At 43.1% G+C, this 144,179-nt stretch overlaps 2 protein-coding genes and 1 pseudogene across 4 annotated transcripts; 1 reads left to right on the top strand and 2 right to left on the bottom strand.

Moving 5' to 3' along the window:
• Nucleotides 1–34,098: 34,098 nt before the first annotated feature.
• Nucleotides 34,099–57,049, bottom strand: Bnip3l (BCL2 interacting protein 3 like). The gene is made up of 6 exons (XM_032917415.1): nt 56,844–57,049; nt 48,564–48,747; nt 42,872–42,944; nt 38,307–38,410; nt 38,040–38,189; nt 34,099–36,694 (listed from the first exon to the last, which is right to left on the bottom strand). Exons 1-6 carry the CDS (start codon nt 56,941–56,943, stop codon nt 36,646–36,648), a joined length of 660 nt encoding a protein of 219 aa, XP_032773306.1. The 5' UTR covers nt 56,944–57,049; the 3' UTR covers nt 34,099–36,645.
• A 6,662-nt stretch (nt 57,050–63,711) lies between these two features.
• Nucleotides 63,712–122,363, bottom strand: Ppp2r2a (protein phosphatase 2 regulatory subunit Balpha). Of its 3 annotated transcripts, XM_032918158.1 has the most exons (11): nt 120,263–120,319; nt 118,401–118,480; nt 89,008–89,105; nt 87,950–88,020; nt 77,455–77,620; nt 72,774–72,886; nt 71,640–71,817; nt 71,032–71,196; nt 70,052–70,221; nt 67,446–67,537; nt 63,715–64,692 (listed from the first exon to the last, which is right to left on the bottom strand). In XM_032918158.1, the coding sequence occupies exons 7-11, from the start codon at nt 71,797–71,799 to the stop codon at nt 64,413–64,415; spliced, it is 867 nt and encodes a 288-aa protein (XP_032774049.1). In that variant the 5' UTR covers nt 71,800–71,817; nt 72,774–72,886; nt 77,455–77,620; nt 87,950–88,020; nt 89,008–89,105; nt 118,401–118,480; nt 120,263–120,319; the 3' UTR covers nt 63,715–64,412. The 3 variants fall into 3 exon arrangements, with proteins under 3 accessions (XP_032774047.1, XP_032774049.1, XP_032774048.1); XM_032918156.1 differs by lacking the exons at nt 87,950–88,020; nt 118,401–118,480 and adding an exon at nt 122,048–122,363 and having other exon boundaries at nt 63,712–64,692; nt 120,263–120,337; XM_032918157.1 differs by lacking the exon at nt 87,950–88,020.
• LOC116913859 lies at nt 82,595–82,845 on the top strand (annotated as a pseudogene).
• Nucleotides 122,364–144,179: the final 21,816 nt, after the last annotated feature.

The following is a 144,179-nucleotide window of genomic DNA, read 5'->3' as shown; positions in this document are numbered from 1 at the left end:
TCCCCCCAATTGTGAGTAGCATCCTTCAACAGGCTGGCATCGTGGAGACATGGGAGGATGGCAGTGTCCACAGACAGTCCGCAAGGCCCCATCTTCTGAGTATGACAATGGCTGGGGTAGTCAACTAACACTGGCCTCCAGTTTCTTCAGTATTCCAACATGGACTCATAGCACCACCTCTCAGGAACTGCCAGGCCTTCAGTATCAGATTGGGACCATTGAGGACATAAACCAATCTAATAAATCACCTTTTATGACATGCACATACTCTGTTGGTTCTGAAACCCTGACTAGTCCAGCACCTCTGCATTTCCCCCTGTCTTTCCCTAAAGGTCCATGTCTCACTCCCGAATGCAGTGTCTTAGACTGCGCAGCCGTCCTAACTTGTGAGGCTAAGTTTTCCACCCCTTCAGGATCCAGGGATGTTTCGTGTGTCCGCACGGCATTCAAACTGCCACAACACAGAGACAGAGTCACCCCTTCAGATCTGTTTCATGTTGGATTCCCCATGGGGACTATGTTAGTTCCCTTTCTTGTTGATGTGACAAAAACTTTAAAAGGGGGGATATTTGGGGGTAGAAAGTTTTTATGGATGGGTTGGTGTCCTTATCTCTCTCTGGGGCTCCTGCCTGGCTACAGAAGGTTCCAAATCACCACTGCTGTAAGTCTCAGCTAAAGTTGCCTCAGACTCCTGGGGGCCTCCCTCATCCAGGTCCTGACATATCCTAGAGACACCTCCACCCAACACACACACACACACACACACACACACACACACACACACACACACACACACACACACACACACACACACACACACACACACACACACACACACACACACACACACACACACACACACACACACACACACACACACACACACACACACACACACACACACACACACACACACACACACACACCTCTGCTGTCTGAGCTCTCCATTCACTCTTCTGGCCCTCTGTCCTGTCTCTCCCCACACCTGATCCTGAGCAACCCCCCTCCCTTTCCCTCTCCCACCCAGTTTCCTCCCTCCACCTGCCTCCTATGACTGTTTTATTCCCCCTTCTAAAGTGAGATTCTAGCCCTCTCTTGGGTCCTCCTTATTGTTTATCCCCTTCGGGTAGGTGGAGTGTCACGTGGGTCTCTTATACTTTAGAGCTAATATCCACTTATAAGTAAATACATACCATGTATATACTTTTAGCTCTGGGTTACCTCACTCAGAAATATTTTCTAGTTCCATCCATTTGCCTGCAAAATTCATAATCCTGTTTATTTTTTAATAGATGCATTTTTCTTGTCTACAAAAAAAAAATGCAGGGAAAAAGATGCAGCAGAAACTAAGGGAATGGCCAACCAATCACCAGCCCAACTTGAGACCCATCCCATGGGCAAGTACCAATCTCTGACACTATTAATGATACTCGGTTATGCTTGCAGACAGCCTAGCATGACTGCCCTCTGAGAGGCTCCAGCAGCTGACTAAAACAGATGCAGAGACTCACAGCCAAACACTGGATGGAGCTTGGGGACTTATGGAAGTGTTGGGGGAATGACTAAGGACCCCCAAACTGGATAGGGGCTCCACAGGAATACTGAGAGAATCAACTATCATGAACCCTTGGAGGCTCTCAGAGACTGAATCACCAAAGAGGGATCACGGGCTAAACCTACCCTACCCTACCATCATATATGTAACAGATGAGTAGCTGGATCTTCATATGGGTCCCCAGCAACTGGAGCAGAGACTGTCCCTAAGGCTGTTGTCTGTCTGTAGAATCTACTCCCCTAACTTCGGCTGTCTTGTCTGACCTCAATGGGAGAGGATGCACCTAGTCCTGAAGAGACTTGATATGACAGGGGTGGGGGATTCCCAGCGAGGGCTTCTACTCTCTCATAGGAGAAGGGATGGTGGGGACGGAAGTAGGGACTCTGTGGGGGGGGGGGCAGGAGGAGATGGGACAGCAATCTGAATGAAAAGTAAATAAATAAATTAATGAGGAAAGGGGGATGTTTTTGTTTACTATTTCAAGTTTTGTTTTAATTCTTTTTATAGATTTATTTTTAACCATGTATATGTGCACATAAATGCAGGGGTCCACAAAGGCCAGAGCAATCATATCCCCCTGGAACTGGAGTATAGGCAGTTGGGAGTACAGGCTGCCAAATGTGGATGCTGGGACCTGAACTTGGGTCCTTTGCAAGAGCAGTACATGCTCATGACCACTGAGTCATTTCTCCAGCACCTTGACGCAAATGAAAAAGGAAGACACACTGAGCCATTCTGGAGGGAAGGGATGGCAGCAAGAGCATGGGACAACAGGTCACATCTTGTCACCATCAGAAAATAGGGCAGGAAGTAAGCCCCAGCGATAAACACTGCAGGCCCCAACAGGTGCCCCACTTTGTGCAGTGAGGTTTCACAACCTCTCCAGACCAGCCAAGAACCAAGTGTCCAAGCACACGAGTCTATGGGGGATACTGCACACTCAAACCATAACAGAGACCATGAGGAGAAGGACTTTTTAAGTGGTTTATCATGAAGTATTTCCAGGAAAACTAGTCAGGAAATAAAGGCCTGCTCTTGGGAAGGAAAGCAGACCAAGCAGGAGTCTGCGGGTTCCTCTAGCTCAGCCATGTGAATCCCAGAATAACCTCCATGGCTGCAGGATATGGGACCATCCCTTCCTAGCCTCCGCTTCAGGGCTTGCTCTGCAAACTCCCACCACACAGTAGCACTGGCTTATTGATTCTCTTGTATCTCTCTCCTCAGTGAGATCAGCTCTCCAAGGCAGGGGGAGAGGAGAAGAGAAGAAATAGGAGAGGGTTAGAAACTAAAGAGTTGGCAGAAAGTCAAGGGGTCGTGCAGTCCAACCCAACCGACTGCCCCTTTGCCCATCCCATGGGCTAAGGAAGTTTTCCACATTTCTGAATTGCTAGAATACAAAAGAATATTTTGTGGTCTGTGGAAATTTTATGAAGTTTGGCTTTCGATGTCCGTAAGTAAAGCTTTGTTTATTTTGTGGTGTTAAGGACTGAACTCGGCATCTGCCGGGCAAGTGCCTTAGCACTGAGTGACTTCAGTACCCTATAAAGTTTTATTGGACCAGGGCTGCTCAATGCCGATGTGTTGTCCACAATGGCGATTGCTGGAGTGGCAGAGCTAGACTGTTGCTGCAGAGACTGGAGGCTACACAGGCTGTGGGGTTTAGCACTGTCAGGAGCTTGGCATGGTTATATTTGCAGCATTAAGCAGGCCAGATGGATGGGGGGCCCAAGTAAGGGTAAGAGACATGAACAGGTAACAAAAGACCACAGATTAAAGAAACACAGACAGACAGACAGACAGACAGACAGATGCACGCACGCACGCACACGGCACCACCGCATTCTATTCATGGAGGATCTGAATAGGAAAAAAGCTGAAAGGGAGAGGGCTGTATTGTCCACAGTGAATAATAGTGGATTTCACTGTGGAGTCCAAGTGTAAACTTGGCTGTTGTCTATTCATGTCCACAAGAGCCCCACAGCTTTCCCTGCAAGGCATGAGAACTAAGCACCTTCTGGTCCTCACTCCAATGCAGATGATGGTGTCTTCATGTCTTGGCTTGCCTCCCTAGATTCTCCTGGGGCTCTAGGGGAAATTTTGGCTCAGATTCTAGGCTTTGTCTGGACCCATCTTTAGGTAGATTGCTGGGGTATGTTCACTTCTGCCAAGCACTGCATAAGGTGGCATGAATTCTTGATGGAATTTCAGAAGTGGAAAAAGGGTATCTTGGAGATCCCAAAAATTATCTCACAGGATACTGGTCTTCTGGTCTTCACAGTCTGCCTTTCAGCACAAGGGCCTATGGCATAACCCAGGTCACAGCCTCCAGTAAGGGTCACACTGACGTATTTCTGGAAATTGCCCTCCTGGGTGAGGGTTAAATACACCACGCTCGCTGTTCTAAGATATGTTGATTTGGGCTAGGATATAGCTCAGTGGTAGAGTACTGCCTAGCATACAAGGCCCTGGTTTGAGCCCCAGAACCATGTAAACTAGACATGGTACTGCACACATCTAATTCCAACACCTGGAGGTGGAAGCAGGAGGATCAGAAGTTCAAAGTCATTCTCACTATCCCACAAGTTTGAGGCCAGCCTGTGCTATATGAGATCACCTTTAAAAACAAAAATAAAAACAAACAAAAATAACCAGGAGTGGGTCAACAGATAGGGATCTGGCTGCTATTCGCAGTCCCCAGCAAGAAGGTGTCCCCCACTGCCACGAAGAGCAGCCATGAGGTGGGTTGGGAGGCAGAGGGGAAACTTGGAGAGGCAGGCAGGCATGGGGCAGGCTTGGCACATGTGAATGAGTGGCTAGGCTAGAAGAATGGTGGCCTCAAGTGTAAGAGCCCCATAGAGGAAGGGCAGGCATGGTGATGTGTATGGGGAGGGCACTCTCCTCAGGGAGAGTTATTATCTGACGGCAGCTGGCCCACACATGGAGGGCATCACGGACTCAAGTTGTCAAAACGTGAGAAGTTTTAAAATCTGCTATCTGCGGTGGTTCAGTGTCTGACAATCACACATGTCTGGCGGATGCTGAGCCTTCCTGAACTGCTGGATGCCAAATCTTTCCAGAGCCCCACCAGGAGAGACTGGACCCCAGACTCCAGCTCTGCCTGGAACCAAGCTCCTAGATGCAGTGAGACCCCGCTTCTACTTCCTGACTGTGTGCACAGCTCAGACAAGTTAAAAGTCTTTGCAACACAAGACAGGTGTGGAGGCCTAAGCCTGTAATACCAGCATGCAGTGGCCAGAGGAAGGAGGATAGAGCTTGAGGAGCACCTGGGCAAGATCCTGTCTTAAAAGAAAATAAAAACGAGGAGCTGGCAAGGTCAGCTGGGGTCATCAGGTAAGGGCAGTGGCCCCCAAGGCTGCTTACCTGAGCTTGACTCCCCAGAACCCACAGGGTGGAAGGGGAGCGGACTCTCAAAAGTTATCCTCTGGCCTCCACAAGCACTCACAACGCCTGTCCTCATACAAAATAAATAAACAAATATTTTTTAAAAAGAAAGGAAGGGAAGGAAGGAGGGAGGAAGGAATGAGCGAACGAAGGAACGAAGGAAGGAAGAAAAGAAAGAAGGAAGCCAAACGGTGGCTGCAATACTTACCAGCGTCAGCAGTTTCCCCCAAGCGGTGGACTCTGCCAGCCTAAGGCCCTTAGGGCTGAGTGACAGTGGCCTGAGCTCCTGTCCCACTCTGCTGCCTGTTTGTAAGATGGAATGATTTCTCTCAGCATTTTCACTTTCCAAGTAATAGTGGTAGTAAGTAGTGCCTACTGGAGATCGCCTCACCAAGACACGTGATGTAGACTGGAGGGCACTCATGCTCCATAGAAACCGGAAGTGGGAAATGCCTCCACTTCTAGAAGCTTCTCCTAGCCTTCATTTGTCTCCAGGAGGCATTAGCCCTCTCGAAGGTCTGAAGTACTGCACTTAATAAATCTTTTCTGGCTTTTGAGGGGCCAGGGCCCCCAGCTGTCACCTGGGCCGCACATCTTATGAGGACTGGCAGATGGCAAACGTGCGCAGGAGCAGATGTGAGACATCACGTGTCACTAGGGAAGCAGGCACAGATGGAAGCCACCGCAGGGATGGGGCACACCTCTTAGAATGGCTGACATCCAAGGATCTGACGGTCACAGATGAGGGTGGGGCAGCGGCAGCTCTCATTGCTGCTTGCTTGGACGGATGAACGCAGGCCTGAAGACAGCTCAGCGGCTCTGTACAAAACTAAACAGTCGGGCCACAACTCAGGAGTCACCCTTGGAAACATTTGCTGGAAACCATGTCCACACAAAAGGACACACAGATGCTTACAGAGGTGCATTTGTATCAAGAAAAGGGGGAGGTGAACGGATAAACCCTACAATGTGTGAGGCCCATCACAGGACTATCCAGAGGACGTTCCCAACAGGCCAGGCATAGGGTGCTTGCCCAGATCTCCACACCTGAGGAGTCAGGAAGATCAATGGTGCTCAGGAGTTCAAGTCTAGCCTTGGCAACACAATGAGACCCTGTTCTGTTAATGAAAAAAAAAAAAACAAACAAAAAAAAAAACAAAACTAGAAAAACAAGGCTGGCAAGATGACTCAGCTGGTAAAGGTGTTTGTCATGCCTGATGTCCTGAGTTTGAGCTCCAGAATCCATAAGGTGAAAGGAGAGGCTCATTCTCTCTCATTCTCATTTTGTGTGTGTGTGTGTGTGTGTGTGTGTGTGTGTGTAGAGAGACTTTGGTCTGGCCAGAGTGCTCTGCAGGCTGAGCGCGCCACTGGCCTGCGTTCCTAGCGCTTACAAGGTGAGTTGTGGTTTCCCTTCCAGCTCTTCAGAGCTTTGCACACTGGCATCTGAACTCCGGTCTCTGCTCAAATCTGGGCTCAAATCCAGGCATCCACTCTGTGGAGTTAGGGAAGTTGCCTGCTCTGACTTTACTGAACAGGCTCTGCCTTCTGGCTGTAGCACTGCTCCTGCTGGCTGGTCTCTGCCTTTGGTCTGTTCATCACAACTCAGTTTCTTTTCGGATACTGACACTTGAACTCCATGTTTCCTCAACTCCATCCTCCATTCTTGGCGTTCTTTCTTCTGCTTGGTTCAGGATTGTTCCATGTTTTCTACCACGGGTGAGTTTGTAGTTTTGGCTTTTTTTTTTCCCCTCAAGTTTTTAATTTCCTACATTTCTGTTTTGTTTTCAAAATCTCATACTCCTTGTTGACTTTTCCTGCCATGCCGCTAACTTGTGCATACATACTGATGACTCTCTCATCCATTTTGCTGACATTTTCTTCCATGTCCTGGTCTGAATCTTCTGTAGGTCCTGGATTCAGCCCATCTGTTGTCATCTCTGGGGTCACCGGTCAGTCTTACAAGTAAAGTTCAGAACCCTCTCTCTCTTGCCTACTTGGTGCCTTTGAACTCAATGGCTGGGGCTTTACCTGGCTTTCCCCTGTGCTTCTGTGCTGTGGTTTGCGCATTTGTTAGTGAGGCCTCTCTTCCAGCTTTGTTTGGGGAATCTCCTGGTGAGCAGTCTAGTCTAGAGGGCTGAATCCTCAACACTGCTCAGAGCCACAAAAGCAAATTATTGTAGCAACAACCGCAAACCCTGCAGCACACAGAATGACTGAGATCAGTTAGCGCCCCGAGCGATCTAAGCCCGGAAATGTCTAAGGTGATGCAGAACGTGCTGTCAAGTTAGAAAGTTAGAGTGAACTCGGAGACAGTAAATGAGATGAAGGAAAGACGTGGAGAGAAGGAAGGGAAGACAACCGGGGAGCAAGTAAAAGGGGTGGGGGAGTGGAGTAGAGAAGAATGCATTGGAGAGCAAAAGATGAGCAAAGCAGAAAAAGAAAAAAGAAGCACAGGATTTCCCAGTGATTCAAAAGTTTAAAAAATAAAATTACACCCATGGAAGAAGGGAAATGAAAAATTAAAGTGCTGGAACTTTAAAAATAAAATGAAACTAACAAGATACTTCAAAAGCACAGGATTTCCCAGTGATTCAAAAGTTTAAAAAATAAAATTACACCCATGGAAGAAGGGAAATGAAAAAGTGCTAGAACTTTAAAAATAAAATGAAACTAACAAGATACTTCAAAAGAGCTGTAAACATAGAGTGGAAAGGAAAAGGGAGAGCTTAGCCGGGAGAAGGGCTTGCCACCAAGGCTGATGGCCTGAGTTCAATCCCTGAGACCCACAGAGTAGGACAGCTTTGACTTTGTAAGGTTGTCCTCTGACCTCCGTCCTAGTGCAGTGGCATGCATAATGAATGTAAATGAAACTTTAAGAAAGGAGAAACGCAGATGGAGCAAAATGTTTTAAAGAAGGCACCACCCAACAGCACTACAGTGTGACTGCTGTGTCAGCGGGCAGCTGGAGGAAGAGGCTGTCTGCCCTGTGAAGATCTGATGCCCCCTGAACCCTGCTGCGGGACCGAGCCTTCTTAGCTGTTGGCTGGCCAAAGTCATTCAAGGGCCCGAATACTCAAGAGGAGGTAGAAGAGGTGTGTGTTCAGGATGTGTGACTAAGCTGCTCACAGTGTGAGCTTTGCACTGAATGGTCAGAAGAGCAAAGCTCGGCTTGTGCCTGTGACTGGTGTGGACAGCTGCAGAAACAGACCTGGGCCATAGGCCTCACTGTCTGGTTCTCACCATGGATCTGTTGAACCAGTCACACCGGAGGCAGGCTCTGGGCTGTACCGCACTTCTTATCCTAGCCACCCAGGTCCAAAGTGTGAACCACATGTGGATTGGCTTGGGTTTGACTGTTCTTTCCAGGAGATTGCAGTGAAGCTGCAGTGGCCCGCAGAATGAATATTAGTTAGGCACCGAGGGATTGGAGGGCCTCTAAGATTCTATTCAACACGGACATCTGCCCAACTGCACAGTCTTAGAAGTGATAGTGAGAGGGAGAAACTGCCTGTAGACATTGCAGCAAGGGACCAGAATAAATTTTCTTATGTGAGAAATAATTGGGGGGGATGGGATGGAGTGAAAAAAAACATTGCCCAATAACAAGAAAAAAAAAAAAAAAAAACTATGAGGGCTGAAGAGATGGCTCAAAGGTTGAGACCACTTGCTGCTCTTCCAGAGGCCGTGGGTTCAATTCTCAACAGGGCAGCTCACAACCATCTGTAACTCCAAATGTCCTCTTCTGGCCTCCACAGCCAACAGGCATGGATGTGGCACACAGACATGAATGCAAGCAAAACACCTACATACATACAATAAACATTTTCAAGGGAATCTTTTTAACTTGAAAAAGAAAAATGCATTGGTAAGATCGAGCTATAAAACAGCATAAAGAATAAAAACGTGTATGAGCTGTTTTAATGTAATAAAGTATAGTCCTTGCTTGTACTGAGCCTCTACCCTGCAGGTCTGATGGCTCCCGGAGCTGCCTCCTCTTTATGGCCTGCCTTCTTTGTACACTGGTGGCCTCTGCTGGCCACACTTAGCTTTGCAGTGTAGGAGCTGTGCAGGCGTCTGTGCTCCCACACCGCCTAGACTGCAGCCCCTGGGGTGACTGCTGTTCTAGCTGTGGGGTGTCTCCCGAGTATGCTGTGGTGGGAGAGCGACCACAGCAGAGATATGTTCTAGCAGAGACCCCATCTTCCTGGTTCACAACTCGCCAAGTACTGATCTCCCCGGGGCGAGGTCAGTGGTAGGCGTAGAGTATTATGCTGCAGACAGCATAACCTAACCTCTGGCTGAGGGTTGTCAAATTCAGAGTTTGCTCTGCTGATGACTACTGCTTGCTAAGCTCTTCTCTGTGCCTCCTGCCCCTGTGTTTTTCGGCCTAGTTTCTTTTCAGTGTTGTTTCTACACCCTCATCGTGTGTGTGCACTCATGCTCATGTGTGTGAGTTCATATGTGTCACAGTGCATGTGTGAAAATCACACAGTCTGGGGTTGGTTCATACCTTCCACACTGTGTGATACATAGTGCTTGCTCACTGGTGACTAGCTGGCCCACACACTTCCAGGGAATCCCTTGTGGCTGCCTACCATCTTGCCTTGGGAGTTCTGCAATTACCCATACACTGTGGTGTCCTGCTTTGTGTGGGTCCTGGGATCCAAACTCGAGTCGTCACACTTGCACAGGAAGTGATTTACCCACTGGGCCACCTCCCCAGCTTGAGTGGAGTTGGTCAATTCTCATGCCAGTTCTTGGCCTTTCCCAGGTTCCATGGAGACTCTTCTGAATGCGACTGTGAAAGTCTTGCTCTAGAGGAGCTAACGGTGAGGCTACGTGTCCATGGACGACAGGCTGTCCTGCAGAGCCTGATTGCTCTCTCTTGGATAAAGCAATTTACTGCCCTCTCAACATAATGCAAGGGCCTTTCCCCCAAACACGCCCACCAGCAGGAGGCACTAACCTCTGCCTAAGAAAGAGCAAGAAGATCACACTGTTTTACTGGCTTACTGGTGGCTCAGTAAGCTCTCCTGGCTGTTCACTGCAGTAGAAAGTAACAGCTCCGTCTCACTTCCGTGCTGTCCTGACCTTTTCTCAGGAGCCTTCTCCTTACATTTGAGGCAGCTGTGCTCTTCCCTGACCTGTGCACTCTAGGCCATCTATATACCAGCACCGGCTACTGTTTTGCCCCTGAGCAGAGGTTTATGATATGTAACAGCTGTTGTGACTTTATTTCTAAGCAATCCATTTTTAAGGCTCGCCCCAACCCCCATCAGTTGGTAAGAGCTTTTATTTGATATTCATTTATTGTTTTATATACTTGTTATTTTAAACAACTCAAAATTATACACTCAATAGTAAAAAAAAAAAAAAAAGATCAAGCCAGTATCTCATTTGTGTGGCTAAATACAAAAATTTCACGTTTACCTCCAATTCTTTTTACAAGAAGCAATCACTACAAATTCTTACAGGCTTCTTGATAAATTACTCTGGACATTTTCATTATTTTTTTTTTTTACTTGCTGTTCTGTTGTGATCATCCTGCATTTTTAGAATTAAGATTTTCTTTGATATCTGGTGATTGCCTTCTTTTTAAAAATAGATTTAGTTTTGCTTTTATTTATGTGTATGTATGTATATGCATATGAAGGGGTGTCCACGGCCAGAAGAGGGCATCAGATCCCCTGGACCTGTGACCTGGAGTTATAGGTGACAGTCACAATAGGGGTGCTGGGAATATATTAACCCTGGTCCTCTGGTAGAGCAACTTGTGGTCCTTTAATGATAAATTTCTATAACCCCAAAATGTATAGTTTTTAAAGTGTTTTAAAAATATATTTTCAATTTCATATTTTATATTTTCACCTTGAATTCTATTTTGACTGGTATAATATCCATATGTTTATTAAGATTTCCTTGAATATCTTTTTCATACATTTCAAATCTTTATTTTTATTTTTTTGCCATGCTGGGAAAAACCCAAAGCTATGCATATGCAGGCAAACACTCTTCTTCTGAGCTACACACGCAGCTCCCACCAAGTGACAAATGCAATTATAGGTTATATGGGGTACCATGTGACATTTTGGTGCATGATACTGTGAGGTACTTTGTCATATTGATATAGAATTTTTCTGTGGCATTTTGCAGTGGAAATGCCTTCTGCAGTCAGATATTCTTGGATTTCAGAGAGACATTTAAGAAAACATTTAAACTCACTTCCATTTATTGAGATTACTGGTGTGGTTAGCGTATTTCAAATTTTCTTTTACATTTTACACTTACTGTACTTTTTTTCTCTCTATTTTCTGACTTTTGTCAGATTACAATGTTCTTCCCATGACTTGAACATTCTGTGTTATGGTTCCAGTTTTGTGCTGGTGCCCTCTCATTTATACTCAGGGGTGTTTTGTTTTAAATCAGAATCTAGTGCTGATCAAAGTGTGCCCATTCTCTTCGGTGTCCTGCCTGTGGACTGCAGGGAAAGGAGCATCCTGAGCAAAGATGGCTGTGCCTGGAGTGTGGTTCTCAGCGGCTTCCCCTACGGTGAGGGAAAGTAGCCAAGAAAGCTCATTCCAAAACAAAAGCTCAGGAGAAAGGCATTGTTCTCAGAGGAGGGGTTGTTTTGGCGATGCCAAGTGTTGGGGTGCAGCTGTCAGAGACTTAGACCTTTCTAAAGACTCAAGCTATACAGTCAGGCTAACATACACCTCATAGCGTCTGGGCTGTCAGTCGGCAAAATGAAAAAAGAAAGAACCAGGAGTCAGACGGCAGGTTTGCCTTCTGGCTAACAAGTGGGGTCAGGGTGGCCAGGAGCCAGGAACCACCAGGAGGCTACAGGAATTACCGAGGCCAGAACTGAAGCCTGGCCACAAGCTGTTGGCGGCTGTACTCAAGACTTGTTTTCATGTGGCATGGGAGGCACGAATGAGGACATGCCTGTCGGGAAGAAGGGTCTTCTTCCATGGCATGTCACCCGAGGCCATCGGGTCAAACACTGGGGTGGGTCAGGAGGAGAGGGACATGAAGGCAAAGTGCTTTACTGTGGTTATGTGAGAGACTCAGCAGCACATGCTGAGAACTGGCAAAGCATGGGCAGCTGCATGGGCAGCTTCATGGGCTTGGGGCCCAGGGGGTTCCCTCTGCCTAGGGTCCGGCCTAGGCATGATTAAGGCAGAGCTGGGTAACCACCAGTGAGCACTGGCTGAGGGCATATGGACTTTGGATCAACTGGTTTTAACATGAAACCAAACATGTACTGTCTTTAGGGCAGCTGGCGCAGAGAAGAACAGCCTTCTGGATCAAGGCCCCAGATGTAGCCCCATCCAGAAATAAAGTGCAGTTACTCTGAAACTCTCACTAAAGTGGAAAGGCCAACAGGGAGACAGGAGCAGGCAAAGGTGAGGCAAGGAGGGAGTAGAACTGGCTATGGTGGAAGCCTACTTAGTCTCAAAAAACTATCTGGGATATAGTAAAAGGTAGCCCACAGGGGCTGAGAAGATGGCCCCATTGGTAAACTACTTGCCTCATAAGCATGAGGACCTGAGTTTCACCCCCAGGAACCCACATTGTAAGAAAACAGACGTGCTGGTGTGTGTTTGTAATCGCAGCTCCAGAGACCTGGGATTGCTGGCTAACTGACCCAGCCTAAGTGGTGATACTCAGAGAAGTGAGAGACCCTGTCAAAACACAAAATGGGTAAGTCATGAGGAATGACCCAAGCTTGACCTCTGACCCCCACATGGAGACAGGCACCAACGCAAATACAGACAGACATCACACACACACACACACACACACACACACACACACACACACACACACCAGCCCACAAAGGACCAAAGTCAAGAAGTCAGCTCTTTGTCCAGGGACAGAACTGCATCCTGGCAAGAGCGCCCAGCCTCTTGGCTTCAGGTCTCATGTAATAGTAACACAAGAACAAATGCCTTCAAAAGGGTTGGCATTATTGTGATTTTGGGTTTTGTTTGCTTGGTTTTGGTTGGTTGGTTTTTCGACACAGGGTTTCTCTGTGTAGCTCTAGCTGTCCTGGAACTCTATCTGTACACCAGTCTGGCCTTGAACTCAAGAGATTTGTCTGCCTCTGGGTGCTGGGATTAAATACTACCACTATCCCGCTACAAAAGGTACTCTTAGTGAATTTACGTGGAAAATCTCACGAATATAGGCAAACTGTATCACATCGAACAGTCACACGTAGAAGCTCATCTCCATTTTGATGAACCAAACAACAAAAAGATCTGAGCTAAACCAGAAAAGTCCAGCCAGTTGGCCTCCTCCTCGGTGTGCTGATGCCTGCTTTCTATTCTGCAGTTGACGGGCCAGCTCCCCCTGCTGGCAAGCTTCCAGGGGAGGCAGGAAGACAGGCTGCCCAGCCTGCAGAAACCCACACAGGACAACAGAGAGCATGCCCCTTGAAGCCTCCCACTCAGCCAAGTCCAGCTGAGACGTTAGACAGAGTTCACAGGGACAGAAAGCCAAGGCTGCTGAGAGCCTGCATCCGACCTCCCTGAAAACAAGAGGCGTCCTCCGAGATGCCAGAGGCATTGCTGTCCCTCTCTTGTCAGCTGTATTTTGTTGCAGGGTAGAGAATTCTGAATTCTAGGATGGCTGGAACTCATAGAGGGCAGGAGCACGGAGGGCAGTGGCCATGCCATCTGGGCTTCCTATCCTGTTACCAGAGTCATGGTGGTGAGAGTTTGGGGCCTGGTGGGCTCTGACAAGCTAAGCTCTGTCATCGGCCATCAATGGGGTCAGTTAAAAGATGCAGTTAAGGGGTTGGGGATTTAGCTCAGTGGTAGAGCGTTTGCCTAGGAAGCGAAGGCCCTGGGTTCGATCCCCAGCTCTAAAAAAAAGAAAAAAAAAAAAAAAAAAAAGATGCAGTTAACAGGGAAAAGCAGAAAAAGGGGATGCACTCAACATGACCATGTAAATCAGCAAGAGGCAGCGGGAGAGACCGGCTCAGGGGTCAAGAGTCCTGGATTTGGCTCAAGTTCAGTTTCCCAGCACCCCCATAAGGGCGCTCACAGATGCCTTAACTCGAGCTCCAGTGGATCCAAATGCTTGTGGCTTCCTCAGGTGAGTGCACACACACGCACACACAGAGAACATACACTCATATAGATACTCACATACATGAATAAAAATACGTCTATTTTTTTTTAATTGGGCTCAGTGACACCCCATAAAAGCCCATCGTTAGGATTTAAATCTCACCCCATGCCTGGACAAAAGACACTCAAACACCATGGTTCCACGTGGAGAGGTTTATGAGAGAAGAGTAGAAGAGAGGAAAGGCGGCCGGCCATGGGCATGTGGAGGGGGGATGGGGGCAAGAACAGAGAAGAACAAAGAGCAAGAGGGGGAAAAGAGGTTAAGAGGGAATAAGAGAGGGAGGAGGGGGCAGCAGCCCCTTCTATAGTGTCAGGCACAGCTGGCTGTTGCCAGGCGGCTGTGGGGCAGAGCACACCTGGCTGCTGCCAGGTGGCTGTGGGGGTGGAGCTTAGACAGAATGCCAACACCCATTATTGGAACCCTGATATGACTTTGGTTTAAGAAGGTAAGAGGTATGCATAAAGCAATCTTGGTCAAGGTTTGACCCTACCAATCATCAGGCCATGCAGCTCTGGTCTGTCTTGCAGGTCTGACAAGTGGCCAGAACTGTGTGAACTCTCCTTCCAAGAGACATGCTCCCCATGGCTAACAACGCTCTCCCCGCAGGAGATTTCTGGGGAAATTCTAATTTCTTGTGGCCCATTGTTCAATGATCTGCTAGCCAAAGGAGAGGGGCACAAGGTTCTCTTTAGAATATCTTCATTTCTGCCAAGATGGCTACACTCAGAGAGGCAATGAAGAAGCCAGCAGCTATAACCGGCAAAGGCTGCATGCCACACACCCCACACCCAGCATGGAAATTAGCTCATTAGACCTAAGAAAGAGGAAAAAGCAGATCCTGCTTCCCGCCCCCACCCCAAAGCAGCCACTGGCTCACTGATGCCGGGGCAGGAGTAGAAACAAGATACCCTGTCTCAGCCCTCAGGCTGGTGGGGATCCTGGAAAGGAATGCAAGCGGACAGTCTCCCCACAGCAGGATGTGCAGTAGGCAGAAATAACAGTGCGGCATCAAAGGAGAGACAGGAAGCAGAGAGGTCTATAGACACAAGGGTCGGGTGAGGGCTGGTGCTGTGGCTCTGGGCAGCAGCTAGCAAAGGCCCAGAGGCAAGGGTGTTGGGCACAAACCAGGTCAGATAAACAGCTGGGAGAGGACAGAGACTGTGGGACAGTATCAGGTCCCAGAGACCAGCTGTGGGATGACCTAGAAAGCCCAGTGAGGGGATGAGATGTAGGTGGTTCACCTCAGGCTGGCTTATTCCTCACTTGATGTGAAAATTGCCTCAGAACACATGACATTCTACTCAATGCAGTCTCCTTCATTCTCTGACAAGCTGTTTTCTGAGTGGCAGGCAGGACCCACTAGTTAACAAAGATGGACACTCCCACCACCATGGAGCCTGCTTCCTGTAAGGGGCCAACAGAGCAGCTGACCTTGGGGCAGTGATGCCAGAAGCTCAAGGACTCCCAGGGAAGCACCTAAGGGCGGTTCTGTGCCTCACTATTGTGTCTCTGAGTTGGGTCACTGGGGTGGGGTAAGCCTTGAGGCCTTATATCTCCCTCCCATCTCTCGTTCCTTCTCGGCTTCCCAGCTGCAGAGGCACCATGACCAGCAGTCTCCCCGTCTGCCACCACATCACCACATTTGTCCTGCAGAGAGGGACAGTATCCTCCTTAGACTGTGAGCTAAGAACACCCTCCCCCATCAAGTTCCTTCCCGCCAGATATCCAGTTCACAGAGATGAGAAAAGTAAGTGATAAGCTCAGCCAGCAATTGCTCTGCATTCTGGGTCGGCCCAAAGCCGAGGAGGACAGAACTGACTCTGGGCAGCTCTCCTCTGACCTCCACATGTATACTTACACATGTGTGCACATACGTGCAAATAAATAACTTAGAGGTTATCAGCAAATGTCTTCACTTCACTAGATACTAACAAATGGCATCTATGAAGGTCATTTCCAGCACACGTGTTCACAGCAACTCCATCAGTGAATGGAGGTTCAAAATGTGGTTCCCCGAATGCTATCTGGGCTTAGCTGGAATGGAATCGAACCTTCCACTATGAGTGAACCCTGATGGCTTTATGTTGAATGAAAGGAGACAGCGGCAAATGGACAGATGCTGAAAAATTCCACTTCCCCTAGGCTCCCGAGGAGTCAGATCCGTAAGAAGAAAGTGGGGCAGGGATGCTCACACAGCAATGTGAGGGTGCTGTGTGACTGAAAAGATGGTTAAAATGGCTGAGTGTCATCTCGCCTGTGATCTGGAACTTGGGAAGCAGGAAGCTGAAGCCAACCTGGGTTACATAGTAACCTTTGAATTTTTATTGTTTATCTGTTTAGTGCTTGTGCACATGTGAAGGTCAGAAAACAACGTTAGAGCTGCTCTCCTTATGCCACGTGGATCCCTGGGACTGAACTCAGGTCGTCATCAGTTTGGGCAGCAAAACCTGCGGAGCTCTCTGGTCAGCCACAAGACTCTATCTAAAAACGAAAAACTAAAGAAAGGAAAACTTGTTTAAAATCTGACTGTGAAACATTGTTATGTTCTACTGCAATATTCCAAAAGGAAGATTTCTAGGCCACCTTCACAGAGACAGAAATCCCTGGCCTTTAGAGTCTCATCATCTTTAATAAGAGGGGCTGGACCTGGGGCTTCTGCGTCTGCAGTCTGTTTCCATGGCAACCACACAGGCAGATGCCTGGCAGGCAGGATCTCATCATCAAATCATCAATGTCACTGCAATGGTCTTCCATACACCCATTATCCACTCTAAGCTAGCACCTTAGGAAGCCCAGCGCCCATCTCTGGCCTCCATCTCAGTCTAGGGACTCTGAAGCTCAGGTGCCATGCTCTCTGGCTTCCAAGTCTCTCATGCTCTCCTCTCTACTCTGCAGCAGCTTCCCCTCCTCCCATTTCCTACCTCCACCCTTTCCTAGCTCCTCCTCCTCCACATTCATCAGGGCTGCTGGGGTGCAGACACTGCCCTACCCTGCCCTATGGGTTCCTTGAAAGTCTAACAGTTATAGATCACTGAGAGAGCTGGGTGAGTGGTATGCTGTAATCACAGCCTGTGGCAGGTTGAGGCAGAAGGATCAGGAATCCAAGGTCATTGTCAGCTGCACAGGGAATTCAAGGCTGGCCAACACATGCAAAGAGCTCCTCCAGTCTTGGCTCCTCTGTCCTCCATTTCTCTTCTCCAAGCCCAAGGAGGGCTCACGTGCGACTGACCTTTCCTGAGACAAGATCTGCCAAGAGAGGCAGCAAGGCCTTCAACTCTCACTGGGATCTTAACCAGACAGGACTAACCTTCAATCATGGAAGTCCATCCTAGACAGACTCCCGTCTCTCCTGCTCCCGCTGGCCTGTGTTTTGGCTCCACAGAGACCCACTTCCCATCTTAGTTCTCCAGACACCATCCCCCAGGCCCACATTTCCCTGACCTGTGTTCTCCCCTCTTCCATAAAACAGGCTAAGCATAAGCCTCTGTGCCTCCTGGAATAGGTGGCTGCCATACTTGTCTGTGATTTCTCTCTGCCCGGTGACTCTTGGCCCTTTTGTTGTCTGTTGGTGCTGCCCACCTAACCAGGGCCTTGCATAGCTCACCTTGTGACATTCCTGAATGTGTATACATTTACTCCTCAACTTATAATTAGTTCTTGCAGATCCTCAGAGAATACAGGGGAGATTTCTCTGTACCCCGACAGGCTCCACCCACATGCTCCTTCTTCAGGGAAGCCTTTCCGAACTGCCCAGGGCAGCCTCCTCCCAAGGGAAGACAGTCATGGGACAAACATAAGTGAGGATGAGGTGTTTCAGTGAAGGCTGTGATCAGGTGACTTTGTTTAGATTAGAGGGAGCTTGTGGGCAAGGACTTGGGTCTCAGAACCTGTAGGATAAGTCACCCAGCTGGCTTCAGCAGCTGTGTGCCCAGAAGCAAGTCACCAAGCAGCTGAGCTGCTCTTTCTTCCCTGTAGGCTGAAGGTACATTTCTTAACCATCAGGATGTTGAAATGAGGAGAGGAAGTGGTACAGGAGGGGCCCTGTCCCAGGAGCCTACAGCCACACCCGACCCCACCATCACATCTCCACCCTGCTCTTTCCTGGACACTCACTCCAGTGGATTCTACTTCTTCCCCGGTTCATTTCCCAGTTTGCAATCCAAGTATCTTCCTAGACAGAGTGAGCAAGGACTAGAGCCCACTGGTTAATAAAGTGCATGGGGTGTTGGACCAGTTTCTTTCCTCACTGCTGGGGCAAGACACCTGGCACACATCGGCTTGACAAGTGGTTTATTTCGGCTCGCAGTGGCCCATACAACTCCTCACAGTGAGGAAATCGCAGCAGCAGGGTTGTGAAGCAGCTAGTCACGGTGTCCACAGTCAGGAAGTAGAGAGATCCAGTCTAGGACCCCAGCCTGTGGAAGGGTGACATTCTGAGAGGTGATCAGACTATGACGCTGTAACTTCAGCAGCGAGTCCATTTTGTTAAGGAATTCTGGGCTGGGTAAACCATGGCTACCTGGCTCCATTGCTTTTAGGCCTGTGGCAAGGCAGAAATGTCATGGCAGAGGAAAACTGCTCACCCCAGAGAGAGGAAGCAGAGGGACAGGAAGGGCCAAGGATACTCCTTCAGAGGTGCACCCAGGGAATTACTTCCTCACTACTCTGTTCCATCTCAGGCTCTCTCCAGCCTATTAACCTGTGCGGCGTCCCTTCCTCCACAGGCACCATCCGTACCCCCACCTTTTCTGGCCATGCCAATTGTAGTCACAGCCAGACTTTATGTTGCCATGGGACCCAATAGATTTCATTTCCTTATTAAGTGCAGCTTTGCATACACATCTATTCAAATTTTATTTTTTATTTTGGCTTCATTAGCGTATAATAAACTGCATACAAGTGTATACTTTGGGCTGGGCTGCAGCTCAGTGGTAGAGTGCCAGCCTTGCACCCACGATGCCCTGGGTTCAATCCCCTGGAGTGGAACAATGAAAGAAGAAAATGAGTAAGTGGGCATTTTGATGAGCTCAGATGCACGTACAGACCCGCATACCTGTGAAAGAGTCAACACAGTCCAGACAATGAATTCAACCTCTGTGCCCTTCAAACATCCGTTCTCTCTTGCAGTCAATTTCCAGCCTGCTCTACCCTCACACAGGCCTGCATTTGTGCAGGATGCAAACATCTGGTGTGTATCTTTTTCAGTTTCTCCATTCTCATCAACACTTGACACTATTTTTCCTTTTCATTTTAGCTGCTGCAGTAGGTGTACAATGGTGTCACGCTCAACTCTCGTTTTATTCCTAGTAACCAGTGATACTGTGTCACCAACTCCACTTCATTCTTTCTACGTTATTCTCCTAGGCTTCTCTTTCTGTTACTTTAGTCTGACTTCTAGGATTACAGGTCTGACAGAGAAAGTTGTGACAGAAATCAGAACTACCCACCAAGCAGTGGAGATGCCTTTGAGGTCAACAAATACCTGAACCATCACTTCCAAGTGGTAATCAGAGCTAAACTCCCATATCCCCTCTTACCTGTGTTTTGACCTCCCAAAGCTCCCAGCTATGGCAACACCCCAAAGACAACACTCGGACTCTAGAATCTGTCTCCCTGAGAATAGCTCTCTCCTCCTAGCCACCTTAGCCACCACTTTTTCCACTTGATCTTCTGAGGCAGCTGACCAGACCTCATTTTGTTGACCCACCCAGAGTCTCAGCTAAGACTTTGGCCAGGACTCTAGTAATATGGCTACTGACAAAGTCTACCTCCCTGGTCCTGTTGACAGGCCTCAGTGCTGCCTCCCTGAGTGAGAATGCCTTCATTTCTCATGGTGACAGGCCCAGGGCTGCTGGCTATGCCACACAGTGGAATGAGCTCGCATTTTCACTGTAAAACTGCTTCCCAAGGTGGGTGTGCCCATTTGTTCCTGCCAGTGGTGCTCAAGGGCTTTATTTGTTCTACATTTGTGTTCACACTGTCCCCAGTGTTACCTGCAGTCACCATACCATGTATACAATGGACTCACACTGTGTGTCTACGCTGAATTTCCCTAGTGACTGATGGTGCTGCTGATCTTTCCAGCTCACCTACCTCATTTGGCTCCTTATCTATTTAAAGGAAGTTCATGGAAAAAAAAAAAAAAAAACAACAACAACCTGAAAACAAAATGAACTCCCAAAACAAAAAACAACAAAACAAATGCAAGAGGCAGATTTGGAAAGACAAGTGCTGCCTGGTATGGTAGCACACACCTTTAAACCCAGTACTGAGAAGGCAGAAGCAGGCAGAGCTCTGTAAACCTGACGCCAGCCTCGTCTACATAGAGAGTTCCAGGTCAGCCAGGATTATAGAGTGAGAACCTCTCACATAAATAAACAAAAGAAGGGATGAATTATGCTGCTTTCTTTGACGTGTGTGATCTGCAAGGGGAAGGATGAAAGCAGGAGGAGCTCTGCTGCAGGGCAGGAGGATGGGGAGGAGCTCTGCTGCAGGGCAGGAGGATGGGGAGGAGCACTGCTGCAGGAGAGGAGGATGGGGAGGATGGGGAGGAGCACTGCTGCAGGAGAGGAGGATGGGGAGGAGCACTGCTGCAGGAGAGGAGGATGGGGAGGAGCACTGCTGCAGGAGAGGAGGATGGGGAGGAGCACTGCTGCTGGAGAGGAGGATGGGGAGGAGCACTGCTGCAGGAGAGGAGGATGGGGAGGAGCACTGCTGCAGGAGAGGAGGATGGGGAGGAGCACTGCTGCAGGAGAGGAGGATGGGGAGGAGCACTGCTGCAGGAGAGGAGGATGGGGAGGAGCACTGCTGCAGGAGAGGAGGATGGGGAGGAGCACTGCTGCAGGAGAGGAGGATGGGGAGGAGCACTGCTGCAGGAGAGGAGGATGGGGAGGAGCTCTGCTGCAGGAGAGGAGGATGGGGAAGAGCACTGCTGCAGGAGAGGAGGATGGGGAGGAATCTGCTGCAGGAGAGGAGGATGGGGAGGATACCACAAGGAGGATGGGAAGGACAAGGGAAGGTATCATCAAAGTCGTTTACATACATGTAAGGATGAAGTATCATAACAAAACTCATTATTTTGCACATTTAATGTCTATTCAAAACAAAAACACAGTGAAATAAATGCATATGAAATTAAAGCATGGTTAAGTGCACAATTTAGAGGCATGAAGAACTGCAAAGTATGTTCTCTCTATCCTTCAGTTTTTAGATGGGCAGAGCTTTGTAAGAACAATTAGACTGAGAGTAAAGCAAAGAGAAGTTTAACAAGGTGTGTACCTCATGCACAGAAGGAGAGGCCCAGAGAAGGAACATATCATGAAGTTTAAAGAGAATTGGCTCAGAGGACCCATCAGACAGTTCACAAATGCCTCTAATCCCAGCTCTAGGGGATACAACGCCCTCTCCTGGCCTCCAATGACACTGCATTCACATGTGCACACACACTGCCACACAGCCATAATTAAAAATAAAAAATAATCTTAAAGAAAATCAGGCTTGTATGGAAGTTAGGCAAGTATAGAGAATAGTTCAGCAGCAGGGGACACTCCTTAGCTGGGTCATTTACACCCCACTCTGACCTGCCCGAGATCCTACCTGCCTTGAGCTGCACGCACACCCACTCAGAACAAGAGCTTTCTCCTCCCCTAACGACCATCAAACTTAGGTTCTATTACGCCATACTCTTCTTGTGCCTGGGAAGAAGATACAGGAATGGGCCACCATGCCCTGCTGCATCAGCCTTTTTACTAATTGCTTTTTAGAGATTACAGCCCAGTGCATATGGCAGTGCCTGACACAGTAGGCATTTAATTAATAATAATAATATTGTGTAAAATTAGTGGTCTAAACTGAGTGAATGAAGGAGTGAACCCACACCTGGGTACAACCTCGACAGAGCTATGCCTGTCCTCCTGAGGCCAGGCTCCTACACCAGGCTGCTGTCAGGGAAGAGACTGATGTGTCTGGACCTGGGGAAATCAGACACTCCCTCCCCTACTTGGGTTTGTCACCTTTGCCTCAGCTGCAGTACCAGGAGAGGCCAGGCCCTGCCATCCCTCGGTGAGTAAACAAACCACAAGCTGAGGAGGTATGGCTGTGGAATTCCTTCCTCAGAGACACGTGAGGACCACTCACAGCCTGTCAGGCCACCCTGAAGCAGAAATGCCACCACCAGCTGCTGGGCTGCTGACTCTGCCGGTTGAATCTTGAGCGTCATTGGAGGTCTCACTGTATAGCCCAGACAGATCCAAGCCCAGATCCTCCCTCTTCAGCTACCTCAGTGCTGAGAGGACAGTGAGTGAGCTTGCCTACTTAGTGCAAGCTTTTCACATCACACAACCCTGACAGAAGAGGCAGACTACCAGTCATTTACCAGAACATTCCCATCCGTCACCATTCTGCCCTTATGTATTTAACTTGGTATAATGACAGATAGCTTCTTCTTTGCTTTTGTTTTTCTAAACAGGGTTTCTCTGTGTAGCTCTGGCTGTCCTGGATCTCACTCTGTAGACCAGGCTGGCCTAGAGCCAGAGATTTACCAGCCTCTGACTCCTGAGTGCTGGACTAAAGGGGTGTGCCACTGTTACTGGGCCAAATGGCTATTTTCTTAAGAAAGTCATCATGGGCATGCTGGATGATCCCAACACACAGGAAGCTGAGGCAGGAGGACTATAAGTTCCAGGCTAGTCTGAGCTATATAGTTAGTGAGACACTGTCCCAAAAAACTAAAACAAGGCGGAGGAGAGGCAGGAGAGGAAAGAAAGTGGGTGTGTACCTTTAATTCTAGCACTTGGGAGGCTGAGGGAAGAGGATGCGAGTTCCCAGCCTGCTGAGGTACATGAAACCTTGTCTCAAAGAAGGGTGGAGGGGGCGACAACAATGATGACGACAACAGGAAGACTGAAACAGACAGACAGACTCCTGCCCAACGACCACACGAATATGGACGCTACCCATGGCGTCAGTAGATGCACTGAGAAAGCACATCACTCATTACTCGTATGGGTCTCCAGCCGCTCTACTGCAGGGGAGCCATCGCCTACTTATACCCAGCCTAAGTGTCTCTATCCCAGCCAACCTGCCAAGTCCGAGAGAAGTAGGAGTCCAGAGGGCTCTAAGTGTGGATGCCAGAGCCCCCTCCACACCTCAGGAAGGTAAAAGTATGTTTGCACAGGGACAGAATGCAGAGCTCAGGCCAAGTATGGGGCAGCAGAGTATGGAGTATGGAGGCCAAGTATGGAGCCCAGAGGTAAGCTTCACAGTGACAGCTGCTATTTTCTTTCCTGCCTCAGGAACCTTGAGGAACCACTTTGTGATACTGTGATTTATAATGACACATATATCACCCCATTCCCAGTGCAGAGCTCGTAAGATGCTTGGAATTCCCTAAATTATTCATAATAAGCCCTTTGAGCCGCAGAGTATGCTAATGAGTGACTCCTGGAAATATGGAGCTGGGTCCTGGGAAGACTGGAAGGTCCACCCCCACCCACGACTGGGATGGTAGAGGCAGGAGGCTGAGTCAACTTCCAGGGGCCAAGAAGCTAGTGACTCATGATCAGGGAATGAGTCTCCCCAAAGGAGGGCTTCAGCCTTCAGATGAGCACATGGGGTGCTGGCAGGAACTCCAGAGCGGCAGTGCCACGGCCCTTAAATGCTGAGGGATCACCCTGTGGCTGGACTGGCAATGTCGGGAGCTTTTGAAAAGTAACTTCCCACCGTGTGTGAACAAACACACTAGTGGCAGTCAGAAGACTTGTGGGAGTTGGTTCTCTCCTTCAAATTTATGGACCAAACTCAGGTTGGCCAGCCAGTGGTTCTCCACCTTCCTAACATGGCCATCCTTTAATACAGCTCCTCAGTGGTGTGGTGACCCACAACCATAAAATTATTTTGTTGCTTTCACAACTGTAATTTTGCTACTATAATGAATAATAATGTAAATATTTGAGATGCAGGATATCTGATATGCAACTTCAATGGGGTCACAACCCAGAGGTTGAGAACCACTGTCTAAGCTGTCTCACCACCCCACCATTCTTTCACTTTGAAATAAGGTATACGTTTTCCAGGCTGGCCTTGAACTCGTTCTATAGTTCAGAGTGCCCTTGAACTTGTGATCTTCCTGCTTCAGCCTCCAAAGTACCTGGGATGACAGGCCTTGCTATCAGGCCTGGTGATGCAGCCTTTAAAATAAATGGGCATCTGGGGCTGGGAACATACCTCAATAGTGTGTGCTTTGCATGCTCAGGCCATGGAGGGGAGTGGAGTCGTCTCTGGGAACCTCTGATTGCAGCCAGTCAGTCAGAAGCTGACACTGAGTTTTGAAGCTGGGGGCAGACTGCTGGGATCTGTGTCAACTCGGTGTAGTATTGAGCTGATTTCAGTCACAAGTTGACCAGCTGGCACTGGAGAATGGGTCACTGTGGGAAAATCCACCCCAAGTGATATAAATAAGCTAGACAGTAGTTGGGAAAGGACAGAAACAGGAGGCTTCCTTTTGAACTTCAAGCACAGTTCTTCTGCAAACAGGTTCTGTAATTGGGGGAAAAAAAATCAACATTACCCCACCCCCAGTGCTCAGGATAGAGCCCTTGCCTCCTGCACACCAAGCAAGGTCTATCACTGTGTTACATCTCCAAGCTCACAGGGACATCCCTAACCAGTGCAGTTCCTGCAATGAGGTGGTTGGGTTCTCCATCGGCCTCGAGCTCCCTTCCCATCCACACACCTCCTTATAGAATGACTTTCCTCTCTTCTAGGCATCACAGGGATGCAGTCTTGGTTGGCCCAGTGGCTTGCTTAACCTAGTGGATGCGGGAGTCAGGAGCTTGTATGGCCCTGAAGCCTTGGCAACAAGAGGTCTCTTGGTCTGTCTGGCTTTACGCAGCCATGCTGTTGGGAAGCTGAAGGTATCTGACGGCTGGGAGGTCCCGTGGGTGAGTGCTGGTGGCTTCAGCTAGGGACAGTACCAGATCTCATTGGTCTTCCTTAGCAGAGCTCCTATCTGGACTGAGTAGCGAGATGTAGGAGTGGGGCTTAGTAGATTGAAAAGACGACAGGAATATTTGTTAAAACTGACCCTTCTGTCTAACCAGCTCTAATGAGTTATTAATATCCTCCGCCGAGAATCCTGATCCTTTTCTCCCTCTTACAATGACGTGTGAACTTTGCAGAGCAGGGGCCTGAACGCTAGGGAAGAGTGGAGACCACCAGAGAAACCGGAAGAGGTAATAGAACTGGAGAATTAATATCACCTACCATCATTACTGCCCTACGTTCTGGGTTTACTTCAGGGTGTAAATAGTGCACAGCACCTCTGCTGCCAGAGAACAGTCTCCAGAGAAGTCATAGACCTGAACACTGGTGGCTCTCTCAAGGCTGTATGTGAATGTATGGGCTGACCAGAGGCTCTATAGTTCATAGACATGTCTGGGGGGTAGAAGGGAGGAACTGAGCTGCGTGGGGCGGGTCCCTCAGTGTGTCTTAGAGAGGACAAAGAAGTACAAACAGCAGCCTGGGCACACTCCATGTCATTTATCTCACCCAGTGCAGCCTGATTCCTCGGGGGCTAAGTAACACTAGCAAAGCCTGCTTGGCACTGCACTGGGTAAAGCTTTAAGGAAGCACATGATCTCCAGGGAAATGTGTCTTTCACTGAAGCAGGGCCCACAAGAAGTAGAAATCAAGGTGGGGCCTGGTCTAGAAGGGCTTTGCTGACCCTTGGTTTGGAAGGCAGTCAGCTCCACACTGGCAGCTCCATCCTGACTGTTTCATCAAACAGGCTACTTACTGCCTTCCATGCACAACTCCATGTTCAGCCCTGTGGGAGGCAACACTTGGTCAACATTTCTGCCAGTTCACAAGACACACTGCTCTCGGGGAAGATTCAGGTCAGGAAGTCTATCTATCTGGGAAGCCACATTTCCCAGCCCTCCTCCTCCACTCCCTTTGAAGGTGCCAGGTCCCCTGCCAGGATGCTTCCTGATTCTTCCCTGTCACCTCCACAGTGCCCAGGGTAAGGGTGGAGATGTGGACCCATTACACTCCTCAGAAATGATGAGCACACCCAGCCACCAACTGCTTCAACTTGCGAGGGACTATTTTAGGCTGCACCTGCCCTAAGGAAAGATTAAACAGCCAATGTCCTTACCCTTAATTTGCATGTGGAAAGGCTGAGTCAAGGCACTCTCTTAACCAAGGCATCCTCAGCGCTCCAGTGACTCAGTGAGGTCAACATGCCACCAAACCAAACAGACAACTTTGTGCCTCCAGGTTCTGCGTGTGCATAGATAGGAGGGCTAGCCAGAACCAGCATTTCCTATTATGGTCCTTCCTAAATGCAGCCCAGCATCACTGGGCCAATGATGCTGGAATCCTAGCGAAGTGTGGTGGTTCTGGCCTGTAATTACAGTATTCAGACTTAGGCAGGAGGATCTGGAGTGCAGGCCAACATGGGCTACATACCAAGTTCAAGACCGGCCTGAGTTACATGGAGAGACTGTATTTAAAAAACAAACAAACAACAACAATAATCCAGCAGGAGATATGATTTTGCCTGTAATATTGCTTAAGAGTCCCTGCATTGGATGTAAGATCCCAAGTTAAACCCTCTGGATACAGAAACAGAATGATGGATGGATGGATGGATGGATGGATGGATGGATGGATGGATGGATGGATGGATGGATGGAATAGAGATAGACAAATAGACAGGCAGATAGGTAGATAGATAGGTAGATAGATGGGTAGACAGACAGACAGAGATAGAGACAGACGCAGATACCTCCTGTATGCACCACACTTGCTAATACAAGTTTATGGATTCTGTGGTTTAATTCTTCTGAGACAAAGTACAAAGTGAGTCTGGACATTTGGTTACACTCTCTTATGGTGAAGCATCCCTAACAGGGCTCTGTAAAGCACAGGTGTGAATGTTTGTCAAGCAAGCAGCAGGCTTTAGGTTCAACCCAGAATAATCTTTCTTTAAAAAAAAAAAGTAATTCTGAAATATCAATAGGTTGAAGCTTCCAGTCTCATTGTAGATCTAGCCCAGAAGGGCCAGATACCCAATCCCAGGTACCAGGGAGAGGTGCTATTCAGGTCTGGACATCTGTCAAATTGGATTCTTATCCTATCACCCAGGACTGTCCCACGCATCAGTCTTTGCTGCTCAGCTCCAGCAGCAGCAGGAGCTCAGGCAGTAGCTTCACACAGCTGTGCCAGAAGTATGCAGTGCCTGCTCCCTGGTGCTACCTAGAAGCCTAAGGGTGTTGAACGCCATCTGTAAGGCTCATGTTAAGGAATCACTATCTGTCCTCACTTCTCCTTTTCCTATGCTTTGTTTTCCTTTCCAATAAATATCTTTTCATCTTTCTCCCCCCTCTTCCTTTTCTATCTTAATCTGTTCTTCTTTCCCCAAGTACAAGTGGGGATCAAATCTGGCCTTAAGCATGCTAGGTAGGCACCCCATCGTGAGCCACGCATATCTCTAGCCTGTAAGACAACAAGTTGCTCTACAAAGGTGGTGAGACAGAACTAGGATGAGGGGAAGAAGGAGGGGATCAGGGAGGGAGGCAGAAAGAACAGCATGGAAACTGGAAACATACCTAGCAACCAAATGATTTACATTACAAAATACATTTAACTTCATCATGGAGCTCCTGCTGTGTAGAGTTACCAGAACCATCTACATTTTCACTTGCTTTATTAAAAACCCATCTTGGCTGGAAAGATGGCATAGCAGGTAAAGGTACCTGCTGCCAGCCTATGGCCCAAGTTCAATTCCCAGAACCCACACGGTAGGAACTGATTCCCTCAAGTTGTGTACCCACAGTCTCTGCGGCACTACTGGCAACAATACCCAAGTGGGCACAGAGGGTCTACCTACCAGACAACCTGCTCACTACCCTTCACCACTGTGGACAGAATGGTGAGACAAAGAATGTTTTATATTCAATGGTGTTAGGGATTAAGGAGTATTTTCACGGATTTCACTAATGGTGCATCTTAGGGCTAAAGAGGACAGCTCAGTGGTTCTGAACAGTGACTGAGTTCTTCCAGTGAAGACCTGCGTTTGATTCTCAGCACCCACATGGCAGCTGACAACTCTACCTCCAGCTCCTGGGGATCTGACACCCTCTTCTGGACTCTACGGGTACTGTATGTATACTGTGTAAGAACACATAAAATAAAAACAAATAAAATCTTCACACATGGAATATCTTTAATCTGGATCAGAAACCCCACTCATGGGCCACTGAGACCGCTCAGCAGGTAGAGGCACTTGTCACCAAGTCTGACAACCTGAGTTCTATCTGAGACTCACTTGGTGGAAGGACTCTGACACACACACACACACACACACACACACACACACACGCATGAGCACACGCACATACACACACATGCGCGCGTGCACACGCATGTACACACATATGCACACGTACCGCCAATCACACAGATAAATATAATAATAAAAACATGGACTATCTGGGTAAAACAGTAGACTGGATGCTGCTTCCATAGGACCTAGTTACAATTAGAGAATTACAATGAGAAAAACAGACTATACCAAAGGAAGGTGAAACTTTGAGGGAAAAAATAAACCCACAAAGGTGGTGCCAGAACAGCTGAGCAGTGAAGAGAGAGCGATGTGTGAGCCAAGCCAGGTACACCTCTAGACAGGGCTTCCTGGAAGGGGAGAATCAGAAGTCAAAAAGGAAAGCCAGGGAGCCCTGGTGAAGAGGCTGGCAGCACACCGTCAGGCTTTGTTCTGGTGAGTCTGAGTCCTTTGGCCAATGGGTCTGCAAGTGAAGAGGAATCCCATCCTATGGGAGCCTATTATTTAAAGCTGAGCTACCGTGGGGGCTGGGAACAAGGACACCACAGGTCAGGAAGGTGGCATCTCTTCTGTCAGAGCTGTTGGGTGAAGCAGCCCCGGGAGACAGGTGTATAGAGAATGATAGAGCTAGATATGGACAAGTCAACAAGTGCAGGTGACTGATGGGAGGTTCAGCTCAGGCTAGTGAAGTAAGAGGAAAAGTAGCCTTGATCTTCGTGCCTTGGAGCAGACACCTTCAACCGAGAATAACCTGGAGTCTGAGAGCCTGGGCCCAAGGCCAGCAGGATCAACCTGTGGAACCTGACAACTCGGAAACTCCAGCTGACCCCTCCAGCAGGAAGGCCAATATTTAAGAGGTATGGATAGGAAGTCAGGCCCTACACTTGTACACATCACAACATTCTGGCTACTTCCCTACCTCTAAAAAACTTGAAAGAACCCTTTAGTGTAATATTAGAAACCCCAGTAGGAAGGATCTGGAGAGTTTCTGGACAGGATCTTATGGAGAAGGGAAGCTACTGAAGTAAAGACAGCTCTGACACCCATCAGATGTCACTAAAGGCTCAGCACCACTATGAACAACAGGAAAGGTAAGACAGGTGGCCTCCACTTCCTTCCCCTCCCTGAGCAACTAACTGTCAGTCTCCAATTTTCAAGGGCCCGGAAACCTGTTTCAACAATATTAAAAGCTGCAAGAGAAAAACATCAAGACGCTGACTAAAGAAGTAACATTAGATTTCTAATGAGCAATTAGAAAAACCAGAAAAGCTTGGAATGATGGTTCAAGCCTTAAAAGTCACTCTCAACCAAGGGCGTAATACCCAGCAAGGCTATTGTTACAACTACATGAGAGTGACATCTGCTTGCTGTGCTGAGTGGGCAGCTGCCTTTTAACTGACAGAAAAATGGGGACATGGTCAAGGCAAGCACAAACTATGGCAGTTCATGGCCACTAGGCCCACCCTTCCGAAGATACTTAAAGGGACATTACATACAGAGGAGCAAGATAGCACAGGAAAGAATCGGTTTCTTCAAATGAACAAAGGCAAAGGAGAGCTAGGATAGAACTATATCATGCCTGACACGGTAAACCAGCAAACGCATAATATTAACAGGGAAGGGAAGAAAGGAGAGGAGAGGGGGGATGGGGAAGGAGGAATGGGGAGAGGGAGTGAGTCAAAAATCAAAGCCCAATCAACCAGAAAAGCAAACAAGAAAATCAAAGCAACTGGTAAACATGTCTCAACAATGACCTTAAGTGTAAACGGTTCAACTTGTCAAGAGATGCCGATGCCGACTAGATTGAAAGGCAAGATCCACCTGCTGGCTGTCTCTAAAACAAAAACCTTCACTAGCAAAGATACAGACTGAACATCACAGGATGAAGTCCGCTTATCAAATGAAACCCCCAAACGAATGTGTATAGCTCTTCTGACTTCTTGTTATACAGACTTCAAATTAAAATGAGCCAGAAGAAAATCTTACCAAGATACAACAATTATAAACATATGCTCACCAGATGCTGGGGTTCCCAATTCCATAAAATATATACAAGTGGGCATAAAAGGTCACCATGGGTCTTGAAATCACAGTCCCAAGCTCACCACTGTATAGGTCATCCAAAGTAAAAGTCAACAAAGACCTCATGGTTAAATACACCAAACACACACAAGATGTTCCACCCAACAAATATGGGATACATATCCTCTAAGCAGCGCATTCTAAAACTGACCACAAGCGAAGTCTCAACAAACACACGGACCCACCTAGCTTCAGCCACCTAATCTTTAGCATGGTACCAAAATCAAATGGGGATGGGGGGAGAGTCTTCAACAAATGGTGCTAGGAAGGCTGAGTATTCATGTGTGAAATAATGAGACTAAGTCTGCACCTCTCACAGTGCACAAATATTACTCTAACATAGTAACATTTAATATAGTAATATTGGAAGACCAAAGACCTTCCTGTAAGATGTGAGACTGCTTTGGAAGCAACATAAAGCACAGACAGAGGCAAGAACTTCCAAGACAGACTCCCAAGAACACAGGACAAAAGCTCAAGAACTAAAACGTGGGACTGCATGAAATTACAGAGCGTCTGCATAGCAAGGGAAATGACTGGTACGAGGAGATGGCCTACAGAGCGAGAGAAACCTATGGCACTCTATAGCAGAACAAGGGTTGAGGTCCACAATGTACTAAGGACTCCAAAACATGAATGCCACCACCCAACCAACAATGAGCTGACTAGACAGCTTTCAAGGGAAGAAATGTGAAATTAATTTTTAACTGTTTTTTCTTCTGGCCCCATCAATAATGACTCTGAGAACTAATTGGTTATTATCAAATGTCTAGGCCATAAGCTTTGGCTCATTCCTTGACTAGCTTATAACTTACTTAACCCATTAAACTATTCTATGGCTACCATGTGATTAGTTCCCTCTCCTTTAGTCCCGGGCTGTTCTTTCCTTAGTGTCTCCTCCATACCTCCCTCATGATTAATGCCCACTTTCTTGGTCTGTCTCCCACCACGTCTCTCATGGCACTCATTGTGTCTCTTTTTCACCTCTTATTATCTCCCAGAATTTTCTCTCTTCCTGCAAGTGTCCCACCTCCTATTTCCTCCCTAAGTTCATTGGTCATCAGCTTTCCTATTGACAGATGACGTTTATAAGAGATTTTCTTTACAAAGAAATATAGGTGACCAGTAAATATCTGAACAAGTGTTCAACATTCTTAACCACTGGAGTAATGCAAATTAACTTTAGCTGAAAAGCCCATTTCAGTCAAGTCCGACTTGCTGAAACAAATGATCACAAATCCCAGGGAGGCTGTGTGCAGACAGGAAGACTTAGTCACTGGTAGGCATATAAACTGAAATGTGGGGGCTATTAAAAATCTGATAAGCACTAACTGGTTTCTGAATTCACAATGGCCAAAACTTAATTCAAAATCAAATACACAAGGGAATGACGATGTTTTGGCAAGTGCCCCCATACTGCTTTGTGCAACCTCACCCAAGCCTTGGTCTGAACATACAACACACGTACTACATTCCGAGCACACCACTGTGCCTCATGCCAATGAACGCTGCCCGAAGCACTTTGTCAGACTCAAGACTACTGTGTGTTGCAAAATGCAGTGATCTTACTGCACAGTTTTCTGCTCTGTGGAAAATACTTTCAATAATCTCCTACCACCATTCCTTATCTTGTTAGTTTCAAAGTAGTGTTATCTTTGTTGTAGTTTTAGAATATTTGACTTTTACAACTGAGTTGCTGTCTTGAGTCTTGCTTTTACAAATGTTAAATGATCTTGGGAGTATTGTGGTGACTAAAGATGAGAAGAGGCTGAAGAAATGGCTCAATGGTAGTGAACTTGCTGTGTAGCCATGAGGAAGGACTAGAGTTCAAATCATAGCCCCCATGTCTAAAGGCAGAGAGAAGGGGATCTCTGAGGACTTGCTGACTTCTGGTCTAGGCAAATAAATATAAGTCCTAGGTTAGGATTGGGTGGGAGTCGGGGTGGGCCGGACCTTGACCCATAAGGATATGTGGATTAACAGAGGCCACACATGCCCTGTCTCAGCCTCCGGGCTCATACTTCACATTTGAACTCCTAAAGTAAATCTTAATGAAGAAAAGTGGAGTCTGGCTCATGGGGAGTGCTCCCTCTCGGTCTCCGCACTTCCTCTGGCCTTCTGACTTGTACTGGAACCAGCTCATGAACAGTTTACACTGTTAACAGCTAGTGGCAGTGTGTGGGAAGCCAGTGGTCATTTCCTCCAGCTCCTTAGCCTGACCCCTAAAGGCTGTCTCTTTCGGCAAGTTCAGTGTGGACTTACCAAAGGAGATGAAGATCAACCTGGAGAAACAGCTGAAATGTTTGCCCCACCCCCAACTGTACTCATCATACTGAACCTAGTGATGTCCCAGTGAACACCTTGAAGTTCTATTCCTCTTTGTACCAGTGTGGCCAGCACTGATTCCTAGCAGCCAAGGGGACAAGGCAGACAGACACTGCCCTGTGACCCGAATGCCATCAGGGCTGCTGGCTGAGCACTTTTTAGAATCTGCATTACTAGAGTCCTATTTTGTTATAATTCTCCTAAACACTAATGATACTTCAGGACTAGAATAGTTCTAGGAAGAGTGATTCATGATGCTTGCTCTTAAGAGGCTGGTGCCTGCAAACTGCTTCTGCTCTGAGTTGCCATTCCAACTCTGAATGATATGACAGGAGTTTGACAGTTTGAATACAAAGTAGGCCCACAGGCTCATGGGGTAAGAGCTTAATCCCCTGCTGTAAGTGGAAAAACTTGAGCTGACAAAGTATACCACTGGAGACCAACTTTTTTAAAAAAGATTTATTTATTTATATAAGTACTCTGTAGCTGTCTTCAGACACACCAGAAGAAGGCATCAGATCCCCATTACAGATGGTTGTGAGCCATCATATGGTTGGTTGCTGGGAACTAACTCTCAGGACCTCTGGAAGAGCAGCCAGTGCTCTTAACCACTGAGCCATCTCTCCAGCCCAGAGACTGATTTTGAAGGGTGGTCCTGAGTCCTTTCCTGTCTGCCACTACTGACTTTGGGTTAATTAGCCCTGTCTGACCCCAGTTCCTTTAGCTGTGAAGTCACCATCACTGATACTAACATCTGCCACAGTGCTCAGTTAGGGGAGTCCCCAGCAAGCAGATTTCTCTTAGAATGCAGGGCAGGTAACTTGAAGGGATACTGACCTACAAAGTCTGATTCTCTACACTGCACTGTACACTGAATTTTATACAACTCCACCACCTCACTTCAGGTTAAATTTTAATCATAGTCCCTACTTATGTGGGGATGAGGGAGTGCTGAGGTTAAATCCAGGACTTTACAGGGCAGGCAAACACTCTCTCCTTGTGAGCTGCATGTACTGTTCTACAGTAACCAAGATTAATGTCAGGCCAGCCAACCTCCAAGGCGATTACAAACCCCAAATGATTGAACACCACCATCTTGCTGACTGCTACTCCCAAACAAAAGGCTGAGCAGCACCACCTGGGCCAGTCAGGTCCTCTGGCCCCAGTGAGTGAGCTCTCCGTGGAGAGGGCTGCACGTAGACACAGAAAGGTTTTTCGGGCAACAGGAGCGAAGTCAAAACGATATTCGGACAGGCAAGTTTTGTGAGAGCTTTAATGGCACAAAATGTTTATAGCTACAAGTTACACATGTTCTGTAAACTGTAAGGAATGACGCCAGTGCTGACGAAGAGACAGACGAAGGATGCATGTCACTCTGGCTCCATTAATACCAGGAGGTCCACCAAACGCTTCACTGTGAGATTCGTCTCACGGGCTGTCTCCAGTTCACTCTTTACTGCAATTGAGTGACTCACTGTGCTGCCTCTGTGCCGCTTTTCTCTTGACCTACAGACATCTGAGCCAGGTTTCAATAAACTTAGAACAAAGCCTGCTTTTCATCCCAAATTGTAAACAGGAATAAAGCTTTTTAAACCTTATCTTAAATTTCAACTCTGTTGAATCCTGCTTTGTGATAGGACAATCTGTTTTCACTCAACAAGAATCTGTGTAGGAGCATGAACATCCTGTATGTTGGAACCGCAAACGGACATCGTACATGCTCACTGATGGACAGTTGCTCTGGGACATATTCCATGATTTTATTGATACTTTCAAAAACTGGCAAAACTAAATTTAGTTTTAATGTTGAGACAAAATCATAAATGTTCCCACAGTTCAATGGCACTGCCGATGAAACTGCTACTGAATTTAGAGAGGTGATGTCCGCCTGTAAGAGCATTAAAGAGTGATTCTGCTCTGCTCACACGTCAGTGCTGCAAACTGTGCTGCGGGTTCGCCTCAGCAGTCCTGGCAATTTGAAAAACAACAACAAAACAACAGGCCACCAGATCTGCTTTCTTCCTAAGAAACTCAATCATAAACACTTGAAGTAATAGGTGAGAAGGCAGATCAAGCATCACCAGGTTTAAGAGCAAGAAAGGAAAAGGGCAGAAGTCGCCCTCAAATCAGGTAGACATTAAATGCCAGAAAGAAAATAACTCACAAAACTATTTTGGATATATTATCTGTCTTGAAGATAAACAGCCATGTTCTTGAAAAATGACAGAAATGTCTTCTTATCTACCGTCCTTTCCATTTCCATATAACACACCAATTTTATAACCCTTTATGTGAGAGAAGAGTGAGTTTCTGCATGCTGGCAAACCTGGTTGCCAAATTTATTCAAGTCAACCTGGTGCACCGTGTGTGTAGGTTGCTAGCCTTGAAATTCACAATGGTTCTATAACTTCAGCAAAGTGTACATCATTAACAGTAATTATTTATATATAAGACACAGATTCCCTCAGAGTGATGCTGTGCTCTGAAATCTAACAAAATCTACTTGAGATAATCTGCAATCCTGATCCTAGCAATTTGGTCCTAAAGCTTCACATTTTAGAAACAGACAGAAGAAAGTCTGCCATTCAAAGAATTTTCTGAGTACTGTAGAGCATCAGGAATTTGACAGAACTGAGAAGACACTTACGTAAGACAGTCACGGGGGCCTGGGAGAGACTAAGGAGACCTTGGGAAGACTGTAGCCAACAACAGGAAGTAAGGACCCAAAGAGAGTGAATGGCATCTTTCCAGAACTTTATCAACTGTTCCCACAACCCAAGTCTACTTTTCCAAGTTACACAAGTACTTGGAATAACTCTGAAGTTATTCTTCAGAGTGTAAAGGCTCCAGAGTGTAAGCAAAGCTTCCTAAAACAAGAAGCCTCTATTAACACCATGAATCAGACTCGTTCCAAGTCTCTTCTTAGAAAAAAAGAAACTAGAAAAACAAAGAAAGTCATGAAAAATTCACATGCAGTTAACACATGAAAATACCAAACGCACGAAAATCTCAAAAGTAAGTTTCATGTATGTCTAGGCCTGAGACACTCCTTACAAATAAAGATTCTCTACCATAGAAAAGACAGCATTGCAATATACTGATGTTAAACCTGCGAGCATGCTCTCCACTCCTCTCTCCTGTCTGTCCCTCACACAGCTGTCTCCTACCCATTCAGGGCGGCAGGAGGCTGAGGAAAGAGCGGCTCCAGAGCTGCTTTAAAGTAATTTTTATTGCCCAGGATTTTTTTTCCTTGTGTTTTGCTTTTTTTTTTTTTTTCCTTTTTTGGTTGTTTTCATTTTATAACTATAAACTCAAGCTCAGGGAAGCTTGTTTTTGTCCTGGGAAACAAAACAAAGACTTTTAAACAAATTATTTTTAATAGTAATATTCATAGTATTATTTGCAAACCTGACCTCATTTAGAAAGAGATGTAATTGCATGGCTAGAACACAGCTTCTAGCATGAATGATGCAGATGTGACTAGTGATACTAAGAGGAGACGATGCACTGTTGACAAGATTATAATCTGCTGGTGGCGTTGCTGAAAAAAGCCCTTGCAAATTTCTAAACAACAGTAAACTCTGTTAGGAATCTCTAAAGTGTTTTACAGGCCAAAAAGGGAAAAAGGTTAGTAAAATGCCCCAACAGAGTTTGAGTAAAATACTGGATTTGAGAGTTACTTGGAATTGGGCATGTAAAAATAGGGTTGTAGGTGGGGATCATGCTTACAATAGGTCTCAAATTCAAACTACAATACACCACTTCACAGGCCACACGGATTCCCAGGGGCTTTTCGTCTCCCTCAGTAGGTGCTGGCAGAAGGTGTGCTCAGTCGTTTTCCGATATAGATGCTGTAAGGAAGCAAAGTGTATCATGTTTTCTATTTCCACAATTACAGCAGCCTGGCCCATAGGGTGATCTCTGCTGACAAGCTGGGACAGCTCTGAAAGCCCCAGTGCACGTTCCCCAGACTCCCCGACCACTCTTCGTCTTCCTCTACCTGTTAAAGCAGCATGCTCCAACTGAGGCACAGGCCACTGAGAGCTCGGAGCAAATGGCTCTAGGCACTCTGCTCCCTCTTTAAGTCAGGACTGGAGAACACAGGAGAGTGATGCTGTCCAAATCAAGCTAAGAAAATGAGACCCCTTCACAGCACACAGCAGAGCACTCCCCAGCCTCCAAGTTTCTTTCGGATAAAATGTTCTTTTGCTATTTCAAATCTAGAGAGAAGGTCCCAGAGCCAGTATTTTAAGATAGGACCTAACATGGCTTTCTAATACCAGGCGAGAACATGACCCTTTCAACAGCAAGAGCAAAATAGGCCAAGAAAAGCAGGCAGCATAATCCTCAACAATGTAACAGCAGTTTTTAAGCCTCCCTTTAAAACATTTTCTGTGGTAAATTTCCTTAGCACAAAAACAGCTTAAAGATTCATGAAAGCAAGAAATACTGCAAGCCCCAAACCAAGCTTATGAACTGAATAGTCAGCACATATTAAGAGTCCTCCCAAGCCCCAATCCCCAACCCTGCTTCCTCCACACGTGCCTTTCACTCAGCTGTCTGTGAATACTGGCCCTGGCTTTGGGAGAAGATCCTCTACAGGGCAGACAGTGACGGATGCACACCTGCCCATGCTCCAGAGCAGGCACTTCCATCTGCTATGCTGAGCCACTCACAGCCAGATCAGGAATGATCCACTTTCCATGCATCAGACACAGAAAAGGACTCACTGGGCATGCTCAGAGCACAGCAGGTAGGTCTTGAAACTAATATTAATTAAGCTAATGCTTACAAACTAAAATTTTTCAGAAGTATATTTTCTTAAATATCAAAATCAAGGGGTAAAGCTATTAATTGAAAAGACATGCCACAAGTTAATGAATTAAGGGAAATACTAGGTTGACTTTTTAATAAATGCCACAAAGTCCGAAAGACAAAAACGATACCCAAAGCAGCCTACCAGTGTATTCCAGAATCATCCTCCACAATGGTGTGTTTTACCATCTGGGGAAGGGAGGGCGATCATTTTTCATTTACTCCTATATTTATATTTAATAATTTATAAATTACTCACAATTAGCCAAATTTTAAATAACTCATAAAAGGTAAATAATCAGGGCTCCTTTCTTTCGATTGCCTTGCCCTTTCTTTTCGATTACCATTAAGTCACACAAACAGCTCCATTAGGGTACTTACCCCAGCCCCAAAGCCAACACGTGAGAGAGGAAGAGAGATGGGATGAAGACCTTCAGGAACTCTGCAGAGAAAATGCCCCTCTTCTTCATGGCTCCACTCTTCCTCATGCTTAGAGATGCTGCACGTTTAGGGTGTCTGAAATGGAACTCTCTGGGGAAGAAGTCCAGAGGCTGGAATCAGACCACAAGTGCTACAGACACCCAGTCTGAGCCAGCCCCTCCATGTGAGCACAGAAAGCACATCGACAAGACACATGCAGTCACTTACTTAGGTGGGATGTTTTCGGGTCTACTGGACCAGTCTGATACCCAGTCTGCACTTTTCTTCAAAGCCTCAACTTCTTTTTCTCCATCTACAACTTCTTCTTCTGACTAAAAAGAAGAATTAAACAGTGAGAAGGAACAAGAGAAACACAGAAAAGAACAATTCTTCCCCCCGGGACTGGGGACTGAACCCAGGACCTTGCGCTTCCTAGGCAAGCGCTCTACCACTGAGCCAAATCCCCAACCCCCGAACAATTCTTTTTAATCCCAAAACAAACTAAGTACAAAGTTGTGCACTGGTAATTTTGATGGAGGGAATGACCTGTTTCCTAAAACCGAAGCACAGACTGTAACCCTGGAAAAGCCCTCTGCAGGGATGTGGCGAAGCAGTGGAGTTGCTGCTGAACCTGGGGATGCACACACAGTATTTCACTGTATCCTTCTCAACATTGTACCTCCCTACATTGTACATATTTTCAACTGCATTTAAAACAAACATACCAAAAAGGAGATGGGAACAAAATAAACCTGTGAGAGAGTGGGTAGAGGGATGTGGTAAATCATGAAATTGCTGACCACCTGAGACCAACATCTACTAAAGCTGATCTCACTCGTTAACCTTTTCCTTGGTCAATTCCAAGCAGAAACTGCTGCACTCCACTCTACAGATAAGGACAAGGCTTGTGTGACTTGCTGAGGGCCAAGCAACTAAAGGGAGAGACCACTGTTTTTTAACCCAGGCAAGTTGCTCCAAAGACCCTTTCTTACTCTCTAAAGGATTATGTTTTAATATGAACATTTCCCAAGATTTTGAAAATATGTTAGTCAAGTTTTTCTGGAATAAACTATTTTGAAGTGAGCCAGAGGTTAACATGTATTGCAATAAATAAACAAACGAACGAACGAACGAATGAAAAAATTCTTTTTACTGTTAGTGATAATCTAAACTTTCAGGACAGAAGAAAAGAAAAACCCTTACATTTCCACAATCTTTTTCTTGTTTTTGTTTCTCTGAGACAGTGCCTTATTCTGTAGCCTAGGCTGACCTGGAATTCACTATGGGGCCAGGCTGGCCTTTGATCTCCCAAGTGCTGGGATTATAAATTTGAGCTACCATGTCTGGAAAACTCTTAACAGAAACCAAGGGGATGCCAAGTTCCTGAAAGTGACACATTAGTTGTATTTATTCAGTTTCAAAGGAACGTGAGGCTCTGACTACAAATCGGAGTCTTAAAGCTATGGAACACCCCACAGCTTTTGACTGACAGTTGAAGCCACCTGGCCATGCTCACAGGATGCTTTCCCCACATCCCCAGCTCCTCATGACTCAGCTGTCTGGGAGCTTGAGCCTGGCTCTACACAGAACACCCCTTTACTACCAAATCCAAGCCAAAAGCTCAGGGGATGTCTGCGTCCCTCTGTCAGCATAGTCCTTATCGAGTTCTGCTGAAGTTGGCAAATCCCACTGACTAACACAATGCAGCACTTAAGACAAGCTTTTCCCAGCAGGCACTGAGCTTCACTCGGAATCATGAACTGGCTCTGTAGAGTAACCCTGAACTCATCCTCAGGCAGAAATCAATCAGTAGTCATGCACTGAGTAACAAGCCCTGAGCAGCATGTGCACACACCACCTCTCAGTCTTCAGCCTACCACAGGTTATTCTTCTGTTTTTACTTTTTATTTGCTTATTTATTTATGGTGTGTAGAAGCCACAGGTCAACCTGCAGAAGCTGATTTATTCCCTCCACCATGTGGGTGCTGCTGCTTCAATGTGGGGGTGGAACTCAGGCGGTCAGACTGTCTTCCTGGTCCTCCTGGTTCTTTTGATTTGGTTTCAGCAACACTGGAGACTTAAACCCAGGACCTCCCACATGTTAGGCAAGAGCTTTGCCTCAGTAATGACACTCCAGCCATACAGCAGTTCGTTCTTAGTTCCTCCTTTGGCCTCCCAGAATTCCTAACTGCTTTCTGGTTTAGCTTAGGTATTTTTTAACCAGTTAATATTTTATTCTTTTCACAATACAAACAGTGAGATTTGTGCTCTGAATTTTCCAATATGATGAGATTTCCTCCAGAGGAGTAAAGCATAGTTACCTTTGGATTCATGTAGTTGTTTTAGTCTACAGACACAATTCTAACCTTAAACTGTAATATTTATTATGTTTCTGCACTATCCTGGGGTTTTGGAGAGGGGATGGTGAGACAGCCTCACCACACTCCAGGCTGGCCTCAAACATTCCTTAGAGCCTAAGCTACCCTTCAGATCTCATGATTCTTAGCCTGAGTCCAGAAACTGTAATATAGGACTTAATACTATGCTTGGTTCATTTTGAGATTTTGGCCCATCTTCCTGTGACTAAATATGGCAAAAGGGCACTGCATCTAACCACGGAGGACTCATGCTTTGCTCTTCCCTGGACATACACAGGCTTCCAGTCAAATATCTCAACTACCTCAGAGTCAGGGAGATAGGGAGGGGGTCAGTCCTTATCTTACACTCATTTAATTCTTCCTTTTCTGGCCCACCTCCAGTTCTCTTAAAGTCTCTCAGCAGGGATAGTAAACTGCATGCCTGTATCCATGTACAAATAAACCATAGTCTCACAAATCCCAACTCTGCGCTAGAGCCACTGCAAATAGCAAGAGTATCTGCATGACTGTGAACAGGTTTCCTGCTGCACAAGAGCCTCATGAGTACTGTTATCCTATCAGTAAGAAAGACACTCTGCCCTGGCTGGGCCAGCTTAGGAATCCTCACACAGGGTTCTGCAGTCCTGTCAGTTTATCTGTATGCCCAGCAAGCTGTCCTGGGACCAAGTCCCTTCGGAGGTTAGTCTCAGTGGAAGAACGAGTTAGACCATGGGTTTGGATCTACTGTCAGTCCTGACTCCAACCCTGACTTGGATTGTCATCTTAGGTGATAACCATATGAGGACCAAGTGTCTCCCCATTTCCCCTAGCTGGGCCAAGAACACTACAGTGCTAAACTGTGAGGTTTTCGGGTTTGTTTTGTTTACATAAACTCAGCACCCAGTACAGACTGGTAAGCACTGGTATTTTTCTTCACTTCTCTGGACAAAGCTGGAGCCTGACACCTCACCTATTCCTCACAGGTGCACATAAAGAGAAGAGGCAGCCTCAGTCAACTGCTCTTAACTTTCCAACACCAAACTTTCTAAACTCATGAAATATCCCTTTCCTAATCCCCAATGATTAATTTTTCAATTATTTCTTCAATTTTAAAAAGGCAATATAAAGCATCTACCAATACATCACCTTCATTTTAAAATTCTTACCCCACACTGTTTTTATAGGCATTAGGCTAGGTGTGCCAAAACCAATGCTATCCCTGCCTGCCAGCCTATCAGCATGGCTGGTCCCATGCTTAAGGTCAATCTCACTGGCAATCTGTCAGAATCTCATAAGCTCTCCTGAATTTCACAATTTCTTTTTAATTTTTTGATGGCTGAATTCAGCCCTAAAATCTCAGTTAAATTCAGTGACCGCATGTGCCTGACCACTGGTGTCCTTACTTTGGGCTCTGATGACCTGACATGGCTCAAGGGGCAGGGACTACAGGACTGCTGATGGTTTGACTCCAGAGTATGTTTATGGAGCTTCCCAACTGAACACTTGAAGATACTCTTTGGAATATGTATAAACAAAAGTAAATAGACTGAAGAACATATACAGCAGAACATCGGCTCCCTGCTCTCTTCTGTCCTGGGGATGTCTTTTGCCATGAATTTCATGTGCCTTTTCCACATCAGTTATACCATCCTGCCTGTGGCCAAACTCACATACTAGCCAGAGATTTAAACATTTCAGCAATCACTACCAATCTTCTTTATACAATAAAGTGCATCACAGAGTAAACTGGTAATCCAGGTTTTAGCATGTGAGCAGCTGAAGTGGGCTTACATAAGCCAGTGTTGAGCACAGGGATTTTCCAGCATCAGAAAAATAGCAAACGGGAGAGCAATGAGGTGTGGGGAAGCTGTGCAGTCTGACAGAAGACTAGAACCAGTACCAGGCACACTGCTCCAGCACAGGTGCCTATGCTCACAGAGTGAGAGGACAACGCAAACAAGGCATCAGCTGGCCTCATTCAGATAGCCACCAGTACCTCTCAACACCTAAACACAAGAGAAAATGACAAGGAACAAAGAATGCCTATCTTCCGCTTACTATCTTTATGCTTGCTGGTAAGAATGCAGAACATCAAGGGCCAGCCTTGTACAACTGTGAGCAGCCCAACAGTCAAAGAGACAGCTCCATGAGCTCAGAGAGACGCTTTCCCTCTGCACTCTGCAGTTAAACACACCAATGGCAAACTACTAAGTCCTGACGCTTCAGAATACAATCAGGTTTGGAGCCCAGCCCCAGTTTTCAGCCAACAAACTTGAGAGACTCTTTTTTTTTTTTTTTTTGGTTCTTTTTCTCAGAGCTGGGGACTGAACCCAGGGCCTTGCGCTTCCTAGGCAAGTGCTCTACCACTGAGCTAAATCCCCAACCCCGTGAGAGACTCTTATGTATTTTCCAAATCAAAGTAAAACACACACCTACCTGAGAGCTGTGGTCCCTGCTGGTGTGCATCTCAACATCAAACATTATTTGCCCGTCTTCTTGTGGTGAAGGGCTAAGAGAGAAAACTTAGTCATTAGTTTTTCTTTTCTTTTTTTTTTTTTAAAGATTTATTTATTTATTATATATAAGTACACTGTAGCTGTCTTCAGATACACCAGAAGAAGGCATCGGATCTCTTTACAGATGGTTGTGAGCCACCATGTGGTTGCTGGGAATTGAACTCAGGACCTCTGGAAGAGTAGTCAGGTGCTCTTAACCGCTGAGCCATCTCTCCAGCCCAGTTTTTCTTTTTCTTTTTCTTTTTTTACACTTTAGTTATTTTTCTGGACATGGATGTCTTTATGTGTGGCTGCACATAAGTTCCTGGCACACATGTGAAGGTCAGAGGACAGTTGGGAGTCTATTGTCCCCTGCCATCATGTGGGCTCTGGAAATAGAACTCAAAAAGTCATTAGGCTTGGCAGCAATCCCCTTTACTACCTGAACCATCCAGCTAGCCTTCCCAGTAGTTTTAGTTCTTGGTGTCATATCTTAAGACTTTATTGGAAAACAGAAAACTGAAAGCTACAGCAAGCTAGCTTGGAAACAGGAGCAAATCTGAAAGTCTATCAAACACCAAGTAAGCGAATTGTATGTGAGACAAAGTGGTGAATGTAATGGAGCAATCATGCAAAATGCTCGGACTGTCAGAAGTAATGAATGCCTTCACAGGGATAACGCCAGAGAACACAGGCGGCCCGATGATGTAGATGCATCACACTTTCTTGTACCACTGTCCAATCCAAACAGCCTGAGTTCTTTTGTACAAGCCCCCAGACCTTAGCACAACTGGATGCCATGCCAGAAGCACCATTCTGAGTTTAAAACCCAGCATAGAGTCCCCAACACATGCCAAAATAGAAACAAAGACCTAATCTATGAAAACCTCATTCATAATCCCAGGATCCAAGAAAAGTCCCTGGATGTATTAACTCTGCTTTTTTGGCTTCTGTAGTTTCACTGTTTGATAACTGAAGTGTGACAACCAGGATGTGGGTTTTGTGCATAAAAGACAAAGAATTAATGATGCTCAGGGGCTGCATGATCAAGGCTAGCTCTCTGCACAGCCACCAGCCAGCAATACACTTTCTGTGTGGCATTAAGAGTGTTGGTGTGTGTTCCCTGATGGAATTACCTCACAACACTTCCGCTCAACACTTTTGTGCACACACAACTCCTCAGCCTTTCTCAGTCTCTTTAGAGGTTTCTGTGAGGCAGAAACTGCTCTTATGATTCTGTCAGGGCATGTCCTTTCGCTGCCAACCTCTTGTGAGTATACACTACAGCTTTTAAAGGCTACACAATACATGTGTTGGTCCGTTTTATGTCAACTTGACACAGCTAGAGTCATTTTCTAAAAGGGAATCTCAATTGAGGAAAACCCCCCATCAGACTGGCCTGTGGACAAGCCTGTAGTGAATTTTCTTGATTAGTGATTGATGTGGGTCCAACTCACTGTAAACAGTGCTACCCCTGGTCGACTGGTCCTGGGTGCTCTAAGAAAGCAGGCTGAAGAAGCCTGGAGGAGCAAACCAGTAAGCAGCACCTCGTGGCCTCTGCTTTGGTCCATGCCTTGAGTTCCTGCCCTGCCTTCCTTGGATGAAGGACTATAAACTGTTAAGATTAAACAAGCCCTTTCCTCAAGTTTCTTTTGGCCACGTGCCTCATAGCACAGAAACCTTAAAACAGTATGTGATACCACCACAGATTGAATGCAAAAGTGGGTGAGAAGACAGATGCCCTTTAGGTCAAAACTGAAAAAGTGAAATTGTCAACAACTGCTATCCATAATATTTCTGGTTATGGAGCTGGCATGGTAACACACCTTTAATCCCAGTACTTGAGGCAGGTAGAACTCTGTGCCATTAAGGCCAACATGGTCTACACAGGTGTTCCAGGACCCATCTCAAACAAACATAAAACAAACAAAAAATCCAAAGCCAAGTAAAAATTTAATTATAGGAAATAGGTATTTTTCATCAAGAGTCTGTATGGGTAGGTGAGATGGCTCAGTGGGTGGAGATGCTTGCCTGGGAACCTGAGCTTGATTCCTGGAACCTACTTAAGGTACAGGGAGAACCAAATCCAAAATGCCCCTCACCTACACATAACACACTAGGACACACATGTGCACAAATATGGCAAGATATATGATCAGTTAAATTTTAAAGAAGTCATAAATAGAAATAGAAAAGATTCACATCAAACAAGGATCATATACATTTATTGTCTTTGTGATGATAACACCATGACATCAAAGTGTATGGCCAACCTCATACAACTATGACCAGACCCAACAGTCGAAGTGACCTACTACTTAGAAGGACTTTCCCATAAGTCCATAGAAATGTTGTACTGTTGACACCAATCTTTGCTAGAGAAATACTCCCTTCTTCACTGGCAAGCTGGTTACACCGGAGGATTCAGAATGCCATCAACCTGGAGCCCAGCACCTCTCAGGTTCACCTGGGGAGCCTGTTAAGCCACTGCAATATGTTTCTCTTGCACTGACAGCCAAAGGAAGAGCTCTAAGGATGAGCCTACACTAGGCTTTTGGACATTGCCTTGAGATGGCAGGAAAAGAGCACAAAGCAAGGAATGCTGGGACATTTTATAACCACCACTACAGTGGCTGTCCTAGAACTAAGAGATCTACCTACCTGTCTCTGGAATGGTGGGATTAAAGATGTGTACTACCACATCTGGCATGCAATAGCTTTTAAACAAAACATCTGTAAAACAGGCTAGGCCTAGTGGTGGAGGCCTGAAATTCCAGCTATTTGAGACTCTGGGTCAGGGAATTTTCACCCAGCCTATGCAACTCAGCAAGGCAGTTCTAAAACCAGAGTCACAAGAGGGTTAGGAATGCAGCTCATGGGCTGGAGAGATGGCTCAGCCATTAAAGACTAGGCTCACAACCAAACCTAGTTTGGTCCTCAGCACTTTGAGAAAAGTAGAGAAGGGGAGACAGAAAGAAAAGGAAAAAGGAGGAGAAAATGTACATCAGCTGTGACTAATGTCCAACAATTCGAAGAACTCTTCCACCTACCTACATTGTAGGTCCTACAAGAAACGCTTACTAATAACCAATTGCAAGTCAAACGACACAAATCTTCAAAGCAGTGTTGTGTGTTTGGTGCACACGTCGGTGCAGGTTCAAGTGTATGATCTGTAGAAGTTGGAAGTGACTCTTACTACATTCCTCTTTGCTCTCCATCTTAAGATAAGGTGGTGTCTCTAACTGGACCTAGACCCACTGTCTCAGCAGGATTAGCTGGCCAGGGGGCCCCCTTGCCGTTCCTCATCACATTCAGGAACCCGAACTAAACTGACCCTGGGAAGATGACTTCATAGTCTGTCTCACACATCACTGCCATCATAAGCTAAACAGGCTGTCCAACAAGCGACTTCTTTGTACCCTGTGAAGAACAGGCTCATGGTACCAACGATCAATCTCATGCTAGCACATAAACAAAAATAGTCTAGAGAGCAGAAAGCTTCAGGAACCCAAAGAGAAAGCTCTAGAAATCCTTCAGCAAATCTGTGATGGTTTGTATATGCTTGGCCCAGAGAGTGGCACTATTAGAAGGAGTGGCCTTTTTGGCAGAAGTGTGTCACTGTGGGTGTGAGCTTTAAGACCCTCATCCTAGCTGCCTGGAAGCCAGTCTGCTCCTGTTTGCCTTGGAACAAGATGTTGAATATATCAGCCTGCCTGGGCACTGCCATGCTCCCTCCTTGATAATAATGGACTGAACCTCTGAATGTTTTCCTTATAAGAGTTGCCTTGGTCATGACGTCTGTTCACAGCAGTAAAACCCTAACTAAGACAAAGTCCCTTGATACAAAACTTTATTCTGGCCAGGCATGGTAGCATGACCTTTTCCAGCACTAAGGAGGCAGAGACAGGCAGATCTCTGTGAATTTGAGGCCAGCCAGGCTATACATTTCATTCTAGGCCAGCCAGAGCTACGTAGAGACCCTGCCTCAAAAACAAACCAACAAAACTACTGAAAAAAACAGACTAGTGCTACAGCCTCCAGAATCAAGGGCAGCTATTCAGAAAAAAACACGTGCTCACTTCTGCTTGTGACAGGAGAGTCAGCAACAAGGCAGAGGCGACATGGGGGGTGGCAGGGTGCTCACTGTGCCAAACAGCCAACCAACCTGTCTTCCAGCTGCCTTGGAGAGAGGACTGGGTCATAAGGCATACAGGAAGGTCAGGTATGATTTAACTGCTTTCTCTTTTTCTCAGACAAAAATTAACCATGTACTATAGATGAAACACATAACAGCTAAGACAAACATGCACAATCTCTTCCTCTAGTCCTACCTACCCTGCTGCTTTCTAGACATCCCTCAATCTTCTTCCTGTGTATGTGCATCTTCAACATGGTGAATAATCAGCCAGCTGCAAATGAACCAGCACTGAGAAGCCTGTGAGGCTAACATTGTGCCAGGGACTACACTAACAATTTCTCCCTATTTCTGGGGATGGGTTATTACTGCGTATGGTTATGTAGTCAGGCAGGCCTTCTTCTTGTAGAAATATGTCTGCTCAGCCTCTCGAATGATGAGACTATAGGTATGTCTTAACTGTATGAACTTAGAATTGTTAGTATTATTTAATACCTAGTTTCTCAGGAAGGGAAAGGAAAAAAAAAAGCTCAAACTGAAAATTAATCACTTGTTTTCCTTTCCTACAGCTTTCTGTATTTTTAGTCCTCACCATAAAAATCAGGTTTTCAGAGGCAAAGAAGCACACAGCTATGTAAGAAGTGGGTAACACCTCCTCTGAGAACACACTGCTTACTGAGAGTCACAGAGCCACAGACACGGCTGTAACCTCCGTCAACTTGCAGACCTGTAAGCTGAGCATTTATTAAGTGTCTCATGTGTGCCAACCTTTTACTATGAAGGGTGAAAGAAGGCCACATGGTTCTCCCTGCTTCTGCTGCCTAGAAAGGGACAGAGATTTGTTATTGTGAGTCATAATATGGGCCCAAAAAACAGGAAAATGGGATAAACTCAGATGAACTCTGAGATTACATTAATGACACTAAATTTTACTTTCATTTTAAAATTGCATTTAGTTTGTGTGTATAGATACATGTGCGGGTGTGTATGTGGAAGCCAGAGGACAACTTGAGGAAGTCAGTTCTCGCCTTCTACCATGTGGGACTGAAGATGAAACACAAGTCAACCAAGCTTGACATCGAGTGCTTAACCACCTTGTTGACCTGTTACTCAATTTCAAACTGATAAACATCTAAAATTAATTTAATCTGAGAATAAAAATGACAATGGAGGTAGGCAACTCAGGTGCCTATCCAGCAGCTATTCAGTTATTAATTTAATTTTCTTGAGACAAGACCTCACCACACAGCCCTGACTGGCCTGGAACTCAAGATGTAGTAGATCAAGCTGACCTCGAACTCACTGCCTCTAACTCCAAGTACTGAGATTAACGGTGTGCACAATCATGCCTGGCCTAGCTGCCTAGTTTAAACATGTATGCTACAATAAGTCTGGAGGCCTATTCTACTAATGAATATTTAGGCAAATGAGCTTGCCCCTTATAGAGTTAACTTTATAGCCACTCAACTCCCAACTTAGCACCCAGAGCTTTACTTACCTGTCACAGTGAGAACTGCCTCTTGAGCTGCTCTGTCCCGACTCATGCTGTGCATCCAGAAGGATCTTCTCCATGTCTCCATTGTGGATGGAAGACGAGGAAGGAACGTGCTCCAGGCCCCCATTCTTCCCATTTCCATTATCGTTGCCATTGCTGCTGTTCATGGGTAGCTCCACCCAGGAACCTGTTGGATGGGTCAGATAATAAGTCAGAACCACGGCAGGGCCAAAATCCCTCCTGTGCACACAGATGTCCATATGCTGGGTTCAGATAAGAATTCTGACTCGCCTCAAACAGAAGCCAAAGTCTTCTGAAGAAAATAAACATGAAGGAAGTCAAGAAGTCCATGCTGTTATGCCCCACAGGGACTCATGCATCAAAGCACTCAGAAGGTAGAAATCTGAAACTACGACCATGTGCTCTCCGGCCGCTTTTCTTTTTTGTTAAAGCTTAATTTGTATCCAATCAATGCTTTGGTGAAAATTCAGGCCATTCTTCAAAACTTACATACCTCTTTCTTTACTAGACAGGATGTTACCTTTAACATTTCACTTACACACAAAGGCACTCGCCATGTGCGCTACAGGATTCCTCAGCTCTTTAGGAATGTGCACTAAATTAAGTCAACGTATGACTTAGCGACATCCCCCGGTTCATCTTAACAATACAACAACTGTCTACTAACACAAACTGAAAAGGCTCGTGGAGTGGAAACCTGAATGTAATCACAAAGCCCCCAAATAGCTCCCAAAGCCGGAGCATGCAGTAATGCAGCTGGTCCTTAATGAAGCCAGGTAAGATTAAAACTTGGCGGGTGGGGAGCACGGCTCCATTCCACAGATGTGCATCTCTCTCCTTTGCTACTCGCTTCAAGCCTTTCTCTTCTACACCAAACATACCTTGTCAAGTTGTTCCTTCCTTTTTTTCTCCCAGGACCTCTACTTTCTAGAGTTTTCATTAAGTCCTAAGGGTATGGAGGAGGGAGAAGCCACTGTAGATGGGCTACAAGCAGAAAAAAAATTGGGACAAATAGTTGAAGGGGGTGGGACCAAAAGAAAATGGGATGGGCCTTTATAATCTGAATGTTTTGAAAGTTCTTATTGGCCCAGTAAGTTAAATGATTAAGGTTCTTAAAATTTTAATAGGAATTAACAGTAGCCAATTAGTCAACTTGACAAAAAAGACATGCTCTACATTCCCTCAGTACAATACTTTGCTTTAGGAAATATGACCAGCAGCCAGGTACAATGCTCACACGTGTACTCTGGAGTCTGAGGCAGTATGATGATCAAGAGTGAGGCCAAGGCTGGCCGAGGCTACAGAATAAAGCTCTAACTCAAAAGGAAACGAAAAAACAAATAAAATTTCCCCCTAAACCAAACTAACAACCTCCAAAATGTAACCTAGCAGGTCAGCAGGGCCAACTCTCTCTAAATCCTTAGCAGATCAGTCAGAATCGTCAAAGACTACCTCAAACCCTAAAATACACCCAAATGAGTCAATGACACCAGGCCTAGAGGGAGGCAACAGCTCTTCTGGCTGGAATGGCACTCCAGCCTTTAACCCCTCCTGTCCTCACTCAGTGTCATCAGTATACAGAGCTGTGATAGAGGGACCTACTTCCCAGAGCTGCCAGAACCAACCACATAACATAAACTGCAGGCCAACACTTACTGACATACTAAGGAGTTTGTATCTGTTACTAAAGGGTTAGCTGTCTCTCCATCAAAGGCAGCGCCTCCTCCCTCTGCCCCTTGCCAGCAGTCTTGAAGTCACCAATTAATTCCAAACAACACAGGCAAACAGCACCTGGCCTCATTCTACACCTACGTGAGGATGGGCATGGACAGAACCCGGAAGGATGAGCACGTAACGCCAGTATCGTTAAAGAGAGATCTTTAGCTGGCTACAAACGTGGCAGAGCACATCTAAATTTAGATCTCTGTAAAATATTCTAGAGGGAGGGACAGAGAGAATAAACAATTTTCCCCCTACTCCCACTGCTTCTAGGATTTCAAGCATCTGTTAAAACCAATGGTATTGGTTCTTGTAGACAGCCCACTGTGCAAAATAAACAAAACCAACAAAGCCCAGGGCTGCTCTGGCAAAAGCGCTGAGGACCCAGGGCTTCAGATAGATACTCAGACAATCAACATGTGCTTGGAAAATCTGATCAAAGGAAAACGGTGGCCACAGTGCCTGGGTTTCTTTCTGCTCCTCACTTTTCTTATGGATTTCCAACCCACCATGCCAACTCTACTTTCTGCTTTAAACATATACAGTCACTACGTTTAACGTTAGGAACTGAAGAAGACACACCTAGAAAAGTTTAAAAGTGATTCCTGCCGTGACCTCAACAGCCTGAAACACAATGCCCTCTTCCCACTGTTAATGTCTTCGCTAGGCATGCACCAGCACCACAGTTAACAGTGCAGCGTGCCGACACACCTCATCCTAATGCTAACAACTTGTGCTTGGACAGGTGCCTTGGTCTGTGTCTCAGTTTCCTTATCTGTAAATAAGGATAAATGCTGTATCTATTTCAGAGTTACTAGGATGGCACAAATAAAGCACACAGAAGATTGTAGTACCAGGGCAGAGAAGTGCCACATACAGGTCAGGTCAGTCATTATGGTAAAGTATAGTCTGTATGTCTTCAAAAATCACAGGACTTCAAAAGTATGTTCCTTAAGCTCAGAGGTGTCTGTATATAAAACTAAGATTCAGGGCTGGAGAGAGGGCTCAGCAGTTAAGAGCACTGGCCACTCTTGCAGAAGACCTGGGTATAATTCCCAGCACCCACAAGGAGGCTCACAGTCACCTGTAACTCCAGTTCCAGAGGATTCCATACCCCCTTTCTGGACTCCTTGGACACCAGGCACACATGCTGTGAACATACATGAAATGCAAGCAAAACACACATACAATTTTTGTTTAAATCTTAAAAACAAAGCCCTAATAATTCTTCTTTCCTCCCATTTCTAGTGCCAATTTTTGTGGGGTGTTTTTGGGAGGGAAGGTTGTTTCTTTGTGGTATTGGGGGACTGAACCCAAGTGCAACAGGCCTAGGTAACCCAAGCTTTGATTGTGATTTGCTAGAAATGGTTTCATGCAACCCAATATATACCTCAAATTCCAACACCTTGAGTGCTGGGATTATAGGAAGGCACTCTACACCTGACTCCTATTCCTACATCCAGAGGAAATCACTTAAATGGTTTCAAATGGAAATTTCTACAAGTAGTTTTTTTCTTATGAAAAAAATTTTTGGGGACTCAGAGTAATGGCTCAGCAGTTATGAGCACTGGCCATTCTTCCAAAGGACTTGGATTCAATTCCCAACACTAACATGGCAGCTCAAAGCTGCTCTGTAATCCCAGTCACAGGAGACCTGACACACAGACACTCACAGAGGCAGAACATCAATGTACATAAAATAGTTTTTATATTTATTTTTTTGTTTTTCCAGATAGAATTTCTCTGTGTACCCAATTGTCCTGGAACTCACTCTGTAAGTTCGAAAATTATTTTTTTAAAATAAACAAATGGAACTGTACTATATATAAGTTCCTCTAAGTCACTGGTTCTCAACCAGTAGGTCATGATCCCTTTAGGAGTCACACATCAGATATCCTGTACATCAGATTTGTGACAGTAGCAAAATTACAGCTATGAAGCAGGAACAAAATGATTTTATGGCTGGGCGTCCTCATGTTCCACAACTGAGGAACTGCATTAAAGGGCCAAAGCACTCGGAAGGTTGAGAACCACTGTGTTAAGTACTGACTTTTACCTAAACTCTGAAAAGCCTTTCAGTGTTAGTGTGTGCATTCTTCTGAATACCTCGAATCTCATTTTTAAAATTTTACAACTTCATGTGCATGGGTGTTTGGCCTGCATGATGTCTGTGTACCATGTGCATGGCTGGTGCCTGTGAAGGCCAGAAGAGGGTGTCAGAGCCCCTTTAGTTGGAATCAGCAGTTAGAGCCACTATGTGGTGCTAGGAGTCAAACCTGAGTCCTCTTTAAGAGTAGTCAACACTCTTAACCATTGAGGCCAGTTACCTGAAATCTCACTTTTTATAAAGACACAGCATACTTTTAACTATAATCCAATGACAATTACCCAGAAGACTATATTCCCAATATTTTATTACACTGCCGCCGGAGTAAGTGAACATTCTGAAAGGTCATCTGACAGTATCTAACCAGAGTCTTAGAAGGCTAGATTATCTTTAACTCAGCAACTGTCTTTTAGAGACAGTCTAAGTATGTGTAATATGCACCTGTGTGACTGCATGTGTATTATGGAGACCAGAGGTCAACCTCAGGTAGTTCCTCAAGAGCCATCCTCCTTGTTTTCTGAGACAAGATCTCTCCTTGACCTGGAAGCTGATAATTAGGTGAGGGTAGCTAGCCAACAGGCCCCAGAGATCTATCCATCTCTGCCTTCCCAATGCCAGGATTCCAAGTGTAGACCATTATGCCTGGTAGATTCTGGGAACTCAAATCCCCACACTTGCAATGACTTTAATGATGGAGCCATCTTCCTGACTCCAGCTGTATTCTCTGTGGAAGCATGCTGTGCCATAGAGAAAGCTAGGTATACATTCCTTACAAGGAAACATATTAGACAGGTGTGGTAGCTCACACCTGTAACTTTGGCCAGTGGGTGTTTGAGGCAGGAGGGTTGCTACAAGTCCAATCAAGGTCATTATGGGCTGCACAATGAGACCCTGTCTGAAAACAAAACTAAATAATCTGGTGTTGATAACAGAAATAGAAACATTTTAAAACATTAGGTTTATCTTCTGAGTATGACCCAAAAAGAAAAAGGGGAGGGGAATTATTTCTTTTGTTATTGTCTTTCACTTCATGCCTAGGCTGTCCTGGACCTTACTCGTTATGAGGTCTACGTTACCTTAGCCATGGTCCTAACTCACTTACACTCTCGGGTTCTCTTAATGTGCCACTTCTGCCAATCCTCACAAACTCCCCTAAATACTTGGAAAGGAAACATGGTGAAGATTTCATGTAATCCAAAAAGTACATAGAGGAAACCACTTCCAAGGCAGTTAGTTCTCTTCTTAACAAGAAAGCTTGACAGAAAGAGCTGAAGTAGTTATTGTTAAAGGACGGGGACTGTTTACATGTTCAAAGCCGCTCCTTTGTGCAAGTTTGTACAAAGGCATGGAGACTTATTTTCTAACTGAAGTCTTCTGGAATGGCTAGGGAAAGGCATTTCTGGTTCTGGTCAGTAACTGATCATCACACTTACTACTAAGCTTCTCACCAACAATTAAATCCCCTTACACATCACAGGAAACACTCTTTCTCATTTCCCCCCAACTTTTCAAGTCACTAGCACAGAATTAGGGGTTCTGACAGCCCTTCTGTCTGCTTGTTTCAGGTACTAGATGCTGGGATCCCAGATAATCACGCAAGAGTCTGGCACTCTACTGTACAGTGGGTACACTAGTGACTGACAAAGGCATCACATGTGCCACAGCCTGAATCTCTTCCCAGGAGTTAATGAGAGTTATGACACCACTCTGATCTTCCTTATGCGGTCCTTGCAGTCTCCTATGTGTCTTATTCATATCTTGAGAAACATGACAGTTTTCTTAATTATTAAAGTAACAACTGGAAACCTCCTTTTAACTTTGCAAGAGGTTTAGGTATTTGCTCTCCAACAGTCTCTACAGTGTTAGACAACAGAATCGGAGAAAGGTTTGACTCTTTCAAATATATCAATATTTTGGGCTGGAGAGATGGCTCAGTTATTAAGAGCATGCACTGCCCTTACAGAAGAACAGAGTTCAATTCCTAAGACCCATATCTGTTTGTGTTCCAGATCTTAAGGACCTAACAACATCTGGACTCTATGAGTACCTGCATTCACTAAAGTGGACATACTTCAACACAGGTGTACACACACACACCCCTAAAAATAATCCCTAAGAAATTTCAATAATTTGCTATTAAAACTCTGCTGTGGGGCTGGAGAAATGGCTCAAGAGTTAAGAGCAGTATCTGCTCTTCCAGAGGACCTGGGTTGGATCTATACTCCAGTTCCAGGGGATTTGATAACCTCTTCTGGCCCCGTGGGCACTAGGTATGCACATGGTGCACATACATACATGCAGGCACACCCATCACATTAAAAACAAACAAACCCTCTGCTGTGATCCTTGAACTAAAGATAAAAATCCCAAGCCAGCGATAATCTGTGCGAGTTTCAGCTGCTGTTTTCCACAGTTGTGGAACCATGGCCAGCAAAGTGCTTGGACTTATCAGCAATTAGGATAGTTTTAGATGTCTGAATAAGTTTTGCCCAGGGGGGTGGGGGAGTTCACTCGGAAGGTTCAATAAGGCTTGTTTTGTTCAATCCAGGGTTTAAAAAGCAAACAAAGAGGCAAGGATAGTAATTAAACCTGGCATTATCCAACAGCTTTCAGTAACTTTTAAAAGTGCAGTTTGCTTAGCCTAAGTACAATACTTTCTATCAAGCAGATTTCCCAAGTAACATCTGGTATCACATATGGGATGGAGGTTCTATAAAGCCACTAAAAAAACGAAGCTGGTTGGCCAGTGACAAACTCCTCCCAGGTCTGTCAGACTTTGGGATAAACAATCACAGAGCTAACCCTTTTCAGTTCTGTTGTTAATAGAGAATCCAAGGACAAAGAAAATCCCTTTGTACTTCACATCCCACACTAACCAGACATCTAAGTAGTACGAAGACGCTGAACCTCAGAACGGACCAGACAGAAGACACACATTCAGAAGCGTGCTGAGTCCAAGAGAAGGCTTCTGAAAGCACCAGAGGGACTCAGAACATGTTATTTCTTTCTCTCGTTTCTAAAACTTAAAATTCTGAATTATGTGACATGAGTGAAATTTAAGGACACAATTGACTAAATCTTTGTGAAAGCCACCATTTAGAGAAGTTATCAAATAGTGCTTATCAAAATATGGGGCAGGGGCAATGTGTCTTAAAATACCCAAATTGTTACTTAAAATACCCGAATTGTTACTTAGTTTTTTTGGTTTTGTTATTTTCTGACATAGTCTGTCTCTGGGGCCCAGGCTTACTCCACTTCCCTAGAGCTGGAATGGCGGCCAAGAGCCACCACACCCGGTTACAATACCAAATGCTCTTGCAGTCATCCTCTAGGCTCAGTAACAGGTCTTCACTAAGTCGTTTTTGGCCACCCTGAAGCAACCCCTCTTATGAAAGACACTGCCTGACCTTTAAGCATGCAAATGGCTTTTAAAGAACTTTATCTGGCCCTGTGTCGACTACCACCACCCACTACCTCTTTCATTAAGACATGAAATCCAAACAGAAAGATTGGGCAAGAAGGCCGGGTGATCTCACAACAGTGGACACTCTGGGGACAAGATGTCTGTTTGACTGCAACTCTATCCTTACCATCAACTTACAATTGCCAATACCTGTGCCCTGTGTCTGTTGTGCTGTTTACTGTATTTTCTGAGGTCCACTGCAGATTTGGTCGAAAGGGATGTGATTTCAGGGCATGTGCTGGACACTCAATCCATTTAACATAAGAAACAGCACGTTTAAAGACACTAGTATGTTAGCCGCCTGTCACCCCAGAACTTGGCAAAGTGGAAAGCAGGTAGGATCAGGTCAGACTCAGCAACACAAGTGCAAGCCCTGCCTGGGCTACATGAGACTATCTCAAAAAAAGAAAAAGCAGTAAAATATGAGTTCAAGGTTAACAGCAACAAAAAACTCACATGAGGAACTTGGGAATTTTTCAGACAAAAAAAAAAAAAAAGAAAAAGAAAGAAAGAAAGAAAAGAAAAAGGTAAATGTCAGAGGCGGAGCAAGCACCCTGAAAGAAACTCCGATGACCCCTGGACTGGAGTGCGGTAGGAGGCAAGCCCAGCACGCACACCTGCGGGGCCGCACGTCCACCCGCCACGCCCGGCCAGTCGCGTCCATCTCCGGGTGTCCCCGCCGCACGTCCCATGCCCCCCTCGGCAGGCCAGCTCCAGCTTGCCGTCCACAGCTGCGTGCGCCGCCGGCTCCAGACGCCCACCGCGACCCTAAACCTCTGTGCCCAGAGCGCAGGCCAAGAGCCAGCCCCGAGCGCCTGCTCCTGACCGGAGGGCGTCGCTGTCACTCACATGCCGCAACCTCGACCCAAACCAATGGGCTGCCGTCTGCTCCCGCCCCCCTTTCTCCCCCCACCGCACGGCGGCAGCGGCTCCTCCCCCATCCCTCCGCTGAGCCCGGCGGCCCCGTGCTCACTGTTGAGGCCAGCGGGCGGCGGCAGGGACTGCTCCCCTTCCTCGCAGTTGTTGTTGTTGTTGTTGTGCAGGGGCGGCGGCGGCTCGACTAAGTGAGACATGGTCGGGAGGCTGGAAGCGGCACGGCCGCAGGACGACAGTATCCGGCTCTCGGGCAGCAACACAACAAGTCGAGTCCCCCCGCCCCCTTTTCTGCGCCTGCGCACTCCCTCCCAGCGTGACGTCAAAACCTTCCCGGGCCACGTGATGACAACACAGGCAGCCGGACTATAGGGTCTGAGCGGGGGAGAGGGGGCGTGACCAGGCCGAGTTGAGGCGGGGCATTCGCCAACTCCTCGGGACTTGCGGTGCGGAAGTCGCGCTGACTCGGGCGCCAGGAACGAATTCCTGCGAGTCAGTCGCAATAGCCGGAAGGGCTGAGCTAGGAAGTTGACACTGGATTGAGAATGGGAAGGAGTGTGCAGCCCGGAAGCTCCGGGCGTGAATGGAGCCCCTCCCACGCCTGCAACATCCACGTAAGGACTCACCCCAGGCTTTAAAGAAGCAGAAAACCCCAGTTCCTCCCCTGGTGAAACATCCATTTGTGCCTCCCACAGGATACGGTGTGAGGTACCTTGGAGCTAATCACATTGTTGGAATTTCTAGTATTTTAATTACAAAAGTAACACGCAATCACTGTTAAAAAAAAAATCAATGGCTGGGCGTGGTGCATACCTGTCATCTCAGCCCTTCCAGAGACTGAGGCAAGAGGATCCCTAGTTCCCTGTTATCCTGTGAGCCCTTGCCTTAAAAAAACAAATTAAAAGGGGAAAAAATAACCCACACAGATTTACCCAAACCCTGGTTGTTACCTGTCTCTGTTAATGCCCTACCTCCTGTAGGTTGCTGACTCTGTTACTTAATTCCTAAATACTCCTACATTGTATCTTTGTCAAGTTTTCTCGACCTGATTTTCGTACAGAGAATGTTTTTCTTTTAACTTTGTTTCAATCTGTAGATGTTGAATTTTCATGTAATTGTCTTTTTAAAAAATATGGTCTGAGATACCCACACACCAAAATATTAAATCTAGGACCAGCCAGTGAGATGGTTCTGCCGGTAAAGGTGCTTGTTAAGTAAACCTAGAGACTGAGTTCGTTCATTCCCCAGAACTCATGGTATACCGAGAGCTAACAAAGTTGCCTTCTGACCTCCACAAATGCACCTTGGCATGCACTTGCCCCCTATAAATCATAAATACATGCACACACAGTAATTTGAGATTTATAATTTTAATTTTTATTTCTGTGCATGTGTGTGCTGGTGTCCAAGGGCCTTCAGAGGCCAGAAATATCAGATAGCTCTGATACTGGACTTCCTGGAAGTTATGAGCCATCTGACTTGGGTTCTGAAAATCAGGTCCTCTACAAGAGCAGCACAGGCTCTTAACTGCTCAGCCACCACTCCTGTACCAGTCGTTATATTTTTTAAAGATTATGAATTTATTGTATAACTAATTCTCTCTTAGGGTTAATTGTACATGTGGATTCTTCCTTAATTCTCCTGGAATTAACTTTTCATATTGTAAATTCTGTCTTTGATTCTTCCCAACTTTGTAGCCAACTGACCCAACGATACATATCTACTATCTATTCATTTCCTGGCCTTTTTGAGGCAGGGTCTCACTTTGTAACCCATGCTGGTCTTCAACTCACTACATAGTACAGTCTGGTCTCTAGCTCTTGACAATTTTTCCTCAGCCTCCTGAGCCAAGGAAACATATAAAATCTCAAATGGGTCATAGACCTAAATGTAAAACCTGAAAAGTATTAACAATAAGTCTTTGTCACTTTTGAATTAGGCAAACACCTTAGAAGACACCCAAAAACACAATCTACCAGAGAAAAAAAATACATAAACCATGAGAATTTATTACTGCTTTCAAGGGCCTGAAGGGGATGGCTCAGGAGTTAAGCACACTGGTTACTCTTGCAAAGGACTTGTGTTTGATTTTAAACATCCATGTTTCAGCTCGTTCACAGGGGACTCAACACTGTCTTCTGGTCTCTGAGGGCATGAGGAACCCTCATGGTACACAGACATACATGTAGGCAAACACCCACATGCATTTAAAAACAAAACTCCCGATTATCTGGTGAGATGACTAGGGTTAAAGGCTGGGTTGCAGCCTAGACTAATGTACTGAGTTCCATCTCTGAGACTCACATAGTACAAGGAGAGAACTGACCCCCATAGGTTGTCCACAGTGCCATACAGAGAGGAGAGAGAGAGAGAGAGAGAGAGAGAGAGAGAGAGAGAGAGAGAGAGAGAGAGAGAGAGAGACAGACAGACAGACAGACAGACAGACAGACAGACAGACATCACCTTTAAGGTCTTTTCCTCCCTAGATACGGTGTTATATTTATAAAGGCATAATGAAGGTATAAAAACATTCTTCTGTGGGTTTTCTCATTTTATGTCTAAGCATTTTATGCACCTAAGACTGACAACATATATTGCAAAGTAGGCAAAGTAGACCATCTTATCTCATTCTCTGACCTCCAAAGGCATGCCTCCTCTTCTCTCAAATACATAAATAGAAGAACATTAGAGTGAAAAGACATACTTTTCAAGAAGCCATTGGGAATGAAAAGAAATACTCCTCATATTAAGAGAATGTACTCTCCAAAGCATACTCTGTAACAGAGTCTTCTATCCAGACTAGAAATGTTGGGGAGCAGGCAAACAAACTGGGTTACATTGTTATTTCTTTCAGATTTTCGTATGAATATTTTGTTTGCATGTATGTGTATGTATGCATGGATGGATACATGTGTACAATGATTTGCACCCTCCAAGGCAAGAAGAGGGCACTGGATTCCCCTGGAACTGGGATCACAGATGGCTATGATCCACCATGTAGGTGCCAGGAGCTACTGAACCTAGATCCTTTGGATGAGCAACAAAAAGACCCTTAAAATGGCTGAGCCATCACTCTAACCCCTACCTCCTTTTTGATAGTGTCCCAAGTAGTCCAGGCTGGCCTGGAACCTTATATTGCTGAGGATGACTTTGGGCTGCTGCTCCTCTTTCCCTGTTTCAAGGCTGCTGTGATTACAGGTGTGCACCACCACACCCAACCTAAGTCACTATTAACTTTCTTAAATGGATAAAAATGAAAACCCAGTTTTTGTTCAGTTAGTGGATATTAAAAACATGGCTGATATAATCATGATCCAAGGTTTTGGTATTTTGGAAAGTATTTTTGCCATCATGTCCCTATCATGGAAGGTACTAATTCTGTCTGTAGGACTGTACACTAATCGTTTTTACACCGAGACTGGTATGCTTACTGGTATGCTATTTGCAAAATAAAAACAAAAATGAAAAACCAGGAACTGGCCATGGAAAATGCACACAAGTGAGGCCATGTAGACAAGAAAATTCTGTTTATAGATAATACTTGAAAGTCACCCACTAGCACACACTTGGAAGACAGAGAAGCAAGGAAATCTGGAGTTCAAGACTACCCTGTCTCAAAACAAAATCCTCAACATAGGAATCTGCTCAAAATGTCAGGGGGAGAAAAGACACTAAGCCTATATAGGTGGATCCAGTTCCTATAGAACACCCTCTCTGCTTAGGTACTTCTTGACTGTCCAGAGAATCAAATTTACACTATTGCTCTTAATTGCACAAATGTGCATGAAGTGTCTGGCCTTGTAACATGGTGTATCAGATCTGCCTTTGCAAGGGAGAATGGTGAGTTCTTTCCCAGAGAGGCTGGTGCATTCCAAACAACAGTTGGCTTTAGGGTGTCTATCACTGGTCTCCACTCACTGCATGGTCTCATTGAACAGGGAATTAACCTGGACATAAGCACACTTTAAAATGACCTTTGACTTGATCTGGTTTGGGTTTTAATGGCTTTCGTGTCTATATAGTCCAAAAACATTTCACAAAGGCTACTCAAGATTTAACTATTGCCCTCTAGCGGGAAATTACCCAAACAACCTGTTGCTGGTCCTCTTTCTAAATATTTTTTTTTATGCCAGTTTAACTTCCTGCTTGGAGAATTCTTTGTAAAATTCAAAGTTTTGTGGTTGTCTATGTGACAAGCAAGGTGTTACAGAGGACCATTTTACGTTAACTTCAAATTTGTTAAGTCTCTAATTCAAACATAGGGCTAGTGCGTCCCAAATGACCCAGTGTCTTAAGCATTTGAGAACACCTTCAGGTTCTAAGATTCACTAGACATGATAATTAAGAATGCTGCGTAAGAAACTGTCATACTGCTTCAACCCTCCACCTTTGGACAAATCATTATGGGTTCTCAAATAGTGAAGAAAATTGGTAAGATTCATTAGACACACTTAAAATGGGGAGTAACACAGGATCTCTCCATAAGTAGCTCTGGAACCTACTTTGTAATCTGGCCTTGAATTCAAGGGATTAGCTTGCCTTGATCTCAAATGTGGTGACTTTGTAGGGTAGGTTTGTCTCCCATGTGGTGGGACTGAAGGTGTACACCACCACACCAGAGCTTATACATATTTAAAAAAAAAGTTTAGTGTGTGTCTAAGTGGACATGCAGGTGTGGAGGGCAGAGGATAACTACTGAGATTCACTCTGTCACTTAGGTTGTCTGCTGATCTCAGATCAGGTTTGGTTGTGTAGTACTGAACCATCTTGATACTGGCTCAGTTGGCAATTTTGGGTAGGGTTAGGGACAGTGCAAATTATTTCTATTTGAAATCATGTGGGATATAAAGGGATGAACATTCTTAAATAATTGAATGGTTTAAGTTTCACAAAAAAAAAAAGTTTTTACCAGTACTGTTTAAATCTACACAGATTTTCTAAAAAGAAATATATTGATGTAGTAAGTTGCATGTGACTGTTTGCATTTCTCTAAGATTGGTGGGATGCTTAGGGGTAGCAGTGCAGGCAGTGAGCAAGCCTGATGACCACCATTCATGGTGGAAGACAAACCTATTCCTGTAAGGTGTCCTCTGACCACCACATGTATGCTGTGCCAGATGCACTCAGGCACCATATAATAATACTAATGTATCAAGTGTAAGATTTAGGGGGTTGAATAACAAAGGAAAAAAAAGTTCAGGAATAATTTTTCTAAAATTCTGGGAAGAATGGATATACAACTTGATACCGAGAAGTTAAGTTGTTATAAAGTGTATTAGAGGTTTATATATTACCAATTTTTATTGTCTAGCCACCAAAGACTGACATTTAACAGAATGAGAGCTCTCTCTTTCTAGCACTTCAAAAACATTACAAGAGGGTAAAATATGTGTACAGATCATAGGAGATTAGGAAAATACAATCAAGTTGACAAGACTATTTATTCTATAAGTTTTATTAATAGAAAGTTGACTATATAAAATGAGTGGCTGGGCTTAGTTTGCTACACCAAAGATACTGGAAAAACACTTAATATGATTATATAGCTTATGATAGCATTCCAGATAGGCATCTTAAATATGACAGGTTTCTTTTGACTATACAAAACTAACCCTTATAGTGATGGATGGAATCATTAAAAATTACCAATTGAATTTAAAAAAAAAAGGGATTCCTATTAACTGTTTGGTGACTCAAAGTCAAACCATAGAAATTCCACCACCCAAAGGATATGAAAAGTTATCCATCAAAAATTAGTATTGTTGGTCTTTCTGGATACATAACTATCCACTTTCAAGCCAAAGAAATAGACTAAGAATGTACCCTCACTCCCCAAATAAATTAGTAAAAGTGCCATTAAGAATCATCAGACATATTGTTTAAACACAGATTCAAATTTAACTCCAAAAGATACAGTAACTTTATTACATAAAATTTCTCCGGTGTGCTAAAAATGTTAATGTACAAGACATAATAATATCTGTTAAGTGTAGAGGGAATTGTGGTGGAGTTGTTTAATCATTTTTCATTACTGAAGAACAATAGGCAGTGGGAATATATAAGCACGCAGTCCTCTAAATTCAACATTGTTATATTACCGTCCAACCAAAATACACTACCATCCTCATATAAAGGCCTGCTTATTCACCTTTTAAAAATAAAGTCCATTCTCTCTCCATAAAGCTTTCTGCAGGACTGACCAAGGTCCATCCCACGCTAACTGGGACACTCTCCATCTTTGGCTAGGGCCTCAGCACTGGGACACTTTGGGTCAACACACATCTGGTGCTTATGCAGTTGCTGCAGTCCATGCAGCACTGTACCTTTAAAAGCTTGCTCCAAATATACCTTTGGAAAACCAAAACAGAAGACGTATCTATGGCAAAGTACAATCCATTGATTCCACAGCAATTAGTACAAAACAGCTCTATAGAGCAGCATCAGGTTTCATCTACCAAGTTACTTCCAAACGGAATTCCAGTCTACCATGCCTGAAGAGTGAGAAAAGTCAACTTGTCTACTTGGTATTTCCTAAGGCAAAGGAATTAAGCACTGAAAAGATTTCAGAGTGAAGCTCTACAACTGTGGTTCTCATGAACAGCAACATTGTTAACAGATAAATCAAGCCGCACGTGCACACACACACACTCACACACACACAAAAACCCAAACACACACACACACACACACACACACACACACACACACACACAACAAAACAAACCCAAAAAAACAAAAAGCCCAGAACCTTCTAGCATTTCTAGGCTGTGAACCCTTAACAATTATATATTCAACACATGGATGCACAGAACCATGATTCTGAGGTTTCATGGAAAAGAACACTTGTTAAAAATAGTTCACAAAAATACCAAGGAGACAATAGAAACCCATTTCATTTCATTGTGCCCAAGGATATGACACAAAATGTTGGTTTAAAGAGGTAGATGAAAAAGAAAAAGAAAACCAGATTCTCCATTCTTTGTCACTTTTATTCAGTAGTAGTTTTTTTTTTCCTTATTTTCAGTGCCAGACATGGCAAGGAGTGATTACAGCCAACTGTTATTAAAACATTTGTTCGTAACATAGTCCCCCATTACCACTGACCCCAAACTGACTCATTTTGTGTGCTTTCGTTCTTCCTTTTTAATACGCCACCACCGAGACAAGGTGGAAAGGGCAAGGATAAGAGATGGAGGGGAGAGTCCAGGAGGCCAGAGAGGAGGAATGCTACAAGCCACAGTAAGAATGAGCTGTATTTAATTTAAAAAAGAGGGGAGGGGTGTACCCCACAAATGATACAGTAATGAGGATACACAAATTCCATAGCATGACTGAAGGCGTTCACTGTGTTTGACGTCATCACAATGGAAGGCATAAAAAGTGGAGTACATCAATGCTGACACAGTCCAGTCCAGTCCACCAGGCAAGATGGTGCAAGAAGTCATTAAATTAAAAGTGCCCTTCCCTTCCCTAAATGGCTAGCAGACATGGAAACAGCCCGGGATGCATCCGCACAGCTTTCTCCATGTGGCTATCAAATGTGTTGTTGAATGGCACACTGTCAAACACTGGAAAGGGGCGCCACAATGGACCGCTCTCTTATAGGTATGAATGCTAGATTCAACTATCTCACTAAGCAGGAAGTGGCTCCTCTGCAGAGAATGCCAGCCTAATTCACTTTGTCTTGAAATATATACAGATTGTTTGTAGTCGCTACAGCAATGATGTTTTCCTTGGGATGCCAGGCTGTATGAAGGATTTTCTTGTTGAAGTCTAGGCTGTCAACACTTATTTCATCTTTCTTTCGCTTGCCGCTTGCACAGACTTTGCGTGGTTTCAAAACTGTACGAGGCTTATTGTTTTCTCGCGATGCTTCTAGGGTTATATCCCGCTTTGTGTTCCTGTCGAACATTCTGAAGAAATTATTGTAGGATCCAGTCATGACAACACTGTAAAAGTAGAACACCCAGTCAAACATGTAAACAAGAGACCGTGTTTACTGTAACAAGGCAATGACTATCCTGGCCCAGCACTCTGTAGGAAGCAACTTCTCTATACTTATTTGAGTTAAGACACAGAGCTATTGATATTAAACCACAAACATTGGAACCTCCTTCCAAAAAAAAAAAAGTCTAAAAAATTGGACAGAGTTGACAGCACCTAAGTGCATTTTTCTTCTTTGTATGAGTTACCCCTATTGAATGAATTTTTCCAACTGCAGGTCACACAGCCAACACAACTAGGTGGTTTCTAGAAGCAGCAGCCTGTGGAGCCTCTACCAGTAACATGCCAACCTCCTCCAAAGCAGAAAAGGTTGTTTCTTAGGAGGCAAATTTTCATGATGCAAATTATGGCCTTTCTTACTTGTCAGGTAATTTTTTGTTTTTGAGATCTCTTTATGCAATTGAGATTGACCTTAAAATTATAACCTTTCTGCCTCAACGTTCCTAGTGCAAGGAATGTTTACAACAGACCTGGTCAAAAAACAAAACATATCTTCATTAACAGAAAATTACCATACTTGTAACACAAAACACTTTTGGGAATCCTCATGAAACCAACAATGGTCCCCAAACTCAGTGTGTACATGACATTGGACTCCTGGTCCCTTTGTCATCCTTCTGGTTGTATCCCAGGAGACCTATTTTCTGAAATTCCCTTACCAAAGACTTTTTCAACTTTTACTACATATCTTCAAAAGCAAATTTAGACATCTGAAACCTTTCCTATACAGAATGTCAGTCCCTCAAAAAACAACAGAAAATCTAAATAAATTCAAGTTGATACATGTCTCTGGCAACAATGAAACTGTTTAAGAATAATTCATATTCCAGGCCTACATGGAAAACCCTTGCTGGGGAGGTGAGGGAGAATTACATAAATTAATCTGGTATGCCCACCCCTCCTGGTATCCAGATTTGAAGATTGTATATAACATGTATTTAATGAAGAAACACAATGCTCACACAGAGAAAGTCTGTAAAATGACTGTGTTACTGTCTAACGCAAAATGCTGAGGTTATAAAAGACAAGAAAAGACTGAAGGACTCTTCTAGAATGAAAAGAACAAGATGAGATATGACATCACGTTCCTCTCTGCCATGAGGGACTGAGACCACCTGGTGGGCCAGTAAGCTCTGTAGACAGCACTGACTGAAGCTAGCACTGAGGTCGGAGCTGCGGCAGACAGGATGTGTCCTTTAGGAGGCAGTATGGGAACTGTGAGGGTTTGATGAGTAAGAAGAGCCCTTGCTGCTTTTACAGGTTTTTGTTCCCAGCAACCCACTGTGGCTCATGACCTTTTACTCCAGTTCCAGGAGATCTGCAACCCTCTTCTGGCCTCCACGGGCAGAAGGCACAAACATGCTACACACGTATATATACATGCAGGCAAACATTCATTCACAAAATTAAAATAAACATCTTAAGAAATAGTTTGGAACTTAATAAGTAATTTGAAAAGAATCATTCCAAAAACATTTTCCTTTCAATTCTACCGACCGACCAACCAACCTACCTAGCAACCTACCTAGCAACCTACCTAGCAACCGACCTACCTACCTACCTACCTACCTACCTACCTACCTACCTACCTACCTACCTACCTACCTACCTACGGTTGATGGGTTTACTGATTGTGGTGTGTGGTACAAGGAGGTTGGAGGACAATCTTTAAGAGTTGGTTTTCTTTCCCTTGTGAGTTCCAGGAATCCAACTTCGGCTTGGCAGCCTTTTGCTCCATCAGTTATCCTGCCTGCCCTCAGAAAGTGTTCTTAATGTTGAGAATAACTTCCTTCATAATGGAAGGAAACTGAGAACAGCTAACCATACAGCTATACAGCACACACTTACACACCAGTATGTTCTCTTCTTCACATCTGTCCTTCCTGGCCTCACATTTAGCAGTGATATCACAAATGCTTGGCCCACAGCAGGCCTGTGAGTAGTGTGGCCAGACTATTATTGGGCCTCATGTAAAAAGACAAGCACCCCAAGCTGCATGGCTCTCCAGAGCATCTAACACTAAGGAATCTGAATCATATCAAGCTTTTTAAACTCAACTACTGCCAAATAAAGCACCTTTAACTGCATTAGATAGGGACGAAAGCAACTTCAAATTGAGGCCTTAACTGAAACACAACAAGCATGAAGTGCTTGCAATAACATATAGTGTTACTTCTGTGAAATGGAATGGTGGTAACCAGACACTGAATCAAGTATCTGCTGCCTCAACAGTTCCCCGAATGACAGACCAGCACCAAAGAAAATCCACTATTTTAACTAAGTGCGGGCATAGCAGAGTTGTGACTCTATTTTAACTGTTTCTTGAATCATTGTGTTACTCAGGCTAGCCTCAGACTCCTGAGCTCAAACAATCCTCCTGCCTCAGCTGCCCAAGTAGGTGGGACTACAGGCACACATTGTACCTGGTTAGCAATGTTGTTATTAGGCTTACAAAGGGGGAAAAGATTTTAAAATAATAATTGAAGTACCTATAGTATCTTGCTATTGATCGCCTCTGCTTTACATTTACTTTGAAAATCAATGCTTAGTTTTCGTCATTAAGTCTCTATTCATTACTAGAGTTATTAGCAGCTACCCAGAAGAAAAGTGAATAATTTTTAACTCCTGTCAAAAAAAGAGGCTATATTTTTACCTAGTATAACAAACAAGAGATGAAATAGCCAGTTTCTTTCCTTACCTGTCAGACCCATTCCAACAACATTCAAATTTGTCAAATATGCAGTCGTTTTCATACAGTGAGCAAAGTTTACTTCTGAGGTATTCGTGTACCTGTAGAGAAAATATATACTGAGTTTACATCATTGTCTTCTCAAATCAGGAACATGACTAAAAATCCATATACTTAAAGAGTGAGTATACAGAATCACACATCCCTTTAATAGTACTATTTCTCTTAATCTTGACAAACTCTTAGGCTGGCCCACTTTCCTGTGATACAACTAAGAAAAAACCACCTTTCTGGGTGCACTGTACCCTGATAAGAGGTATGAGACTAGGGGCGGGCTTTGAGGTCTTAAAAGCCCAAGTCAGGCCCAGCCTCTCCCAGCTCCTGCTTGTAAATGCCACTGCTCCAGCGCCATGCCTGTCTGCAGCCCATATTCCCCACCGTGAAGACCAGGCCGGACTCACAGAGATCTGCCTGCCTCTGGCCCCACCCCACCCCAAGGGTCTTGGTCACAGGTGTCTCTTGACATCAATAGAACACTAGGGAGACCACACCTAAGTCAGAAAGTAATTGAAAAGGATGAATAAGAGACTAACGAACATTGCAGCAGAATTCCATTTCCACGTCTTAGCACTCCGCCCACGACTACTAGTAGGAATGCTGCTTCCTTGCGTTTAAGTACCATTTTCTGAGCACAAATTTAACTTTGGCCAATTAGTTCCAAAATATACAGTGCAGCAAGGCTTCAGTGATGGTTCAGTGATGAACTGGTTTCTCTTGGCTTTCATGTACCCACATCACTCAACAGAAATTCAGTGGTGGGCAGTGGGTAATGCTTGCCATGATGACCCAAGTCCCAAGATACATAGTAGAGAGAGCAGAATCCTGTAGGTTATTCTGACTCTCATATGTTTGCACATAGTGTACTCATGTACATACACACAAATAAATACAATAAAACATGAATATCACTTAATATTATTTATTCAGCACAAAAAGGTAATGAAGACATACCTCTTTTGAAATTATTATTCTACATTTACTAGTATTTCACAAAAAGAGTAATTTTGGAAAGTCAATCAGATAAACATAAAAGTAAGTAAACCTTCGACATAAAAGGCAGTCAAGAAGCATGGCACATCTCTACACTGATGGTACTTCCCAGTGTTTGCTGAGATTATTAATTATCAACCGTTCCTTTTTCACTGAATGAGACCTTTAGGAAGAAGAAATGACAGCCACCAGTAGGTGACATGTTTAATTTATGCTGCTCAGGTTGGTCTCAAACTTAGGGGGCTCTAACCTCCTGCTTCATGTTCCTGAGTTCTGGTATTACAAGTGTGCATTGTACACTCAGACCTAAGCTCAGTATAAATGTCCACTGTACTTGTTACAAGCAGTGAGTGATTCTAGCCATGTTTATATAACATTAAAAAGACTTCTTTCCCCCTCTTGCCTTCTTGCTCTTGCTTTGTCCTCTTCTCCCTACCCCCACCTCTCCATGTGCTCATGGCCAGCCTCTACTCAGCTACTCTCTCTGCCTTTCTCTGTCCCTACTACCCTTTTAACTCCCCTCCCCATATCCTGAATAAACTCTATTCTATACTTTAAAAAATATATATATTTTGAGACAGGGTTTCTCTGTATAGCCCTGACTGGCTTGGAACTCAGAGATTCACCTGCCTCTGCCTCCCAAGTGCTGGGATTAGAGGAAGGCACCACCATCACCTAGCTAGTGGAAATGCAACTGACATATTAATGGGAAGAAAAACAAAGAAACACCAAAAATAGCCTTTAGTCCCACAGAAGTCAGCAAGATGACCATATAATGCAGACAGGACTGTGAAGCTAGTCTCACTGCCACACTTAGGAAAGACAGCTACAAAATGTAGCTCTCTTTGCCACCGCCAACACTTTGAAAACAAAGCACGATTTCTCTCTTTGTGTCAATGCAACATATTTAGAGGTTTGAAAGATTAAGACTGGAGGAGTGTCTCCTAATTGTTCTGTATGTACACCATGCATGTCCTGAATCCAGAGCAGTCTGACTGTTTTCTATACCTTGCTCCATAGGCCCTGCTGGACTGACCTGTGCTGCACTGTGCAACTCAGTTTCTCCTGCCTGTGATGTCACAGATACTGGTCAAGGATAGAAGCTAGCTGACAGAGGGAGAAACCTGAATGTACATTTTGCACTGGAGAAACCTTCCTAAAGCCATATGCTGAGATTTCAGATCCTTTAAAACTTGAGACAGTTAGCCAAAATGGAGCCATGACTTGGCTGCTCAGATTTAAGCTCTGACTCACTATTACCACACTGTTTGGGGTGTGCCCTCTGCTAAGAGTGTTCTCCCCAACCCTGCACCTACCTCCACTTCTCACTCTCACAAACAAAGGAGCACACCAATTTGCCAGTAATGAACCACATGAGTAACAAAATTAAGTTGAAGTGTAACCCTGAACAGACAATATACTTTACACAGGCGATGGTAGCATATTTCATGACTCAGATTCTGAGAAAAGCTAGTCAACAGTGTAGCACTCCAAACCCATGTAAGGAGCACCCCGACACACCTCCCACAGGTACACACTCTTCAAAAGAAACAGCCTGCAAATACCTGGTATGTCTCCACGGGCCTGTTTTCCATATTCAAGTCCCAAACTTTGACTGACAAATAGTCTCTAGTCATCATATAGCGACCACTGTGGCTGAATTTTACATCAGAAATTGAGGAGATGATTTCAGAAAAAAACGACCTGTTGCTGGGATCTTCGGGTTCTTCAAACACTGAAAAAGAAGGAAAAATGTTTCATATTTGGGCTTGGATAAATCATTTTCCAAAGTAGCCATTCAAGTGAGGTAAAAATCACAGGCTGATCCAGAAAAATTAAAACATTTTGCCAGCTTTAGGAACATGTTTCCTCACAAAGTCTTTTGAGAGAAAAATATCAATACAAAGTACAGAATCCTGCTAATAAGGTAGGATTCTGGTTCTGCACAGGACTCCCAAGGTTCTTTACCTCAGTGCATACCCGACGCCACTGCCTCTATAGCATCACTCTGGAAACCACCACCAACCCCACCTATCTAGGATTTTGTTAACTGGAACATATTTGGATTTTTCAATGCAACCAAAGCCAAGAAAATAATTTTACAACCCCCTTGTTTGGATTTTAAAATAGTTTATTTACTTTTATTTTACTATGTGTATGGCATGTATTGATGTATATGAAGAGTGTATGCAGTGTCTAAGGAGGCCAGAACAAGGTGTTGTTCCTTTGGAACTGGTGCCACATACAAACAGCTCTGAGCCGCCCCAGTCTTCTTCATTGCTGAATCAGGTCCCCAGCCTCATTCATTTAAAAGCCCATGTTTCCTCAATATTTTATAAAGATGAGAAAGACCATTCTTGGAGAAGAAATGGGAAGGGAGGAAAGGAAGGACGCTCTAACTGACATCATACTACAGAGTTCGGTTATACCTATACCCGACAGACCCGCCTACCCCGTGGGCTTCCTGTGGAATACCACAGACACACAAGCCCAGGTCAAGTCTGAGTAGATGACCATTCTAAAGAAAGGGCAGAAACAGACTTACATTTAGAATGCCTGTCACAGAGTGCAGATGCCCTCATGTCACATAAGCGAATGGTCCCTTTACTGCTGCTGTACACAAACGTGTTACAGCTGTTGGGATGGAACTCTGCAGCTGTGATCACCTCCGTGAGCTCCTCCATATTGGCAGGCTTAATGTCCACAATATCTAGACGGCATTTCATTAAGGAATCTATACTCGGAAATGGGCAGATAACGAAGATCAAGTATTTCTTCTCAATAATGACTCCTTTTTATAACCCCAGAAGTGTTAAAATGTGTTCTGTATCTTTCTTTCTTTACTGAGAGGTCTTCCCATCTGTAGACAGGCTGGCCTGAAACCCCTGACCCTCCACTCTCAGCCCGCTGAGTGATGGGACTGGGAGACAGCACTGCTACACATGGACAGAAACAAATCTTTAAATCAGTTCCGTATCCCAAATTTCCCAGTTTTCATTATTTAAAAAAGAAGGGGTGGGGAGATACCACACAGATGGAAAAACATTATAAATCAAGGACTCAAATGCATCTAGGAGAGAAGATAAATCTAAGATTGATAGACATAATTTGATTTCTTTACCAAACACCAAACTAAACAAATCAAGTGGATACTAAAACTCCTGTCTGTAATTTCCAGATGCCAGAGATTAATTCGCAAATCATCTGCTGATAAGTAGGTTTCATAATCACTATTGATAGAAATGGAGTTGATGTGGTAGGTATGGGCGTTGGCAAATATTCTCCGCGGACTGGCCTCCACCATTAGATCCATGGGCCTAAACACCGGCACCTGTCAACAAAATAAATCCTTTGAAATAGTATTCAAGATTCATAAGACCATTATTCCACTTTTGAGAAAACAAGTCATAGAAGAATATAGCTGAGTTTGGGTTTTTTTTTTTTTTTGGCTTTTTTGTTTTGTTTTGTTTTATTTTGTTTCTAAGTCGCAGATGTTGGTTGGTAAGCAGTGAACTAGAAGAAAAATAAACAATCTGAACAACCTACCTTCTTTTTCAGGAAGAAACAGTACTAGTTTATAAATCGTAGCTCTCGTATAAACTAGCAAATGTTTCTGGTTTGAATTATGAAACTAAAATGGAAAGCCCAGTTTCTTTTTTCTTTTTTTAAAAAATATTTATTATATAAATAATCAAACAGCTTTCAGTCTGCATGTGTGTCTGCAGGTCAGAAGAGGAAACCAGATATCATTACAGATGGTTATGAGCCACCATGTGGTTGCTGGGAATTGAACTCATGATCTCTAGAAGAGCAGACATTGCTCTTACCCTCTGAGTCATTTCTCCAGCCCAAAAGCCCAGTTTCTTATTCTTAGCACCTTTAGCACAAACTGTAAGAGTCTGCCATTTCTACCTCCTCAGCTCCAAAGCTCTCTATGTAACAAAGAAGGTTCCAACACTGAAAGCCCAAACCAGTGAATAGCATAGTATAAAACACAGGTTATGTGTGTCCAGCTCTGCCTCTGTTAGCAATGAGACCACTACAGAGTATTTTCTGTTTCAATGGAGAGATACAATGTCTCATAAAGAACTGTTCATTAGCTTGGAGCCAGAGTATACAAATATTGACAAAAAACCAATCAGAGGCTTTTCCCCCCTTTCTTTGAGGACATGGTCTCCTTATATCTCTGGCTGCCCTAGAAAACACAACTATTAAGATCAGGCTGGCCTCAAACTTAGAGATCCACCACTGCTCTGGGACTGGGAGTCATTGTTATTAAGTACTTACTCGTAGTGTAGTGACTGTAGTAGGATCTCTATACCTTCCATCTTCCTCTTTCAAGTTATAGCCTTCTGGTCTTTTGTCTCTTTCACTGATTTTCCATAATTTTATTGTTTTATCTGGGGAAAGAATGAAGAAAGTCTTCAAAAACAGCAGGAAAAAAAATAATTCTGATAGAAAGGCCATTTTAAATATGCCATCAAATACTTCACCTAAAGAAATTTTTACTTCACCCCACCCCCGCTTTGAGACAAGGTTTCAGTGAACAGCCTTGGCCTAAACTTTCTACATAGACCACGGGCTTCAAACTCAAAGAGAGATCTCCCTATCTCCGTCTCCCAAGTGCTGGGATTAGTCATGGTCCAGCCAATGAAACCTTTCTAGAATTCTTATATACCTCATTCAGGTGCTAGAATGAAAAGAGTGAGGCCCCACTTTCAGCACAAGCTACTCTTAAGAACAATAACAAAAAGAAAAGCCATGTGCTTATTCATAAAGTCTAAATAAGGTCTCTAGTTCTCAGAAATACTTAGAACTGTTTCAGGGGTATAAACAACAAACGTGCCCAGCAATCAATATTACGGCAGAAAATAAGCAGCACTGCCTACTGAGCTCAAGTGGCAAGGCCTAGCTCCTCAGATCCTATCCCAGTGTATCTAGTGGGAGACCAGGCTCCTTGATAGCATGATTGTTTTGAATTTGTCTTTTCTCCTCTTGAATCAAGGATTCCCTAAATACAAAACAGGGGCCCGAAAACAGTGTTTAAAAGCAAATCCTCAACTCCTTCAAGACAAAAATCCCTATAATTCAAGGATGCATACAATAACATACTATATGCACTTGTGCACACGCACACACAGACACTACCTTGGAATTACATTTAGACTTATTAGTTCCAAATATAGATGTATTCTCATATACACTTTACCCGGTCTAATGTTAGCATCTTACGCAACAATGGCAAAGCTTGTCAAAACCATATGTAACACTACGGAAACTAAGGTATCCCTGAGATTTGAAGAAGTTTCCCATTAACTAACACCCATTTTCTGTCTCAGGGTCCAAACTCCACAGCATTTTGCCATGAAGCCTCCTTAATCTTTAATCTGCCTCTCAAAGACTCGGATAATTTGTCTTTATCAGGGCAGCTGTGAATAGTAGGGGTGTGGCCCTTCAAAGAATGTCACTGGGTATTTAGAAGAACACAATGGAGAAGTGACCTCCAAGCTCATCATACAAGGATACAGACTAGGTCAGCATAATTGGTGGTTGGTAGTTGGTATTGTCAGGCTTCGCCCCCGCACACTTTGCACACCTACTCACTTTATTCTTTGGAAATAAAGTCTACCCATGTATTGTTTAAGACTATTTACTATGGACTCATGTAGGATTTTATGTAGTTATAATTCTAAAATGGTATTTTTATACAAAAGCAAGACATTTTGAATGATCTTATATAAGCAAAATTGAATATCATAGTTTTAAAATAGCCTGGAAGCCATTTTAAAAGTGATACAAGACAATCTACAGGGAGACACTAGAGCAACCATTTCTACTGCCTGCTTGCAACACTTGATTCACGTGTAAACTCCTGGCTTCAGCATCTTACAGTGTACCCCTAAGCTCTCATCTAGATCTTGTTTGTGATTCCTCTGCAGCTAGGCTCTACTTCCAGTATACTACTAGGCTTACAGACAGATGGTTGAGTAATAGGTGCTCACATAAAAGCCATTTACACTCTCTTAACTTTGGAAGACATAAGCATCACTTAGAAATCCCTTTCTGAAGATGAGAATGACAAATACCCCCCACCCCGAGCTCTATCTTCAGTCTACTGAAATTCATCAACCTTATAAACAGTCCAGATAGGACCGTAACATACCAAACTTTCAGATGGGATTAAATTAGTTCCTATTTTCTTAGAGAAAAACAAAACAGCGCATGTGTGCACACACGCCCATGCCCCCCCCCACAACAAATAAAGCCCTCTAAAGCAAACAAACAACTCTGACAAAATCTGATAGAATTTTTTTAAGGTACATTTTTTCAATCATAAAGCTTGTGACTTAGAATTTAAAAAATTTTTTGTTTCAGTCATGGAATACAGAACACTGAAATACTATAATAGTTACATGATCTCAGTGTAGTACATTGGGAAGCAGGAAGACAGGAAATAAAATTGCTACATGAAAATCCATTTAATTAATTATGACTTAAAAATATCTTGCCAAAAGCTCTGAGAACAACCTCTTTACTAGTGCTCATGCTCAATACGGTGAGCAGCAGGACTCAGGGAAAGGCAATCAACTTTTGTTTTTAACTCTGCATTTAATTTAATATCTAAGGGCTCTGATGCTATGTCTCACAGTAAACATGGAGGCCACACTATGAGTGCTGACATCTCCGAGATGCTTTATGTACATCAAAACCATTGGGCATGGCTCTAGTTTTACCCTTCCTCTACCTTCTCTAGCCCTTCACACTCCTCAGACACAAGTCTGTAAAATGCTGACCTTTTTAATACTACCATATTGGGCCCTATTTTTAAACACATATCCCCCCAAGGTGTTACCAACGTCTTATTTAGATATCCCCCACCAATGTATCACTGTCTAATTTAGATTATCAGTAATAACAACGAAACACTGCAATCTGTTCTTTCAGGCTTGTAGTGGTTTGAATAATTATAGTCCCCATAGTCTCATGTATTTGAAAGCCTAGTCATCAGTGGTGGGCTTTGAGGTTTCCAAAGCCCATGCCAGATCCAGTCTGTCTGTCCCATTCCTTTCCATATCCCTTGCCCCTCCATGATGATAACGACTAAACCTCTAAAACTGTAAGCCAGTCCCAATTAAATGCTTTCTCTTATAAGAGTTGCCTTGGTCTTGGTGTTTCTTCACAGCAACAGAATAGTGACTAAGTCAAGGCCCTTAAATAATTTGTAACATTATTCAGTATTTTCAAATGTAGGCACCTACTGTGCTTAGAGATACTGTCCACTGTCTACAGAACACACAGACTCCCAGGAAAGGAAGGTAAGGTAAGTATGTAACTGGGTATAATGTTGCCTTTAATCTCAATACTCAGGAAACAGAGGGAAGCAGAGCTTTGTAAGTTCCAGGTAGGCCTGGGCTACTGGTGAGTCCCTGTCTCAAACAAACAAACAAACAAAAAAACCAAACAAACAAAAAAAAACCCCCAAAAACAAAAAAACCAAAAACAAAACAAAAAACCAACTCTAGAGACAGAAATACCCTTGACCATAAAAACAAATATTTTCAAGCCACAAACTACAATATACAACACACTTCCCAGGGATATTTGTTTCTAAAAGTAAAACAAAACAAAACAAATATATAAACACATAGTATAATCATATTACTTACTTGATGCAAAAAACAAGTGTTGAAGAGCTATTTGATGTACCTCCGTTTACCACATAAATCAAAATGGAAGCAAGACTAGAAACTATCATCTGATTCTTTTATCAAGGATGCGATGTATTGCAGCCATGTTATGTCACTTTCTTTCAGGAAGAGGTGAGGTGGGATACAGTGGGCATACCCATGTTTGGGAGGCCAAAGTAGGATATCAACATTTCAAAGCTATCCTGGGCTATGATGCAAGACTGTCTCATTTCCTCCCTTGCCTCGTAAACACGAAGAAATTATCATTTATTTAAAAAGAGGAAGGCAGAGGGTAAAAAGGGTAAAAAAATTTAATTGAGAGAAAATGGGTCTCCAAGGAGGCATGGAATCAGGAGTAGTGATGTTTTATGCACTGCATCCCCATAAATTCAATACAATAAACCACAGGGTACAAGAGTGCACGAAGGGGCTCTAAATATCTCCCACTGTGTTACCCTAAGTAGTCATGAGTCTACACACTCTGCAAACAGAAAGATGTAAGTGCTAAGGTTTGCTTCTATTAATAGTTAGATGAGATAAATGTGAGATTTCTGCTAATGTGTGTCAGCCTAAAGTTTTAATAGACCATGACACCCAGATCTCAAAGTGTCACCCCCATCTCTTCAATCTCAAGGTCCTGATAAGTCAAAACTGTCTCTGTCTGTCTGTCTGTCTGTCTGTCTATCTCTCTCTCTCTCTCTCTCTCTCTCTCTCACACACACACACACACACAGAAATTTATACTACTCAATTTGTCATGCAAAACTTCAAACTCTGACCAACATTACACCCAGCTCTAACCCTTTCTCCCACCTTTCCTTACACAAATACAGCTAATATGAGAATCTTCTTCCACCCATGTGGCTTATAGAGAAAAAGTGAAGAGCTAGCCAAAGTCAAGGAAGAAGCATACTCTCCTAGAAATCATCCTGGAGATAAATCATCTTCTGTAAAGTTTGGAAAGAAAATAAGCATTTTCTAAGCATTGGTTCTACCTGCCAAGTTACCATGTTAATATACATTCATAACAGTGCTGTAACAAAGACACTGCTACCTATGTCTTCTGGTAAGGAATATTCAACTCAGTATTTGGGATCAACCAAAGGAGGCAGAAATAAAATTGGCCTAAATAAAAAATTAGTACCCAGGAATCTGAAATTTGCAAGTTAGCAATAAAAGAAGCAAAAGTAGTAAATTAACATTCTGCACGAGGGAAGGGCCTGCATCCTCTGGAGAACCATATGCCCATGGGTGCCTGAAAACAAAAGATGCACACTTACCATTAGTAGACAATAAAAACTGGGCAGCATTTTTCTGGGGTAACCACCTAATTTTGTTGATCTTCTCTTCTATTTCTAAGCTTTTCAAGTAGTCAAATTCTGGCTCATGGCTCTGGAAGGTGCTGTAAACATTGTATTCTCCTCTGCTATGAGACTGGATTTTGTTCTACAACAGAAAAAAAATATTTGCACTATGTTGAGACATATATCAAACCATAATCAACTCCAACAGACTCTGAAAATTGTAGATACCCCAACCAGGCAGCTCTATCTTACACGCTATTGTACTGTTTTCTGTATTTAAAATCCTTCAAGGAGAAAGAAAGCTTTACGAAGAGCAAGAAGGAAACACTTAAGTAAGCTTCATTTAATAGGGAAACGGTACACCAAATACAGACTGATTTAATTAACTTGTATATTAAATAGCATAATCATACCGTTAAAGAAGAAAACTGAACACCCATAGTAATGGATACCATTTAAAATGTAAAATGAGAAAGCCACTGATCAGAAACAGCTAGCTGGAGCACATTTTGTCTGCTCTGTTATCTAATCTGATGCTTGGTCTTTTTGTCGTATCTTTCTATATTCCCTACTGAAAAGCTCTTTAAAAGGTGCTCTCATAAATCCAACAACCCATGTCACCCCTTTGGACAACTTTGCTGCCAATTAAGTATGCAACAGCACCCTGGCAACGCCTGCCTGAACCTCTGCTCCATGGCTTACTCTCCTGAGTTCTGATTACAGGAACCTCACACACCAATGCTTAGTTCACTTCGTGCCAGTCTGCTGGTATATATTTGTTCAATTAAAGGGATTCATATAAACATTACTTGTGACCTATCACACAACTAGAAACACTTTTGTAAAGAATATTATTAAAAAAACTTACGGGGTTGGGGATTTAGCTCAGTGGTAGAGCGCGTGCCTAGGAAGCGCAAGGCCCTGGGTTCGGTCCCCAGCTCCGAAAAAAAGAACCAAAAAAAAAAAAAACTTACTAGAATCTTCGGAAAAATAAATGAAATTACAACTGTATGGATAAGCAATCACTTTAATAAAAACCAAGTTATCAAGTGAAGTATTTATAGCTACCAAAATAGCCATCTTCCCATTCACATCAAAAGAAACCTGTTCAATTATCTCGGAAACACATACTTTGGTTTGTGTCTTCTAACAGTGTAGTCATAACTGTTCAATCACTTATTCTTACACGCATCAATAATTAGTGAATGGGCTGGTCAAAACTGTGAAGTCTTCAGAATATACCAAGAACATATCCAACCTTGGGGTGTGTTGGTGTGCCACACTCATATACCAAATTTCATAACGTATTTGTTTTTTCATGTATACTAAAATACCACATACTGTCAATCTTTCACCTAAACTTACCCAAACAGCCTTATATGAAATAAATAAAACTACAATTGAGTTATTATTGTGAATACTGTTTTAATTTTCTTTAAATATATTTAAACGATGGTATATAGTACCATGAATATCTAAGGCTTAAAGGGAACAGAATCTCATGTCAAAAGTATACACTTCAAGTACCCAGTGTACAGAATAAGAAGCTACACATGGAATTATTTCATGAAAACCATAAACCCATGAAAACCATGAAAAAAATTTTCAGAAACAGAATCAGAACATCATCATAAAGATTCCTCAAGAACCTCACACAAGGTTCAGACTTGATCTATTTCAATCTATTACAAAAACCTAAAACAAGCAACAACAACAACAAAAAGGAGTCCGGAGCTACAGACTACATGAAACACCTTTTACCAAAGAAAATTGTATCTTAAGGGTAAAAGAAGCCACACCACCAAACTACAGAAGAGAAGTGAAGAAGAAACTCACCCCTAAGACAAAGTAATAGAATAGATGGCCTAGCACTTAAAACAAAAAAACCTTCAGACTACAAAAGTGAGCTTGCAGCTGGCCTTTTCCTCCAACAGAAGAACCTGTGCTTAGGTTAAGCAATCATGGCAGTTCTGTTCTCTGCCATGACAGTGAAAAGTGTGAAGAAAAAGATCATCTACTTTGAACACACATCAACGTCAGAGGGTGGCTTTCTGGGTTTCACTTAAACCAAAAACGAAAACAGCACTCCTACCTAACAGAGAATTATGACACATTCTAACATGTACTGTGCTCCAGTTTTTTGCATGGCGCTTTAACATCCCGATTTTCTTTGTTTTTGACGACCACAAGAATCTATTTTCTTCACCATGTGCTCTATGTGTGTGAAATTTTCCCTAACAAATTTACAAACAGTTTATCCTTAACACCTGTATTAGTATCGGAACTATAGCATGCTTTCAGTCAAATTTCTGCTTGAGGAAAAGCACTTGGAACAGAAAGGATTTAGCAAAATGCACATCTAGCAACACAGAAACAGCTTCCAAAGAGAAGCTACTTATATTCACCCAAAACAGTACAAAACCCAAACCACCCATTTCCAATAAAGTAACAACAGAAGAGAGCCCCACACAGAAGGCTCTGTCCTAACAAGCCTCAGAGCCAAGTACGTGAGGCAGAGCTATACTGCACAGGGACAAGGAGACACAAAAAACCACACATGAGAAGAGGAAGGCTTGGATTCTGACCAAGGTGGTCTTGTGTAGATCCACTGGAAGGCCAGCACCTATCTCAAAAACACATTACAGATATAAAGGTGAGCACACCGTAATTCTAGGACAATCGTGTCAAAAAGCTGTTTTCTACCTGCCACAGGTTAACCACTGACCATACACCGAACACCTAAAATACTATAATCAAAAGGAAATTCACTCACTCAACTCATTAACTCCAGATTGCCTCAAACCTGTGATTCTCCCACACCAGTCTGCCCAGTGCTGGAATACAGGTGTGCACCTCAATGGATGGAGTTAACAGCTTACTCCTTTGTTCATTCACTCACTTTTCAGCTTTTAGAAGAGGTCTATTGGTTATTTTCATGAACTACACTACCAAAGTCCAAGCCTCACCCATTCTTACACCTTACATGTCAGCATTTCGAAGATTGCATCCCATTAGAATGGAGGGTGTAGTGACTAGAATCTCAGGTGGAGGCCTTGGGTATTATAGTAGCATTACTGCAAACCTAGCTATTGTATGTATTTGTTCTTTATTTCCCCACCATGACTACAGTTTATCTCTTCTTTTTTTTTTTTTTTTTTTTTTCGGAGCTGGGGACCGAACCCAGGGCCTTTCCCTCGCTAGGCAAGCGCTCTACCGCTGAGCTAAATCCCCAACCCCAGTTTATCTCTTCTTTAATAAATTTAACTGTAGATAGTCATATGGCCAGTTAGGAAGAGAAAGATACAGGAGACACTCCAGACACAGACAACCAGAAAAGAACCTCCCCATCCAAACGTAATTTAAACAGCAAATACACAAAACAAAGAAAGTAATCTCAAAACAAGAATGAAAACCTACTTGCATTTTGGAGGCAGGCCCACCTACTGCAAAACTGAAACCTGCAAGGCCAGAAGGCTTCAATTCAGAAAGATAATGAATGCCAATCTAGATTATTATACCCAGCAAAGCAATTTCTCATAATGGTAGAAGAACAAAAATTTTCCATGATTAAAATGGACTAAATAAGACAAGCAGTGGTGATACACACCTCTCATCCTAGCATTCCAGAGGCAGAGGCAGAGGCAGAGGCAGGCAGATCGAGGACAGCCTGGTCTACAAACCCTGTCTCAAAACAACGACAACAAAAGATGAAAGCAATGTATGACCAGGAAGTCATCTTTACAGAAGAAAAGCAAACTTATCTACATGGCCACAGGGAGAATAAATCACACTAGACTAATAGTTAAAACGAAACAAAGAATAAAACACCAAACACTACAAAAAGCAACAAAATGGCAGAAGTCAATACATATTATTAATAACTACTCTAAATATCAAAGATCAATTCTCCATTCAAAAGACACAATTACAACTGGATCAAAAACACAGGTGTCATCTATTTGCTGACCCCAAGAAATCTAACACACAACCAAAGATTAATTTAGGGTGAAAGAACAGAAAAAAGTGTTCCAATCACTTAGACATAAGAAGCCAGGGGGAAAAAATATTAAAGGCTTCTTCACACTGACTAAGAGGCTAATCCATCAAGTGGACAGTGACAGTGTAAAACACACTTTCATGTCCCAAACACAACTGCATGCCTAATTTCATAAAACAACTAGATGTAAAGTCACAGACTATCCCTAGCACAACAGTAGTGGGTCACTTCTACACCCCATTTTCCACAGGTCACCTAGACGAAAAAGAAAAAAAAAAAAAGGTAGAGAAACATTAAGAATTAAATAGCATCATAGACCAATGAGCTTAACAGACATCAACAGAACGTTCATTCCATCCAAAAACTCTTCTCTACAATAGATCGCATATCTATTTTAGACAGGAAGTAAAGCCCTGGCTGGCCTGGTACTCAAAGAGATGCATCTGCTGCCTCTGCCTCCTGGGTGCTGGGATTAAAGGTGGGCACCACCATGCACAGCATGCAAGTGTCTTGAACACAGGAAAACAAACAATTCATTGCATTCTACTTGATCACAGTGGAATAAGACGTAAAGTTAACAGCAAGAGCACTCTTGAGCATACATAACCTCAGGGAGATTAAACAGCACACTGAAGGATGGGGAGAATTCTTAAAAAAATTAAGTAGTAAAGAAAAACATTTCTAGGGTCAAATAAAAGTGAAAACATTAACCTAATATAAACGCATGTGATATGACTAAGGCAGCATTAGGAGGGAAGTTTATAACTCTAGGTACCTGCATTGACAAGTTAGAGGCCTCTCTCAATGCTGCATGCACCTTAAAACTCTAGAAAAGAACAAGTCAACAAGTGGAAAGATGGTGAAGATCAAAGTATAAACTAATGAAACAGAAACAAAAAAAATATAATTACCCAAAGAGCTGCTTCTATGAAAAACAAAAACAAAACAAAACAAGATAGGCAAACCCTTAGCCAAACTAACTAAAAGATCCAAATTACTAAAATTAGAAATGAAAACAAAAGCAGTGTGAAAAAGCGGCAAGGATGACCGGACGGACCAAACCCGTGCGCAGCTCTAAACCCGTGCTCAGCGCTGCCGTCCCCTGCTAAATTTACAGCTATGCCCAAAAGAAAGGCTGAAGGGGATGCTAAAGGAGACCAAGCCAAGGTAAAGGACGAGCCACAGAGGAGCTCTGCAAGGTTTGTCTGCTAAACCTGCTCCTCCAAAGCCAGAGCCCAGGCCTAAATCGGCCCTGCAAAGAAGGGAGAGAAGGTTCCAAGGGGAGGAAGGGGAAAGCAAATGATGATAAGGATGTGAAGGCCAACACACACCAGGCCCAGGAGGCTGAAGGTGCTGGAGATGCCAAGTGACGCGTGTGCATTTTTGATCACTGTGTACTTCTGGTGCCTGTACAGTTGGAGATATTTTTTTTATCAAGTTTTATAAAAATGCAAAAAAATGCATTATGGTGTATACCAATGAAATTCAGAAAACTTTTAGGTCTTACTTAAAAACATAAAAAGAAAAGTATGAATTTCTAAACAACTGATCTACCAAGTCAAGATGAGAAACAATTTGAACACATCACAAGGCAGTGATATTAAAGCAGTAACTAAAAATCTCAACTGAGTGCATTTGTACATGCCTTTAATCTTAGCACACAAGGTAGAAAAAAAAAGTGGATCCCTGAGTTTAAGGCTAGCCTGGTCTACAGAGTGAGTTCCAGGACAGCTGGGGCTACACAAGAAGCCATGTCCCAAAACAAACAAATATCTCTGGGGACTGAAAGAAAGCTCAGCAGCAGGTTGCCTCTCAGCCTGACAAGCAAAGTGCAAGTCTCAAAATCACCATGGTGGAAAGAAAAAAAACCAACTCCACATGTGCAAATGGCATGTGCACAAATATACACACCCAGAAACATACTGTGATAGTTTGAACAAAAATGGCTCCCAAGGGTCAATGTTGGAGTGGGTGTGGCCTTGTTGGAGGAAGTATGCCTCAGTCTCTTCTGGTCTCTGCCCCTCCAGATAGAGAACTCTCAGCACTGTATCTTCCTGCACGCAGACATGTTTCCCATCATGACAATAATGAACTAAACCCCTGAAACTGTATGTAAACTAATCACCTGGCTATCAAAATAGATGCCAAAAGGGCTTTTGAAGAATTGCAATATCCTTTCATGTTAAAAGTCCTGAGATAACTGGAATAGAAAGAATGTACTTTAACAAAATAAAGGGTATAGAAGACAAACTTACAACCAATATTAAAATGGGAAACCTCAATGCATTTATAATAAAACCAGGAATAAGACAAGGGTGCTCCCTGTCTTCACTCCTATTCATACAGTGATGTAATTCTTAGCCAGGACAGTCAGAGAACCAGAGGCTCAGTGGGTCAGAGCACTGGCTACTCTTCTAAAGGACCAAGGGTCAATAAATATCTGGCTCTAACTCCAATTCCAAGAGATCTAAGGCCCTCTTCTGGGTTTCACAGGCCACAGGTGTCCACATGGTACACAGGCATACATTCAAGCAAACCATCCATGAACATAAAAAACAAAGGAAACAAATAAAAGGAATACAAATGGACAGGAAGAAGTCATATATCCTATTTGAAGATGATATGATTCTATACCTGAGATCCAAAAGACCACCAGAAAGCTCTCAGATCTAATAAACACTTTGTGTGTAACATATCAATAACAAGCATCTGGGGAAAAAAAAAAAATCAACCAGGGAAGTGACCCCACTCAATGGCTTAACACCAGGAAGAAAAAGCTTTCCAGAACCCACTACTTTGTAAAAATATACTTTTGTATAAAATAACTTTTAGTATAAAATTCTTATACCAAATTTTAAAACAATGGGTTTGAAGGATGTCTGGTTGGCAATGCTGCACCCAAAAGATACAGGTTATGAAATGAAAATTTCAGTCCAAGGACTGGGTTACCTCCCTACAAGCCACTAGTCAAGAAGTTCTGGAAGCACCCAAAACAACACAGGCTATTGTCATTGCTATTGGCTATCCATCATAAGTAGATAGAAAGACTCTACTGCCAAAACAGCAGACCTATTATGAGACAAAGAAATGAATCTGGAACTAATGGAGAAACTCCCCTGCTGACTAGCTTCCATAAAGGAAAGATACTACGCAGGCTGCTGGGAAGGACAAGACGTCAGTGTTCTTAACCAGCACTGGACGTTGCCTGCTGCAGCACCAACCTTAACAAGGTTAGTTAAGAAGGTGAACAAGCTCACATAACCACAAAGGAATGGCTGTTACAGAGGTACACCCACTTATTAGTTGGATTTGAGGTTTGTACCCAGGAGGTAATTCATGTGTGGAGCTGTAAATTTAGCCAAAGCCTATGGTTAAGAAGGCCACAGGCTGAAGGGACGGTCAGCCATAGGTTATTTTGCTAACTGCTCATGCTGTCAAACTGCCTTCTAGATATTTATGTTGCTGCCCACAGATTAGTTACACTCTCTACTTATGCCAAGGAATCTTCTTTTGGCAGTACGGAGCAAGTAATAATACAGAGACTAGCAACTGATCAAAGCACTATTATGTGACTACAGTGTTCCACCTTAAGTGTATTAACTTCCCACCTCTACCTCAATAAACATCCCAGAAAGGGTGTAAAGAATATACCAGCTACAAGTTGAGAAGGATGCTGTAAAATGTTTTTGGGGACAAGATTAGGCTGTAGCACTAGTGAATTCACAGTAGTAGTTTCCAGCACAAGACTTAAATACGGATCAAGCCAGTCAGCATCCCAGCATGGATGCAGAAGGAACTTATGAGGTTCCACCCCAGTTGAAGATCTACTGGCAGTTGGTGAAGGCTGGGGGAGGAAGGAGTCATTTTTCTTTCAGGATGTGGCCAGTGGTAAGTTGCCCAGAGTCCTGTGGCTGGCCTCACACCCATGTATACATATAAGCAGCATTAACTGGACTGTGGACTTATAGAAGGAGGAAGGAGAGGAGACAGAGATGGGAAGGGTTAGAGGGCATGGTAGAAATAAATGTTAAAATATGTATGTAAGAATGAAAATCTCAAAGAAGAAAAAATATTGGTTAAAAAGGAAGAAACCAACAACTATAAGGTACACACCTTTAATCCCAGCACTCAGAATGCAGAGGCAGGAGGATCTTTGTGAGTTCGAGGCCAGCCTGGTCTACAGCTAGGTCAGCTAGAGTGACAGTAAGATAAGAAAGACTGTCTCAAAAGAAAAGAAGCAAACCAGTCACAGCAACTGTTCACTCATCTCAACTGAACATCCATGCAAACCACAAAACCCATCACAAACCAAAAGACAGCCCTCAAATCTTCTAAAACCTATACTGTTATCATTAAAAAAAACTTTCAGATATTTTCTTATTCTCTTGGTTTTTTTTTTTTTTTTCTTTTTTTCTTTTTTTCGGAGCTGGGGACCGAACCCAGGGCCTTGCGCTTCCTAGGCAAGCGCTCTACCACTGAGCTAAATCCCCAACCCCTATTTTCTTATTCTCAAAAGCTATTTTAAATTATAAAAACAAATTAGGAAGATGGGCAATCTACCTTAGGATACACCATAAGGATTTATTGACCATATCATGGCTATGATCACCTCAGAAAAATCTTAAGTATATTATGCCTCAATTTCTCTATTAAAATAAGCAATATATCCTTCTTATGGAACTTTGGGGAGATTTAACCTAAAAACTTGGAAAAAGAATATTATAGCTTCTTTCCCTTTCCCAGGAACACACTCTCACCAATATAGATGTGAATCCCTCAGACCTTGCACACACACTCTTTAACCAATCACTCACAGACCCAAAGTTACCCCCAAAACACAACTTACAGTATGTAAGATTAATTAGCAGAAACATATCAATTAATATCAAACAACATGAGGTATGGGGAAAAATCATCACTGTTACTTAACAAATAACTTAAAAACATATTTTATATATACTAAGTGATTCTCAAAATAATGCATATAAAACAGATGAAAAGAATTTTTACATATCATGACACCATTACCAAAAGCTACCCATTATGCTAATTCTTCCTCAAACAGTACTTATTTAAAATAGCATTTCAGAATCTTTGGAGAGATTTCAGAAAATAAGAAATTACTTTTTCTTTTCTTTTTAAAAGAACACCATTTGTTTCTTTCTATTGGAGGTGTGCTACAGCCGCCGTGAGGAAGCTAGATGAACCTGTAGGTGTCTGTCTGTCATCTCTTTTCACCTAAGTCCTACGGATCACGCTGTAGGCCATCAGGCTTGGCTGAATGAAGGGCTGTTATCCACCAAGGAGTCTCACCATCCCGAGACTACTCTGAGATGAACTGCTGGGCTTATTTTCTTACACACTTATACTGTTTACACAATTTCCCTTTGTCAGGTTTCTGCTACCAATCACTATCGCTGGTCCTTTCACAAAGATTCTAGAGTGCTTTGACAATTAGTAAACTCATATAAAAGCAATCATGTGCCCCGTTTTATTAAATTCCCACCCTTGTGCATCTGATTTGACTTTAATATCAAATTAACACCTACAGAAGGTGGAAATGACTTCATCCACATGCAAAATATTTCCAAGTTAGCTTTAAGCTGACAACTTTCACTTTAAAATAGCAGTGACCTCAGCAAGGAACCGGAGCACCCCCAGCCCCAGCCCCAGAATGGAAAGCCTGTGTGTACTGCCCTTTGCCTGGCAGATTAAGCACAGTAATTGAAATTAGCTTTGAACTTTCTCTCTAACCAGTTGTAGCGGCATATACTCATACTCCCAGGACTCGGAAAGCAGAGTCAGAAGATCCAAATTCAAATTCTCTGTCAATCACTGCAGGCCTAGGTTATATGACATCCTGCCTCCAAATAAGTAATCAAGTAAATAAATAAATTACACATTTTAGGGGAATCTAGCACAAAGGCAGCAAAAAAAGAAAAAAGAAAAAAAAAAGACATGCCAAAAATTCTAGAGATTTGGCTATATATTTCTAACTTAATATTTTTATTTGTAAAGGAAGTCTCTTCGCTTTCTTTCTAAGATAATTATGGTCAAGTTTCTACCTGTTTGAAACTAGAACAACAGGCTGAGGATGTGGCTCAGCTGTCACACTGCTTGCCTAACATAAAGTCCATCCCCAGTAAAACTAAAACTCAGCATGGTGCTGTAGGTCCTCAACCCCAGCACTCCAGAAGTGGAGGCAAGGTTATCAGACGTTCAAAGCCATCCTTGGCTACATAGTAAGCTCTAGGCCAGTCCGAGATATCTGCACCTTGGCTCAAAACAAATCCAGAAACAGAAAACTGATTCAGCCTCCCTTCCCACCAGGTTACTCTTTGTCGAGCAAAGCCTTGAGGCTTTTTTTCTTATTTTCTTCTAAACAAAAGATTAAATTAAAGGAGACATATTTAGTGTTTGTGCATCTTCTATTCAGACACTATTAATCATTTCTTTTAAAATTAAATTACCTACCTCACTGGGGTGTTGTGAGGATTAATTCATTAGTGTTTCTAAAGCACTTTGAGATCCTCAGGTCAAAGGCGCTATAGAAGTGCAAAGTAGTCGTATTATTACTAGATTCTTTGCTTATTTAAGGAATTTTACAATCCTTTAAAACCTTACCCTGTGTTTTGATTTAGACATTTGTAAAATCCTGCAATTTATCAACATTAAATTCTTTGAGTATGTTACAGACAGACAGGGACAGGTGTTTCAAAGCCAATTGTCTTAAAGGTTACACCTTGACATAAAATGACTGGAGCAAGCTTGGAAATATCTAGTATGACAAACCGTGTCCATACAAAATTCTTAGGAGAAAATCTGTCAATCAGATTTACAAGTGTGAATAAATTGTAAGAAAAACAAAACTGAAATAGTATTTAACTATAGTATTTATAGTATTTAACTATAAACTCTGTATTTAAATTTTTCATTCTTAAGAGGAAAGGGAACACAGTATCCAAAAAAAAAAAAAAAAAAAAAAAAAAAAAAAAAAAAAAAAACCAAACAACCCTTATTTTAAAAGCTAGCACTTGGTTGATGCATTAATTACATTCACATAGGTGCAAGCACAACACAGACACTTAAAGGCTAGTAACAGTTTTTGTATGAACTGATCATAAAGTAATTTGGCTGATTTTCTTCCAGTCAACCTTACCCTCAATTACACAGAGCAGCTAAGCCTTGAGAGGTCAACTTATTACTGAGGGTGAAGGCTTCAACTCTGGCTAAGTCTCAGATTAATCAACTACTTCCTAGCCTCCTCTATAACTGAAGGTTTTTACAATTAAAATGGGTTTTCAAATAAAAGCAACAGAGGCATAAATACGTACGCGTGCGCGCACGAACACACACACACACACACACACACACACACACACACGCACACACACACACGGAGCTAAGAGAAACCATAAGCTATCTACAGACAAATATTTACTCAGGGTTCAGCGTTAAAGCTGGATTTCTCCAGCACAACCTCCAATCTCAAGATCAAACTGAAAAGGAGACACTGAACTGTCAGTACTTACCTCCTGCTCTTGTTGAAAGATGACGACTCTCCCACCTTTATCTCCTGTGGCTAGTAATTCTCCAGAATGATTAAACTCTACTGTAGAAATTATATCTGCTGTATAATTGAAACAAAAACAAAAAGACATCAGTTTTTGTCCATCAACTCACTAAGGATGTTCCTAACAACATTCTAGATCTATGAGGATCAGAAACAAAGAGCTCTAAATACTTCTGTAAAACACTTTCATTTGGGGGAAAGGATCCCCCAAATAAACCAACGCAAAGCCATTCATCCAATCAGGAAGATAATAATAAATGCCAGATTTGTAAGTATTTCACTTAATTTGTGAATGCAAAGAAAAAAATCAACCACCTATTTATGGGATTTGTTACTGTTGTTTGGATTTATTATAATCCTGTGTGTGTGTGACTTGCAGAGGGGTGAACAGGCACTGTGTGCATGTGGAGGTCAGAGGGCAACTCTGCAGAATGGGTTCTCTCCTTCCAGTTTCAGAGTCTCCAGGCTCGCACTATGAACACTTTACCCATTGAACCATCTTGAAAGCTCAGTTAGTGGATTGTTTGGAAAAGGAGTCTCTTGTAGCCTGGGCTGGTCTTGAACTCCTTATAACTTATTTTCCTTCCTGAACTTCGTGAAGCATTTTATGATAATACCACCAAACAATAATTATTTTATTAATCTTCTAACAATACTGTTTATTGGTTTGGTTTACCAAGACATGGTAGCTCAAGTTGGCCTCAAACTTACTATCCTACCCACTCAGCCTCTTAAGTGCTGGAGTTAGATACGTGCCTCCATACCTGGCTTTATTTACATACTTTTAATGAGCATGATGGCATTTTTGATCTTGTTTGTTGGAAGGGTTACTATAGATCCAACTCTGAAGGAAGACTAAAGTATGCATCTCTGCTGCTAGGCTTGTTTATACAAACTCAAAGCCTTCAAAATCAAGGCAGAAAGAAACCAAGGTAGTAGTGCAGGCCAGCAACTCAATACTTGGGAGGCAGGGGCGACAGGATCAGGACTTCAAGACCAGTCTTTGCTACATAAGACCCTGTCTGAAAAACAAACAAAAACCAACAACAAAACTCTAAGACATTATAGGAGAGTAAACATTTTTAATATAAGAATAATTTCTGATGGAATTCTAAAAGTCATAAATCCAAGTTGTATCCTTAAAAGTCAGTATAACATATACACTCTTGGGCACAAATAAAATAGTTAATTAGAATACACATCATTATGACAAACAGGCTGAAAACAGAATTATGTCATGAAAGCTACCAACAAAGGAATACTCTTTAGATTCTATATTTTATAAAAATGACAGCAGTGATACCACAATCAGAATCATTACACTGTGACATATTGCCCAGTATCAAACATTGAGTTATGATCTCATAAATAAGAAATGACAAAGATCAAAATACTCCTTTAAAAGAAACCTTTCTAAGGATAATAAAAATGTTATTTTACGATCAATCAGACTGTCCCACTAATCTCAGAACATTCTAACAGGGTTAGTGAAAAGCCCCCTCCCATTCATCAACTTAACACTCAGCAAATTTTAGACACATGGATTTAGAAATTATGCAACAAAAAGAAATATCTTTAAAAGGCTTCCTCCGTTCTTACATCAATTCAAATTGCAGAGTTTATAATGGATTCATTCTATGAATATAACATCTCCTCTTTAAACTATTACCATCCAGGCTTGCCCTTTGCAGATGAAATAATCACTTCTTTTGGGGGTGGAATACAGTTGGGGTGACTGACAGCAGCATCAGTGGCCTATTTTTACCCTGCCTGATCTTGTCATCTACTTTTCTGAAGGTCCTTTGTGTGGTATAATAAACAGATAAGATGATCAGATAGATAGCCAAGAATTCCAAACTTTAACACTTTTTTAAAACTCAAAGGAAGGGGCTGGGGATTTAGCTCAGTGGTAGAGCAAGCGCAAGGCCCTGGGTTCGGTCCCCAGCTCCAAAAAAAAAGAAAAAAAAAAAAAAAACTCAAAGGAAAACATCCACTGTGGCATATAGAAACTTTAATAATTAGTGATAAATGCTTCCCATTAATAGACCAAAATCTCAGCCCTATCATTCTCTCTGTATTTCAACTCTGAGCTGAGAGGCAATGCAGTTACTTCCTCGCTGGTTTTATAATCTTAAATGAGAATGGCATTTCAAAGAATTTGAAATCTGAAAGAAACCAGCCAGTACAGCTATGTAAGGTTTCTGAAATTGAGGCAAGCTGAGCATGTGCTAAATACCTGATAAACAAGAAATGTGAAAGGTACTTGTAGTCACAAGTTGAAAATTATGGCCTACCACCCTCTTTATAAGCATCTTCCTGGAGCCCAGTACTAAATACTAAAAACTAAAGGTAATTTACTAGCTGATTAGCTAGTAAATTCAGAGAACGTCTGACAACCTTGGTTCTTAAATAAAAAGAATTGAACACCTACATTAATAAAATAAAATTAGTTATATATAAAAATGACTCTAAGCACATTAATGGACACAGATATACGGAACTACAATATACCAAGTGAGCATTAAATATATCTTTATCCTATTCATAGCACTAACTGTACAGTTTTTCAATTTCCATTTATAAAGAAACAATGGAAAACTCTAGATATTATCAAGTATGTGAAAGGGGATGGTACTACATACAAGTGTCAAGAATCAAGGCCAAGATTCAAATTTAGCAGCCATATGGTCTCAGGAGCAGCACAGGATTCTATTAATTATGGAATGAAGGTAAAGGAATACTGACTAAATAATGAATTTGTTGCTTCGTTCACACCCTGACAAAGTATCTATATTCAACAAAGCACCTAGAACTAAACAGTTTTTTTTTAAATATTTATTTATTTTAGGTATATGAAACACGGTAGTTGTCCTCAGACGCACCAGAAGAAGGCACTGGATCCTATTACAGATGGTTGTGAGCCACCATGTGGTTGCTGGGATGAACTCAGGACCTCTGGAAGAACAGTCAGTGCTCTTAACCACTGAGCCATCTCTCCAGCCCGAACCAAGCAGTTTTATACCTTAGTAATGACTGAGCAATGTCTAAGCACTTAACACAGCACCCACTACATTAAAGGTATCAAGGGCACTGAATGATTACACATTCTAAATTTCACCTCTACGAGAACAATAAGGATTTAACAAATGTTTAAAAATAGAAAAAGAAAACACAGACACACATTCACAAAACTAGCAAGGAGTCAGCTAGGTAGTTCATGGGTCAAATGCCTATCTTGATGAGCTCTAGGTGAAAAATACCATCTCAGAAATAAGGTAGAATGGCAAAAGCAGGGGTTGTTTGAGGTCAGCCTGGTCTACATGGTGAGTTCTAGACTACAGTACACAATTACCCTGTTAAAAATAATAAATAATTCCAGGTGGTGCTGGCGTAGATCTTTAACCCCAGCACTTGGGAGGCAGAGGCACAAGGATCTCTATGAATTCAAGGCCAGCCTGGTCTACAGAGTACCAGGACAGCCAGAGCTACACAGATAAACCCTGCCTCAAAAACCAAACAAATGATAATAATGATGCCAAAGGAGAAATATAAAAGACAAAAACCAATCCTAGCACATAAAGACCAAATGAATATGTAGAGATGCCTTATGTTGAACTTAGGAATGACTGTCTAGCACACAGGCACCCGCCCATTAGGTGAGTGAGCACAAATAAAGGGAAGAGTCACTTGGATAAACTGCTGAAGTGTGTCTAGCCATCTGGTTGTAGGGTCCTGCAAGCTGTACTTCGAAATACAAAGTAAAAGTCAAGCTCATGCTGAACCATGTTCCCAGCTGCTATACACCTTTAATTGTACCTTTAAATCTCATAAACGTCAAGGGAAGATAATCCTGCTTCTGAGAACTAGTGTTATTTAATAACTCAGCAGAGGGTATTGTATGATTAAAGATCTCGGTACCAAAAGGTAGGTTTGTATCAGAAAGCTGCCTATAAAACCAGTTTTCTAGAAGTTACAAAAGCGGTCTGATACTGTTAGGACAATATCAGGAAACTAAAAACAAATTACCAGAGCTTAGACAGGGAAACAGTAAGAAATGAAAGCTATAACCATATCATTTCCATGGGAACACCAAAATATTCTTAAATACTCCTCAAATAACTAAATAAGAAATCAAAAGGCAGTAATAATCTGCTGATGGAACAGTCATCACTTAACCATACTGTATAGGCGCATAACACTGCAAACGCACATGGGGGTGTCCAGGACTTCAGCACTGTGATGGGGAATCTTCAGTGTGAACCTGACCAAATCTGTTGGCACCTAGGAAACATAGCTCCTCGTGTCTTCTGTTTTGAGAGTAGTTTAGCTGAGAAGGAAGACCCACGAGTGGCAACCACCTCAGGGGTTGTGGTCTCAAGCAAAATAAAACCAGGGGAGGGGCAATGTAGGCTTTGATTCCTGACTGTGGACACAGGATTACTATCCAACATTGCCTTCCCTAGCATGAGACTGTATCTCCTCAAACCATACCATAAGCCAAAACAAGCCTTTTATCATCCCTTAAAACTCTTATTATCATGTTGACTAAGCAATCTCACCAGGTAAAACAAAAACTAAAAAACTAGACACCATAAATGAACTGTCACAGTAAGAAGGAACAACTACTGATATAAGCAATAGCCAGATACGCCCTGGGCTAAGTGAACAAAGCTAGATGCAAATGGCCTAAGAGGTTGAAACAAGTTGCTAGAGTCAGGGATGAGATACACACTACAGAGGGTCTAGAGCTCCGGGTGTGACTCAGTGCTTAGTGTACCAGGTGTGATAATCAAAGCTTGTAACACTGTACAATCAAGAGAGTTAAGTTTACCATGTGAAAACAAGTTTGTCACGGAAAGTAATAAAATCCAGACACTGGAATCCTATCCCAGGCATTTCTACAATCCTAATGTGATATTTCACTTACTTGCTTTCTGGATTTAAAGTCGTCAGGGGTATACCTAAGGCATATAGTATTCTGCAAGTATTAGCAGTCGTTCAAGTTTCACTTTCATAACTTTACATTGCTGATGTTTAAAGTAATGGATTCAAATACTCACTATCATCTGCATCCTTAGCTATCCCATCTTCAGGCTGCCAGGCTCTCTCGCTCCTTCCCTTCACCAAGCTCAACAACGCCCAGCAAGTCACTAACCACTAGAGGATGGCAAAAGACAAGGATATGGTCCCAGCTCTGCTCTACCAATAGGCAGTGGTTTCTTTGTTCAGGATTGGATTTGTCTTTCACAGAGCATATGCTTTGAAATATTTAACAGGTATCCCAACCTATCTAGCAGGAACAAGAGTATAGTGGCTGGAGAAAAATACTATTGTTTTATTAGGAAGCTTCTGATATGGAAAGTTAAAGGCTTGAAAGGGCCATACATCTGCAAGCACTACCCAATTTTTCCTAGGACCATGGCTTTCTGTTAGAAAACCTGGAGTTCATATACTTCACTGACCTAGGGTCTTCCAAGTACATGACCACAATGTTCCGTACAGCGCAGTTCATTTCTCACATGCTCACACTTGGGGGAGCATATATAGGCAGAACACAAACCCCTGGGAGACAAACTACACTCAAAGTACCATACATAGGTTTTCCCTCACTTCTCTGCAGAACAGCCTGCTGTTGCTTAACTGTAAACACTAACACACAGACTAGCAGGTGATTCACTTTTCAAACATTTAACAAAAACAGCAGAAGCTGATGGAGACCAAGACTCTTCCAGAAACTTTCCCCGCAGCTTTAGCTTTATAGAAGGTCACACGGATGATACAGAGTCCCTGTAGACACCTCATCTAATGGCACCACTATTCACACCTCACACTGCTATGGTGTATTTGTCATAGATAAGGAAACAGCTTGCACATTTTAGATGAACTTGACAGTCCTGTTCTTCAGTTTCCTCTTTGTGCCTTTTCTTTCTTTCTTTCTTTTTTTTTTTTATTTTTTATTTATATTAGTATACCATCTTCGGAAACACTAGAAGAGGGCATCGGATCCCGTTACAGATGGTTGTGAGCCACCATGTGGTTGCTGGGAATTGAACTCAGGACCTCTGGAAGAGCAGTCAGTGCTCTTAACCACTGAGCCATCTCTCCAGCCCCCTCTTTGTGCCTTTTCCATTCCAAACCTTTGTCCAGTCTCATTACTTTCCTTGACCTATGAGTTTCTCAGACTGCCTTGTCTTGATGAACTTGGGAGTCCTGGACAGCAGGAAATCCCTCAATCTGAGACTGTGAAATTTATTTTTTAAATGGTAATGCTGCCAATTGTGGGTTCCTGGCAGGCAAATCACAAATGTTAGCACACCATTTATGTCACAGTATTGCTATGGTACATTCTCCTAGTGGTGAGAGTAGAAATGCCCATGATATATAGTTCATTCTCCAGTCATCTAAGGTTTTTCCCATGGAAAGTTACTCCCAGGCCCCCCGGAATTGTACTTAGGAAGGTGCAGTCTAAATTTGAGGGGGTTGGAGGAAGCTTAAAGTTCTTTGAAAAGTGGCTCTGCATCAAAAGAAATTTTCCCCATTTGTGTCCTCACAGGTATATGTTTTGTTAAAATTTAAAGATAATTCCACTCTATTCCAATTATTATATATTTAGCCATTAAAGGCCTCCAGGGTTGGCTTTTGCATCCTTTTGGCATGCTTTCACCATCCATATCCCTTCATACTTAAAAGAAAAAGGAAAAAAAAAAAAAAACAAAAAAACAAAACCAATGCTAGAACTTAAAAAACAAAAGTGGGAACTGTAACTCGGCTGTGGACTGCTTGCCTAGCATGTATGAGGTCCTGGATTCGCTATCCAGCACCACATAAAGTGAACATGAAGAAGACATTTGACTTCAACCAGTGGCCTCCACAAGCATGTACATGTGCACATACATACACAAACATGTATGTGTCACAAAGTTTTATTCAAATTAGCACAAAATTAATGTTTCATTTTATAACTGCATTTTAAAATGACCGAATCCATACAAGTTCTGCAAAGAGGAATAGACAAAGAATAGGATAAACCATAATAAAAGCTATAAAACAATGCACCTCAGAACATGTGACCACTAGTACTCTTGTCCTGGAGCAAACTGCTCAGTGGTCAGCTAGGCTTTGAAGCTTAGGCAGGTCAGTGTCAGCTCATTCACATGTCTAATTAGGCATAACATAGTTAATTAGGCACAAGCCTATACCTTGGCTCATCATCTTGTTAATCTTCTAGTACTTGTTCTTTCCAGACTTTGGAGAGGTGGAGCAAGAAGAGAGACTTATCTGTTTATCTGTTCATTTTCCAAGGTCTGTTCAAGACTCAAAGCTTGTTACATACTTATATTCTGATTAAAAGGCACAATCCATTTTCACCATCTTTTCCTTGGCCTCAAATAGCTATTTAGACATGACTAAATGAATTTTTTTCAGAAAAACTGGTGTCTCCATACTATGAGGGAATGCTCAGACTGAGTGAAACTTAACACTTGTGAGGCGTTAGGTCCTATCTGATTCCTAACACAGGAAGAGGAAGATAATGCATTCATAAAGCAGTAAATTACTTGAAAGGGAAGGCTACCTTCAGGTTCTTTCTCTAAAGAACTTCAGGAGGCTCTTTTTTTAGGCTGTTGTCCTCTAGAGGGAGCTCAAAGTCCTCAATATCCTTCCCAAGGTCAAGCTGCTAAACCCATACAGATCTGCTTTGTTGGAGCAACAACATACACTGTGCCATGTAGAGCAGGTTCAACTTAATAATGTCTTTTGGAAACCTCTTCCCTTCAAAAATAAACCCCTGACAAACAGGCCATACTATTTCTTTCTTCCACCCAACTTCACAGACTTCCCACTTGGCATTGACTAAAAACCATTCATTCATTCCCCTTTTACTTAAGAGGCAGAAGGAAGACGAGGTGGTAAGCATCTGGAGGCAAATGCTTCCCCCACTGTTGACTCCCTGTTGTATTCAGAGGAGCACAAACCAGTGTTTCCACTGTCTTCACGTCGGGGCACGGACAGAATGAGATGGTTGGCATACTTTTTAAAGACAAAGATGCTTTTGTCTTCCTAGGTTCTAATCAGGAAACCACTCAAGGACTGAGATCTACAATATCCCAGGACTGCATTCGTGCAGAACAGACACAGAAAACAGACATAAAGTAAGACTGTCTGATTCCTACTTGGCCATTATCTTATGACCTAGAGGAGGAAGCTTACCCTAGTCTCTTAAGAGGCTCCTTAACCTCAGCACTAAGGAGACAAAACAGGCAGGCAAACATGAGTTCAAGGACAACCTGCTCTACCTACAGGGTTGTAAGCCCAGCCAGCACTACACAGTGAGACCCTTTATAAACAGCAAAATAAAATAAAATATTAACTGTCCCTACGGTATTACGGTCAACATAGTTTTGGCCTTTGTTTCCAAATAGTCTACTTTAGTTCACTGAGCCTAAGCAAGTAACAGTATCACAACTGCCTTGCTGTCACTTCACATACATACAGAGCCTGGGCCTATGTCACAGCTGGTCGCAGTCAGGATTCCAACTGTCTTTTGGCTAAAATATCACCCCAAGTTTAACGTGATTCTCAACTAAATTACAGTAAAGTCTATATGGAACAAAATGTCCCTGGCTTTCCTCAACCCAACTCAGTGAAAAGGTTTCTTATAAGCTCAACAGAAACCATTGGCTGTCCATGCTCAGGGAAAACCTACACTGTACTGTTCCCATGAGAACTGGGGGTCCAAAAAGTGTTTTCCAGAGAAGTGATCTGGACCCAGTCTCCCTTAATAAAGTGTTCCTGGATAATTTGTTATCGTGTTCGGATAAATACAATGCAATTAACAACATACCTTCGTGCAACAAAGAGAAACAGCTGCTAATACATTAGCCTCCAAGCTATGATTTTAACAGGCAAACCTCAATTGCTTTTATAAGTTACAAGGAGAGAGCTATACACTGATCATTCTAAACCCAAAGTTAAGACACTATCTTCATGGGATGTCCAATAACTTAGCTCTACAAATTAAATTATCCCAATTGCTTGATCCAAACCAGGAGTGATGGCTCATACCTTAATCTTACCAACAAAAATGGGTGCTACAAGTTTGCCGCCAACCTGGTCTACATAGCAAACCACAGGCCAGAAAGGGCTACTGAGTGAGACCCAGTCCGAAATCACCAGTAATACTGATGATGGTGATACAAACACTTCTTCTGTTGTTTATGCAAACAAACCAAACTCTACACCTATAGGCACCTTAGTCACCAACTGAGGGTGTTTCTACTTTCACTTCTGAGATAGGGTCTTAGTGTGTGGTCCTGGTTGGGCTGAAATGGACTATGCGGACCAGACTGGCATAGAACACAAGAAATTTGCCTGCCTCTGCCGGGATTTCTGCCGGGATTAAAGCCCACTTGCCACCACATATGGCAATTTTTATATTTTTAAATGGTTGAAAACTAAAATATTCCATGCACTGAAAACACACAAAAGTATCTAGAGGTTCTTAATTTTGAAATTAAAAACAAGAGAAAGGTCTTTTAAGTCTGAAGAGATGGCTTTAAGGACCTACAACCATGCATAACTCCAGTTCCAAAGGATCCAACACTCACACTCACATCTGACTTCCACAGGCACTTGAATACATTCTTTGAAATTCAAATTTGATTTCTCATAGGTTACAAACACATAAGAAATTTAATGAGGAGACTAAAGAGACATTTAGATTATGTTATAAAATTTTTTACAGGCCTTATTCTAACATCCAAAGACAGAACACTGAGTTTTAACTAACAACAACCCAGTCGGCTTGTGCCCTGTCAGCTGCAACACAGAAGACTGGGAATCAGGAGGAAGGAGAGCAGATAAGAGACCAAAGCAGAGGTGCTCAGAAATTCTAGTAAGCAACCCTGTAGTCAGAGCTAGGGCAGTGCTGTGCTATAGTACGCTTCATGCAATGTACTAACTAGCATTTAATTCCCACCACAAACATGTAAACTTGTTTACATTAATAACAGGCTTAACAGATGAAAAACCTTAAGCCAAGAGGCCAGATATGAACAAATCTTCAGCCAAGCATGTGCATAAAATAAAGATAAACATCAAGAAATCAAGAAAACTGTCCAGGTCTTCCCCCTGGCTCAAATGCCTCATCTCTAAGAGGCAGATATTTGACTCACAAGCTCCATTTAACAGCATCTAAAGAGCAAATATACTGTAAAGACAAAAGGTCTACTGGATAACTAATCCAAAAGATTACACCACTGACTTCCTCACAAGCCCTTAGTCAAAAGGAACACCTCACATACCTTTATAAAAATAGCAATATAAGCATACCACACTCCCAACACTTAAGATAGGCACTTCTTCTAGGTTAGCCTGAGACACTGAAGAGCCAAACAAAAGGGAGAAAGGCAATTTCAGTAAATCCTTTCTGCTTGTATCTTTTTAAAAATTTCTTTTCCTCTCAATTTGCTTAAGTAAAAGTCAGGTAGTCATTTCCTGACCTAGTCTGCAACTATACTCAAAATTCAATTCCTTGTCTCCATTATATTTTTCAAAGGAAGTTATGTTTTCAAGTGCTAACTGTGAATGTGGTCTTACTAAGCAAGGGATGAGAAGAATCAGAGCTGGCTGGCAGCAGCAGAATGCTTTCTGAAGGCAGCCCTGCCAGAAACACGGTAGATAGACGGACGGACAACCAAAGAGCAGTAACAAGGTTGTAAAAAGAAAGCCAGCAGGAGAAAAAGAAGAAAGCTGTAGTCCATCTACACATCTCTGCCTGGGTATTTGAGCAAAATGTTGTATCAGCAGCTAGACAGATTTGGCAGTAGTTTACAGAAGGCACTTAAAGTCATGTGACACTTCAAGGTGATTTCCTTGTGGGGTAGGCAAAGAAAACCAGGATTGTGGGCTAAGAGCCTTAAGGCTCTCCTATCCTTGGCAGCTGAGCAGGAACCACATGGAGAGATGACTGGACAAGGGGGTTGCTGGTAAGGTGGAATGTTTTTCCACAAGCTAAGCAGACAGTGTTTTGGAAAAGCAGTAGTGATAAGCTACATTTAAAAGAACTTAGAAAGATATGAGCAATGGGGCCTTAATTTTAGACCTGGTAACATGGAGATTTTCTGTGTAACACCACTGGATTAGTATCTTCAAAATAAAAACTATTGTTTCCTGTGGCCTTATTTTTTCGGTTGTTAGATGAGAGGATGCTCCCTCCAGAGGAAAATTATGTAGGTATCAACTACAGACTCACTCCCATGTCTGCTGTCAGGCATCAGTTTTCCTGGATGCTTACCTGAGATAGCAGTTCTCTGCATCATGGATTCAAGCAAAGTTCACAATCATGGTAGCAGGTCAGGAAAATGAAAGGGAGCAGCCTAAATCCTTTGGGTTGCCTTATCTGTAAGTGTATGTCATCACTTCCATCATGCTTGTAAGAGCCAGTTGCTAGGCCTGTCATATTCAAGTGAGAAACTTACAAAAAGACCAGAACACCAGAGGGCAGTACCTATTGGAGGCATCTTAGAGGATGCCTACTACAGCTCCTTGGTCAGCATAGAAAAACAGTTAAGAACTTCATTGCCAGGTAGCAACGCTACAACTTAAAGAGGGAACTGCCTAGAGCAGTTCAGTTTCATCTTTGAGCTTCAAGGTTAAGTAAGATTCTCTCTTCCAGCCCTAGCTGCCTCCCTGCCTCCCCGACCCCCAGTGTGCCCAGGTTTGTGTATGTGTTGCCGCTGTTTAAGAGCACCTAACACAGGTCCTTGTAGGGCCTCCCCAGACCTATGAGGCAGACATTCTACCATTTAGTTACAGTCCCAGATCTCAGGCTATTTGATTTTTAATCCCTGTTTCAAAATACAAAATACTCATTAATCTAGCCATTATCCTATAGTCCATTGTCATTTCTACTCAGGCCAAGGAATACAGGTCCCTTCTCTTACTCTCCAGGGGTTTCTGAACCCTGTAAACAAACACTAAAACAGTCAGCAATGTCATTTTTTCCAGCTACTAGTTTGTACCTGCCAAGTGCTTCTCACAGCTTAGTTAGGGCACTCTTCCAGGGTTTCCAACGATACTGAACTCTCCCTATTATGCTTGGACATTTCAGAATGTCTGTTTGTTTTAACACATGGGTTTAGATCACAATTCACTACCACAAGTTAATTCTGCAATTGCTTAAATAAGGTACTTTGCACGTTCTTTCAAAGCCTGTTTTGATAAAAAGTGATAGGAAATGTGTATTAGTTTTTCTACCTAATTAGTCTAATTCTACTTTTGAAGAAAACAATGTTTTAACCTACATCAGTAATTCCCAGGGTATTTTCTTCTATGGTAATTTTACTAACTGCTGAATTCTAAAACTTCAGTGTCAACAAAGTCAATTCAAAACACTAGTTTAGGCCAGGTGTGGTAACATACATGTATAACCCTACTATCATTGGTCTAAGGGAAGAGAATTACAAGTCACAAGCAGCCTAGACCACATAAACTGTCACAAAAACTCCACAAAGCAATTTAAACTTAGCAATAAGTTTAAATAGTAATAAACTATTTCCTGAGACAGAGTTTTAGTATATAGCCCTGGCTGGCCTGGTAGTCAACTAATTTATCATATAACCAACAGTAGCCTTGAACTTTGCAGCAATCCTACTGTCTCCACTTCTTAACAGCTTTATTGCTGTTTTTTTAATTTTAAAAAGTTTGTGAGCCAGAGCTACAGAGAAACCCTGTCTGTGTATGTGTTGCCTACATGTATGTCTGTATACTGCATGTATGGAGTTACATGGAGGCCAGAAGGGAGTCAGATCCCTGGGAATGGAGTTAAATTGTCGCATGCTGCACTGCTGGTAACTGGTGAGAATCCAACACTGGTCCAGTGCTTGTAACCACTCTAGCCCCTGTAACTGAATTCTAACATTGCAAATTACAAAACTCAGTAAGCTCAGTTACTCTTCAACAGTAACTATAGTCACAAAGGGAGGCAGAGACAGGCAGAACTGCTCAGCAGGGTGCATAGTCATCACTGCTAAGCAGAGGTCCCCGCAACACCACGCTGTGATAGGTGTACCTAGTGCTGTGCAATGTGTAAATACTTGAGAGCAAATCTTAAATTACCAAGTGTATTCTAGCTCACAAAACAAAATATTTAGTTAGGGTTAAATAACTAAAAAGCTTCCCTAGAGAATATACAAGTCCTTTACCTCAGGCCTCACTTTCCTAAAGATAGCCATTACCAAAGATGCAGATTCTATGTTTACGGTCTAACAAAAGACAGTATAGGGCTACTTTAGGCATTTCTACAAAAGACACAAATACAGACAAGGAAGGTAAAGGAAGAACCCTGTGGAGCTGGATCTCACTGGAAGTAGTAACAGAATAAACTGCTATCTTAAGTTCTGTGAAGAGCACTCCAGTTTACTCGGAAAAGGTAGAGGAGCAGAGAATAATGAATGCCTATACAGCCATGCTGCTGGTTGACTGAGTTCTGTATACTTCTCACAAACCTAGAGCTATTTGGGAAAAGGGAACATAACTGTTGTCATCTATAAAGTTCACTCTTGACAACCCCACACAACACAGATCTCCGTCTGTGGGGAGGCTCCATTCATTAGCTATGAGCCCTGAGTGCTACAGACTGGACATAGTTGGCTGGCTTCAGGTTTAGGGTGCTGCACAGCCTGACATGGCTTGTTCACTTTGCCCTGGCTTCTGGAAGACACTGCTTTTGTTGTTGGTGCTTATGATGCATTTCAGGAGCTGAAGATCTTGGTGCTATCCTCGTTGGGTTTCTTCCTTTCTAAGTGGTATGCTCTTGTTATTCTCTGTAATTGAGATGGTGGTACAAGGTGGACCTTCTCAACTTGTAAATTCTGCCTGTTTTCTCCTTTTCTCTAACATTTGTTCTTTCTGGAGAGCCTCTAACACATCTCTGGGATTCTAGACTGATTTGATTCCCCCTTGTCTCCCTTTTTTGCTCTACTTTTTGGGAGAATTTTCATAACTTTTACTCAGAACTATTAATTCTTTTACTGTTTGCTTCCTGCTTCTGATAGCAGTATGAATGTTATTAAATCCTAATTCAAACAAAAATATTTTTATTATGTGAAATAACTAAGGAATTTGACCTTGAACTTGAATCTGCTGATATAAGTCCTTTACCAGCAATCTCTGTTGAATAATCTGCTGTCTGAGTGTGCATGAAATAATAATATACCCTATAAGTAAAGGAAGATTGCTATGAAAATAGTTGCTATTGTAGTTAGGGTTTCTATTGCTGTGATAAAATACCATGGCTGATTTGTGAAAAACAGCTGTATGACATGTATATTACAAATATGAAAACATAAGCCAACACTTTAGAAGTCAGAGAAGAATTTCAAGGATAGGTCAAAGTCAAAAAATTGTTCACTTCAAACTATGTATAAAAAAGAAAATGAACCAAAACTAAATCTAAGATTAGATGCTTTGAAAGAGAAGACCTGGTCAAAGATGGTTGCTACTCAACAGGACAACAGAAAGATGCCAGTAAAGAACAGGCCCGCGAACCAGCATCGTAGTTCACACCTGTAACTCCAGTACTTAAGGGGCTGAGGAGGAAGACGGCCAAAAGATCCAAGCCAACGTGGGCGAAAAAATAGTTCAAGTCTACCCTGGGCTACAGGAATATTCTGACTTAACTATAATAAACAATATCTGATCATAAAAGCAACTCTAATTAAATTACACTCAGCGAGTCACAAAAACAAGGAAGTAAACAACAAAAAAGACATGGAAATAAAAGGGTGAACTCCCTGGGAAGGAAGGGTTGAACACAATGGGATGAGAGGGTAATAGGAAGGATAAATGACAAAAATATGTCATATATTCGAATGAAATTGTGAAAGGACAATTAAAATTAAACAAATAAGATTTTGTTAAATTCATTCTCACATTAGAACATAATCTAGCATAAGCAACCCTGACTAAACAGCAAGATAGAACCTCAACTAAACTTGAGTTTAATCTAGAAATGGCTGTATACTTAAGGCCAGTACAAAGCTCCCCATTCCAAGTTTGCCCACTGTGTTTAATACCTAAAAAGAACTCCCTGGCAATTGTCTACAACAATTTTCAGCACAATGGATCCACTCAGAAACAAAGTAAAAGAATTGTTATTTTCATAATAGAACCCCCTTCCCCTAGAAAAACAAAACAAAACAAAACCAGAGCATACCCAGTCTCTCTGGCAGCAAGCAGCAGCAGTGATGCCCCTGCAATGTTCAAATTGCACAACCCTGGACCCAAATGAAGAATCAAAGGCGGATTCTTACCCCCAAGCATATCCACATAAAGACTCTGAATTTAAAAAGGAGGGAGGGATATGAAATGCTCACTGGCAATGCAATTTGTTGTCTAAGTTCCTCAAACATCTGTAGATTTCCTAAGGACATTAAATATATTCATCAGTCTAGAAGGTTCTGGCAAAGACCTGAGATATGTATTGACCATATTCTTTCCTGAGGAGGACAGAAAAGCGACTATGTACCATTTCCACTATTATCTTGAGTAGCAAGGGAAGTTTCAGGCATGGCTTTTTTCTAAAAGCTGCAGCAATTAGGGTCAATACCACACAACTCCCAACCTCTGCTTAGAGCAACTCTTCCTCAAAAATATGACCACACTTGAACTTTTGTTACTAAACATTTAATTTTAGATTACCCAAACAGTCAAAGTGCCACTCCACTGCCTAACTTCAACTCTGATACGATCAATATTCTTGGTTTACTTTCCCAATCTCCTAACCCATCCAAGGCAAGCAATACTTATGAAAGCAACAGGTATTTCCTGTGTTCCAAACAACTAAGTGATCTTGAGTTGAGCATTAGAATATGCCTTTAAGATTCTTCTATTACTCAGTTGAAAAGATGACTCAGCAGACTCTTCAGAAGACCAGGGTTGGAATCCTAGTACCCACATAAGTCTACTTCCAGAGTACCTGACACCCTCTTCTGGCATATTTTGCAAACAAACATGCAAGTAAAACATTCGTACCTATAAAAAGAAAAGCAAAATCTTCAAAAAACTCAAAAAGATTGCTGTTAGACGGCAGTCTGTTAATATTACTAACTGAGCTACACCAACTAAGCTTCTTAAATGCTCATCATGTGCCTATACTAGACATCATTGCATTTAACCTTCTGACTAGCAGTAAGGACCATAGAAACCCTTACTTAATTTTAGATTACCTAAGTGTTTGTTCACCTGACTTCCTTTCTACCTATTCAAAATTACTTTATTTAGAAACCTATTCTCACATACTGAACATACTTGTTCGCTGAACTGCTATGTAAGTACCCATAAAAAAAAAAAAAAAGAAACCTAGAAACGATGCTTCTATATGGTTAATATCATGATACATATTATTAAGGTCAGGAGATAGACACCATCAGTCACTGATAGATGAAAACCAAAGCTGACCCCCTCCCAACAAAGAAAACCAACCCCAATGTCCTAAGGCAAATTGTCACTATGAATCAGAAGTCATAAAAAAACATGTATTGATCCAACAATCGTATTTCTTCATAAATATATCCTAAATAAAGTGTTAGAAACTATATGAACCAAGTATGGTGTGATATATCCCTGTAGTTCCTGCACTCTTTGTAGTGGTTAAGCAAGAGGATCAGAAAGTCATCAAAGTTATCTTTGAATACTAGTAAGTTTGGGGTTAGCCTGAGTTACATAAAATTTTGTCTCAAAAAAAAGTTTTTAACTAAAATAAATAATTCTCAACCCAAATGTCTACACTAAATATACCAGCTAGACATACAATTACAGCCACTTATCATTCAAACATGACTTAGCATAATGCAAAGCATGTATTTTATGAAATATATGTTCACAACAGAAAAGACCCAGATGTTAATAGACATGTCTAAAATTCGAGAGATGACATTGTATGAGTTCATAGCTAAAAAGTGCTACAGGGAAACAGGCTAACGTTAGCTGTTTCCTTTAACACTTAGCAGACATTTTACATTTATCGAACCGTAATTATTTAGTGTGCATATATGTGGTGCATGTGTGTCACAGACTGAAAGGCAGTCAAAGGACAACCTTCAGGAGTCTGTTCTTTCCCTGTACCAGGTCCCTTAAGAGACATAAACAGAGAATTATGAATTGGAGACCAACCTGATCATAAGAGACTGCTTGAAGCAGGTGTGCTTTTATGGCAGCATTTGGGAGGCCAGCTAGATCTACATAGCAAGTTCCAAGACAGCCAAAGCTACCTGTCTCACCCTGTCTCACACAAAAGGCTGCTTGGTTGCCTTTACTTGAGGTGTCTTAAGTAGTTAAGTACAATGGTGAGCCTCCATTGTAGTGATGTAGGACCACCATCTTCCATGGAGTTTCAATGTTTATGGGATCAAAAGTTTGGGGGTAGGGAGGGGGCGCTGGAGAAATGGCTCAGTGGTTAAGAGCATTGACTGCTCTTCCAGTGGTCCTGAGTTCAATTCCCAGCAACCACATGGTAACCATCTGTAATAGGATCTGATGCCCTCTTCTGATGTGTCTGATGACAGCTACAGTGTACTCACATAAATAAATAAACCTTTAAAAAGTTATGGAGTCAGGTTCACGCCTTTAGTTCTAGAACCTGGAAGGCAGAGGACAGGCAGGGCTGCACAGTGAAACCCTGTCTCAAAAAACAAACCAAACTAAACTAAAAGTTCTGAAGACATCACCAGGTTAGGCTTAAACTCAGTATAAGTGCCTAACAAGCATTATGACCCCAGGTTCAAGAAAGAGGACAGAAAGACAAAGGCAGAGACAAAAGTATTTCACTCGAGGAACTCACTGTGCTGTTAGTAAATGATCCCAGTAACAATCATTCCCATGCTGTTTTCTTTACTTACTACATACAATAGCCTGTTCTTTTCAACAACCTTACCATCCTAGTAGTCAACAGAAAATACAGAAGAGTCCTTCTATCCCCTTTAGAAATCTAACTATAGTCAGCAATTTGGACCTTTATCTTATCTTGAGACAAACTGGAAAAACAAAACAGAAGAAAGACGACACAAGCCCACACCAAAGCACTTCTATGTGTCGTCTGCAGAAGAGCAACAGCTGCAGAAGAGCAGGTTCTCAGAAGCAATGCTGCTCAAAGCTAACATTCCCAGAACTTTAGAAAAATTTAAAATTACCACACACACAAAAAAATCCTCTTTACATAGTTTCATTTTTCTCTGAATGTCTGTCTCTCTTGCAGTAATAGGGATAAACACAGAGCCACACATACACACACCAAGTGTTCTCCCAGGGTTATACCGTCAGCCATATTTTTTTTTTAAAGATCTATTTATTTATTTTCATGTACACTGTCGCTTTCTTCATGCCCTCCAGAAGAGGCATCAGATCCCATTACAGATGGTTGTGAGCTACCATGTGGTTGCTGGGAATTGAAGCTGGGTCCTCTAAGAGCAGCCGGTGCTCTTAGCTGCTGAACCATCTCTTCAGTCCCCATATTTTTCTTTCTTAATACAGAACACTGGAGTTTTAACTAACTAACACACTCTCTCTTCCCCTTCTCTCTCAGAATGAAATTATGAAATGTACACATAGTTCAAGTCAATATATTCCTGTACTATTTCTGTTGTTGAGACAAAGCAGGTAGCAGAGGGAACAGCTGACACTAAACCTGTCAACACTAGTACCTAAAGATTCATGCCACTAATATTAAAACCAGTATTCTTTCTCTCCTTTTATATGTTTTCCAAGACAGGGTTTCTTTGGGTAGCCCTGACTATCCCGGAACTCAATCTGTAGGTCAAGCTGGTCTCCTCTCTAACTCAAGAGATCCACTGCTTCTGTTTCCCGACTGCTGGGGATTAAAGGCATGTATGTACTGACACCACCTAGCTTAAATCAGTATTCTTAAGAAAGAATATTCTCTTAGCCAGTATAGGGAAACTCATTTGTAACCCCAGTACTAGGGAAGCTGAAGCAGGAGTATCAGTTAAACTGGAGGCCAGCCTGAGGTTCACAGTAAATTCAAGATCAGCCCTAGCTACAATGACAGACTATCTCAAATGGGGTGAAGTGGTATAAACGCTATCATAACCAAAATACCCCTGCAATATGCATGCAAAGACAGAACTAGTTTAAAGCAGAGGTACAGCATCCCATCATTCAGGAAGTAGAGGCAGGGGGACGGCCATAGAGCTGTCTAAACCAAATACTGAGATCCAGGTCAGTTCAGACAACTCAAATGAAGACTCTGGCTCAAAAGTTAAATACCCAAACTTGGTGGAGCATACTTTTAATCCAGATGTCTGAGAGCAGCCTGGTCTAGCACATTCAAGGGTAATCAAGTACAATCATGAAACCCTGTTTAAAAGTGTGTGCGCGTGTGTTTTAAAAAGTGTTTATGACTCCTGTCACAAACTGCCTGATTTGGATAGACCTAAGTGCTCTTAAACCCTGTGGTGTTTTTCTATACCTAGTGAGCCATTATTGATTAAACTCTACTGTATTCCCTCTTCTGAAGTCAATGAGTACGCTCAAAATTCAGTGAGACCCTGTCTCAAAAAGGTAGAGCTGGGCTTGGTTGAAACACCTTTAAGCCATCTCTTGGGAGACCAGGAGAGGCAGGCAGATCTTTTGCTTTTAGAGGCCAACCAGTCCTACATAAGAGAGTTCAAGGGCCAGCCAGGATTACATGATGAGATCCATCCATCCATCCATCCATCCATCCATCCATCCATCCATCCATCCATCCATTAATCAAGCAAGCAAGCAATCGAGTCATTCATGTTATAAACAAGGTGTGGCAGCACACACCTATAATATCAATATTTGGTAATTTGAGGCAGAGGATCAAAGTTTACAACCAGTCTCAAAACAAAACAAAAAGAGACAAATTTGAGCTGGTGGTTTACACTGCTGCAAATCTCTTCAGTGCCTGGCCTGCTTTAACAAGATTCTCATGACATGACAATCAGCTGCATTTTCTGGGAGGAAAAAAACAGCCTCATGTAGCAATGTGGCTGATAAGGGAAGAATATTATTTAATAGTCTTGAGGTGGGTAGGTAGTGATAGATAGCTCTCTGGCACTACAGTCAAATTTGACAGGTGATAGTTTTTGGTTTTGTTTTGTTTTAGGATTCTCCCTACCTATCTATCTATCTATCTATCTATCTATCTATCTATCTATCTATCTATCTATCTATCTATCTATCTATCAGTATACGAGTATACTGTCTTCATGCACCCCAGAAGAAGGCATCAGATCTCATTAGAGATGGTTGTAAGCCACTGTGTGGTTGCTGAGAATCTGAACTCAGAACCCTTGGGAAAGCATCTCTCTAGCCCAACAGGAAGTAGTTTCTTAGAGCTCTGTAACCTGAAAAGAGCACAGTGGCCTGCTTCCCCAGTCCCAAAGCCCTTGCTTATACTTGCTCCAACAAATGCTTTCTAACACCTCATGCACTGGTCACCTGTAACACATTACTTAGGCATGCAGATTTTCCAAAGCACTGACACAATTCATTACACAATGTCAGTACTACTGATTTCATCGGAAAGGCCTTTGAAAATCTGAAACTGTCAAGTCCATGATGACATACACGTTTTCCAAAACCCCAACTTTTGCTTGAAAACTCAAATTTTACCATGGTCAACAAATACTATTACATCAACAGGTTCAATGCTCATCTGAGAAAACCAAATATCCATGATTCAATAATTCAATAACTACTCCCTGTCAGGTCTTTCTTTTTTTTTTTTTTCTTTTTTTCTTTTGGACATAGGCATTCACAAAGCCCATAGCCCAAACTGCTGTAAACTCTTCAGCCCAAGGTGGCCTCCAACTCCTGATCCTCCTACTCCACTCTCCAAGTTTAGTCTTGCTGGCCTGCACCATTTATTAGTTCTTTAATTTACTTATTTTTGAGATTAGATTTTACTGTATAACCCTGGCTGGTGTAAAACTTGCTATGTAGACCAGGCTAGCCTCAAACTCATAGAGATCTGCCTGCTTCAGGGATTAAATGTATGCTGTCAGCTCTTTAAAGTAAAATAAAACAAAGAGAGCAGCCAGCTCTGTAAACAGCTTTACCAAAGCTCTTCCTTACATAGTATACGCCTTACCCTGCTGCAGAAATGCTTTTAGTGTTTTCCATTTTGTAATAAAACTTTTATCTGCCAGGTATTCAAGCCGAAAGTAACACTTCTTACTGCTGTGCCAAGGGTGTTCTGAAGAACTGGTCAGTTCTAGCTGGGTGTGGTGGTGCACACCACTACTCCTAGCACTTGGGAGGAGGCAGAGGCAGGTGAACTGTGATCTGAGTTCAAGTCCAGTCAAGACTACATAGAGACTCTGTCTCAAAAGATATCATCCTCATCATGCTCTCAGTGGCTCCAATGTGTTACTGAGGATTACTGTGACCACTAGTAATGCTGGTGCCACCACTAGTAATGCTGGTGCCACTGCACTGATTAACACCAACCAAGACTCCTACAGACTGACACATCTTTCTCACCATTGCTATAAACAACACAGTATAGAAGGCAAATTCATTGTAACGTATAGTATTATGAAAATACTTTAAATTCATAAATGTTTTCAATTAGTTTAGAGGTTGCCAAACCATACACTGAGAGCAATAAGACTTAGTAACAACTATTTTCACAGTGGTTATAAATTCTGACCAGAAAAATGACTGTGTAGAAACACATACAAACTTACATTCGTCATTAAAAGCTTCATAAAGAATTCTAACCCGTCTAGAGTTCATATCTTTTTCAAAATAACATTAGCAGAAAATTCAGTATTTACTGAATAAAACCCAAACTGAAAATATATCAAAACAAAAGTATGGGCTGGGGGTCCGCAGTAGAATGCTTGCCTTGTATATGCAAGGTCCTCAGTTCAAGGTGTCATACTGGTGTCAGCTTCCCCTAAAATAAACTGCGTTGTAAACACCAAGCAAAACAAGCAGAAAAGCCCAGGCATGGTCATGGTGGCCTATATTCCTAGTACTCGGGAGGGGCGAGGCTGAGGACCGACTTGAACATCTACCTCTTCATTGACTAAATTAAAAATAATCTGAATTAAAACAGGATCAACTTATCCTTTTTTGACAGGGTCTTGCTCTGTATCCTACAATAGCCTCAAACTCACAGTCCTCTGGCCCCAAATCTCCAGAATGCTGTGATTACAGGTACAGCCACAGAGCTCAGGTTGGAGATCAGCATTTGAAATAAAATTGCATTAGGAAAATGAAGACAAGGTAAGTATCTTAGTGGCTCTACTTGCCCAAGATTACAGTTAATACATTAACCTTCTCAACGTGGTCTGCTTATTTCACAGGGCTTTTGTGAAGATTAGCCAATGAATATATATAAAGCAATGGTCCAGGAAGAATGGCTCAAGCCAGTCATCTCAGCACATTGGAAAGCAGAAGCAGGAGGCAGACTGCTATGAGTTCTGGGCCAGCCTGGGCAACAGAATGAGACAGCATCTCCAAATACAAAAAAAGTAAGACCAGTGAGATGGCTCAGTAGTTAAGACTCTTCCCACTGCTAATCTGTAGTCAATCCCCAGGGGCCCACATAAAACACTCCAAGCTGTCCTCTAATCTCCACCATGTGAGTCACTGAACAATATATACATAAACATAATTTTAAAAATGAAAAGATACGCCAGGTGGTAATAGCGCTCGCCTTTAACACCAGCGCTCTGGGATGCAGAAGCCTGGTCTACAGAACAAGCTCCAGGATAGCCAGGACAACACAGTGAAACCCTGTCTCAAACACAAACAAAAAACTAGATTGTTATCTAGCATAAAAACCCCAAAATGCAGGCCACTTCACCAGCTTCACATTACTTAAGATGCAGATGTTTACAGTCTAACAAAAGACAGCACAGGGCTACTTTAGGCATTTCTATGAAAGATACAAATACAGACAAGGAAGGTAAAGGAAGATCCCTGTGGAGCTGGATCTCACTGGAAGTAACAAAATAAACTGCTATCTTAAATTCTGTATTAAAGAACACTAGGCCAGCTTGGTCTACAGAGCAAGTTCCAGGACAGCCAGGGTTAGCCAGAAAAACCCTGTCTGGGGGAAAACAAATAAACAAAGAGGAAAAAATAAATAAATGTATACCACATGAGCCTGTTCTATATAAATGTCCAACAATCCTTGCAGCTGTTGTTAATTAACAACCAGGCCAACTCTTCTACACACTTGGCATAGACAGAAAAAACTCTAATCTGTGTCCAGGGTTTTGTTTTGGTTTTTTTGGGGTTTTTTTTGTTTGTTTGTTTGTTTGTTTTGTTTTGTTTTGTTCTTGGTTTTTTGGTTCAATGTAGGGTTTCTCTGGGTAATAGCCTTGGTTGTCCTGAACTCACTTTGTAGACCAGGCTGGCCTCCAACTCAAAGAGATCTGCCTGTCTCTGCCTTTTGACTGCTGGGATTAAAGGTATGTGTCAAAACTTCCTAGTTTATTAATAATTTGTATATTTATGTACATTGGTGTTTTGCTTGTATATATGTCTGTATACGGGTCCCCTAGAACAGGAGTTACAGTTTTTAGCTGTCATGTGGGTGCTGGGAATTGGCCCCAGGTCCTCTGGACTAACTACTGAGCCACCTCTCCAGCCCTCCAGGTTTTTATTTCTTTCTTCTATTAAGGAAGCAACCTGAGGCACCTTAATTACTCAATTATAATTTCAATCTTCACCTCAGGTAAGAAAAGGGAAAATCACAACTGAGACTGCTAGCAAAATACCGATCTTCAACATTTCAATTTTCCCATTAAAGAGTTAACTTACAATGTCATTATCTGTATTCTTACAACTCATTCTGAAGAACCAGGCAATTTGCCTACTGAGTCAAGCAATGTCCCTCATTCACATTCCACCATTTCCAAGGACTTGACTGATTTTAAATTGGTTATAAAATTTTAATTTTCAATTTATTTTAAAAACTTGAAACAAATGCCAGCTAATTCACTTTTAATAGCCACTACTTCTTATAGACTTTTAATCAGTAAACGTATAAAAGAAAAAAAATTACCTTAAAATACATCAAAGAGAGCTAGAGAGATAGCTCAGCGGTTAAGAGCACTGACTGACTGCTCTTCTAAAGGTCCTGAGTTCAAATCCCAGCAACTACATGATGGCTCACAACTATCTGTAATGAGATCTGATGCCCTCTTCTGGTGTGTCTGAAGAGAGCGACAGTGTACTTATATATAATAAATACATGAATCTTCAAAAAAAAAAAAAAATACAACAAAGAAACTCTGATACTACAAACTGCCAGTGAAGTTATTTACCGGGCAAATTTCTAGAGCAGCAGCATGGCCCATGAAGATGACTAGGTCAATCAGTAGCAAACCTGGTTCTAAAAGATATCTCATACAGAGAAAGAGAAGGTGGTGGTAGTACATGCCTTTAATTCCAGCTCTTGGAAGGCACAGTCAAGTGAATCTCTTTGAGTTCAGGGACAGCAGCCTGGTCTACAGAGCAAGTTCTGGGACAGCCAAGGCTATTTTACATAGAGAAACCCTATCTTGAAGAACAGGAGGGGGAAAAAATATTTTGCCAAGAACCAGTCAACAAGTCTAAATTCTACCAAAACAGGAAGCAAAGATACAATGCATTTTGATTCAGGTTTCATAAAATCAGGTTTTAGGTAACAAAATCCTATCCTAAAATAATTCCCTATGAAATAAAGCTTAAGACTATCAAATATGCAGGTCAGAAATATATTTAAAAGTTAAAAATTATATCTTAAAAATGATTAAATTAGCAGGGTGTAGTGGTACACTCCTGCAATCCTAAGGCTTCTGAGATGGGAGCCAGAGGATCACAAGTTCCAAGGGCGTCTCTGCTACACAATGAATTTAGGAGTCTGTTTAGGAGTGCTACATAAGGAGTTTGAGGCCAGCCTCGAGTTTGATCTCAAAGACCAAATGGAAGTGGGGTTGGGGGAGGAATCCCTGCTGTTTCATTTTACAATTTGAATTCATACTATAGCTATACTATAGTATGAATATACTATACTATACTATACTATACTATACTATACTATAATATGAATATACTAAGAGCTATAGATAGGAAAAAATGAAGGGGTGGGAATAGAAAATGGGAGAACTTGTGGCCTGGCTCTCTACTGATGTGACTGATGGGCACTACAAGCTCATCACACCACTCCACACACTTCCCTTAAAGATCAGAAGCTCTGCTATCAGATTTTATGCTGCAAAAAAGACTCAGACAGACACACAAAAATGAACAGTCAATAACTAGGGAAAATGAAGCAAGTGATAGCATGGACCCCCACTGGTTCAACACTAAACATGAACATGGTGCTAACAATGCAGGCAGACTCTCAAACAAAACACACATGTGGCACTAAAGGGCAAAGAGATGTGGCTGATGATGGGAAGAGCTTAGTCTTCATCTATTAGAGAGAAGACTGAGCTGAAGTGTGTAAAACTGATGCAGCTGCATCATCACTTTATTCCTCCCCAAATGCAAGTGAGCACAAGGAACAATACAAGAGCTTAAGATTGTCTTCAGGATCACAGACAAGGGAGTAAAGGGAATTTGCAGTGTTTCATCCTAGCCATTACTAGGGCATTGGATTCAAAACCAAACAAGCCTGCATAGACCTGCCACCTTCCCCAAACAAACATAAATGTTTTAAAGTATTAAAACCAAAACCAGGGGCTGGAAAGACGGCTCAGTGGTTAAGACCACTGGCTCCTCTTCTAGAGGACCCATATGGCAGCTCACAACTTTTTATAGCTCCAATTTCGGGGGACCTGGGCACCTTCACAGACATACATGCAAGCAAAACACCAATAACATAAAAAATATATAAATCTTTTAAAAACAAATGGCAGAGCTGTGCTGGCACACACCTTTGATTCCAGCACTTAAGAGGCAGAGGCAGGCGTTCTGAGGTCAAGGCCAGAGTGAGTTCCAGGACATCCAGGGCTACATGGTGGAGGTGGAGGTGGAGGAGGAGGAGGAGGGGAGGAGGAGGAGGGGAGGAGGGAGGAGGAGGGGGGGGAGAGGAGGAAAGGAAGAGAGGTGGGGAGGAGGAGGAGGGGAGGAGGAGGGGAGGAGGAGGAGGAGGAAAAAACAAACAAAAAATAAAATCAAAAAGCTAACAAACCAAAAATATTCCGGTTAATCAAAAATGGCCAACATTTATCTATACACCTATCACCCAGGTCAAGATGTTTTAAGCACCCCAACCTCATCAGAACTTCCTCCTATCTGTTTAGAGGGGCTGCTTTTATGCTAACTAATAGTTTTTTGTGATCCTACTATGTCTTATGTGTCTCTAGTCTACAACCCAGTCTTCAATTTGTTTAGTCTCTATAAGTGTAATCAAAACCCGTGTACCATGAGGGGAGGGAATAAAAGCAAAGTACAATGTTCCATATATATGAAGATGTCATAAACTCATTAGCTAACTAGAAGAATTTTTAAAGTCTAAGCATAGTTACATTGTCCTATATTCCTAGCATGTGGGAGGTGGAGGCAAGAGGATCATCAGTTTAAGTTTAAGGTCATCCACAGATTTAAGAGTTTGAGCGTCCACACATAAACATACTAAGCCTTCACTTTGGCCAACAAAGTATTAGCAGCTATTTTAAAAATACTCTATGGGCTACAGAGATGGCTCAGAGGATAAGAACACTGACTACTCTTCCAGAGAACCCCAGTCTGATTTTAAGGACCTACATGGCAGCCCCACAACTGTCTGCAACTGCAAATCTAGAGGTTATCTAACACCTTTATCTGACATTGGTGGGCAAAAGGCACACATTCAGTACAAAGATATATGTGCCGGCAAAACATCTACATAAAATAAATAAAACAATCCCCCAGTTTCTTCAACTAATCACCTTACTTGCTCTAAGCATTTTTTTTTTTTTGTTTTTTTTTTTCGGGTTGGGGGTCCTAACCCGGGCCCTTGGCCTTCCTGGGCAGGGGCTCTCCCCCTGGGCAAAATCCCCACCCCCCTAAGCATTGAAATAAAAATAAATCTTTACATGGCTCTACAAGAAAGGCATGCTCATGTGCACCTGAAATATCAGCACCGAGGCAAGAAGATCTTGAACTCCATGCCAGCAAAGACACATTAAAAAAGAAAGGAGTTCTGAGCCACAAGAGACACAGTCTCAAAAAATATCAGGCCAGATATGATAGCACTTAAGAGGCAGTTGGAGGTGGATCTCTGTGAGTTCAAGAACAGCAAGCAAGTCCCAGGATCACCCAGGGTTACTCAGTAAGACTACGTCTCAAAAACAAAACAAACCCGTTCATTCTTTTTTTTTTTTTTTTTTTCCGGAGTTGGGGATGAACCCAGGGCCTTGCGCTTCCTAGGCAAGCGCTCTACCACTGAGCTAAATCCCAACCCCAAACCCGTTCATTCTTATGAGCAAGGTAGTGGGTTTTTTTTTATAGTTATACATTCATTTAAACATCAAAATAACACTAAGTCAGGGTTTTTAGTAAACCTTTTATAATAGATTTCACAAGGTAAACTGATTTGCCCAACACCACAGTAATAACTAAGGAAGACTCAAACTTTAGCCTAAAACCTGAGTCTGTGCTCTTAACCAACTCAAAACAAAAAGTTACAAGTCAAGAAAAATCAAAGACTTAAAATACACAGTGTTATGGTGACCTCACAGATTTTGAGAACTCCATGACATGAAAAAACTAGAATGACAGAATTTAGTACCTCAACTTCCTCTCAGGAAGCTACTCCAAAGATAAAGCACACAAGCTACATGCCTGCAGACCTGTGTAGATAGAACAGTAAGTAACTTAGCATCTAAGTGTCCTGCCTTGAAGACCAAACAGGCAAAGACAGCAAGAGCCCGTGGCTGAGTGTCATACTCAGTTCTGTACCTAATAAAAACTCCTAAGCCTTGAGAAGTCAGTCTAGTAAAGACATAGTCTGAATTAAGGCCCGTCCCTATTGAGTCAGCATCTTAAAACAACTTATCAGTAGTACTAACATGGAGCTGCCTCCTGACATCTTTGAGAACTAACAAAAGCAGAGAGAAACAGCAGAAATCACTTCATCCAGTCCCATCAATTTTATGGCTGAGTACAGGAGCCCAGAAAGGCTAAATGCAAAGCAGCAGACTGAATTGTTGGAGCACTTGTTATAGCTACAATGTCACTGCACTATGAAGCTGCAAACCAGAAACAGCAGGGCCCTGCCATCAGCTATCCTACACTTTTTACCTCTCTTCTTCCTTTCAAACCCTAGCAGAGGAACACTGGCACTCCAGCTATCCAATGCCTACTGTATGCCAGGCGTTGTTCTAGGCCAAGCAGTTTACATATGACATTTTCAGAGAAACAAAGATCTTTGGCACTAGGTTTAAAGTGTAACTAGAGACTGAAGGTACTAAGTATAGCATTTATTTAACAAAGTAATATAAAATAGATTTTAAAAATGATTTCCACAGGAGGTAATTAAGAAGTTATAGGTGTGATTGTGGGTGAGTGGGATTCTGGTAAGGGAACAACTGTAGGAGGATGTCAGACATATCAATGGGATTAACAGGCTGGGGATGTAGCTAAGTGGCAGAGCACTTGCCTAGCATGCACAAGGCCCTAGGTTCAAACTCCAGAATAGCAAAAACAATCTGAAGTAGAGTGCATAGTGTTTGCTTGTACAGTCAGTATCAGTTCAACAGCCTCATTAGCTTAAGAGAAACACACTGAAAAGACATACTTTGCCAGCTGAAATTTAGTTTCTAAGCAGTGGATCCAATGATCCATTGCAGATTTCCAAGAAAGAAGACAAACCAGAGTTGTGTTTAAAATTAGAGGTATAACACAGGAAGAAAATGGTACTCATTTAAGAAGTTAACGCAGCTAGGCATGGTAGTCACGCTTTTAATCCCAGCACTGGAGAGGCAGAAGCAGTCACATTTCTGTGAGTTCAAAGCCAGCCTCGTTCCAGGACAGCCAGAACTACAGAGAAAGTGTCTCCCAAAGAAAGGTTACAAGGCAGGTATAGAAGATGAACTACACAAATAAATCAGCATGTCCTGGCTGCTGCCTGGCTACAAGGGCACAGTCAGACAACATAAGCTATTGAGAGAAAAAAAAAAAAAATCAGAATACATCATTAACAAAATGCAGGCAGTCTAAGGGCCACGATAACAACCATTTAAAGATAATAATCTCTATCTATGGGCCATGTATAATAATCATATTCTACATTAGAAAAGCAAAACTTCCCTTTCATAAACATAATAGACAAAGGTATACAAACTATAGTTTCCAAGAATCTGGAAATCAAAGCAGTGTAACCTGAAAACAATGTTGTTGATGTACTTGTGAAGACAGAGCACTAGAACAAGTCCTGTTCTTCAAGCCTCCAAGTCTTCACACTGTAAGTTAGGAGCACACTGTCATTACACATACCCTAGAAAGTTATTAAACAATCAAGAAGAGCAAAGTGAAGCTATTAAGAACTGACAGACAAGAATTAAACTGATCCATCACATATATTTTGTGTAGTATCACAAACTATCACTTGTTTTGGTTAAGTAATTGATGTTCAGTTTAGAAAATCAATTTCTTCTGATTGAGTGAAGTCTTCTCCCCATGATTAACAAGAAGTAACCCGAGTTTCTTAAGGGTAGACATCTTATATTCTAGACACCACACACCCAGTTCACACCACACACCACACAACATTCAGGAGACCTTGGATAAGGGAATAAACAGTGCAACCAAGAAAGGTTTTCCAAGTAGAGAGCACTTTCATAATGTGGTATTGCACAACTACACAGAGCTGAGGAGCCAGTATCTGAGGGCCTACTACTCAACAGGTAATGGAGTCACAAAATCAGGAATTTGAGACTCCTCCCTTCAACACAGGATTTCTCAAAACGAGTTCCACAGAAAAGCAGCACAGACTGACCATCACTGAATCATTCCTAAACCCTTTTATCCTTTCCAAGTTTCTGGTCTCTCATGTGAGAAAGGGATGAGGACCACCAGAAAACAAAGGTGGGAGAGTCTGTAAGACGCAACAAGTTTGCCAATGACTTTCTACAGGACTCACCCCCAACACCATGCACACATTGGTGACAAATGTCACCACACAAGCATCTCCTTAGTCAATAGTCTTTGGACTACTACCACCTGAAAAACCCCTCACCACAGCAGCAGAGAACCACAAGGAAAGGTGCCACCTAGAGGGGCACACATTTTCACAGACAACTAGGAATACACAGTCTTCTTTGACTACAGTTTAGAAAAATCCCACTAACTTTACTGGGGAGGCAGAGGCAGGCGAATGGATCTCCGAATTCAAGAACAGCCTAGTCTACATAGAAAGTTCAAAGCCAGCTAGGGACAGACAAGACACAGACACAGACACACATCCTCCACCACCACACCTCCCTCTCTCTCTCTCTCTCTCTCTCTCTCTCTCTCTCTCTCTCTCTCTCTCTCTCTCTCACACACACACTCACACACACACACACACAAGCACACACACAATAATCCCACAAACTTTAAATATTTCTGAGCAAAGAATCCCTTTTAAGATTATTTGTCTCTACCACAAAAGATCACTCAGACTGCATCCAAGACCTTGACATTCCAAAACTTCAGATACATTTTGAAATAAATTAGCAAGTTTCTATCTCAAAAAAAAGTCCCCTACAAAACAGTGATTTATTATATCTTATCTATCTTAACCACATACACAAATCCCTGCAACATAATAAAGTAAATAATTTGAGCCAGCATTTTCTCAGCAAACATGTAACCAATACTACAACTTCAAAGCAGTTATGTTCAAAAGAAACTAAGTCTCCCCACAGAATAAGAGGTGCTGTTGGGAGCATTTCTGAGCTAAGCATAGCTGGTGTCAATCTCTCCTCTATCTAAAGACAAAACATGAAGTCCAGTCATTTATGTGTAGAATTTATGTAACAAGAAAACCTTAGTCACACACACCTTAGAACACTTACTGATCACCTTTACTTCATTAACTCAATGAAAAAAATAAGATAAACAAGCCATAAGAAGATATGCAGACTTTTCAGAAAGGTGATTTTTAAAACTATCGTCCTGCTTCTTGGACAACAAACACCAAACATTGAGTTCCTTCGGTACCCAGGAATCAATACTCAGGTGTCATTGTTAAAATTTCTTACCTTCTGCTACGTCATCATCAACTGCTCCTTTCACCTGAGAAAAACACCATTGAATATCATTCCCTCCTCCAGCTCCTGGAAGAATAAAACATAGCAATTAAAACTGAGTTCTGTTCTGTTTACGCTCATAAACACAGAGATGGTATCTGTGGCTGGCAGGATACTCCCTGCATAACTACCACTGATTTGGAACCAAATTAGGCTCCGAAAGTTGGTAGTATATTAAAAACAAATCTGCAGGTATGAAATATTCAAAGGCATACAGCCTAACAATAATTATCAGCGTACAGATACTCAAAACCGCACTTCTGCTTTCCCCTCCCTTTAAAGACAGCCAGAGCCTTTCAAGTAAGACCTACCAGGGGGAAAAAAACCAACTAAGTTAATTTTCCTTTAAAGGTACAAAAGGGCCACAAGAGTTATAAGTCTAAACTACCATGAAATATAGAACGAAGAGAAAACTTCGGGAACATTACTGCCAGAGAGGAGGAATGATTCATGTGGGCTAAGCAAACACAACACCCATTTCTTTGCATTCGTGAGGAGCAAATCACTGGCTGCAGACAGAGGAAAAGGGGCGGAAATGCATGCCTGGGAAGAGATGGTCAAAGGAAGCTGCTTCTGCCTCCATTCACCCAAAGGACCCAGAAAAAGCAACTTTACTAATCTGTCATGTCCTACAATACAGCTCCAATTATCATTTCATTGTTCAGCAAGGTCAAAGGGCAGCTTGTTTACATTGCAAACAGTAAACCAGCCCAGCATAACTTCTCTAAAGGTCCTATTATCTATGTAACTATTGAAAAGACAGGAAAATTTGTTTAATCTCCGACACTCACTGCCCAGCACTAAAGAGGAAATGGAGCGGGGAGCACCGCCTGGATTTCTGGAAAAGAAACTGAATCTCAATCTAGAATTACTCAACTAGATAAAGGGCTTCAATACTAAAATGTACAAAGATAACCGACTCTCAAACGACATTAAACCTCGCTTTTCCTTTACCCACTCCTTGCTAAATTATTCCCCAATCAGGCTTTCTCCCCCCTGCAAGCTTTTATAAAATCCCTCTCCCTTTGGCTATTTATATCGCCGAACTCCACAACTATTTTAACTCCAAGAAACCCTTCTGGGAAAAGGACATCTGCACAAACGCTACCGTGCAAAATGCAAAGTTTAAATTACCTTTTTCTCCCACCCAGCCCCCACCACGAGTCTTTGCAACTTCTATTAAAGGCTTTGCATTCATGAGTGGCAAAAAAAAAAAAAAAAAAAAAAGTCAAGGAAGGGAGCACAATCGCAACAAAATTCAGGCTTACATCCTCAAAACCTGATTTACCCATTAATGTTTGTGCGGCGCTGCGGGAACTGTGAGTGGGGGGTTATATGATTCCATTGTATTTTAACTTGCAAAGCGCTCTTCCGTATTATCAGTCCAGAATACATCTCTACAGGAAGGTTCGCAATAGACCGGGAAGAGGAATGAATATGTAAGGAGGAGCGGAGGGAGCAGGGTGCAGAGGGGATCCATCTGCACGCCTGCACCCGCCCCACCCACGTCGTCTCCCACCCCCACCGCACCCATGCCCTGTTCCTGTAGTGCCAGGCCCCGGGCTGGGCCTCCAGGCCCCACAGTCCCAGCTCAGTGCCAGGCCCGCCCGCCCGCCCGCCCCGCACTCGGCCAGCGCCCCAGGCCGAGGCCCCGCCACCACGGTCGCTAGGGGGTGACGGAGAGCGCGCAGAGGAAGCGGCACCCTGTCAGCCGCCCAAGGGCCGTTTCTCCTTTACCTGCCATGTCGCGCTGCAAATGGTGACCCTGCCGGGCTCGTCGGGGCCTCCGCGACCGGGGCTCAGCCCCCTCACCTGGGGATGGGGGGATCGAGGGCGCGGATGGAGGCGGATGGCACCTGAGGGGGGAGGGGACGGGGACTGGGGCGGAAAGGAAGCAGCCCGGGCGGAGCTGTCGGCAGGATGGTGGCGTTCACTCAGGGCGTCCTGTCTCGTGCTCCTTCTCCCGCGGTGAAGACGGCAGCGGCGGCGGCAGCAGCGGCGGCGGCTAGGACAGCGACGGCGGCCCCGGCGGCAGGGGCAGGCGACTCCACTTTCAAAATGGCGCCCGCTGGCTGCCCGGTGACGTCACTCGAGGGGCGGGCCGTCTTTGGGGCGGGTTGCTCTGTGTTGGTCACGCCTCCTTCCTGCCTTGCTCTCGCCCCGCCCGGCCCGCTAGGACCCTAGAGAAGGTCCCTATACGGAGCTAGAGCTGCATTTAGTTAGCTTTGGCTGTGGATTGAATGTGCCAGGCCGCGGTGCCCAAGTGACCTAGGCCTGGCCTGTCTGCACCTCGCACTGTCCCAAGCCCTTGAGCCAGGGTCGGGACTCTGGGATGGCCTCATGTGTTCACTTACGCTCACCCACTTGGTGAGCTGGCTCTCTCTAGAGAATACCCCCCCTTTTTTTTTTTTTTGCTGTTCCAGTGACCCTGTGAGTGAGCTCCGGGGGCACCAAAATAAAGAGACAGTGATGCACACTCGCTACTGCCTGCCCAAGGTGAGAGTTCACTGAGCCCAGAAGGACACAACTGGGCTTGTTCCATCTGGGTGAATTAGATTACCTTCCTGTGGACCAGAGCCCTTGGCTACTGAAAGCAGTTAAGAATAGCTCTCCACAGAAATTGAATGTTGTGAATGGCACAAAAAGTGGCCCAGATCTGTTCAGATAAAAGTGGTGAAAATCGATGATTAAGAAGCTATGTTCTGCTGGCTGCGGTGGGTGACACATGCCTGTAATCTCAGCAGCACTTATGAAGTGAATTTTACAGGTTCTAGAGTTCAAGGACAGCTGAGTTTGAGGCTAGCCTGAGCTATCTGTATGAGACCTTGCCTAACATCACACATCAAACACACACACACACACACACACACACACACACACACACACACACACACACACACAAAGTAAGCTAAATCTATTTAAATGTAAACTCTCCCAGTCAGATTCTCTGACATTTCTCCCATTTCCTAGTCACCTTTTTTTTTTTTTTTTTTTTTTTTCGGACTGGGGACCGAACCCAGGGCCTTGCGCTTAGGCAAACGCTCTACCACTGAGCTAAATTCCCAACCCCTTTCTTATTCACCTTTAACTAGGTTGGATGTCCTTGCTTAATAATGTCAGTTCTCCTGGTGGGGAGGGGTAGTAGTGGTAGATGCATGCCATTAATCCCAGCACTCAAGAGGCAGAGGCGAGAAGATCTCTGGAAATACAAGGTCAGCCTGGTCTACAGAGCTAGTTCCAGGACCGCCAAGGGCACACCAAGAAACCCTGTCTTGAAAGACAGGGGGGAGAAGAGGAAGAGGAGGAGGAGGAAGAGAAGGAAAGAGCAACTACAAAAACAATGTGTCAGGTCCAAAGGAAACTCCAATTCCCCAAAATGCAAAAGGCAGTCCACATATCCAGAAATGAGCTCAACACGGACTATAGGAAGATTTCTGGCAGTTAGATAAAAAACTGCACTGCCTTCTACTAAAAGAGTCATTTCCCTTACTTCTGGCAAAAAGGAGATATAGCTACCTATGTTGCCTAACTGTATATCAAAGCACATGCTGGTATCACAAGAACCTGTTACACATTTCAGTCCATGCCAGCATCCTGCCCTTCTTATCCCTCCCCTCCCCTAAACTCCCTCCAGCCCTCAGGCATTCCTCTCCCAGCTACTCCTTACACCCTGCTATTCTGGCTGTTTCCTCTATGTTTTATCCCCTGCTATTCTCTCTGGCCATGTTCAGTCTGTGTTCTGGACTCTTCCACATGCCTCTGGCTGTTCTCTCATATCAATAATCTCCCCAACCCCCCAACCAACTCTGAAGCAGCCGTGTTGTCAGTTTATACAAATAGTCTCATAAAGTATAATGCACTTTTCTGTTTCCTTAAGCCACATTAAAATGATCTCAGCCTGTGTCTGTTATTAGACAGAATTCTTTGAGGCTAGGAAGTATGTTATTCATCTCCCTATCACCAACCGCATAATTCATGGGATTAATGGATGAATAAATAAGTCTTTCTGGGTTGGGAAGAAAAGCCACTTAAATGTTGGCTCCTTAAGGTTTGCTGAATTGTAAATATTTTCGCTCACTCTTTTTTAATTTTAAAGATTTATTTAATGTGTATGAGTGTTTTGACTGCATGTATGTATGTGTGCCACGTACATGCCTTATGCCCTCAGAAGAGTGTGTCACACCCCTGGAACTGGAGTTACAGTTGTGAGCTGCCGTATAGATGTTGGGAATTGAACCTCAGTCCTCTGCAAGAGCAGCTAGTGCTCTCAACTGTTGAGCCAACCCTCCAGCCCTCATTCTTCTTAACTCTGGGGGAGGCGTTTTAGAAGTAAACTTGGTGATCTCGCCTACATTTATTAAACAACCAACTCCATTTAGTAAATAGTTGCCCGTGCATCATATATTTGCTGCAGCTACTTCCCATGGCATCTTCAAACTTGTTTATATACTACCCAAGAAATAGGATATCCCCATAGAATAATGCTCTCCTCTCTGTACATAGCCTCGAAACTTTTGTTTGAATTAGTTTTGAGTTTTGTTTTGTTTTGTTTTGTTTTGAGACAGGGCTTGCTCCTTAGCCCTGACCTAGAACTAAGTAGATAAGGCTATCCTTGAACTCACAGTGATCTGCCTGCCTATGCCTCCTAAATTCTAGGATTTCAGGCAAGTCACCGCATTTAGGTGCAAGCTTTTTAATGTGAGACTCTTAAATGTAACTCTTGATCATTTGACCATGCAAGGTGGCCAAGCCTTGCAGAATTGAGCTCAACTTGGGTAAAAGAAGAGAGAAATTCCCTCTTGGTTTTTCTGGTGACACTTTTTGAAGACTTGAGACTTTTCGGCTTCAAATCTGAGTCAACAGACACAAAAAATGAATTATAGAATCAGGAGCATATTAGAACTGAACAGGTCTCACCCTGGGTGACTGCAAGGTGGCTTTTAAAATATATTAATGATGTCTCGTGGGTTCCATTGCTAACTGGAATTCACTCAAGATCTTCTGGGCACTTGGGACTTGAGTCACTTCTCTACCTCTGTCCTCTGCAGCACACACAGCCTGTCTTTTAGGCTTCTGCCAGCTCCACTCCACTGCTGCTGCTGTTCTTGGTGGTCATCAAACGCTACTGGCATCTCCAAAATGCTAGTCTTCTACTGCAACTGGGATGCACATTCAGTAGTAACCTTTCCTAGGCTTTCTTCAGGGACCCCAGCCCTGCCACACAGTGCCAAGCCTCAGCAGCTCTCCATGACCCCTCAAGTCTTTATAACCAGTACCACGTAGGTGACTCTTACACTACCAAGTTCAGCTGCCAGGACAAGGTACAACCTTGGCCTTGTCTGGAACACCCACTCCTGTGGGCTGATTCTCAGGAAATCCTTTCCGGAAGGTTTCACCTCGACAATGCAGGTCCCTTCTTCATCCCTGCTAAATTCTCACCTAGAGCTGACAAGTACTAAGTATCCCGACAAAACAAAGGTTTCACTTCAGTAGTTCTGCTATCTTACTAATCCCAGCGGATTCTTCAGCCCCAGCTAACCAGAACCACAGATTCCTCACACAAAAGGCCCAGTAGAGTCTTTGCTTCCCTCTGAAACTTCGCAAGCCAGGCCTCCATCATCTGCACTGCTCCCACCATTGTTATTTTCCAGGCTCTTACAGAACAGCTCCCCATGCTCTCAACATTCAATGGATTTTCTAGCCCAAAGTTCTAAAGCCCTTCCGCAATCCTCCCCAAAACATGGTCAAGACTGTCACAACAATACCCCAGTGTGCTGATACTAACCTGTCTCCCTTAGGGTTTCTACTGCTGTGATGAAATATCATAACCAAATAGTAAGTCGGGGAGGAAAGGAGTTAGTCAGCTTACACCTCCACATTACAGTTCATCCCCAAAGGAAGTCAGGAACCTGGAGGCAGGAGCTGATCCAGAAGCCATGGATTAGTGCTGCTTACTGGCTTGCTCTCTTAGGCTTGCTCAGCCTGCTTTCTTATAGAACCCAGGACCACCAATTCAGGGATGCCTCTACCCGCAGTGGGCTGGGCCCTCCTCCATCAACTATTAATTAAGAAAATGTCTTAGAGGCCTGCCTACTTATCATGGAGGCATTTTTCCAACGGAAACTCCTCCTTTCTGATGACTCCAGCTTGTGTCAAGTTCACAGAACACTATGTAGCACACATGACCAGAGGAGATTTATTCAAGAATTAATTCTTTATCTGATGAACCAGATTTGGAATTGGGATTAATACAAACCCTTCTCCATTAAAAAAAAATAAAAAGATGGAGAAGTGGTATCCTTTTGCACTCTGTGTTCTCCAGGTGGTTACATACAGAGTCTCCAAGCGAGACCATACATGTAAGGACAAAAGCAGATATTCCATACACCAAAGTTAAAACAGGCATGATGGCAACTGTAATCACCAGGATAATCTTGAGTTCCAGACCAGCCTAAGCGACACGTGAAGACCTCCATCTAAGAAATAAAAAAAACAATAAAAAATAAAGGAATTGATGTTTTAAAGCCAAACCTTGTAGGGCACACTTAATCCTAGCAAGTGTGGGAGGTGGAGATAAGAGGATCAGAAGTTCAGAATCATCTTTGACTATGAGCAAGAAGCCAGCCTGGGCTACATGAGATCCTGTCTAATGGAGAAATGAATTTAAAGAGACGGTGGGGGAGAAAAGGAAATAAAAGAACAGGAAAAAGGGAGAAAGAGATAAAAAGAAAGAAAATGGGAAGGAAAGAAATTAATAGGGCAAGGGGCATGGCTCAGTGGATAAAGTACTTGCTGAGTAAGCATGAGAGCTGTGTCCACATCCCTAGCATCTTACCTTTGCAAAAACCCCTGTGGTAACAGGTTGCATGTATGTAACACTGTAACACAGGGGATTAGAAACATGCTGAAGCTTGCTGGTGAGCTAGTCTAGGTGTACTAGTGAGTCCAGGTTCAGTGAAGCAATCTGCCCCCATAAATATAGTGGACAACTGAGAAAGACACCCAGTGTTAACCTGTGGTCAATGTCTGTCTCTCCTTCCCTCTCTCACTCCCTCACTCCCTCTCTCTGTTCCTCCCTTCCCACCCCCTTTCCATTCCAGCCAAATGATAGCTAGTCTTTCAAGGCCTGAAACAGTTGCAAGGCCTTTACCAGAAACACCATAAGCAGTTGTCAGCTTTTCATCTTTGCTACAAACTTGGCGTGGATGGTGATCTCCCAAAGCTAGTAGTAGTTTACAGTGTAACTACTTACTTAGTAATTCTTACTAAGGTGATCCCAGCATAGAATTCACTTTTTTAAAAGTTACCAGTATCCTACATAGAAAAGTGTTTAGCAAAAAAACAGTAACTCTACCAGGTTGATTATTATGTAGTCAAAAGCTTGTTAAAAACAAAACAAAACAAAACAGAACAAAAAGAAAGTTGCTGAGCCTCAGAAACAGGATACAGAATTTGTATATAATGTGACTCCCCAGTAGGTACAACCAACTCAAAATCTGTAGATTCCTTACAGGAAGAACAGTTACCACCATGTTCATAACAATGTCTTCAGGCACAGACACATTTGGGTGGTCATTTCCTCCTTAGCCAGTTGGGTTTCTCTAAATAGTATATATTTAACCTATATCAATGAGAAAGAAAAATTTTATTTTTAACGCTAACTCTAGGCCAGTAAGATGGCTTAGGCGGTAGAGACCTTTACTGCCAAGTCTGGTGAGCTGATTTCTATCTCTCAGACACACAGTGGAAAGAAAGCAACTCCTGTGAGTTTACCATTGACCTCCAAACATGCATCATACCATGAGCACATGTGTGCACGTGCATGCACAGGTGAACACTCACACACACATGAATAATGCACACTCATATACACACTCACACATATACACACCCACACACCCACACACAGACATACACACACATGCATGCACATGTACACACATACACACCCACACACACCCACATAGACAGACACATATACACACATACACACATATACACACATGCACACAGGAACACATACACACACATACATGAGTGCATAGCACAGATGCACAAAACTTTAATAAGCATTTAAAAAATAAATAAAAGCCAGATGATGGTGACAACACATCTTAAATCCCAGAATTTAGGAGGCACAGGCAGGAGGATCACTGAGTTTGAGGCTAGCTACACAAAGAAATCCTTACTCAAAACATATAAATAACTAAATAAAAATAAATACATATATACATAAACAAACAGACAGACAGACAGACAGACACTCTACTCAGGCATGGTGGCATGTGTATGGAATCTCAACATTTGGGAGCAGGCAGTAGAGACAGGAAGATAAGAATGGTGTGTATCTGTGTATCTGTGTCTATGGCATGTGCACCCACACTGAGTTGCTCAAGTGTTGGGATGCTTGAGTGTGAAGGTCAGAAACAATTTTTCAGGAGTTAGTTCTCTACTACCACTGGGATCAAACTCAGGGCTTGGAACCGTTACCTGCTAAGCCATGTCACTATTCTTCCTTTAAAAAATTATTATTTTATTATTGTATGTGTATATGTGCATTGCCTGCCCATATGTATGTGCATCACATGTATGCCTGGTGCCTGCCAAGGTCAAAAAAGAATTTTGGATTCCCCAGGACTGGAGTTATGGGTGGCTGTGAGCCTCCACATGGACGCCCTGCAAGATCAACAAGTGCTGTTAACTAGTAGGCCGGCCTCCTCTCTCTCTCTCTCTCTCTCTCTCTCTCTCTCTCTCTCTCTCTCTCTCATTAAAATTAAAAAATAAATCTTTAAAGCTGTAGGATTATCTTTAAAATCTTTAAAAATCCTATTCCTGTAGTCCTAGTATTTATGTTGATCTTCCAATTATGATGTCCACTTTCTACATAATGAGCTCAGAAGTCCTATTTTAGAATATTTACTAAATAGACCGATATAACCATTGGGAGCCTTTTTCTTACTGTGATAACAAAACAGAAGTGTGGGACATGTGTACACAGGAAAGACCCACCACTAACTAGTGTGAAAACAGCTGTGCTTCCTAGTGAAGACTGTCACTGCATTTTGTTAAAGAACAATTCGAACGTTCTGGAGGCCACTGCTTATTTTTCCAGCTAGACCGCTGGACAGTCCTTGTTCCTCCATCTTCCCCAGAAGGCAGTTTGGCTCCAGTGTTTTATAATCATCATGGGTTTACTTAACTAGTGTGCATTTGACCTCTTTTTGGACATGCACTGTCTGAGGCCTGTTTTCACTCAAATCTAGCTGGGGGCGATCAGTAGCTTCTATATGTGCAAACAGCTCTTCCTAGGCCTCGTGGCTGGAGATTCTGTCTTATCCTTCACGGTCCCATTAAGTCCCATTGACAAGCACTGACAAAGCAATACTTCCATGAGCCCTAAAATCTTATCTCCTCACATTCGCAGCCCTGGGGCATTTAGTCTAAATACTGGAGCTTCTGATGGTTTGGGCAGACTTTTTTCCAACGATTGTAGAGTAGCACGTGTGTCTTAAGGACTCAAAACCCCAGGAATCTGACTGGAGATGTGACTCAGTTGGAAGAGTGCTTGCCAAGCATGCGCAAAGCCCTGGGTTCCATCCTCAGCACCATATAAAACCATGAATAAACCAGGCATTAGGAGACAGGAGCAAGTGGTCTTTGAGTTCCAGGCCAGCCCTGCCTACAGAGTGAGTTCTAGGACAAACAGGGCTACACAGAAAAACTGTGTCTAGTAAAACAAAACAAAACAAACAAATCCCCCTCCCAAACCTTGCGTAATGGTGCATATCAGAATTCTGGGCAAGACTTGGGAGGTAGAGGCAGGAGAATCGTGAGTTCAAGTCATCCATGGCTACCTAGCAAGTATGAGACCAACCCGGGCTACATGAGACTATTTCTCAAAAAAGTAAAACAAAACCAGGAGCAGAAAAACTGGCTCAGTAATTAAGAACACTTACTGATTTTGCAAGGACTCAAGTTAGGTTCCCAGCACCTATGTCAGGTAGCTCATGGCCACCTGTAACTGCAGTTCAAAGGATTCAAGAACATCTGGCCTCTGAGAGACCGATGCACACAACACACGTGGTACACATAAACTCATGCAGGCACATACTAACACACACGAATCAAAACAAAGCTTTGCAAATGTTTAAAAACAAGCAAAAACTTTCAAACACTGATTTACATCCCCGGCTACCATAACCTTGGGGACTTCTAGTCCCTTTAGAGGGATAAACAGTTTATTTTTCATTTGTCCAAACAGAAAATAGCCACTAGTATTGGCTCACACTTTTGTGTGGGATAGAAGGGACACATGGGGACACTTTGTGCTCTGTATTATAAAGACACAATTGCTCTCCACATTATATGTCGGAATCTACACATATATGTTAACCTTAACTTAGTTAATGCATAACTATTAATGTTTTTTTTTTCCTGACTTAACTCCTTCCCAATCCATGAGGCCCAGAGTATTACAAGGTTGATACTGTCATGTCCATAGGAAATTCCATTTCTACAAATTCCAAATGACAGAAGGGACAAATGTCTAGCTATGATGCCTATTAGCATACTAAACAAAGTGCCTGCTGGCCTCCAGGGTGTCACAAGTACCTGTTACACCCTTCAGAGTCGCTGTTCTGATCACTTCTTCCCCTCTCCTAAAACTGCCTCCAGCTACCCCCTTCTTTACACCACTCCTATTTTGGATATGCTAACTCCCCCCAACTCACCCCCAAACTTCCCCAACCCTTCCAAGCCCCCCCTTCACCCCTGCATCTGCTTCTCTCATGGCCAGATACAGTCTCCTGGTCATGCTCAGTCTACTGCTTTCTCCTCTGCCCAAAACTTTCCCCTTAATCATATCACGGAGCGGTCATGTTGACAGTTTATACAGATACCAGCAGAAACAAATTTGACCCAGCATTTTAAGAAGCACCCAAGTCTGGATATGCACAGAATGAGAACAGAATTCTAGAACTCAAGGGATGAGAACCAGGGAGACACAGACTTCTCAGAGTCTCAAAACACTGCTGACCATCACCTTATCAGAGCGGCAAGGCCGAGTTCCCGAATGCTTGACTCTCTGTCCCCACCCCATCCCCATGCCCTATAAAGCTTGCTGTCTGGAGAGGAGATCAAAGGTACTTGGGGCTTCATAGTATACTAATTGGCTGCCTTCTGAGATCACTGGCTTTCCGAGTACCATACAGCTTTAAAGTCTCGGTTCTCTCTCTGCTCCTTGGCCTTTGTGGTGACAGGCACCCAGAGCTCCTGGACACTGGTTATGACTTCACAAAGCCGCATCTCAACAATAGGGCTTCTGAAGGCAAACCCAGGTCCAATACTGAGCCCTGAGCACTGGCTCAGGGTGCACAGGGGAAGAACCAGACTTTCTCTACTTTCTGAAATGTTGAAGGAGGCAAAGCCTGTTTACTTCTGTTTTTATTGTTGCTGTTGCTGTTGTTGTTGTTGTTGTTGTTGTAATCACAATTCAGGGTTCAAGGATCATCAAATTATTCTGGATGGCGTCTGCAAAAACCAAGTAGCAATTCTGTATTTGGCCAGTTCCTAAACTTTGTCAGGAATGTTATCTTAAAGATCTTCCCAAAGTAAAGGGGCACACTAGGGTTTGAAGGGATTGAGGCATTCTTTGCTTAGTGGCGTGGCTGGAGGTCAGCCAGCCAGTCAGAGAAAAGACCGAGAGCAAGGGTGGTTTTTGTCTCTCAGTCCACTCAGTAAAAGCTCCCTTCACAATTCCACCAAGATGTGTGCTTCCCAAGTGTTTTTCATTGTGTTCCGAACCAGAGCACTTACAGAAGACACAAGTTTAAACACATTTTGAAAACACTAACAGGGGCCAGCAGAATGGCTCAGTGGATTAGGGTGCTTACTGCCAAGGTTGGCAACTTGGGTTCTGTCCGCCCCAGAACCCACACAGTGAAGAGAAAAACCAACACCCTCAAGTTGTCCACTCACCTCCCCCCTATAGGTTCATCTCTACTTATGCGCACATACGGACAAACATATACAACCAATGAAAATATTTTATTTATACAAAATTACTGGGCAACTTAGTAGGACCCTGTCTCAAAACAGGGGGAAAAAAAAAAGGACTAGTGATATAGAGTGCTTGCCTAGCCTTCATGAAGCCCTGGGTCCCATTTTCATCACCTTATGAACTCCATGTGTGAGCACACCCATAGTCCCAGTCCTCTGGAGGTAGTAGAGGTGGGAGGGTAAGAAGTTCAAAGTCATCCTCAACTTTACATAGGGAATTTAAGGTTAACTTGGGTTCCTGGAAACCCCATCTCAAATACAAACAATAACTAGATACATGAGTTAATAAATAAGAGATTTGTGGGTAGAGATCTATGGTACCACACTTGCCTAGCAATGCGCAAGGCCCTCAGTCCAATCTCTAAGACTGCCAAGAAGAAAACAATCAATCATCAACTGTCAGGACAAAAAAAAAAAAAAATCCTTGAATGCCGGTGGTGGTGGTTCATGTCTTTAATCTCAACACTGGGGAGGTAGACACAGGCCAGTGTGGTTTGAGGTCAGAGTGGTCTACAGATCAAGTTCCAGGACAGCCAAGGCTACACAGATAAATAGAGAAACCCTGTCTCAACCTGCCCCACCCCCAGACACACACGAAAGTCTTTATGGTTAAAACATGTAAACTCATTCATAGGCCACAAATATGCCCTGGTGTGGTGTTACCTCGCTTCTTGTCTTTAGGAGAAACTCGCCAATGCACAGGGGAAAAGGTGATAAATGTGTCTACAAACATTTAAAAATGACTTTAGGGAAAATTGAAAGTTTAATGAATCAAATACAGCTTACATTATAATAGACTGCCAAAAAGTAAAAGCAAAAACAAAAATAAAACAAAAAACCTCTGCTGTGGTAGGTTATGTTGGCAGCAGTGCCATAAAAAAATTGAACTTAATAACTTCTAATTTGGAAGGCAGTAAACTGTAACAGAAGTGAAACTTAAAATTGCTTTCAGCAAGGGAAGGAGACAAGGAACACCCTACGGATGCTCTTCGAAGCACGGCCTCCACCACTAACCAAGCACGGCCTCCACCACTAACCTCCTCCTCTATGTCAGAGTTCGAAGCCCTACAAAGTAACAAGTGACTTCTTTGGAAGGTCAAGTGAGGATGCTATGAAACCCCACTTTCAGTCCCTGGCAGAACTCTTTCCAAATCTAAGATTTCCCTCAGGCGCCAGCACCCACCCACATAGGCTGTCTTTCTTTGTCTCTGCAGGCTTCTGGGTCTCAAGCAAGATATCCAGGGGAAACTGTTTTTGACACTCATAAAAGCAAGACAATACAATTGAGAGAAGAATGTATCTAAGGTTCCGACTCATATAAGAATAAAAGAAAATAAGCCAGGAGCCTATAGTAACAAGTCAAACAACCAAGAAGTACTCATCTTGGTGAGCCTCTGAGAATTCTGATAATTGGATTGGCCAACTGGCCTGTAAGGATATTCAAAAACAAGGCAGAAGCAGCTGAGTGGATAGTGGGGCACTGGTAACTGTATATATGATTTCATTCACTCATTCATTCATGGATTGTTTCTTTTAATATTGCGTCTTTCTATGCAGCCCTGGCTGTCCTACAACTCACCTTGTAGCCCAGGCTGACCTTGAACTCACAGAGGTCAAGTGCCCACAGAGGCCAGAGTTGTCTTAGTCAGCATTTTTGTTGCTGTGATGAAACACCACAACCAAAAGCAACTAGAGAAGGAAAGAGTTTATTTGGCTTCTGCTTCCATATCGGAGTCTATCACTGAATGAAGTCAGGACAAGAACTCAAACAGGGTGGGAACCTGGAGGCACACCAAGCCCCTGAACTCATGATTTCTTTGCTCTGTTGAGTTGTAGAGAGAAAAGTAAACCCCTTCTTTCTTTTTTTAAAAAATATTTATTTAGGCTGGAGAGATGGTTCAGTGGTTAAGAGCACTGACTGCTCTCCCAGAGGTCCTGAGTTCAAATCCCAGCAACCACCCAGTGGCTCACAACCGTCTGTAATGGAATCTGATGCCCTCTTCTGGTGTGTCTGAAGACAGCTACAGTGTACTCATATACATAACATAAATAAATCTTTTAAAAAATATTTATTTAATTTTACACGTTTACACACACACACACACACACACACACACACACACACACACACACACATACACCATGTACATCAGGAGCCTGTGGAGGAGAGAAGCAGCATCAGATCTCCTAGAACTGAAGTTACAGGTAGTTGTGAGCCATCATGTGGGTGCTAGGAACCACACCCAGTTCCATTGCAAGAGCAGTTAAGTGCTCTTAACCCCTGAGCCATGTCTCCAACTCCAGACTCTTCCTTCCTTAAACTGCTTTTGTCAAGTGTTTTGTCCCAGCAGTGAAACAAATAACTAATGCAGAGATGGGGCTAGAGGTTAGAGTAATCCTGCCTGGTTTCTGCTTTCTGTTTTCCCTGTTTCCTGGTCTTCTGACATAGTGGTAATCTCACCCCATGTTCTCACATGAACCCCTACAAACTTTTGTTGACTGTGCCCTTTCAAACCATGAGCCAAAGGTAAACCTTTCCTCCCTTGCTTCTTGTCAGACAATGGCCTCAGCAATGAGAGGAGAATAAACACAGAGGGGATCCAAGTCATTTGGGGAGCTTGAAATGATAAGGTTGGCTTGATCTCAAAGATGATTCGTTGCCACCCTCCAGCAATTTGGATTTCCTTGATCAGGGTGTGGTTTGGGCCGTAAGCGGTTTTTTTTTTTTGTTTGTTTGTTTGTTTTGTTTTTGTTTTTGTTTTTTAAAGACTCCCTGTGATTCTAGTATGTGACCAAGACAGAGAAGCGCTGCAGGAGGAGAAGTTAAAAATAATGAGAAATAATTGGATCCCAAGGTTCATCAAACGAAGATGTGGCCATGGACCTTGGCATTTGAAACTGTCACCATGGAGACAAGCAAGCCTCAAAGAATTTGGAAAGAAGCTCTGTTCCAGAACTTCCTTTTTCTAATTTTTCTCATGTCTACAGAAGGGGAATCTTAAAATGAGGTCAGTGAAATATATTACATACAAAGTGCGCACGCACGCGAGTGTGTGTGTGTGTGTGTGTGTGTGTGTGTGTGTGTGTGTGTGTGTGTGTGTGTGTATGTCTGTGGTCTGTACCAAGCAAACTGGTATGCATCTAAGTTTTGAAGAGGGGAGGGTCCATGTTTATATCTCAAAGTTTTGGGAATCCCTCACTTATTGGTAAGAGGGGTATGATATGAGATATCTTATTTGACAAAGCAGTATCCTTACAGTGCTGGTCTTGTATGTCCCTGGAAATCAGGCCTCACGGCTAAAAGTATTCTTGTCATTTGAATCACAAATGTGCCCTATAAGCTTCTATTTTAAATACTTGGTCTTCAGTTCATGGTGCTGTTTGGTTTTTGCTATTTTATTTTGTTTCAGAGACAACGTTTGACCACGTAACCCTGGCTGGCTTGGAACTCACAGAGATTCTCCTACAGGGATTAAAAGCATAGGCCAGCTCACCCAGCTGTGGTGCTTTGAGGAGTTTTTGGAAACTTTGGGAGCTCAGGCCTGCTGGAGGGAGTAGGCCCTTCCTCTAGTTCCACATAAACATCTGTTGTGCCCTGAGTGCCGCCTTGATTCCCTCATCACAATGGACTGAAATCCCAGTGAAACTGTGAACCTTTCCTCCTATAGATCGTTTCTGTGAGAGATTTTGGTCACAGAGTGGAAAAGTGAATCACAACAAGTGCCACTTGCAATGAGCCATTGTGGTTTGATGAGAAGTGAGGCCCTCTGTCTATCGATGTGACGTCTGTCAGCATCGCCGGAGTCTGCTCTGAGGCTCCATGACATGAGTCAGTGTTTTCAGAGAGAATAATGACTGCAGTAACTCTAATAGCAGTCCTACCTGCCTTACACTCACAGGTAGTGCTAGACACTAAGCCGAACCCAGGACAGGTACCACTGAGTGTGACTTAATGATGGGAAACTGTCTGAGAAGGACAGTGTCAGGTGCTCTTGGGCACAAATCAATACTATGGAGTGCACTTATGCATGCCTCAACCAACTGACTGGGTGCAATCAGAGATTGCAGCTCTAGATATAGTAGCGCAGGCCTGCAATCCCAGCCACCTGGGATGCTGATAAGAAGGATTGGAAATTTAAAGGCTGCCTAGGCTATAGAGTGGGTTCAAGGCTAACCTCAGCAACTGATGATACAGCTCAGTGGAAAAGATTAGTGTGTGTGAAGTCCTAGCTTCCATCCGCTGTATCTCTCTATGTTTATCTCTCTGTCTCTGTCTTTGTCACTGTCCCTTTGTCTCTCTGTCTCTGTCTCTCACACAACACACATACACAAACACACACACACACACACACACACACACACACACCATAATGTACTGAACATTTCTGCTGGTAGAACATGTCATACTATTTTATTGTCATTTAAATATCTTAAAAATAACTCATTTTAAAAGATTCTCTTAGCTTACTCTATGTGTATGACTGTCTTGCCTGCACATATGAATTGTGCACCATGTGTGTGGTTGTTTAATCCCTGGAAGTGGAGTAACAGATGGCAGTGAGCCACTACATGGGTGCTGGAACTAGCCCAGGTCCTGTACAAGAACAGCAAGTGCTCTTAACCTCTGAGTCATTTCTGCAACCCCCTGTCTATTTTTTTAATGAGACAGAGATAAAAACATAATGCATAGACCAGTTACATAGTGCTTTATAAACATTATCAAATATTGCATACTGTGCATACCTGTATTGCTGTGCATCATAACATTTAATTGTATTTATTAGCATGTGCATGATGTGTGTTTGTGAATGCAGGCACATATATGTCACAACACATGTATAGATTCCAGGGATCAAACTCAGCCTTACACAGCAAGCATTTTTTTCCCCTCTGAGCCATGTTTCTGGCCCTGAGCTGTACTGTTAGACAACTGGGCATAAGAAAGTGGTCTTGCGGGGTTGGGGATTTGGCTCAGTGGTAGAGCGCTTGCCTAGCAACTGCAAGGCCCTGGGTTGGTCCCCAGCTCCAAAAAAAAAAAAAAAAAAAAAAAAAAAAAGTGGCCTTGCACCAACATCACTGAACGACAGAGAGGAATGTACTGTGTTCATTTGTATGGGACAGGGTCTCGCTCTGTAGTGCAGGCTGGCATAGAACTCACTACAGAGCCCAGTCTGTTCACATACTCTCAGTGATCCTCCTGCCTCAGCCTCCTGAGTGCTGGGGTTATAAGAGTGAACAACTCCTGGTTGAGTAATGAGTTGTTTGTGGACATTGCCGAGGCCCTACTGTCATTAGGTGGTAAAAACTTATCATCCGTGATACTCTTCCTGTGGTCTAGAACTGCACTAACTCATTCGTGCCTCTCAGTAACCCAGGGTTACCCCTATGTTACAAGCAAGTGCTTTCAGCTAATGAGTATTAGTTAGGCTCCTAACCTGGGCATTCGGATGCCAGGGTTCATCCTCAACTAAGCACCCAGAAAAGAGGTGGCAGGCTGGCCAAAGGGTGGTGACTGTCTCAGAGGCAGTGTGACTGAGTATCACTTTTCTTCCTCATGCCAGTTACCAGCAGGATGGAAATTCTGGACAACAGAAACAGCTGGATGTGTGAGAACGTCAGTCATGATCACACGGTAGAGGAATCACACGGTGGAGGAATCACACGGTGGAGGAAGCTGGGATCAGGTGCAAGGCCACCTGCCTTCATTCTTTCACTCGTAGAGGTTTCAGCTCATTAAAAACTGCTGCGGAGAACACACATTCTTGCTTAAAACACCCATGGGAAAAAATTTTTTTTCTTTTCTTTTTTTTCAGAGCTGGGGACCGAACCCAGGGCCTTGCGCTTGCTAGGCAAGCGCTCTACCACTGAGCTAAATCCCCAACCCCGGAAAAATTTAAATATAATACTTTCCTTTATCTTTTGAGAATGTTATACAAGTATACAATGTATTTTGGTTATATTCACTCCTACATCCCAACAACAATAACAACTCCTGGACTCCCTTACCCTCACATCCCTAGATATGCCTTCTAATTATATCTTACTTATTTATCTATTTAGTTATTTATTCAATGGTGGGGGGGCTGTACACATATCACTTCGAGTATGTGGAGGTCAGAGGACAACAGTTTTTTCTTCTTCCATTCTGTGTGTCCTGGTATTGAACTCAGGCAGGCTTGAGACTTGGCATAAGTACGTTTACCGACTGAGCCATCTTCTTATCCCCCTAGGCATGTTTTTGAAGAAAAGCAATACTGAGACAGGAGTTTACTTCTTGGAGGAAGTAAGGGCAAGGCCGGTGGTGCATGATGAACTAGTCACACACACGTGGCACGTGACCACCCCCTCACTGGATGAGTAACCTAGTATCACCTATCTTGTTGGGAATGGAGAACACTCATTATTGGCACGTGGATTTCTCAGCAGTTCTCCCAGATGCTTCAAAAATGATCAGCCTCACAGGGGCGTGTACTTGGGGAGTGTACACCTTTAATCCCAGTATTTGGGATGCAAAGGTAGGGGGATCTCTGAGTTCAAGACCACCGTGGTCTACAGAGTGATTTCTGGGCTAGCCAGGGCTACACAGAGAAACCCTGTCTCAGAAAATAAACCAATCAAAAACCACTAGGTAGGGCAACAGGGTGGTAAAGAATAAACCTGTTGCTCTCTTTGTCTGAGTGTTAGAGGATGGTTTCGTGCATTATGTGCTCAGATGCTGATTTCTATGCCCAGACATCCTCTTGCAGTCCAGACGAGGGCATGGTCGAGCATCTCAATGTTGTGTAAATTGCTTTCCATCACTTCTGATTGGTTAATAAAAGAACTGACCAGCCAATTAGCTGGGCAGAAGAGAAATGGTGTGTCTTCCAGTTCTAGTCAGGGAGCCGGCCCCAGATGAGAAGAAGGAATTTAGAGGACCACAGGGAGAGGCCAGGAAAATCTGCCACGAGGTCATGATGAGAAAGTTGCCATGAGGTGTTGTGGTAAATATTGAAAATGGAGCACCATCCCCCCCTATCGCCAGCACCATCAGGCCACATGGCATCAGTGGGGTGCTCTCATCTCAGTCAGCCAGACTCAGCAGACTCTCTGGCCTGGAGCTCTCATAATGTCTCCACCCGACTTGCTAAATTCCTAATTCCCATCCCATGCTACCTCTTGCTACTTTCTGGGCCCTGCAGCCATCTCGCCATGGCTAACCCCATCAGTGACTGCCTTTCTAGTTCCCATGTAACGACCGCCTATCTCTCGTTGTTGACTCTGCTCAGTCACAATTTCCAGTAACCGATAAAAATCAAAACTTTAGGAGGTTGTAGTTTATCAATCAGATTTATATCGCTAAATTCTCACCCCCACAAAAACGTCCACACAATAAACTCAGAGCCAATTGATACTGATATAAACTGCCCACCTAGATAAGACAAATTGTCCTGTAATGATCTGTCCCTTATACTCGTTACTACCTGTGGCTGTTTAAAGTCACACAGATCTGGGTTGTCCTTCTCCTCCTCCATCCTGGTTCTTCCTCCTCCTCCTCCTACCTTCTCACCTCTCAAAAACTCTGGGTCCGCCTTTCTTTTTCACTGCCCATTCACAGGCCTTGCCTTCTCTTGTACCTGTCCTCACCTGCATACAGACATCAGTCCACAAATGAGGACACACATGGACTACAGCAAACCAGGCAAGACTCGAATGACAAGTAACGGAACATTTGGCTGGTAGTAGCAGCTTACTAGTTGGATTAGAATAGATCAGAGTCTGCCCAGCTATTTGGTGCCTGCAGCTTCTTAATAAAAATACCAGGTCTCCGTGTCTTTATTCGGGAGCTAAAACGGGCTAGAGTGGGTGTAGAAACACTGCGATTATTTGGGAGCATAAGGGGTGTAGAAAACCCCTCAGAGAAGTCTATTTACGTCTGAGCGTCTTTATGCTTCGACATGAAGCCACTGATTTGGGGTAGATTTGGTGGCCATCAATCACCCTGCATCCTGCACCTCCTGGCTTAAGTTCACCAAGATCAGAGAAATACTCACTTTCCCAGATAATCCATTTCGATACTGTCACTCGATACCCTGAGGATGACAGGCAGGCTCCTCTGGCTCATCTAAAGATTCATCCCCACCTCTGCGACTGGACCGAGTCTGTCAGTAGAGGCCTGGAAGAGTTGTGGGGCAGTATGTCTATCTTGCCCTCACTAGTGCACTAAGAAGTCCATGTTAAGTATGAGACTTCCTCCTTTGGTTGGTCTTTGCTTTTTGGGTTTTGAAACAGGGTTTCTGTGTGTGTGTGTGTGTGTGTGTGTGTGTGTGTGTGTGTGTGTGTGTCACTGGCTAGGTTGGAACACACTATGTAGACCAGGCAGAGCCTCAAACTGGTGGTGTTTTTTTCTGCTTCTGTCTTTCAAGTATTGGGACTGTGAGTTTGGGCTACCATGCCCAGCTTGTTGCAAAGTTCTGATCTCCAAGGACTTTGTCTTCAGGGGTAAATATCTCGCTCTTTCAGAGAAATAAGTTCTCTATTAGTCACAATAATTGATACTGCTATCATGTTACTCAAGTTCCTAAAATCAGATAGAACGGTCAGCTGTGGCTTTGCATTTCAGCACTTGGTGATTAAATCCAAAACCTTCCCCAGATGAAGGGCACCGTTTGCTTTGCCAGTGACTTACTAGAGTGCTCTCTAGGACCTTGTTGGAGCAGCGTGGAAGGATGCACCCTTCACATTTTGTCTGGCTGAATTAGCACCAGAAGCAACATAGTAACCTGAATACAGCACAGAGGATGGAAAGACAGACACGTAGCACCCCACTGTCTCAGGTGGCTTAGACCATGTCAGACACATTCCAAAGCTGTCGGTTTATTTAAATTGCTGTGCTGTGAAACATCACAGTCTTTGTTGGAGTTCAATGACAGTAGTTTTCATCAAAAATTGAGGGGGGTGGGTGGGAAGGCCATCGAAGAGTCTGAAGATACAGTTTGGTTGGTCGAATGTTTGCTTGGCATAGCACACCTGAGGCTTTGGGTTCGATCCCTAGAACAGCCTAAACTGTGTTGGCTCATATCTATAATTCTAGTACCTGGAGAGGAAGGCAGAAGATGCAAAAGTTCAAAGGCATCAAGTTCAAGGCCAGGCTGGGTTACATGAGATTCTGTCAGAGAGAGAGAGAGAGAGAGAGAGAGAGAGAGAGAGAGAGAGAGAGAGAGAGAGAGTAGCTGATCACGTTGGTATAAAGCCCCAGCGATCGCACCACCCTTGCCTAATCTCTAAGTGGATAGTACAGGGCTTGACTGACATCCATGCATTTGGTGACATATATGCTTATAGCCTTCACACTTGTGTATTCATTTTTTGAGTCCTTCTTGGCTCTCTTGCTGAAAAAAAAAAATAATGCTAGGACATCTACAAGCTCTCCACTGAGCACGGTCCAGCTTCTTTTGGCTTCTTAGCAGAGGCTCTGCTTAATGATTGGGGCCAGATTGATCCAGTTCACTCTCCTCCTCTCGACTTCTGAGTTATGTAGCAGGTGAAGTCCAAAACAGTGGCCTACAAGAGATAGAATAAGTATTTATGGAGAAGTGACCACTTGTCATCTAATTAGCTTGTTTCAAGAGAAATAATGGGCTGGCCCCAGGGTCTAACAGAGACCTCGCTCTTAGAGGTGAGTTAAGTAAACTAGGTGTGGGGGCATCAGATATGGGGCACATGCCTGCAATTCCAGCCCTTGGGAGGCAGAAGCAGAAAGATCGTTAGTTAAAGGCCAGCCTTGGTTATGTAACAAGTTTGAGGCTAGCCTGGGCTATATGAGACCATTACAATCTCGCTGTAGTAATGTTGAAGAATCCCAACCAGTTAATACATTTTTTTTTTCAAAAGAAAACTTAAATGGTGAACATCAGCAGGTGCTAACTTTCATCACCAAAGTAGAGAGCATCCAGGAATAAGTTCCATTCCCTTGCTGGCTTCTTCATTTCACTGACATCCAGGTGCAGTATCACTTAGGCCCTGGTTGCAAAGAGCCAGCCGGAGGTACCCAGGTAACGGATGTCATGGTGGTACCTGGAACAACTTATCTTTATTTGTGGAAAATGCCTCCTAAGAAGTTGCTTGACTCACAAAGTCAGAGGGGGAAAAAAAGGGGACTATAATGAGGCTCTTATTTTGGCCCTAAGGTGAGGCAGGAGACTATAAGGAAGAAGAGGATATGAGAAGTAAGACCTGAGACAAGCCTAAGTGTGTGAGGACTGGGAGATGACTCAGCAAGTCAGCTGCTTACCGTGCAAGTGTCGGAACCAGAATTCAGATCTCCAAAGTCCTGTAAAAGCCATTGTGTGTGTGTGTGTGTGTGTGTGTGTGTGTGTGTGTGTGTGTGTGTGTGTGTGCATGTTAGGCCTTCTGTAATCCCAGCTCACAGGAGAAGGAGACAGAACCCCTAAAGCAAGCTGGCTAGCCAGATTAGCCAAAACATTGAGCTATGCTGAGCAAGATACTATCTTTAAAAACAAAAGGGCAGAGAGAGCAATTGAGGAAGATTTTCCACACCACCCTTAAACACTCATGTGTACCTGCATTCACATGTGAGAGCATAAAGACACAAACGTGCAAACATAAGTACACAACACAAAATACATACATATATACATACATACATACACACATACATACATATATGTGCAGGAAATTAAAGTGAAAAATTAGGAAGTTAGAGAGATGGGTTAGAGGTCAAAAGTATTTGCTGTTGCTGGTGGTGTCACAAGCCTTTAATCCCAGCAGAGGCAGGCAGATCTCTGAGTTTGAAGCTGGCTTGGTCTACAGAGTGAGTTCCAAAACAGCCAGAGATTCAAAGAGAAAACCTGTCTTGAACTAACCGCCCTCCCCTAAAAGAAGGAGAGGTTTTTGTTTATTATTCTTGCAGAAGGCCTGGGCTCAGTTTTCAGTACCCACATCTTATTTCTCAACCGTGTGTAGCTCAATTCCACCAGATGTTTCTTACACTTGTGCCTCTATGATCACAGGCATGCATGGGCTGCAATACACATATGTAAGCAGAACACTACACACACATATGTAAGTAAAAAAAATAAATCTTTAGTAATATTAAAAGTAAGTATATGAATAAAAGAGGTGGCACTGAAAAGCCCAGCACTGCCTGAGTCTGACTAATCTGGCCCTAGACACAGACAGGGAGGGACCCAGTGTCTGGAGGTGATCCATGGCTTATTGTGATTCTAAAAGGACCCCCACCCTGGGTGGAGATTTAAGATGCTAATGAGGCTGTGTATAACTATATATATATATGTATATATCTGAAATTGTATGTAGAACTAAATGTAATAAAGCACGCAGAAAAGTCATAGAGCAGAAAAGTCAGCTCTATGCGGCTACACTATGCAAATGACCCTCAGAGATCCACACACATGATGTAAAGCCCCTCTTGTGTATCCTACGACTGTTGGACTGCTTAACATTCTCTCTGCTCTGACCTCCTTCCTCCCTTGGAAATGTATCTTTTCCAATCAGTATTCTCTTTCTGCCAGATTCTCAAGTCTTTGTTTCTCAACACAGAAAACACACACACACACACACACACACACACACACACACACACACACACACATCTAACATATGTATTATATACATACATGTTTACAGTTGTAAAAAAGCAGCTTTATCAATAACAATATATTGCATATTTAAAAACAGTAAAATACTTGTTTTGTTCTTGCTGTGAAGAACTAATAAAAAACAAAGCTGACTGCTATGCCAGCCATTCTGATTTGATCATCATGCATCACGCAGGCAAGGTGTGGATGTT

Source organism: Rattus rattus, chromosome 12, assembly GCF_011064425.1.
Source record: "Rattus rattus isolate New Zealand chromosome 12, Rrattus_CSIRO_v1, whole genome shotgun sequence".
NCBI classification, from domain to species: domain Eukaryota; kingdom Metazoa; phylum Chordata; class Mammalia; order Rodentia; family Muridae; genus Rattus; species Rattus rattus.
The sequence above is the reverse complement of the archived record's forward strand: the minus strand, read 5'-3'. Positions and strand labels throughout refer to the sequence as shown.

What these genes read in the sequence shown, in the direction of transcription:
- Bnip3l (XM_032917415.1), bottom strand. Translation starts at nt 56,943, where the DNA reads ATGTCTCACTTAGTCGAGCCGCCGCCGCCCCTGCACAACAACAACAAC. An exon ending in GCCGCCCGCTGGCCTCAACA is followed by an intron (nt 48,748 to 56,843) that starts GTGAGCACGGGG and finishes CCCATCCAACAG; the next exon opens with GTTCCTGGGTGGAGCTACCC. An exon ending in GGCAGTTCTCACTGTGACAG is followed by an intron (nt 42,945 to 48,563) that starts GTAAGTAAAGCT and finishes TTTCTCTCTTAG; the next exon opens with CCCTTCACCACAAGAAGACG.
- Ppp2r2a (XM_032918156.1), bottom strand. An exon ending in TCTTTCAACAAGAGCAGGAG is followed by an intron (nt 77,621 to 89,007) that starts GTAAGTACTGAC and finishes TTTCTGTTGTAG; the next exon opens with AACAAAATCCAGTCTCATAG. An exon ending in CTGTGACAGGCATTCTAAAT is followed by an intron (nt 70,222 to 71,031) that starts GTAAGTCTGTTT and finishes CTTCTTTTTCAG; the next exon opens with TGTTTGAAGAACCCGAAGAT.